General features: G+C 37.5%; 1 protein-coding gene across 1 annotated transcript; it reads left to right on the top strand.

The window, feature by feature from the left end:
• The first annotated feature begins 1,085 nt into the window (after positions 1-1,085).
• Positions 1,086-118,531, top strand: LOC150081159 (mitochondrial glutathione transporter SLC25A40-like). The gene is made up of 10 exons (XM_090381149.1): positions 1,086-1,344; positions 21,540-21,715; positions 29,318-29,385; positions 43,515-43,645; positions 46,135-46,209; positions 65,780-65,878; positions 71,618-71,718; positions 97,331-97,412; positions 106,722-106,802; positions 118,279-118,531. Exons 1-10 carry the CDS (start codon positions 1,236-1,238, stop codon positions 118,395-118,397), a joined length of 1,041 nt encoding a protein of 346 aa, XP_090237275.1. The 5' UTR covers positions 1,086-1,235; the 3' UTR covers positions 118,398-118,531.
• Positions 118,532-120,212: the final 1,681 nt, after the last annotated feature.

Below are 120,212 nucleotides of genomic sequence, written 5' to 3' on the forward strand. Positions count from 1 at the left end.
CATTTCTGCATTAGAGGGTCGACTATAATGTGTTTACATTTGTTACAGGTGAAAAAATGGTTGGAAGAATGGTCCATTACAACTGTTAGCTTGCCAGGAAACAGACCGGACCTGAATCCTATAAAGAACTGTTGGCATCACGTGGAATATGCAGTTGCCAGAGAGAAATCAAAGACCCTTTGCGAAATTCAGGAAGCCATAATTCGTGTTTGAAACCACGAACTATCAGTTGATTATCTTCAGAAATTGATGCTGTCAATGTCTCTATGGAGTGCTGCTGTCATCAGGGCCATAGGCGGTTCAACTAAATATTAGTTTGCACCTGGTGAACTTCATTTTGTTTTCCATTTAAAATAATGAACTGAAGCAAATTGAGGGCGTCTGATTACATTTCAGTCGTAATTGTAGAGTTTACAAAAACTGTAGTATAAAGGTTGCAAATGCTCATTTTGGAATATTTTTGAGAGCACTTGTCAAATATTACTTAACTTTGCCTTAACTATTAATAAATATCTTTTGTTTATATTTCTATTTGTGATGCTAGTCATACTATCGCGAAAAAGGGTTAGAAATGTAAAATTCCTAGGTGATGCACTTTCTTTGAACTCCAGTGTACACTAATTAGTGTTTTTCATTGGACTATTTTGAAATTAAAATTTTTAATCAGAAATTTTTTGATACTTAATGATTCAGTAGATGAGAGTTGCCATAATATAAATAGTTCTCTTTGTTTAAAATGTGGAATACATTATGTGTAATAATCTTGTATGGAAAATTTATATTTGATAGTATGAATCAGAGCTGTAATATTTATATGGAAAACTATTTTATGTGATGATTTATAACATGCCAAGGAATTTAATTTTCTGAACAAGTTTATATTTTGCGAACAAATATTTTTGATGACTAAATTGTATTATTATTATTATTATTATTATTATTTTCTTTAGTTATACTTGCTTCAGTTAATAGCAGTGCCAGATAATGTAAGAAAATCAGTCTAGGGGTTAATTAATATATTATTATTTATTGTTTATTCTATGAAAAAATTGCAGTATTACTAAGTGATAGAGTGCGCTGCTGGAATTGGAATAATGCAGCATGCTAGTCGAGGCGATGTTAAATGTTTCTTTTATTAAAATTTTGGTTGGTATGTGTTTAACGTTTTTATGTATATCGAAATGTATAGTTTGATATTATTTTTAATTGGGTATCGTTGATTAGTGTCCACCGTGATGTCCGAAATTAGTTCCAAGCAGCATAGCAATTGGCAACCGCAATGCATCACACCAGTCCAACAGATGATTTCTTCTTGCACAGGTGCTTTTGTTACTTCGTTGTTTGGTAAGATATGTTTTATAGTAATATAGTTTTTCTCAGCTTTGCACTATAAATATCAATGTCTGTTATTTTGTTATTGAGTTGCATTTATTAAATAGTTATTCAGGAAGGAGAATGATGTAGGTAAAGTAAACATTGGCAGTGAGCTGGATGATTTTGTAATAACTGAGAGGAAAGTGGAGGAGAGATTGTTGAGGATAAACATAAAAAAGGCACCTGGGGTGGATGGGATCTATCCAGTTATATTAAAGGAGGCAGCAAAGGAAGTATGCAAACCCCTAGCCATAATTATGAGAGCTTCTTTGGACTCAGGGGAGGTACCCATAGACTGGAGATGTGCAAATGTAACCCCAATTCACAAAGGAGGATCAAAGGCTGACACAAGTAATTATAGACCTGTTAGTTTAACTTCTGTTCCAGGTAAATTAATGGAGGCACTGGTTAAAGAAGCACTGCAGGATCATCTAGACAAGAATTCAGTTATAGCTCAGACGCAGCATGGTTTTGTTAAGGGCAGGTCTTGCCTGACCAATTTGATTGGATACTATGATGTAGTCACAAAAGAACTGGATGCAGGGAATAACTTTGATATTATATATTTGGATCTTAGAAAGGCTTTTGATACTGTTGCACATGGAAGACTGCTGCACAAATTGGAGCAGTGTGGCATTGGAGGCAAATTGCTACTATGGATAAGGGGATGGTTGAGTGGCAGAAGACAGAGAGTGGTAATCAATGGACACTGCTCAACGTGGACTAATGTTATTAGTGGAGTTCCTCAAGGTTCAGTGTTGGGTCCGTTGTTGTTTTCGGTGTTTATGAATGATATTGATGATGGGATATCAAGTTTAATGTCCAAGTTTGCAGATGATACAAAGGTTGGCAGGGTCGTTAAGGACACTACTGACGCTATGCTGCTGCAACAGGATCTGGAAAGGTTGAACAGATGGGCTGAGAGGTGGCAAATGAAGTTTAACATTGACAAATGTAAAGTACTACATATGGGAAACAGTAACCCCAGAGCAACGTATCAACTCTGCGGTACTGCACTGACAGTGGTGGAGAATGAAAAGGACCTGGGGGTAATTGTGCAGGGAGATATGAAGTTCTCTGAGCAGTGCAGACGAGCTGCAAGAGTAGCTCATGGTGTCTTGTCAATGATATACAGGAATTTTTCTAGCAGGGATAAGGAGGTGATTATTCCCTTGTATAAGGCAATGGTTAGGCCACATCTTGAGTACTGTATACAGGTCTGGAGGCCTCATTTCAAGAAGGATGTAGAGCTGCTGGAACGGGTACAGAGAAGGGCAACAAGATTAGTAAATGGAACAAAGGGTTGCTCTTACGAAGAAAGGCTTAAGTTTTGCAAATTACAGAGTCTGGAGACTAGGCACCGGCGAGGTGATCTGATAGAGGTGTATAAGGCCTTAAATGGTTTGAGCATGCTCAATGCCAATGGGATTCTTCATCTTTCTCAGAATAATCACCTCAGAGGGCATAAATTCAAATTGAGGAAGGACGGATGTCGGATAGATGTGCGGAAATTTGCCTTTGGCCAGCGGGTGGTTGGTTGGTGGAACCGACTTCCATCACTTGTTGTTGAAGTTGATAGCCTAAACAAATTTAAAGCTCAACTGGACAGGTATTTCGAACGAACGGAGGGGTGAAATGGGAGTGGGTTTTTTTTTTTTTTTTTTTTTTTTGGCTGATGCTGAATAAGCTTGCTTTCTTGCATCGTATGCCTCTACTAATGCTAATGCTAGTTTGGTAATAAAGCCTGTCTCCCATGCTATTACACCGCTGTTAAACAAGACTAAATATATCCTAATTAGCTTGGTTTATTATCTCTTTTGTGAACAACAAAAAAAACCAAAAAACTTCTCATTTCACCCATCCCGTCACTCCAAATATTTGTCTAGTTCAGCTTTAAATTTATTTAAGCTATCAACTTCCACAACAACAGATGGTAGTCTCTACCTGCTGGCTAAAGGCAAACTTCGGCACATCTGTTGTACAACTATCTTTCCTCAATTTGAATCTATGCCCCATCAGGCCCTTAATCTGAGCAAGTGGAAGTATCTCATCAGCATTGAGCCTTTCAAGGCCTTATACAACTCAATCAGATCACCTCACAGGTGCCTAGTCTCCAGATGCTGCAACTTGCAAAACTTAATCCTCTTGGTAAGAGCACTCCTTTGTTCCTCTCACCAATCTTGTTGCCCTTCTCTGTACTCGTTCTAGGAACTCTACCTCCTTTGAACCCCCCTTCATGAATTGGGGATATATTTGTACATTTCCAGTCCATGGGGACCTCACCTGAATCTAAGGATGCTATCATAATTATGGCTGAGTTTGCTTACTTCCCCCCCCACTGCCTCCTTCAATATAACTGGATAAATTCCATCTGTCCCATATGTGTAACTTCAACAATTTCTCCTCCACTTTGCTCTCTGTTATTACAAAATCATTTTGCACCCTGTTAGAGTTTAGTAAACTTCTGTCCTCCCCTTCCTTACAGAATTCCTAATGTGTGAATGTAGATGGAAAATACTCATTCAGTTTGTCAGCTGTCTGAGCAGGATCATCAACAGTCGAACCACCAACATCAAGTGGACCAATCTGATTCATTCCCTTTGTTCTAGAGTTTACATAAGACAAGAAAGGAGTCTTTGTTGTTTTTCTTTGCATCCTCTGCCAAGGATTTCTTGTAATCTTCTTTTGCTTGCCTAACTTCATTTGTGACTTGAATTAAGAATAATAACAACCATAAAAATTTAAACAGCTGTGTAGTTTTTGTGGTTTGGAAAGAAAAGAAAAAACATAAGCTATCAAAATTGAAAATGCATGAATGACATGAAAGAGCATTCATGTTCTTCATATCAAATAATAGTGTCTAGTTCACTGATGTGATTACAGGTGAAACAAAATCTGAAAGATTGCAAACTGTCATCTACATAAAGAGAGGAAGAGTTATTTTATTATTATTAGTAGTGGCAAATGGTGAAAGCAGCAAACATAGCATTAGCTAAAAAAAAAAAAAACATTATCCACCTCACCTGACAATCCTATCTATAATATATCTAATTCTTCCTTAAATTTATTTAAACTACTTACCCTTACAACACCAGATGGTAGTTTATTCCAACAGTCAATTCCTCTCTGGCTGAAAGCAAATTTGCACACACTATCCTGCAGCCATCCATTTTTTTTTTTTTTTCCAATTTAAATTTGGCCCCTTATGTGTGTTTGTGTGTGTTGCCAGAGAAGGAGTAAGACTACCATCGTCATTAAATATGCTCAATCCATTTAAAGCTGTAGTAGTAGTGGCAAATGATGCAAAGCCGACCGGGCTAGCCAGGTGGGTAAAGTGCCTGCCTGGCAACCCAAAGGTCGCGGGTTCGATTCCCGCCTCGGGCTTGGATCAAAGTACTGCAAAAACCTTGGGAGGTGCATTATGGCCACAGAAGCCTATGCGCCAACAACTACCAAAAAAAAAAAAAAAAAAAAAATGATGCAAGAAAGCAAGCTTGTATACTATCAGCCAAACAAAAAGAAAACACTACACACTTCAACCATCCATATCCCCCCAAGAATTTGTTTGTCTAGCTCTTCCTTGAATTTATTCAAGCCATCCATTTCCACAAGAGATGGAAGCCTGTTCCTCCAATCGACCACTCACTGGCTGAAGGCAAATTTCTGTGCATCTATCCTGCAATCATTCTTCCTCAACTTAAATTTATACCCCTTCACATGTCTCGGCAAGAGGAAGAATGCCATTCACATTCAGCTTACTCAATATGTTCAAGACCTTAAACACCTCACTCACCCCCACAGGTGCCTAGCCTCGGGATGCTACAATTTGCACAGCTGAAGCCTTTCTAGGTAAGAGCACTTTTGTTTCCTTAACTAATCTGGTTGCCCTTCTCTGCACTTCCAGCAGATCTACATCCTTACTAAAGTGAGACTTCCAGACCTATATATAATACTCTAGATGCGGCCTAACCATGGCTTAACAAAGGGATAATCGCCTCCTTATCCCTACTAGCAAAGTTTCTGTATATCATTAACAAAACTCCATGAGCTACTCTGGCAGCACATCTGCACTGCTCTGAGAATTTCATATCTGACTGTACAATTAACCCCAGGTCTTTTTCATTTTCTACTACCCTAAGTGTAGTTCCACACGGTTGATAGTTACTCTGAGATTACTGCTACCTATCTGCAGTATAGTCAGTCCTTGTATAGTACGATAGTTGTGTTCCTAGAAACCCTCGTGCAATAGGGTTAGGTGCCGACCACCCAAGATTTAACACACATTTGTAACCAAAACATTACCAAACACAATAAATAATTGTAATATAATACTTATGTATTTTATTACGTAATAAAATATTGCTAATGCTTTTGCTTCTATCTTAAGCAAACTTGTTCTTTGTTTGATTTTCTATTCAAACGGATGATAGCCATTCCATCTCATCCAATTCTGTGTCTTGATCTAACAGATTTTATTACACTTTGAGTTGTTCCTGCTATTAAAGTTGTTTTTATTTTCTCTGCATTCTTCCTAATTCTCGGCATTGCCTCATTTAGGCCTGTAGCATGTACAATATCACATGGTCTTTCATTTCGCTTAGTGTTTCACAATTTCATATTTTTTCTCTATTGACAGAGGCGGACTGGCCATAAGGCTTACTGGGGAAACCCCGGTGGGCTGGAGGCCAGTATGATTTTGGCCATAAACACTAGTATGAGGTTGCTACAAATTTTCCGGCTAATAATTTTTGACCCATTCCACCTCTGTCTATCGACTGCTTTTCTTTTTCTCTCTGAATCCATAGTGTCTTCACCAGGATGCTTGCTTTTCACACTTTTTAAGTATTTTACTTATTTTTAGGGAATAAAGCACAATTATAAAATGAGGAGGCACGCTTGATACACATTAACAAAGCTACGCGTGTGTAGCAACTGAATAAACAACACCGTAAAGGCAAAGATATACTATTAACACCCCACTAGCTCACATTTTCTAAAGCACATTTCTGGGGGTTACTACCATAAAACAATAAGAACAATTTCCAGTTGCATTTCTGCTAGTGGAATCTGTTATAAACTGGTGGTCAACTCGATCTAATTGCATTTGCGATAATACCGATAGCTGGAATTGTGTGGGTTTTTACGTTATTATGGTGAAATGTGTTTCCCTTTCACTGATATAAAAACATAAATACATTTTCAGAATCTCTTCATTCCTATCGTGTTGTGTCAGTTGGGGTGATTCCAAGTTCGACTGCCATTTCTTGTAAACACAAAGGCAAATCATGCATAAGCGAATTCAGTTTGTCTTATATACGATATCGTTCCCCTATTTATAAATAGTGTATGATCGAATTCGTGTAGTGTAAACAAGTGTTATACGAGGACTGACTGTACTTACATTCGCCAATGTTAAACTTCAACTTCCATTTCTCAGCTCATTGACCTAATTTTTCAAAATCTTGTTGAAGTAGCATACCATTGTTACTGTCATTAACCACTCTGCCCACTTTTGTATCATCTGCAAACTTTGAAATTGAGCCTGCTATTCTGTCATGAATATCATTGATAAATCTTGAAAACAACTATGGACCCAACATTGAACATTTCCCCGAGGAACACCACCAATAACATTAGTCTACAAAGAGCAGTTCCCATTGATAACCATTTTCTGTCTTCTTATGCTTAAGTATCCCTAGCATTAACTAGCCCTTAATGCCATTGCTCCAATTTACACAGCAGGCTTTTATTGGTATTAGTAGAGGCATGTGATGCAAGAAAGCAAGCTTATATATATCATAAGCCAAAAAAAAAAAGAAGAAAAACCTTCCCATTTCTCCTATCCGTTAACTCTAAATGTTTGTCTAGTTCTGCCTCGAATTTATTTAAGTTGTCAACTTCTACAACAACAGATGGAAGTTTGTTCCAGCAATCAGCCACCCACTGGCTAAAGGCAAATTTCTGCACATCTTTTTTACAACTCTTTCCTCAATTTGAATTTGTTCCCTGAGGCAACCACTCTGGTCAAGAGGAAGAATCTCATCAGCATTGAGTGGTAATCCTCCAGTTTAGCATTATGCGTCACGGTCAGCTTCAACCTGTTGTGTATCGTATTCTGATGGAGCATGCACGTTGCTCACTGAATTAAAAATAACAAAAAATAAGATCATTCAGTAATAATTTATATACTTTTAATCTATTTTCAGAAAGAATTTAAAATAATTTTATACATTTTCAGAAATAATAATGAAATCTAAGAACTTTCAGTAATTGTATGCTTTTAACATGTTTAATGCATCACGGCCAGATCACAAGTTACTATGAGTTCCAACTTTACTGAGCATGCGTGGCGCTCACTGTATCTGCGGGTTTATATGCTGGGAATTGTCACAGAGCATGCATGACTCTCACTGTATTCTGCCAGTCTATATACTGGCAGTGTACTCGCAGTATATGTATATTTTTTCTCGTATCTGTATTCTGGGTAAATAGCTATTTCAACACTTTTTCAGAAAGAATAAAAAACATTTTCCTGTATAAGAATTATACAGGGAAGTGTTTTTCTATATAAGAATATTATATAGGAAAGAATTATATTTTCCTATATAAGAATTATAAAGACAGTAATAGAAATAGATAATTATTATTAATTTTAATTAATTATAACACTGACATTTTGTATTATCATAAAAATAATGTGAATATATTTTGTAATTATTTGTATATACAGTGAAACTTCCCTTTAACGGACAGCCACGGGGAATGAAAATCTGTCCGTTAGAGAGAGGTGTCCGCTAACAAGAAGTCTGAGGGAGAAAAAAAAAAGAAAGAAAGAAAAATCGTTAAACGTTTAATGTAAAATTAAATTAAAATATATACAGATTTTGCACAATATTTTTGTAAATAATATACATACAATTGTGCTATGCATATTATGACTTAATCTTAAGAAAAATACATACAGTAATCACTTATTTTCTTCTGCACCTTCTTCCGGCTGATAATTTTGTTTTCAACATTTGTTTGGAGTGAAGAAACCATCGAAAGTCCTTCAGTATCTTCTTCAGCGGCGTAAAACATTTTTAAACGATTGATTTGTATGAGCGCTTCTTCTATTTTCATCGGTGGTTCGTCGTTAATATGTTCTTCGACAGAATGACCTCCGTCCATTTCTTCATCCTCATGAGGAACTTCTTGAAAAATATCGATGATAATGTCGTTGATATCTAGAGCACCATCTTCTGTAGTGAGGTTTGAGTCTGTATCTTTGTAGCCAGCGTCACTTGTAGCTGAAGTATCGTACATTATCAATAGATGTTGAAGTTCTTGTTCTTCTTGGTGCTCCACATTGCTGTTCACAACTTCAATTTTTGCGTTTGAGAAGCCAGACTTTACAAAACAGTTCACGACAGTTTGTTTTCTAATTGCGTTTACTGAAGAGGAAATCCATTGAATCGCATCTAGGATGCTGATTTTCTTTGCAAGGTCACTTGCACATGTTACATCGTTCATGTTTTCAATGAGATGTCTTAAAACACGTTTTCTGTAGTGAAGTTTAAAATTTTTTATTATCCCTTGATCCAAGGGCTGACACTCTGCAGATGTGTTTGGTGGCAAAAAAACGATTTGAATGTTGGACAATTCAATGTGCGGGTGAGATGCAGCATTATCCAGGAAAAGAATAATTTTTCTGTTTTGACGAATCATGTTTGGGTTAAAGTGACTTATCCATTCGCTCATGATATCTCGTGTCATCCACGATTTTTTATTAGACTTCCAGTCAACATTCAAAAGATTCAACTTTATGCCCTTGAAACAACGAGGATTTTGTGGTTTTCCTATAATAAGAGGTTGTTCAAAGTCTCCCAGCATATTTGTACACAATAGTACAGTCAAGCGTTCCTTCGAAATTTTTCCGCCCTGGCACTTTTCGTTTTTTAGACTCATTGTTTTTTCAGGAAGAGCTTTAAAAAACAACCCTGTTTCGTCACAGTTGTAAATATCCTTAGCTTCAAAATCACGACTTAACTCTTCCAATTTGACAGTCCACTCTGTTACAATCCCAGTATCAACAGATCCACCTTCACCACTTACGGTTTTCCAAGAAATTTTATGCCGAGTTTTGAACTTGTCTACCTATCCCGCAGAAGCTTTGAACTCATTTACTCCCATAGATTTCGCAACCTCCAAAGCCTTTTCCCTAATAATAGGCCCATTAATGGGAATTTTTTTAGCACCTGCGCGACAAAACCATAACATTGTCAATTTGAAGTCCAAAAGTATTCGGGAATGATTTTTGAACGTGATCATTTCCGTGTTGCCAAAATTGTTTGAGCAGTTCATTTTTTTTCTTTAGGATGTCGCTTACCTGCGTCTTCCCGATTTTGAATTTTGCAGCGAGATTGTGAACACTATTTTTTTGCCGATCATACGCATTAATGAGTTCGACTTTATCTTTTAAAGTTAAATGTTTACGAGAAGACATTGTGCACTTCACACGACACTGAACAAAACTGAAAACAGAAACTCAAAAGACGAAAGGCCGACCAAATTCACCCCGCCCCCTGCACACACACCGAATTCATCAGAAGTTTTACACGTGCCTTAAAAATTCTTGAAAAGGGTTTAGAACCGCGACGTAAACCTTGATAAAATTCAGAGAATCGGAAATAGAAAATAGATTGAGGCAATATGTGGAAGAAAAGTTCCTAGAAAAAGGGCCGTGAACTCTCCCGCAGTCCGTTATGTGGAGATCAAATTAAGTGCTAATCTAAACGAAACAGTGCAGATTGCCTGTCCGCGTCCGTTACAGAGAATGTCCGCTAGACAGAAGCTGCAAACACGTTAAAACCAATGGAGGTGAGTTGGGGAATTTGAAAATGTCCGTTGTAGAGAGATGTCCGTTAACGAGAGGTGTCCGTTAGGAGAAGTTTCACTGTATTTGTAAAAATTTGTCTTTATTGCACATACCAATTAATGTATAAAACACTTGCCTTTCAATCGTAAGGCACTTGTCCTGACGTTAATTATTAACACTGCAATGTGCGACATATACAAATTATTGCAAACATATTAGCATTAGTAGAGGCATATGATGCAAGAAAGCAAGCTTATGCAGCATCAGCTAAAAAAAAACACTTCCACTTCACCCCTCCCTTCGTTCGAAATACCTGTCCAGCTGAGCCTTAAATTTATTTAGGCTATCAACTTCCACAACAAGGGATGGAAGTCTGTTCCACCAACCAACTACCCGCTGGCTTAAGGCAAATTTCAGCACATCTATCATACATCTGTCTTTCCTCAATTTGAATTTATGTCCTCTCAGGTGATTATTCTGAGCAAGAGGAAGAATCCCATCAGCATTGAGCATGCTCAAACCATTCAAGGCTTTATACACCTCTATCAGATCACCTCGCCGGTGCCTAGTCTCTAGACACTATAATTTGCAAAACTTAAGCCTTTCTTCGTAAGAGCAACCCTTTATTCCATTCACTAATCTTGTTGCCCTTCTCTGTACTTGTTCCAGCAGCTCTACATCCTTCTTGAAATGAGGCCTCCAGACCTGTATACAGTACACAAAGTGTGGCCTGACCATTGCCTTATACAAGCCAATAATCACCTCCTTATCCCTGCTAGAAAAATTCCTGTATATCATTGGCAAGACACCATGAGCTACTCTTGCAGCCCATCTGCACTGTTCAGAGAACTTCATATCTGCCTGCACAATTACCCCCGGGTCCTTTTCATTCTCTATCACTGTCAGTGTAGTACCACAGAGTTGATACGTTGCTCTGGGGTTGCTGTTTCCCATATGTAGTACTTTACATTTGTCAATGTTAAACTTCATTTGCCACCTCTCAGCCCATCTGCTGAACCTTTCCAGATCCTGTTGCAGCAGCATATCATCAGTAGTGTCCTTAACAACCCTGCCAACCTTTGTATTGTCTGCAAACTTGGACATTAAGCTTGGTATACCATCATCAATATTATTTATAAATACAGAAAACAATGGACCCAACACTGAACCCTGAGGGACTCCACTAATAACATTAGTCCATAATGAGCAGTGTCCATTGATTACCACTCGCTGTCTTCTCCCCCTCAACCACCCCTTTATCCGTAGCAGCAATTTGCCTCCAATGCCACACTGCTCCAATTTGGGCAGCAGTCTTCCATGTGCAACAGTAGCAAAAGCCTTTCTAAGATCCAATTATATAATATCAAAGTTATTCCCTGCATCGAGTTCTTTTGTGACTGCATCATAGTATCCAATCAAATTGGTCAGGCAAGACTTTCCATGCTGTGTCCGAGCTATAACTGAAGTCTTGTCTAGGTGATCCTGCAGTGCTTCTTTAACTAGTGCCTCCATTAATTTTCCTGGAACAGAAGTTACACTCACAGGTCTATAATTACTTGTGTCAGCCTTTGATCCTCCTTTGTGAATATACAAATAATCACAAAGTATATTTATATTATTTTTAGGTAATACAAAATATCAGTGTTATAATTAATTAAAATTAATAATAATTACCTATTTCCATTATTGTTTTTATAATTACGTTTATTTTATTATTTTTGTAATGAAATTCTTACATAGTCAGGAAATTGTTTTTTATTCTTTCTGAAAACACGTTGAAATAGCTATTTTCCCGGAATACAGATAAGATTAAAAAAAATTACTGTGAGTACGTAGTACATTGGCAGTATATAGACCAGCAGATACAGTGAGCGTCACGTGTGCTCAGTCAAGTTGGAGCTGATGGTAACTTGTGATCTGGCCATGATACGTTAAACACGTTTAAATTATACAACAATTACTGAAAGTTCTTAGATTTCATTATTTTTTCTGAAAATATAGAAAATTAATTTAAGTTCTTTCTGAAAACAGATTAAAGGTATATAAAAAATTACTTTGATAGTATAAACCAGAACTTTGATGCTCAATACTTTCTACGTTGGTTTCAATATTTGTAAAAGAATAAGAGAAGTTTATGTTAATATGATACGTAGAACACTTCTGTATGATACTTTCCAGAAATTAAAACGAATATAACATTACAGTAAAAATTAAATTGAAAACAATTGAAAAATTGAAAATTGTTTTTTTAATTCTTTTACAAATTAAAAATTTAAGTAAAAAATTAATTTAAAAAATTTAACGAAAATATTGCAAAATGATTTTCCTTCCTATCATTTTTGTTTTGGAATATTTTCTTTAAATTCTTTGAATTAATTTTTTACTTAATTGATTTTTAATTATGTTTAATTGTTTTCAATTTAATTTTTACTGTAATGTTATATTTGTTTTAATTTCTGGAGAGTATAATACAGAAGTGTTCTACGTGTCATATTGAAGTAAATTTCACTTATTCTTTTAAAAATATAAAAAATTACTGAAAGATCATGTTTAATTCAGCAAGCGCCACGTATTCTCCGTCAGAATTACAGGTTCGGTGACAAGTCAACTGTTCCATCAGAATACGATTAATGATAGATTGGAGCTGACGGTGACTTGCGAGCTGAATGTTACGCATGATGCTAAACTGAAGGATTTCCTGGAGCTTGCTGAAACCATTCAATGCCTTAACACCTCAATCAAATCACCTTGCAGGTGCCCAGTCTCCAGACATTCCAATTTGTAGAACTTTAGTCTTTCTTTGTAAGAGCAACCCTTTTCCATTCACCAATCTCGTTGCCCTTCTCTGAGCTCGTTTCAGGAGCTCTACATCCTTACTAAAATGAAGCCTCTGAACCTGTATACAGTACTCAAGGTGTAGCCTGACCATTGCCTTATACAAGGGGATAATCACCTCCTTATCCCTGCTAGAAAAATTCCTATATATCATTGACAAGACCACATAAGCTACTCTTGCAGACTGTCTGCATTGCTCAGAAAACTTCATATATGACTGTAAATGTGTTGGCCGTGTGTTTTGTTTTTGCATCCTTTAGTTAAGTGATTTTTGTGTTGTGCTTTGACATAAATTTATATAAAACTAATACAATTTCCATATAAAGTATTAATAATAAGAGGTTATAGTGAATGTTTACAGCAAAATAAAGAATGATGTTTAGTGATATATTAGGATGGTTTATGGACTAGGGGCACTAGTAGAAATACCCTACAACCATAATGGAATGTAGATAAGTAGATTGTGGAAGAAATGGAGAAAAGCTGACAAAACTGGAAGTAGTAACAATGGAAAAAATCATAGGTACCTGAAAAATAAAAGTAATATATTAACAATAGTACTTAATGCTGTTGATCCGATGATTTTAACTTCAAGACCAGCCTGCCAAAAACAAATGAAATATAGCAAGAAGTAAGGCCTCTGTTTCTGATATGAAATATACATAGCACAGGGTTAAAGTAATGAAACCAAGTTGAAAAAGCGAGTGCAGAAGCCAGACTGAATGTGGTGGTAAGTAAGAAGTTGACATGTATTTCATAGCCGACCTGACAGAGACTGAAAAACAAAAAAGGATAAAAAGAAAAGAAAATATTGCAAACTAAGCAAGAGGAATTTAGAACGAAGGACCAAGACAAAGAAAGGCAACACTGTGGTGTCGAGCTCCCCAACACTTGCTCATTTTATGTTGCATTATAGCCCTAGTTGCTGATGTGCCATTAAAGAGCAAACAACCAACCAACCAATCGGCTCATTTTGCGTTAATGTCATATTCGTTTTAATTTCTGGAGAGTATCATGCAAAAGTGTTCTACATACCATATTGACTTAAATTTCTCTTATTCTTCTACAAATATTGAAATTAACGTAGAGCATATTGAGTATCTTAGCTCTGGTTTATACAGTGCATTCCGATTAATTGGGGGGCACCGGTTTATACAGTGCATTCTGGTTAATTGGGGCATCACGGCAGCCACTTATTTTGGGCAAATTGTGAAGAACAGAAACAAAACAAATATTTAGCCTGAATTTGTTCCGCTTATTTGGGCCAACTCGCCACTTAATTGGGGAAATGAAGGTCTGGATTGAACAATAAACTATATTTAGATGGCACGCACAAACATCTAAATATAGTTTATTGAACAATAAACTAATTTAGATGGTTCGTAACAAAGAGATCATGCGGGCAGCAGCCGAATCAGTTATTGCGAAGTCGTGCTGTACAGTGGTTGTTTTACATTTGTTCTGTGTCGTGGTAATCGGATTCTGAAAAAATTTTGCTTGCAGTTGTTTACGATCACACTAGGTATATATGTATACATCTTGTGGGTTAGAATAGATTAAAAACTGTACCAAACAGTGCACTGATTTTGGTTCCCCCCCCCCCCCTTTTTTCAGTACATTTAAGACCCCTGTCAAGATGTCACGTAAAGATTTGTCGCTTTCAGAAAAAAATCGCTATTCTTGACAAGATAAAGTCAACCTCCTAACATCAGTCATCATCAGCTAGCGGAGATAATAAAGGTGCCAAAATCTACAATTTCACGACTGCTACAGCAACAAGAAAAACTTAGAGAGGAGTGGACATTGCGTGTGGATTTAAAGAAAACATCTCATAAGCGAAAGAGGGAAGGCAAAGATCAAGACGTCAAAGTTGCTTTGAATCAATGGTTTTCCACTGTATCTAAACGAGGAGTGCGTGTAGCGGCCCTATGCTAAAAACCAAGTCAGAAGAGTTGGCCAAAAAAGCTAGGTCATGTAAATTTCAAAGCGACGGATGGTTGGTTGTCTCGATGGAAGTGTAGACGTGACATTAGTTACAAAAAAGCACATGGCGAGAAGGATGCTGAGCAATGGAAATCTGAAAAACTGCCAGAGTTGCTTAAAAAATTTAATGGGGATGACATTCACAACGCCGATGAAACAGGTCTGTATTATTGTGCTACGCCGGATGGTTCCCTCAGTTATCAACACATAACACTGTCCGGTTCAAAGAAAGCACTGGATCGTGTAACAGTGCTGCTGAAACATGTCAGGAAATGATAAACTCAAACTTTTGGTTATTGGTTAAAGTGCCAAACCTCGTTGTTTCAAGGGGCTTACAATAGGCAGTTTGCCAGTTTCGTATTATGCCAATAAGAAGGCATCCGTGGATGACCACGTATATTTTTACGCAATGGCTAATGAACTGGGACACAGAAGTCCAGAAAAATTCTGTTGATATTGTACAACTGCACCACACATTCTAATGTAGCTGGTTTAAAAAATATTGAACCAGAATTTTTACCCCCTAACACCACATCCTTGATGCAGCCTATGGATGTGGGAATTATAAAAAATTTGAAGACCTATTATCGCGGAAAGCTGGTTAATCACATCCTTGAAGCAATTGAGGAAATTCTGCTGATATCATCTTCAAAATCAATAGAGATTAGTGCAAAAGTTTCAGTGTTAAAAGTTGTACAATTTATCGCCGATAGCTGGCGAGGAATAAGCAGCAAAACAATTCGGAATTGTTTTGCTAAATGTGGTTTCACGACTAATTGTGATTCAGATGCTATAAGCTGTACAGAAAATGAAATGGCTTTGGAACTGCAACAGGTCCAAAATTGTGAAGAATTTTTAACGATTGACGATAACCTTCAATGCCACGATGAAAATGAAGATTATGAGGAAATGATTATTAAACAAATTGCGGCAAAACACTCAGAGACACCAAAAGACCAAGAAAATGATGATGATGATATACCTAAGCAAGTGACTAACCAGGATGCCAGGAAATGTATCGCTGAATTGAGATGTTATTTCATGCAGGAAGGCAATGAAGGCAGTCCTTTATCAGCATTAGATACCTGCGCCGACTTTGTTCAATTGCAGTCTATAAAGAGAACACGTTAGGGTACACTTCATAAATTTTTTCAAAGTAAAAACCCTTAAGTAATGTGTAACCATTGCTTGACACGGATATTATTCTGTACTGTATCTTCATTTTACATATATACATACGTACATTTTGTTTGCTTTTAGCTTTAGTTATTTTTAAATAAATGTTTACACCAATATAACTTAAATACAGCGTGCTTCTTTAAAGCACGCTGTATTTAAGTTACAGTATTTAAAGAACCACGCTGTATTTAAGCTACGCTTAAATACAGCGTGGTTCTTTAAATACCACATTCCCTTTATTTTAATGATACTTTTTTGCCTCCGTTAGAATGTGCTTTTCAGCTCATTAAAATTTCGCTTAATTGGTCCAAAGTGTCCCAATTAACCGGAATCAACTGTACTATCAAATTCTATATAATATCGGTGTAACACCCAGGGGCTCACATCTGATGAGTATGGGCTTGGCACACCCAGGATCCTGAGCTGGATATCATCATTCTTCTTTTTCTTGGTGATTCTGTTCTCTCTCTCTCTCTCTCGGTAATTCAGAAAATTTTTTTTTTTTTTTTTTTTTGGCTGGTAAGCCTCAGGCTTCCTTGCACCATATGGCTAATGATAATAATAAGTTTAACTACATACGTAGTGTAATGGCATCATTTAGATTTTATTTCGTATTGTGGCTACTTCAACAAGATACCAGGTATTGCACTACTTCAAATAAATTATACTTATCTAGTAGAGGAGACTACTGTTATTTATTCTCATTGGGCACCACCACCCAGATGGACAGCGTTATTTATTTGAAGTAGTGCAGTACCTAATATCTCATTGTGAAGGTAGCCACAATCAAAATATCATTATCTTCACCATTTGGCATCTCTCATATTTTGGAATTAACTTCACAACCTTGATGCAGGTCTGCATTACCAGGGTACCTGCCTACCCACTGATGAGTGAGCTAACAAGCTCTGAAACACATCTTGGTGGTGGTGGTGCCTACTGAGAATAAATAACAGTAGTTTTTTCTACTAGAGAAATGTTATTTATTTGCAGTAGTGCAATACCTGGTATCTCTTTGTGAAGGTAGCCACAATATGAGATAAAATCTAAACAGTGCAGTTACACTGTAGTTAAACTTATGGTAAACTATGGTGTATTTACACTGATATTATATAGTTAATTTCACCCCATAATGTATTATGCCTTGAGCATTTAGTCTTCAAAATATTATCTTCACCATTTGGCATATCTCATGTTGTGGAATTAACTTCGCAACAGCATACGTGGAACGGTTGAACGATACAATGGGCCGTAAAGGATAATTCAATTTATGCAGTTTAACAATACTGGAAATGTGGGGGAAAACATCGTTGCGTATGCCAATTCATTGAAGGGTGCTTAAACAAATTTAAGTTTTGCATATGTGAATTTATCTGCATTTCTGGTCAACATCATTTCACCTCTTATGAGGCTTTCAAAATTTCGACTATATAAAACTGAACAAGCGCATGAACATATCAATTCCATTACCATTTCAGACAGTGATATTCTTGCATCCTTTATACACAAACGTACACATTGAAGGAGCTTTGCAAGCCTTAAGGGAATTGCTAACTGCAGATGACATTTTGATTAAACGGACTAACTTAAATATTAGTAGTATTTTGGAACTCACGTCATTCTTAATTAAAGCAAAACAATTTCATTTTCAGGACAAAATTTACGAACAGGTATACAGTCTCCCTATGGCTCTAGGTATATCAGCCCCATTGTCAGAAATTTATTTGGCTTCCATCAAACAAAAAGTGCTTCAACCGTTTCCTTCTAATCTTAGACTTTACATTAGATATGTGGATGACATTCTTCTAATTGGTAACAAGGAAACTATTGATGTATTGCTTAACACATTCAACACGATACACGGGAGACTAAAGTTTATCCTCAAAATGGAATTAGATAATTCAATCAATATCTTAAACCTTTCCATTTATAAAGTGGACACAGGATTTACAGGAAAAAAACATACATGGGTAAATTCCTACATTTTCATTTGCATAATCCTCTATACATTAAAGAATCTATACTTTTTAACCAGATCCATAATGAGGTTAAATATAGTTATATACAGGATGATTTTGGTGTCAAACTTAAATATCTCATGAAAAATTCTTAGATAGGATGTATCCACTACAGTTGATAAATGATACCATTTTCAAGGTTAATATCAGAATTAATAGCCCACGGAAATGCAACAGTCATCATGATGGAAAACCAGGAACCCAAGTCGTTCTCCCTTACCACAGGCAATTCGCGAAATGCCTTCGGCAAGTCTTTGCAAACACAAATATAACCATAGTTTTTTCGTCATATAATAAACTAGGTTCCAAATTCGCTACATATAGAACAACACACAAATACACTACACAGGATTATAATAATATTATAAATCTAATTCAATGCCAAATTGAATTAGATTTATTCAATTAGAATTAGAAGTACCAAATTTAGTCGTGGGAGCACCATGACTAAATTTGGTACTTCCAAAATCTCTAATATGTGCACGTACTATCATTTTAATAGTTTTAAGTCTAACCTATCTAGTACAGAGTTAACACAGCATGTTCATTCCCATAACCATAATCCACTGATTGATTCAGGTATTACTATAATTAAATTGGAATCTAATTATAAAATTCTTCAAAATAAAGCTTTAGTTATTGGATGGTTTTGTTGACACACATCATTGAACATACAAAGGGTACTAGGAAAGTTTTGCAATATGACGCAACAATGAATCACAGGAAGCTGCTTGTTGCTACATGTTGAGACTTGTTCATACGTGCATAGTAGCCGCCGCGCCAAGTCGATGGGCTCAGTTATTCATTAGTAGTGAGAGTGTAAAGTGCTTGCGATGGCATCGTGGTCACGAAATGAGATAAGGACAGTTTTGCGGTATAATTTTGTGCGTGGTTTAACCATAGACCAGTGCTTAGAAGAAATGACTCTTGCACTAGATGATGATTGTCCACATCGTACAACGATATTTAGGTGGTATAGAGAATTCCAAAGGGGAAATTTCACTCTGGAGGATTCTGAGAGGCCGGGAAGGCCACGAACGTCAGTTACGGAGGAAAATGTTACTGCTGTGAGGAAAATGCTTGACGAAAACAGGCGAGTGACCTACCAACAGATAGAGGATACTTTGGGCCTAAATGCACCAGCAATTCGTTCGATTCTGCAAGATCATTTGCACGTGAAGAAACTTTGTTCTCTCTGGGTGCCGCATCAACTGACTGAAGAGCAGATGACACGACGCGTGACTTGGTGCCGGGAGATGTTGAAAAAGTTTGATAAGGGACAATCTCGGTATGTGAACAACATCGTGACAGGTGACGAGACTTGGCTGTACTATTACGATCTGCCAACCAAGGCCCAAAACAAAGTTTGGGTCTTTGATGATGACGACACACCCGTAATTGTCAGAAAATCCCGATCTGTAAAGAAGAAAATGATAGCTGTATTTTTCAAATCGAATGGAATTGTGGAACGTGTCGTTTTGGACATGCAGAAGACAGTCACAGCTAAGTGGTATACTGAACAATGCCTGCCTAAAGTCATTGGATCTATGAAGAACCTGCGGCCAAAGTCAAGAATGGACACCTGGTACCTCCATCACGATAATGCTCCAGCTCACCGCGCCAAAGCCTGCACCGAATATTTGACCACGACAGGACTGAAACTTCTCGAGCACCCTCCCTACAGTCCAGACCTTGCTCCCTGCGACTTTGCACTGTTCCCGCATGTGAAAATGAAGCTAAAAGGGAGGCGGTTTTCCAGTGATGAGGACCTTCTACGGGCTTGGGACAACGAGTGTGCTTTAGTCCCTAGTGAAACTTGGCAGAACTGGTTTAAAGATTGGTTTCGGAGGATGGAGAGGTGTATTGAATGTAGAGGAAATTACTTTGAAAAAATTAAATAAACAAAGCTGTATTGCAAAACTTTCCTAGTACCCTTTGTATTAAACACAAAACTCCCATTCAACCTCTCCCCTATTTGGGACTTGGCACAAATAAAGTTCCCACATGCTCTGAATTGCATCTTGGTAATAGCTCTTCTTATTAATAACGTTCGCATTCCTCTTCTCACAAAGCTAATGAAGACGAATATCGATGCTTTTGCACAACTATTGGCTTTTCATTAATAATTAATCTATTCAAGGTTATTACCACCTTTACAATTTTAATTGACAACCATGAAATGGAATGTACATTCTCTTTCTTATGCGCATATTTTAATGGGTTTAATTAATTTCATGTTTTAATTTTTTAAAATTTAAATTGAACCACGGCTTCAGTAATGATTTAGTACAAGTAAGTCTCATTCTTTTTAACTGTGTCTTTTATAATCTTGGAGAATCCAAGTGGATTCTCCAAGAGGTGAGTGCTGAAAATTAAGCGGTGCTACTTTAATATATTTAGTTGTTATAACACAGCACACAAAGAGTCCTTAAACTTAGTTTCACTAATAAATGTTTTCATCAAATTTATCTGAAGGTATATAACATTAAACAAATAACATCATTGGATCAATGCTGACAGAATCCATATTGGTGATCATTGTTCAGATGAAAGTTTGAGTTGGCAGTTTGTGAAGTTCTCCATTAATTTGGAAAGTGCACTGGAGTGATAATTTGAAGAAGAATTTATCACCCTTTTTTTTTTTTTTTTTTTAGAAACTGGTTTGATATGAGCAAATTTCCATGCAGAAGTTAAAATGCCAGTGAGAAAAAAATCAGAAGAGGCACCACAAAACAGAACAGGTTTTGAAAACAAGTAGAGAAATTTCTTCAGGACATAAAGCTGTTTTGACATTAAATATTAATCATTCTAATACCCTATTGTCAAATACCTTTCGTGTTTCGGAGTTTCATTAAAAAAAAACAGGAAGGTTTGAGTGGAGTGTGTTTGGTGCAGTAGGATTGCATTGGGCTGCAGATTGTCAAACACTGGACTGAGTTGCTTTCCAGAATGGCAGCAGCAGTGAGAAATTGCAGGAATATTCAGTTTTGTTTTATTATTATTATTTTGGCTGATGCAAAAAAAGTTCATTTGGTCATACTAATACTGTGTAACACTTATTTTTGATAAATCTATAATATGAATTTCTTTTTCTTTTTTTCCTGGCGCGTTCAACTTCTTAAAAAATATTCAGAAGATGCTTGGCTGGTATCTTTTAATTATTAAAAAGTAAATTTTAATGTTTTATTATTTAGAAATATCAAAATTACTTAATTTATCAACATTCCTTCAGATGTGCATTTTGAGAATGAAATTAGAATTATATTTCTTGTATTTTTTTTTTTTTTTTTCAGTCACACCATTAGATGTGGTGAAGGTTCGTCTCCAAGCTCAAAAGAAAGAACTCCTAACTAGCAGCAATAAATGCATCAAGTGGTGCGGTGAATTGGAAATGTGCTGTGGTGGAAGTCATGGTCCAGCAGTTCAGATGCCCTACTGGTGTGAATCACAACAATTTAAAGGAACAATGGTAAAATTCTAGCAAATAAATTTGTAGCATTTTATTTACCTGAAACTACTGGTATTTCCTGTTTGGTACTTCCATCTTGAGTGTATTCATTTTTATAACATGATTGGGTGTGAGGTAGATTTCACTTCCTTGAATTTTTATTTAAATATATATATATATATATATATTTTTTTTTTTTTTTTACCTGTTCATTAGTAATAATTTTAACTCTAAATATGAAATTTCATATTCGTGATATGTGTATACAGGTTGATTTTCACACCATCTTTTTATAACGGTTGTGAATAGATTTCTGATTAAAATTTCATTCTCTACTGAATGAGTGATCATTCATATTATGAAAGGTAATTGCTAACCAAGAAAAAAAAAATACAAAACCTATTATATGCACTAATATTCTGTTTCATTAAAAATTTATAAGTGTTAAGGTGTCAACATAAGTATAAATGGGCCTGTTGTACTGGGATCCATGGTACAATGAAATAAGATAAGTGTAAATCCAGTAAATATCTTTAATTATGAATACTTTGGAGCTTTTGAGACAATCATGTCTCTTCTTCAACAGAGTTTGAACTTAACTGATACAGTTATGCATGCACTGAGGCATGTGAAGGCATGTTATTGTCATTAAACTGGCGTTCATTGTTGCTGCAGGGACATGAGCAGTTCTTCTCCTGCACTTGTTGAGGTATAAAACGGTTGTCTCCAAGATGGGGTGCAGTCTCATGCCTTTGCAGCGATTCATGGCTCTTGAATTGCTCAATATATTGAGTGACTCCAACCATAGGCAGTGGCGGAAGTGCCTGGAGTGGTCTATTATTTCATAGTCTCGTTTGGGATTGAGGTCGTGGCCCAGAAGTGATCTGCGATTACGGACTGGTCGGTCTCAGCAAGGCAGATTTCTCTGTCGTGTTCCGCAAGGTGGTCTTGAAGACGTCTCGAAGTCTCTCCTACGTAGTAGCCGTCACTACAGGTTATGCAGTATATTACACTGCTGTGTAAGAGAGGGGCGACAGAGGTCTTTACAGTGGAGACTAGAGAACGTAGGCTTCTACAGGGCAACTGTACACATTTTATGCAGTATTCCCTGAGGATTTTAGAGATCTGGTCTGACATGCCTAAATAGTAAGGAATGTAGGCAGTAGGTATATTGTCCTGGGTTGGTGGTCTCGGGTAGACTGTGAGCTCTTGTGTTTGCAATAGGCACTTGTCTAGTAAATGTGTTGGGTAGCCACAATTGGTTAAGTTTGTCCTCACACGAGAAATCTCGCTGCATCTGTGCTGGAATGGATCCAAACTCTGCAGAATAGAGTGCGGGCAGTGCTGTTGAGACGACTGGGGGCATGGCCAGATCTCTAGTTTGTGAATTGCCCGCACCTCATAGGCTTACGGTATACTGAGGTTTCCAGGTGTGGGCCTACACGTTTTACTAGGACATCCAGGAACAGGAGTGATCCGTTAACTTCTAACTCTAGAGTGAACTGGATGAACCCAGACAGGGAATTGAGATATTCTAGTAGTGTTGTTTCAGAGCCATGTGGGATGACGGTGAAGATGTCATCAACATATCTGCACCATGAGGAGATATGTCACCAACATATTTCCTCTCACCTCTTGTAGGAAATACCATGCACACTGTCAATAAAAGCAGCAAATTTATTCGCCTTATTAAAGACCTCTCAATTTCTGAAAACGCTGTCATGGCATCATTTGATGTAGTGTCACTATTTACGTTAATCTGTGTTAACGTAAATAGTGTTTCTTTTTAATAACGTTTCTTTTTAATTGCCACAATTTTCAGCAGGCCGTACACTGCACCAAGAGGCTCCTTGATAATGACTCAAACCTTCCAAACAGAACATCACTGTCTACTGACGACATCTGTACCGACCTCAACCTGTGCTTGCCAAGCAGCATCTTCACATTCGAGGATTCCGTATACCAACAAGCACATGGCACTGCTATGGGCACCCCTGTTAGTTCCATAGTAGCCAACATCGCCATGGAAGAATTAAAAGAACAGATATTCCTGAACCCACCTGTTCCTATTACAACATGGTGCAGATATGTTGTAATAGGTACAGGTGAGTACAGGTAAGTGCAAACCTGGTCCCCAAATTCAACACTCCCTCCTGTTCCTTGGTTACCTGCTTACTACTCAGATTATGAATAAAATGAGTACTGTTATCACTGCGTTGAACCACCTCTTCCTCTAATAACCTATTAACTTGCTGATCTGCCTCTGTCTGTAGGTGACAGAGGCAGATCAGCAAGGTTATTCTAGAAACTATTCTAGTAACTTTATCCAACACCAACCTCATTATTAGTGCCAAATGCAACGAAGATACACTATTATTAATGTTACCTAAATGCAAACCTATTTGTCTCCTGGTATGTCTCAAATCGTCATGTAATTTATGTATCCAAACCTTCAATGTTTTCTTCTGATACCATACAATAGTCCTCGATAACCGATCATCCTTAAGCGGAGCGTTGACTCTAAATCCACATGGTATAAGTCTATGTGTCTTACAGCAGTACGCAAATCTCAGGTGCAACTTCTGTCTAGCCTCTCTTTAGAGTAATAAGACCGCCTTGCAGAACACGACAGCAATCCGCCTTGCTGAGACCGACCAGCCCGTAATCGCAGAGCACTTCTGGGTTATATCTTGAAACAGGCCTCTGAGGTTGGGAAAACTTGCTGATCTGCCTCTGTCTGTAGGTGTCGGCTATTCTAGTAACTTTATCCAACACCAACCTCCTTATTAGTGCCAAATGCAACGAAGATACACTACTATTAATATTGCCTTAAATGCAAACCTATTTGTCTCCTGGTATGTCTCAAATCGTCATGTAATTTATGTATCCAAACCTTCAACGCTCTCTTCTGATACCATACAATAGTCTTCGATAACCAATCATCCTTAAACAGAGCCTTGACCCTAAATCCATGTGGTATAAGTCCATGTATCTTACAGCAGTACACAAATCTCTAGAGAGATTTGCATACCGCTATAATTCAATTTAAACGGTTGGTGTACGAGTTTATTATTGTGACATGAGTTTTCCCAACCTCAGAGGCCTGTTTCAAGATATAGCCCAGAAGTTGTCTGCGCTTACGGGCTGGTCTCAGCAAGGTGGATTTCTGTCATGTTCCACAAGGCGTTCTTATTACTCTAAAGAGAGGCTAGACAGAAGCAGCACATGAGATTTGTATTCCGCTGTAAGACACATGAACTTATACCACGTGGATTTAGGGTCGAGGCTCCGTTTAAGGATGAGCGGTTATCGAGGACTATTGTATGGTATCAGAAGAGAGTGTCGAAGGTTTGGATACATAAATTACATGATGATTTGAGACATACCAGGAGACAAATAGGTTTGCATTTAGGCAATATTAATAGTAGTGTATCTTAGTTGCATTTGGCACTAATAAGGAGGTTGGTGTTGGATAAAGTTACTAGAATAGCTGACACCTATAGACAGAGACAGATCAGCAAGTTTAATTGTTTATTAGAAGAAGAGGTGGTTCAACGCAGTGATAATAGTACTCATTTTATTCATAATCTGAGTAGTAAGCAGCTAACCAAGGAACAGGAGGGAGTGTTGAATTTGGGGACCAAGTTTGCACTTATACCTCCCAAACCACCTATTGCTGAAATAGCCATAGGTATTGAAAAGGCAATTGGTAAATTGCCGGCGACTTTGGCTAATGAAATTCGTGTTAAATCTGCTGCTATTCTGAGTCAAGCTAAGACGGTGCCTTCTAACCTTAACCTTAGTCAAAGAAGAGCATTGAACGAACTCAGACGTGATGATAAAATCGTGGTCTTACCAGCTGATAAAGGTAGATCGACTGTAGTTTTAGATAAGGAGGATTATCATAAAAAAAGCTTTGGAATTCTTACAGGACAGTTCTACGTATAGGGTTACCTGAAGAAATGCACTGGTTAACTTAGATTGACATGTTAATAAAGTTGCACAGCATTGGCTAAATGGCACCCCCGTAGCCAGGTGGGAAGGAGCAGCAGTGCATAGCACACGCTTCTTGATTAGACCGGGGGTCTGAGCCCATCACCACCAAATACAGAGGATGCAGAAAGGTCAGGGAATGACCAGCACATATTCCCGGAGAAATATGGCCTTAGTTGCTAATGCTCCTAAAAACCAAATAACAACAACAACAGCAGCATTGGCTAAAAGCGGGGAAGATCACTAAAGAGGTATTTTGGTCTTTGTATGCAACGGGATGTCAGCTTCCCAGATTCTATGGTCTTCCGAAAATACATAAAGTAGGGGTCCCACTCAGACCTATTGTATCTTTTATTGGAAGTCCCACTTATGCTTTGTCCAGATTTTTAGCTAAGTTGGTTGCCCCTATAGTAGGACACTCTATTTTCACTGTCAAGGATAGCAAGGATTTTGTAAAGGATCAAACTATAGAAGGAAGTGAAATTATGATATCCTTTAATGTAGTATCATTATTTAAATGCATTCCCATTTCTCATGGGGTACAGTGTATAAGAATGGCTTTAGAAAGAGATGATACTTTAAGTAGTAGGTCTCCTTTAAGTGTGAAAGATATTTGCTCCGGTGTGGAACTTTGCCTTTCTAGCACCACTGTGGTATAAGCAGGTTCATGGCACAGCCATGGGTTCTCCCATTAGTGCCATAGTAGCAAATTTGGCCATGGAGGAACTGGAAAACAGGATTTTCGATGGGTTAGAGTTCCCCTTGCGCAAATGGAAAAGATATGTAGATGACACGTTCACTATTATTCAGAAGGGGAGAGAGGAGGAAGTACTTCATTTGCTTCACAGCTTCTCCCAATTTATCCAGTTTACCTCAGAGGTGGAAGCAGCTGGTACCCTCCCATTTCTAGATGTATTGGTCTCTAGAGCAGGCCTTGGCTTAAAACAAGTGTTTAAAAAACCTATGTGCTGGGGCCAATACACCCACTATAGTTTGGCGCAAGCTATGCAACATAAGAGCAGCGTCGCTAAGTCATTATTAGATAGGATAGAGTCCCACTGCAGTCCCTCTGAGGATATAGAAAAGGAAATTAGACGAGTCACAGCAGACCTTAAGAAATGCGGCTACCCCCAGAGGGTCATGGATAAATATATAAGGAGGGGTGATGCTCAGGCAGAGTTAATCATTTGTGCCAGTTGCCACCGCATACATTCTCTACTATCCGGGCCTTACTGAGCGTATAACAAGAGTGCTTCGTGAATGCCAGACACGCTGTGTGCAGCTGCCAGGGCGTAGGTTGCACGCAGTGGTGTCCAGGTTAAGGACCCTATAACGAATGATTTCAGTAGTGGGGTCGTATGTGTGATAAAGTGCCCGGATTGTGAGGAGTGTTATGTGGGTGAAACTAGGCAGCAATTTAAAGATCATCTGGGGTAGCGCATGAATGCCATAAAAGCAGCAGATTATGAAAAGTCTGCTGTGGCTGAACATTTTTGGGAGAAGCAGCACCAGATTTCCCCAGAGGATGTGGTCATCGTTGACCAGGCACATGGGTTCTGGAACCGCAAATGGCTCGAAAGCTTGCAAACCTCTTCATCAGACAATAATACTATTAACAGAGACAGGAGTATGCGTATGCATCCCCTCTTTGAGGCTGTGGTCCTCAGTACGGATGAATGGTTTTGCCTTCCACACTCCTGAGCCACTTCCGGTTCTGATATGCATGAAGGGAGTACTGCCCATGCGCCGGTCGAACCACGTGTGGAAGTGCGTGAGCCTGCTATTTAAGGATGTGTTGTGTAAGTTTTAACTTACTGTTGAGAAAGGAAGCGGATGCTTCCGAAAGCTACAGTCTAATTTTAGCGCTTTTATCTTATCGTATATTTTAAATGTTTTATATATTTTAATCCATTTTAAGTTTTATATTTATTGTAAATAGATTGTTTGTACCATATTTTATTTTACAGTATTAAAATTAAAATTAATTTTCTTAATTCAATTTAAATGGTTGGTGTACAAGTTTATTGTTGTGACACTTCTGGGCTACTCGCCACGACCTCAATCTCAAACGAGACTACGAAATAATAGAGCACTCCAAGCACTTCCGCCACCGCCTGTGGTTGGAGTCACTCAATATATTGAGCAATTCGAGAGCCATGAACCGCTGCAAGGGCATGAGACTGCACCTCATCTTGGAGAGAACCATTTTATATCTCCACAAGTGCTGAAGAAGAACTGCGCATGTCCCTGCAGCAACAATGAACGCTAGTTTAATGACTGAATAACGTGCCTTCACACGCCTCACTGCACGCATAACTGTATGTGTTAAGTTCAAACTCTGTTGAAGAGGCACCTCCGTAGCCAGGTGGGAAGGAGCAACAGTGCGTAGCACATGCTTCTTGATTAGACCGGGGTTTGAGCCCGTCCCCACCAAATACGGAGGATGCGGAAAGGTCAAGGAATGACCACCACATATCCCGAAGCAATATAGCCTTAGTTGCTAATGCTCCTAAAAACCAAATAACAAACAACAACAAACTCTGTTGAAGAAGAGACATGATTGTCTTGAAAGCTCCAAAGTATTCATAATTAAAGATATTTACTGGATTTACACTTATCTTATTTCATTGTGTCAAAATAACTGTGTCCCAGATTTAAAAAAACTGCTGCTTATGAAGTTTTTCACTTAAAAATACATAGTTGTCGATAGCCAGTGAAAAAATGTGGTCATTGTTGATGGCTTTCATCCTGAATTATATTCCCATTATTTGAGGGAGGAAAAACATGTCCTGGTGATGGGTTAAGTTCCTTCAAATGGGACTTCAAACGTAGTTAGTTGATATCGGAATTTTTGCCCTTACATGGCAATATTCTGAGATCAGCTAACTACAGTCCCATTTGAGGGGCATGGATGGATTTTTGATGGGCAATCTTGTTTGATCAATCTGATTGGATGCTCTGATGTAGTAACAAAGGAACTGGATAAAAAATTTTGATTTCATATACAATATAGCATCAGTTATCTGGAATAATTAATGTCAGACTCTTCTGGATAGCAAAATTTTCCAGATAATTGAACGTAGGGTAAAGTTAAATAAATTCTGTTATGTATTAAGAAAAAAGAAAAAGACTTTAAATAGTGTGAAAAAAAACAAATTTATTTAATTAAAAATATAATAACAATAATAACTTATACATAAAAATTCATGTTTACATATTCGGATAGGTATTTTACTGCAAATTTTGTGGGAAAAAATTTAAAGTAAATTTTTAAAATAATGTTTGATTGTTTCTTGTTTCATTTGTTCTGACCGTTTTTTTTTTTTTTTTTTGCTGAAAAATCTTTCAAGTTCCTTAATAATGTCAATTTGATTATGTCGCATCCTTCCTGGTTTCCTGTCCATTTCAGTGCTGTTTCTTTTCGTTGACATTTAACCATAAAAAAATTGAGAAAAATAATAAATCCCACAGTTTCAGGATGATATTATTCTTATCGAATCTGGAACTAAACTTAAACATACTATGAAATGAAGAGGACAAAATATGTCATTGAAGTAGTTATCAGAGTGTTATTTTATTATTATTATTTGATAATGTAGTTTTCTAATTATTTTGACTACCATTTAACAGGATGCTTTTGTCAAGATTACACGAGCTGAAGGGATTAGTTCGCTGTGGAGTGGATTACCACCAACACTGTGAGTTGAGATTTTTTCCAAATTAAGCTCTTCATAATATAAAAAAGAATGATTTTTATATTTAATAAATATGAGTTCAAGCAAAAAGTGGACTAAGATTAAACTGTATATGAATGAGAGCACTTCACTGGTCACTGTAGAGTCACTAATATTCGTTTTATATATAATCTGATCCTTTCTCTTTATACTGTACTGGATTTATTTCACTTGATAATTAGCTAAGTCTGTTTCACTATTGAGAAAAGAATCTGCTTACAAAAGTTGTCTCTGAGTATAGGAAATCCTTAGTCTCTAGTTTTCATATCTGAAGTGTAAAGCTTGTTGTATCAATCTCTGGCATTTGGCCACGATGAGTATACTGCAACATAATTTTTGTATATATTTCCTTCTTGTTGCAGTAAAGGTATCTCTTAATTCTATTCATAACACACCTAAGTCTGGGATCAGTGTATTCATAACGCACCAAAGGCTGGTATCAACGTTTTCATATGACCAGAATATCACTAAAAAAAACTTGATTTTTGAGTCAGTTTTTTAGTGATATTCTGGTCATATGATAACATTATCAAGAACAGCTATAAAGGTTTCACCAAGGCCTCAGTAGGAGGCAATACTGTCAATTTGTCTTTTAAAGTCAAACATGAAAATAACAAATTTTCATGTTTGACTATAATAATATGAAAATTTAAAAATATTTTAATAATTTTAAATGCCAAGCACTAAGCATCCCACACATCTCTGTTTCTTTATTAAAAAAACAACAGATAATGAAAAATTTTGTGCTCTACTGAAAACCATTCTAACAATACAGGCAATGAAACTGCCACAGTGTGCTATAAAATAATACTGTAAAATCTTTTTCATCCGGAGCTTTTGAATTTGGATGGCCACCAAATTGGAATTAGAATTGTATCTTGTATTCACATACAAGAAAAGTAAAAATAATTATACAAAATACCATCATTTTATTCCATATGATGATTTGGCCTAGAATCCTCATTTCTTGATTTTTACCATCACTCTTTATGTAGCTGACAATTGTACTAGTATATATGCAGGCCAATTTATTTCACGTAACTCATAGCACATTTTCACTTTTATTTCAGTTATTATTACAAAATGATTGTAACACAGGTTACAAGAAAAGTAACCTCTTTCCATATGTAAAGAAAATTGTATCACTTCTAGACTTAAAAATAATTACGTAATCAATTTTTTAATTTTTTTATTATTATTATTTTTTTATGAAAACCCCAAACACGAGAGGTATTAGAACCTATCATACTTGTACTGTTCTTGGGTTGGAGGTTTAAGAAATATTGTTCAAGGCCTAAATCGATGTCAGATGAACTAATGAGACATATGGCACCGACCGGGCTAGCCGGGTCGGTAAAGTGCCTGCCTGGCAACCCAAAGGTCGTGGGTTCGAATCCCACCTCGGGCTTGGATCAAAGTACTGCAAAAACCTTGGGAGGTGCATTATGGCCACAGAAGCCGATGCGCCAACAACTAACAAAAAAAAAAAAAAAATAGAGACATATGGCAGAGACATAATGCATGGGATACATATAAATTAATGGGTGACATGGAAGCTTATGATAGACATGAGCCGGTCTGTAACCAAGTCACAAAGAAGGTTAGGCAGGCAAAGGCAAATTATGAGAAATCTTTGGCAAAGGATGCAAAGAAAAACAACAGAGTTCTTTACCTATGTAAACTCTAGAAGGAAAGGGATGAATCAGATTGGTCCACTGGATTATTGATGGTTCAACAGTTGAGGATCTCAGGTGGCTAACAAACTAAATGAGTGTTTTGCATCTATATTCACAAATGAGGAATTATTTAGTGAGAGGGAATGCCAGAGGTGAATTGAACTCTGGCAGTGGGCTAGATGATTTTGTAATAACTGATAGGAAAGTGGAGGAGAAATTGTTGAAGATAAACATAAAAAAGGCACCTGGGGCGGATGGGATCTATCCAGTTATATTAAAGGAGGCAGCAGAGGAAGTAAGCAAACCCTTAGCCATAATTATGAGAGTTTCTCAGGGGAGGTACCCATGGACTGGAGATGTGAAAATGTGACCCCGATCTACAAAGGTGGATCAAAAGGCAACACAAGTAATTATAGACCTGTTAGTTTAACTTCTGTTCCAGGGAAATTAATGGAGGCACTGGTAAAAGAAGCACTGCAGGATCATCTAGACAACACTTCAGTTATAGCTTGGACACAGCATGATTTTGTTAAGGGAAAGTCTTGCCTGACCAATTTGATTGGATACTATGATGTGGTCACAAAGGAACTGGATGCAGGGAATAACTTTGATATCATATATCTGGACCTTAAAAAGGCTATTGATACTGTTACACGTGGAAGACTGCTGAACAAATTGGAGCAGTGTGGCATTGGAGGCAAATTGCTGCTATGGATAAAGGGATGGTTGAGTGGGAGAAGACAGAGTGGTAATTAATGGTCATCGCTCATCGTGGACTAATGTTATTAGTGGAGTCCCTCAGGGTTCAGTGTTGGGTCCATTGTTGTTTTCTGTATTTATAAATGATATTGATGATGGTATATCAAGCTTAATGTCCAAGTTTGCAGACGATACGAAGGTTGGCAGTGTTGTTAAGGACGCTAACGACAGTACGCTGCTGCAACAGGATCTAGAAAGGTTGAGCAGATGGACTGAGAGGTGACCAATGAAGTTTAACCTTGACAAATGTAATGTACTGCATATGGAAAGCAATAAACCTAGAGTAACGTATCAACTCTGTGGTACTACACTGACAGTGGTAGAGAACAAAAAGGACCTGGGGGTAATTGTGCAGGCAGATATGAAGTTTTCTGAGCAGTGCAGATGGTCTGCAAGAGTAGCTCATGGTGTCTTGTCAATGATATACAGGACTTTTTCTAGCAGGGATAAGGAGGTGATTATCCCCTTGTATAAGGCAGTGGTCAGGCCACGTCTTAAGTACTGTATACAGGTCTGGTGGCCTCATTTTGAGAAGGATGCAGAGCTGTTGGAACGAGTACACTGCTCATCATGGACTAATGTTATTAGTGGAGTCCCTTAGGGTTCAGTGTTGGGTCCATTGTTGTTTTCTGTATTTATAATGATATTGATGATGGTATATTAAGCCTAATGTCCAAGTTTGCAGACGATACGAAGGTTGGCAGGGTTGTTAAGGATACTAATGACTGTACGCTGCTGCAACAGGATCTAGAAAGTTCAGCTGATGGGCTGAAAGGTGGCAAATGAAGTTTAAAATTGACAAATGTAAAGTATTGCATATGGGAAGCAGTAACCCAGAGTAACGTACCAAATCTGGTACTATACTGACAGTGGTGGAGAACGAAAAGGACTGGGGGGTAATTGTGCAGGCAGATATGACGTTTTCCGAGCAGTGCAGATGGGCTGCAAGAGTAGCTCATGGTGTCTTGTCAATGATATACAGGAATTTTTCTAGCAGGGATAAGGAGGTGATTATCCCCTTGTATAAGGCAGTTGTTAGGCCACACCTTGACTACTATATGCAGTTCTGCAGGCCTCATTTTAAGAAGGATGCAGAGCTGTTGGAACGAGTACAGAGAAGGGCAACAAGATTAGTGAATGGAACAAAGGGGTGCTCTTACAAAGAAAGGCTTAAGGTTTACAAGTTACAATTTCTGGAGACTAGGCACCCACAAGGTGATCTGATTGAGGTGTACAAGCCTTGAATGGTTTGAGCATGCTCAACGCTGATGGGATTCTTCCTCTTACTCAGAATAATCACCTGAGAGGGCATAAATTCAAATTGAGGAAAGACAGATATAGGATAGATATGCGGAAGTTTGCCTTAAGCCAGCGGGTTGTTGTTCAGTGGGGACAGACTGCCATCCTATGTTGTGGAATTTGATAGCATAAATAAATTTGAGGCTCTGCTGGACAGGTATATTTTTTTTGGCTGATGCTGCATAAGCTTGCTTTCTTGCATCATGTGCCTCTACTAATGCTAATGCTAAGACGACAGAAGATATTTGTTGACATTAAACTTGAACTTCTCTAGACTATAATTTTCAGGAAATAAGTATGAAGGAAGGTTGTTCCAGAAAATGGCAGTTGAATGAATAAACGAAGAAGATGAAAAGTTGGTTCTGTGAATTTGAAGTTGGACAGTAAATGGATGTTGGCTGGTGGTGGCACATGTTCGGCTGTTTTGAAAGAGAGAGAGCGGGAATTATAGAAGTCAATTCAGAAGAACAGTGCCCATATAGAACAGTATCTGTAGAAAAGGCATGCAGCAGAAACAGTAAGTCTATGAGACAGCGAGTGGAGAGACTCTGTTAGAGATGAGTCATTAATTAGCCTAACTGCCCTTTTCTGAATGGAATTTAGAAGCCTGAGATAGGTTTTGGGGGCAGCGCCTCAGATGTGGGAACAATATTCCATGGTAGTGTGGATTGGCAATTTGTAAAGAGTGAACAGCTGTTTGGAAGAAAAGTAACGCCTAGAGCAAAAGAGAAAACGAAGTTTTTAACATGCAGAGGAAGCAGTATTTGGAATGTGTTTGTGTCAAGAGAGATTAGAAGTCAGGATAATCCTCAAAAGAGATATATCAACTTGCCTAGAAATTGAAGTGTCACCAAAGATAAGCATAGGAGCAGAAGAATCCTTTTTGCGAGATATAAGACAAGACTGAGTTTTAGAAGGATTGAAATCGACTAAGTTGTCTTTTTCCCACTGGAGATCGGCATTTAAGGAATTGGTAGCGGATATTTGAGAAGTTGAAGCTGATTGAGCAGGACAAGGTTTTTCAAAATGGAAAGTGGAATGCAATGTGCTATCATCGGCAGAACTATGGATAGGATTTCCGGTTAATGGAAGGTCATTAATATACAAGAGCAAAAGAGTGGGGGAAAGAACTGAACCTTGGGGGACACCGGCATTAGTGGAGAAGTTAGAAGACAGAGAGCCATATACCATCACCCGCAGTGAGCGAACAGAGAGAAAACTGGATAACCAATTACAAAAAAAAGTTGGTAAACCATAAGATGGAAGCTTGTTTAGATCATGCCAAACATGATCGAAGGCCTTTGAGATGCCATGAGCAACTGCTTGTGTTTTACTATTGTAGAAGAGTAAGTCTCTCTCACACACACACACACACACACACACACACACACATTACAATACGATGCATTTTTGCAATACGAGGGTGATCCGAACACTCCGTCTATCCTAAATCCTATTTTCGCCTTCTTTTGAACATCTTTTTTCCCCTTCCCCTCCCCTAGAATTTACCATTCCCTATACCATTTGCTTGTCTATACTTTTTCATTACCTTTCACCCCTTCCGTACATTTGTATTATATTCCACTTTACACTTTTGTAAATTTGTAAATTAATTTACATTTTTTACGCTGCATAGGGACTGCATGTAGGGTAAAACAGCACTAGTAATACGTTAAAAGACCGCATATTTGCCCCCCCCCTTTTTCTATACTACAGACAAGTTTGGAAACGCATTGCCTGATACATGGTCAACAGTAGTCCCTGATGAATTTCCTGGCTACGTATCATATTTTCATCTACTAAATTCAGATTTTGCACTTTGTTATCCCCTGATTCGACCTCTTGCTTGTTAGTATGTTTGTTATTTGGTTTTTAGGAGCATTAGCAACTAAGGCCATATTGCTCCGGGATATGCGGTGGTCATTCCCTGACCTTTCCGCATCTTCCGTATTTGGTGGTGACGGGCTCGAACCCCGGTCTAATCAAGAAGCGTGTGCAACGCACTGCTGCTCCTTCCCACCTGGCTACGGAGGCGCCTTCCGACCTCTTGCTAAAATTGCCCTCCCATATCTGAATATAGTGTTATTTATTTATTTATATATAGTATATATTTATATTATTTATATAAAATATATATATATATATATATATATATTTTTTTTTTTTATCAATTCCAGTTCATTTTTGCACTAGATTTTTCAAATTCTTTCACCTGTTTAACCACTACTTCACTTCCACTTTCTACTATCCCTTAAACTTCTCTTAGTTCTGGCACCTTGTGTACTTTTCATTTCCATTTTCATAGACACTTTATTTATTCTACAAACCACACATTATTTATATTTTTTGCTTCCTCTACTGCTGCACTCCGCATTTTGGAGCTTTAGACATACTATAACTTTTCTTATATATATATATATATATATATGTATATACACAGGGTGTCTCAAAAATATTGGTACAAACATTTAGGGGAGGTAGGTAACATCTAGAGGAATGTGAATCGCATTGGAACCCATAACCGGAAATGTCACCGTAAGTCGGTACACGCCGCTGTTCATCAGTTTGCGAGAGGGAAAATTTCTGGTTTACTCATTTAAGCAGTAGTCGCCGCACGAAGAGCATGCATCGATATACGAACTGTGAGCTGGCAGACATGTACTTAGTGTATGGATTAGCAGAGGGCCCACACGTTGTGCGCCCCCTGTGCGGCACAACATCGCTTTGCAGTAAATGGTGGGCAGGTATGTCGGTGACTGCTTAGTCGGCCCATACCTGTTACCATCCCGCATGAACTCAGCTAAATATCGGATCTTTCTTGAACAAGTTCTACCAGGGTTACTCGACGATGTTCCAGCAAATGTGAGATGCAACATTTGGTTTCAACATGATGGGGTGCCTGCCCATTATAGAAGGTGTGTTCGGGACCATTTAAACAGGTGTTTTGGGCGTCGATAGATTGGCCGTGGTGGACCATTGCCTGGCCCCCATGCTCACCTGATTTATCGACCCTTGATTTCTTTCTGTGGGGGGGGGCCTCAAATCTATCGTGTATGAATCGCCTGTGGAGATGGAAATGGATCTCGGGGCGAGACTCGTCTGCGCTGCTGCTGTTGTCAAAGAAACTCCAGGTGTGTTCGACCATGTCCGCCATCCATGCTGGATTGGTGTCACGCATGCATTGCATCTCATCTCATGGAACCTTCGAGCATCTGTTGTAACATCATGAAATGCATCCATCTCGTACTCCATTGTTAATATTGTGTCAAATAAATGTTTGCCACTAATTACTGCCTTTTGTGTCATTTCTGCTTCTTGTGCCTCTGCTACTACTTTCCCGTGATGTTTCCGGTTATGGGTTCCTATGCAATTCACATTCCTTTAGATGTTACCTACCTCCCCTAAACGTTTGTACCAATATTTTTGAGACACCCTGTGTATATATATATAACTTAAATAAAACGTAGGGTAAAACAGCACTAAACCCAATAATAAGGTGGGAGGGGAAATATAATGAAAATAGGGTACTGTTGGAGAAACACTTAAATAATTTAGAAAATGAAGTCCAAATTAAAAGAAATTTAGTGGGTGGTGCTCCCTTGATGGCACCGGTTACCGAATTACATGAAATATCACTATATATAAATGTATTCTCCAACAATACAAGACAATAAATAAAAATAAGACTAAAAATAGTAGAACATAAAATAATATCAAATTGAATAGGATAGACTGACCATTATGCCCCATCTCATCGGAGGACCACGAGGCCACAATAGCCAGGGAATCATTGCATTTCGAACTCTAATAAAATCCATGCCGCGACAGAATTATACTATAATCAAACTGCCAATGCAATAGATTTGCATAATGGTGGTCCTTATGCAGTGTTAAACAAATGAGACAGGAAAGAACATGTTACTCATGTGGAAAAAAACACTGCTAAACATATATATCTGGAAATAAACTGGGCTATAGAGGTATGGATGCAGCAATAATAATTCATCACACTACCACCCTCTACATGTAATTCAAATTATATCCAAATGAATCGAAGAATAGATGGCAAAAATAAATGTAAAATGAAATGAAAATAAAAAATAGAGATAGTAAAGCAGACAACAGTGGCGGCAGCAAACATGCAAAAACTACAACATGTTGTGTGTATTTAACATTAAATAAAATGTAGGGTAAAAATAAAATAAAATGTGTGCCAGTAGCATGGCAAACCAGTAGAATGAAGATGATTTTAACATATACAACAGCACTAAACTATTGTAACATACAGTTGTGAAGCTTGGACATTAATGAGTAAAGATGAGTGGTTATTGAGAGTGTTCAAGCATAGAATTTTGCGAAAAGTCTTTGGGCCCATATAAGATGTTGGTGGATCCCGGAGATTGTCAAAATCTTATTCAGGGTTTGGACATTGTCAGATTTGTGAAGAGCCAGAGACTTGCCTACAGCAGAACAACTCAGAGGATAATGGAATGGAAACCTATTGGTAAGAGGGCAAGAGTAATACTGTGGAAAAGATGGATTAATGACGTAGAAGAGGACTTAAAGACCATGAGAATAAGAAGTTGGAGAAGTTTGACTTCTGAGAGGGCTTACTGGTGGAACATCATCAAGAAGGCTAAGACCCACCCTGAGTTATAATACCAGATGAAGAAGAAGAAACCCAAGAATAAGGGGGATATATTGTGTATTTTTATTTTACATGGTTAGTAGTCAGTCGAGTTGCTGATGCGGCACTTGTACTGACATCAGTAAACTTAATTTCTTTTGGATGTATTATTTTACCTGGTTAGTAGTGAGTCAAGCTGCTGATACACTGCTCATACTGCTATTTATAGCTTAATTTATTCTGGATTTATTATTATATATATATGTGTATGTCTGTATATATCCAGCATATTTTGGCATTTATGGGACTTCAATCTTATAAATGCTACATTATACAATGAAATGCTGTAATGTGAAGTTAAACTTCTTAGTCCCACATCCTTCAAAAATACTTTTTATAACAAACAAACTGTATAGTTTATAGAGAACTTTTTTTTCTCCATTTCCCATTAAGCATGCAACTTGTTGGGTTTGGATAGATCATCCTTCCACCTTCCTCTACTTTTGTTGCCAATGGCTCTCCAGTTCTTTGATATTTTTGTCCACTTGTCAGTATCCATCCTATTTATGTTATTCCCATTCTTTTTACAGAGAAACCAACTTATACTATTTATTACTAACAGGAACCGCTTCTATCATTACTAGTGAGAGCTATGACTGTAATCCAGAAACAAAGGCCCAATCCTCTTGGTGGAAGTATGTCTTCTCCAAGGTCCAAAAATGCAGGACAATCTTGATCAGATTGAGACTGTTGAGTGATGAGGAGAGGAGAGGGAAGGGACAGATAGAGGGGGAAGGTGGCATTTATTAACATTAGTAGAGGCATATGATGCAAGAAAACCAAAAAAAAAAAAAAAAAACCCATTCTCGTTTCACCCATCCATTCACTCCAAAAGTTTATCTCGTTCAGCCTTGAATTTATTTAAGCTGTCAACTTCTACAATGACAGATGGAAGTTTGTTCTAGCAATCAACCAACTGCTGGCTAAAGGCAAATTTCTAAATATCTATTCTACAACTGTCTTTCCTCAATTTGAATTTATACCCCCATCAGGTACAGAATCTAAGCAAGGGGGAATAATCCCATCAGTATTGAGCTTGCTCAAATCATTCAAGGCCTTATACACCTCATTCAGATCACCACACAGGTGCTTAGTCTCCAGATGCTGCAATTCGCAGAGCCTATCTTGGTAACAGCAACCCATTGCAATTCGCAGAGCCTATCTTGGTAACAGCAACCCATTGCAATTCGCAGAGCCTATCTTGGTAATAGCAACCCATTGTTCCACTCACTAATCTCATTGCCCTTCTCTATACTTGTTCTAGTTGCTCAGCATCTTTCCTAAAATGAGGCCGCCAGACCTGTATGTAGTACTCAAGGTGTGGCCTGACCATTGCCCTTATACAAGGGGATAATCACTTCCTTATCCCTGCTAGAAAAATTCCTGTATATCATTGACAAGACCCCATGAGTTGCTCTTGCAGCATGTCTGCAGTGCTTAGAAAACTTACCTGATTGCACAATTACCTCCAGGTCTTTTTCATTCTCCACTACCCTGAGTGTAGTACTGCACAGTCGGTATATAACACTAGGGTTACTGCTACCTATATGCAGTACTTTACATTTGTCAATTTTGAACTTCAGTTGTCACCTCTCAGCTCATCTGCTCAACTTTTCTAGATCCTGTTGCAGTAGCCGACCGTCCCTACTGTCATTAACAACTCTGCCAAACTTCGTATCATCTGCAAACTTGGATATTAAGCCTAATATGATATACCTTCATCGATATCATTAATAAATATAAAAAACAAAAATGGGCCAAACACTGGGAAACTCCACTAATAACAGTCCACGAAGAGCAGCCATTGATTACCACTGTCTTTGTCCAATCAACCATCCTTTTATCCTTTGTAGCAACTTACCCTTAATGCTATACTGTCCAATTTGTACATTAGTCTTTCATGTGCAACGGTATCAAAAGCTTTCTTAAAATCCAAGAATATGATATCAAAATTATTTTTTATCCAGTTCCTTTGTGACCACGTCATAGTATCCATTCAAATTGGCCAGACAAGACTTACCCTGTAACAAACTCATTCTGTGTCTGAACTATAATTCCAGTCTTGTCTAGATGATACTGCAGTGCTTCTTTAACCAGTGACTCCATTATTTTCCCTGAACAGAAGTTAAACTAACAAGTCTCTAATTATTCATGTCACTTTTTGATCCCCCTTTGTGAACTGGGGATACATTTGCACATCTCCAGTCCATGGGGACCTCCACTGAGTCCAAGGATGCCGTCATAATCATGGCTAAGGGCCTGCTTAATTCCTTTGCTGCCTCCTTTAATATAACTGGATAAATCCCATCCACCCCAGGTGCCTTCCTTATGTTTAACTAGATCAATTTCTCCTCCAATTCTCCCATTTATTAAAAAATCATTTAACTCCCTATTAGCATTAGCATTAGTAGAGGCATTTGATGCAAGAAAGCAAGCTTATGCAGCATCAGCCAAAAAAAAAAAAAAAAAAAAAGCCACTTCCACTTCACCCCTCTGTTCGTTCAAAATACCTGTTCAGCTGAGCCTTAAACTTATTTAGGCTATCAACCTCCACTACAAGGGATGGAAGTCTGTTCCACCAACCAACCACCCGCTGGCTAAAGGCAAATTTCCGCGCGTCTATCCTACATCTGTCTTTCCTCAATTTGAATTTATGCCCTCTCAGGTGATTATTCTGAGCTAGAGGAAGAATCCCATCAGCATTGAGCATGCTCAAACCATTCAAGGCTTTATACACCTCTATCAGATCACCTCGCTGGTGCCTGGTCTCCAGACACTGTAATTTGCAAAACTTAAGTCTTTCTTAGAGTTTGATAAGCTTCTGGCCTACACTTCCCTACAGAATTCGTCATGTGTGAATGTAGATGCAAAACATTCATTTAGTTTGTTAACTACCTGGGCAGTATCCTCAACAATCAAACCATTGATATCAAATGGACCAAACTGATTCATCTCCTTCCTTCTAGAGCTTACATAAGTAAAGAAGTCTTTACTGTTTTTCTTTGCCTCCTTTGCCAAAGATTTCTCGTTAACATCATTTGTGACTTGATTACAAACCAGCTTTTATCTGCCATAGGCTTCTGTCTCTCCTGATAATTTATATTGTTGTCCTGCATTACTCTTCTCTGCCACGAGTCTCATTAGGTCATGTGACATCCATTTAGGCCTAAACCTTGAACAGTATTTTCTTAGTTGGTACAAAAAGCCTAGTAGCTTCCAAGATTAATTTCTTGAATGCTTCCCATTTAGAGTTTGCTGTTGGTAACATCATCAGTTGGTCTCACTTTACAGAATTTAAAAATTCTCTGAGACCACTGTAGGCACCTTTACAAAAGCAGAAACCCTTTTCTTTACCCCTGATGGTAGTTACATCTTTGAGTAAATCCTACATCTGTACACTGTGATCACTGCCACCTAGTGACTCCTTTATCTGCAAATTCTTAATGCATGAATAATCACAGCTGATAATCAGATCAAGAGTATTACTTTCTCTGGTTGCAACTCGAACATGCTGCTGTTGAAAACAGTCATCCAATAAATTCACAAGTATCTTGCTGGTGTGAGAGCAAACAACCCACAAGTTCCATCTAGGAAGTTAAAATCCCCCTTTATAAGACTATCTGATTTACTTGCCCACTCTATTTCTTTGTAGTTGTTCGCTGCACTCATCAGAGTCATTAGGCCTATAACACACTCCTACTCTCAACTTTGCTTTCCTGATGCTTATGTCACACCAAACTGACACAACACTGCACTGTCTACCCATGTCAACTGGATGCACTTTCTTAGATTTGTGTTTCTTAACTAACAGCATCACCCCTCCTCCTCTTCTATCCTTTCTGTACACATATTGTACTCCCGAAATTCCAGTTATGAATTCCTTACCTCTGTATGACACCATGTCCCTAATATCCCAACCCGTCAATATCAGCCATTAATGTCGTTGTTATTTGGTTTTTAGGAACATTATCAACTAAGACCATATTGCTCCGGGGATATGCGGTGGTCATTCCCTGACCTTTCCGCATCCTCCGTATTTGGTCATGGGCTCGAACCCCAGTCTAATCAAGAAGCATGTGCTATGCACTGCTCCTCCTGCCCACCTGGCTACGGAGGCCCATTGATGTCTTGACCAGCAATTCAAATTTATTTACTATACTCCTAGCATTGGTGTACATGCAAGTGTATATATGCACCTGTTCTTACTCTTAATTACCTTAATTCAACCCTTGTATTTACTTGTTCCATGATGACTCCCAGCAGTCCTTGAAATTCTCAGCACCTCGATTTCCAGGCTGCTGCCCATTCCAATAGAAGCAGTGCTAGAATCACTTTCACCTCCCTGTGGCTACTGTTAATCTATTATTCTATGATTTCTCCCAAGCTAGCAGTTTTCTGACTCACCTAACACTGCTTCGATAGCATCAGCAAATATTCTTGTACTCTTTCTGTTTAAGTGTATCCCATCCCTGTAGAAACAATCTCTCCTTACAAGCACAGACCATGCTGAGAAAACGTTTACTCAATGAACTTTCACAATCTCTTCAGGGCTGAATTGATTGACAAGGCTCTCATCATATACTCCCTCCTATTGTGGCTGAGCAGAATTGCAGACACTTTCAAATTTAATCCTAACTCTCGAATTTTATTAAACATTGATCATAAATAAAGTACAAACAATGTGTCTCAGAAATTGTAAATTAGTTTACAATGTACAGGCCTTCTAAATCTTTCAGTTTTTCAGTCACATTTTTTTTTTTCAAGTGAAAAAAAAAGTTTGTAGATTTCTACGAAACAATTAAAACGGATATTAAAAATATGGACTAAAACACTTTATTTGGAATAAAGGTAATATTTTTTCCAAAGGAAGAAATAACCTTTTCTCAACTTTGGATTCAAAAAAATTTAACACAAAAGTTTTCTGAATCCAGCAAAAGTCATATTAGCTCTACATTATGGGAAATTATAAATGAAGCAATTTTAAAACAAGGATGGATAATTAAGATATTTCTTAGCAAATCTGATGCAAAACTCTAAGAAGGGAATTTGAAGAAACAGTGACCACATTGAAAAAGGAAGTATGGAAATTGATTTCAGAAATATTTTTCCAATGATGCCAGTTATGAAACTATTACTTAAAATATGCTCAGTAAATTTCCAAAAAGACTTCAGATGAGTTTAAAGATATTTCTCAACCCACCCTCTCCCCATTTTTTTTTTTTTTTTGAAAGAAGTTGGTAGATTTGCTTGTCTTCGGAAAGAGAGACATGTGACATAAAGACAAACTCCAAAATGTTCATGGCCAAAGACAGAATTGTCTTGTCTTATCTTATCTTATCTTGATTTTAGTGTTAGGCTTCAGAAAGCCTGTTCCTAGCTCTCAAGATGAGGTCAGTCTTTCCATCTACTTCTTGGTCATCTGTGGTGTTTTCTTCCTATTGGTTTATCTTTAATGCATATGTTAAACAAATTAATAAATCAAGTAAACTTAGGGTAGATAACAATTAGAATAGAAACCCTTATACTCAGTATGTTTTTGCTATTTCTTGTTAACTGCTCCTTCAAGCAGTGAATAATAAATCAATTTTTGTTTTATGCAGAGAAGTGTTTATTTGATCAGTTTACTTAATGCATTTAATCTTTTTTATTGTTAAATTATTCCCACCCCCAAGATTCATGGCTGTTCCATCAGCAGTTCTTTATTTAACTGTATATGATCAGATGCGAGAAAGGATTGTGAACTTCTTAAAGAGTTCTCATCAACCACTTTGGGTTCCTGTTTTGTCAGGTGGTGGAGCAAGAGGTAAGTCTCTCTCTCTCTCTCTCTCTCTCTCTCTCTCTCGCTCTCTCTCTTGTTTAATTAAGTAGTTTTCCTAAGTGAGTTTCTCCTGTTATATTTAATTAAATGTGTCTGATGCATACTGTTCCAGAACATGCTTAAAAATGTGTAAAGCAGTATTGTATTTACTATTTAAATGTGCTAAATAATTTTCAGGAAAGTTTCACTAAATCAAATTTCTTGGTTGATTTATGGATAGGATAAAGTTCCAAATGCTGTATTGATGTATTAATAATCATTATTTTCACTCTATCTGATAAAGGTTTGGCAACCATTACAAAAAATACTTTTATTCTTTGATAAATGTTTACATTGTGAATGTGTTTCTATATAATCTCCTTCTGCAAGTACACACATACCCTTATCGTGTTTGCCACTTACCCAAACAATTTTTTGGATATTTTTTGCAATTTTTCAAACTGAAATCTTTCTAGTTAAGGATATCCTTTTGTTCCCTTTGCTAATCTTGTTGCTCTTCTTTGCGCACCCCCTTTCCAACAAATTCACATTCTTACCAAAATTGAGGCCTCCAGACACTTATCCATTACTCAAGATATGATGGCCTAACCTTATACAGTGGAATAATTACATCCTTGTCTCTGCTGACAAAATTCCTGTGTATCACTGACAGAACCCTATGAGCTATCCTAGCATTCCATATGCACTACTCAGAGAACTGATTCAAAATTACACTGTCCAACTGTATCAACCAGGTGCACTGCCTTAGAGTCTGCGTGATTCTTAACCAAGAACATAACACCTCCTGTTCTGTCTATCCTTTCTATATATGTTTTCTCTCCGTATTCAAATTCTGCATCCCTTATACCTGAATGGTTTGATGACCCTTCAAATTCGTCAAACTTATTTTCTGTACTCCTAGTGTTAGTGTACAAGCATGTTCTGTGAAGGCTGCCAGCAGGCCTCGTAATCACCAACACCTTATTTTCTTGGCTGTTGTGTATCCCAATAGGAGCAGTGCAAGAATAAGTTTTATTTCTGACTATGGCTGCTGTAAAACTATTAGTCTGTATATCCCTCCCCCAAGCTAGCAGTTTTACAACTCGCCTAACACTGCTCCATTAACATCATCAAATACTTAAAGTGTAAACTCAGTTTCTCTCCTGTTACCAAGTACTACGGACCAAGCTGGTAAATCTTCTGCCCAATGTGTCTTGCACGGTCTCTCCAGGGCTGAATTGATTGATAAAGTTCATTGTGTACTCCCTTCTATCATTTTGGTCAGAATTGCAGAAACAGACACTGAAATTTAAATTAACTTTTGACTTTTTTTTTTTTCTCATCATTGCCCTATCCTCAGACTCCTGCTCTTAATATCATTATTGCTAATGTGTATAACATAATCTTTTGTGCCTTTTAAAGATAACTGCTCTACAACATCATTAACTTTTGACCTTGATAGACCTACCCTGGTCCTATTCTACTTATCCTTTTTTGCACTGTACATTTCCAATTTCCCTGCTAATAGCTTCACCAGTAGTAGCTACTATGATGTGTGGGACAAGTGTAGCTACTACATTGTGTGGGGTTGTTATTGCATTATTTGATGTGCAGACATAAATTCTGGCATTGAGGTGAGCAGGTGAGAGTTTGATGAACCACCCCACTTTAATTCCTTCAAGGGGCATCAACCCTGTTCTTCAAGCTCTCATAAATACTCATTAGAATGCTGAATTTGCATTTCCTCACATTCTTTTTAATGAACACATGCATTGACATCCATTTTGCAGAATAATATCACATTCCAAGTAGTCTGCAAAAATTGAAGTGGCATATTTTATAAGCCATGATTTGTAGAACTGCCCTCTTCAGTTCTCCTCTGAGCCCCAGCAACCTTACTACTTTTACTTTGAGCTCTTTGCTTTGTTCCAGTGCTCCACTGAGGTATGATTTCTCAAATTTAATTTAATTTGATAACCCTTCATTAAACTAAGTGATAGCTAAATGCAATAATAACACTACACTCTCCACAGGTTATGCTGCAATAATATGTATTATGCTATATAGTTACATTATAATAAAGTTATAAACTTAGTTTATAGCCTTTGTGAACACATTTCTAATATTAACTATATTCCATTGGAATTAGAAAAAGCAATATGAAATATCGGTGTAAATAGCGGAAAATTTCTTCTTACATCAACTCTCACTTTCTTTGAATTTCAGATGCCAGGTAAGAAACAGTATTAAATTAAATAAAGTAATAGCTGCACTACTAATTTTAAATAAAAATATAACAAAAACCAATAATTTTAAAGTAATAAAATTACTTAGCAGAGTTCAGATAATGGCATCCACTTGGTTACTAGCATCGTTCCTAGTCCATACTTATTCCCAGTATTTGATTCATTATTCATTGAATTTTTCTGATAAATCAGAAAATGTGAATTTTTAAATACAGAATTTTTATTAATTTACTTTGTGTTTCTCTGCAGCATTTACGGCCATTGCTATTTGTCCATTGGAATTAATCCGAACAAAGATGCAGTCAAAGAAACTTAGTTATTTTGGTAAGTGTTTCATTAATTTGAAGAAATTATTGGGCACTGTGGCTATTTTTTATATATTGTGTAACATGTAGTAAGTGACAAAATGATTTTTTTTCGCTTACAAAATTTTTTTTGTAAATTTAATACTATAATAGATATTATTTGCCTCTTTATTATATATATATAATATACTCATATACTTTCTCTTTTTACTGTCTGCCTTTGAATTCACTATTTTAAAACATATTCTAGAATTTTTCTGCAGGTGCCTGGAGTATTTAATGCAGAAATTCCATGTCATAAAATGTGACTAGCTTTATTTAAAATGTCATAGCATAAGTAGAATAAAAGCATAATTCTGAGCTTAACAAGAATAAAACAAGAACTTTCTGCCAGAAATAAGTCTTTTATTCTATATGATTATTAATGAAAACTATATATGTTTAAACTTATTATATAATATTCATCCCTGACATATTTTTTTGTCTCTGTAGGTCTGCAGTAATTTCTGGAAATTACTGCAGATTTGTTAACTAATTCAAGACTAAACCTACAAATAAGAAATGTGTAATCAAATTAACACCTGTCTATAAATCAAGTCACCATAATTTACCAGTTCCTCTGTCTTTACAGTAACTGAAGAAGTATACAGGTAGTACCACGATATGCCTGGGAATAATCTGTAAATCTTTAAGAAATTAAAGGCAGATTACACTCCATGCAGGTCTAAGTGCTCATCATTTCACCAATTTCCAGTTCCTGGTATACCTGCATACTGTGCTACTAAAAGAATATTTTTTTAGATGCAGATAAAATATGACCCCATCCCAGGGTGTCCACTAACATCAATATCTGATGCAGCTATTAGTATTGCATCTGCTGTTGTCCTTCAAGGACAGACAAACTTTAGTCAGAAAACTTGCAGAGGCCTTGAGCATTACTTATGAGATCACAAAATTATTTTGAAAAAATGTTTAGGAATGACACATTTGTTCATGTTGGACTGCCCCCCCCACCCCCAAAACTGCTTACTCTTTAACAAAACAGGTTAGAGTTCACATCTGTATTTGCCTCCAAAAACACCTAGAAATGTGAGAAAAATATTTTTTTAAGCAGAATAATCACTGAAGATGGATCCTGGATTCCTTACTTCAATTCTGAATCAAAATAGTGCATTGTAGTAGAAGCATACCACATCTCCAGTACACTAAGAATTCTGCTGGCAAGCGCATATGGTCATGTTTTTCAGTGTGAAAGATATTATTTCCACTCCTCTGTGGAAAAACATTGTACTATGCTTGGACAATATTACAGTGAAGTTTAAAGAAATTGAATCAGAGTGGAAAATAAAAAATCAGATTTTTTATTTTCCACTGCCTTTATAACATCCAGATGACTATTACATCTTTACAGTGCAAGAGTGCACATGCCCAAACTTTTGAAGAAACACTACAAGTTAAGCATCAAAACAGTTCTCCCACTCTGTGCAGATTATTCTCTCCTTTTCTGTTTCCAAAGCTTGAGAGTGAGCTAATATGCTGACATTTCCATCAGACACCGAACTAATAAATGTCACTTGGGATATCCTAGATCATCTCTCAGAGAATAGTTTCTTTGAAGTGTTTAGATAATTGGTGTAGAGATGAAACAAAGTGTACTGAGCTAAGTGAGGATTACATGGAAAATGATGACCATAAAAAGCTTGAAACCATTTTTTTTTTTTTTTTTTATATTTTTTATTTAATTTATCTCAGTCTTTTTTGATTACCCCTCATACAAGAGCATAATTTATAGCATAGCGTTAAGCAGGTAAATATGGCCAAAATATTTTCTCGTTCTAAACTGCCTTTCCAAGTTCACAAACATTTACAAAATTAGTGTTATTCATATGATGCAAGGCTTTTGCTGCACTAGCCAAAAAATAAATAACTAAATAAAAATAAATCTATAAAAAATAAAATAAATAATCTATATATTTGCCTTCTTGTGTATGTGAGAAAAATAGTTTTTTAAGCAGAGTAATCACTGAAGATGGGTCCTGGATTCTTTATTTCAATTCTGAATCAAACCATCCAGCTGACCTTTGAATTTCCTTAAGCTGCCAGCTTAACTACCCCCGAATACTTATTCCACTAATTTACATGTTGATGCAGTTTAAATACATCACAGAAAGTATTGTCCAAGCAGTGGCAACTGCAATTCTGAAGACATTCACTCACTTTCCACCATTTCCAAAACCATGATGGAATGCAGATTGCACAGCAGCAAAAAAAGGTACAAAACAAAGTGTGGGGGGATATTTCATAGGTATCCTACACAGTGAATCTAATAGCTTTCAAATGTGCATGTGCCAAAGAACATTCTGTCAGAGTCAGAAGGAATCTTGGATCAACTTCACATCCCCCATTAGCCAGGCAGCAACACAAAAAGTTGTCAGAGACAAGGTCCAGAAAATGAAGGACAAATACACATCACATTCTTTGTCAATCCTAGAGCATAATGGATGTGCAATTGGCAACATGCATGTGGTGATATTTGATGAAGTGTCAGCCAAAACATCTTACATTCAAATAGTTTCTGGCCCTCAAGCAAACATCTGAAAAATGGCAATCGCAGCTGTCCTCAAATGGCTATGAAGGCTAAATCCAGCCTTTTACACAATGGGAACTGAAAGCAGACTACCTCTATCCCAAGTGACTGCTGTCAGGCCAGGTAACTTCCATTATGAGATGATTAAACATCTTTTGTCAGAATCTGTGGATTGTTTCCAACAGAATCTATGTCAAAGAGCAATTACTGGACTTCTGGCACAAGACACTTGACAATTCCCAAACCAGGAAAAGGAATCAAAAATACCAAATAATTACTGTAGCTCTGACCAGTTGCTTATGCAAGATCCTGGAAAGAATTGCCAACACTACGTAATTAATATGTAGTAAATAGTTTAACTATTTACTATGCATTACTTGAAAATTCCTGGTATCTATTTTGTACTCTCTATTTGTAAGTATTTACTACTTCGTAGGTAATCCGTAGCCGAGATTATTCCTTGAACCCCTAGACTGGGGTTCAAGCCCCTGGCTGCTGAATACGATCGATCTGCCAACCCGCACTGGACCAGCATGGCAGATTATGGTGCATTTCCCTCATCATGAATTGTTGAGCCATTATCAACCCACTGCAGATTGTGCAGTGGGTTGATAATGGCTGCAATTTACTTTTTTTTTTATTTCTTTTGGCTCTCATTATTTTTTTTGGCTTTTCACAAAATTCTTTCATCACAAGCATCTGTTATTAGTCTTTCTATTTCTACTAACTCTCTTTTAGTCAGAGCCCTTCCTAAAAGGATGGGACTTTACAATCCCAACTCGCCCAAGTAGACTTTAATATCTTTTTCTTAGCTTTTTATCTTTCTACTTCTCATTTTTTCTCATTCATAAAGCTATTAGTGCAATACAAGGGTGATGCGAATGTTCATACTGTCCTTAACATTTCACTGTCTGCACTTTTTAGTTACATTTTCTTCCCTTCCCTCACTTCACTCCCTTGCCTTCTACTGTTTGCTTGTGATAAAAGAATTAAGTTACACTGTAAGCACTTATTTTAATTTTATTACTATTTTACTTCTTAATTTACTTTAATTTCCTATGTTATGGAACATACATTGCATTGGTACTACCTTATCCATATTTTTGTGGAAGATTTACTGCTTTACCCTCCTATTAATTTTAATTGTAATAAATTGGTTTTAAGGATTTTAATTGTAATAAATATTTTGAAGGTTTTAATCAGTTTTGGGGATATATCTTTTGTATTTAGCTAAGGATACAACTAATTACAAAAGATATATGCCAAAAAAATGATTAAAACCTTCAAAATACTTATTTATTACAATTAAAACCCTTAAAACCAACGTTGTGATCACTATAGTATAGCGTAATTTGATAGCGTATATCTCGAATTTGGTAGCTAAAGTAAACGTAAAACTATAGCGGAATACATATTTACTGCATTAGAATAGTATAATAAAATAAATTACAATAGAATTTATTAATTTTCGTTGTTAATTAATTACATTATATTTAAATGAAAATCATGCCCCAGACTAGAGCAGCAAAGCAACGTGCACAAAGTAGTGGGAGTGCTGTGGCTTGTGGGAGAAACGAAAGGGAACGATTCTCCAATGCATTACAGCCTAAAAAAATATGCAACTTGTGAAATGTTTGCAGACCTTTCTGGAATAAGACATGACCTAGCCAAGGAGGATATCTTTGTACATTCTAGATGCACAGAATGTCAAGAAATTAGGCACCAACTCAGCATTCTGATGGGTGTCTATGAGAGTTTGAAGAGTTGCGTAAATGCCCTCGAAAGAATAGAAAAGGCTCATCAAACTCTCAGCTGCCGACGTCAATGCCAGAGCTCACTCGTGCATCAGACAACACAGTGGCAACCTTCAGGGCAGAATGCGCTGGTTCCAAAGGAGCTATTTATTGTCGGTGACTCTATTGTCAGGGACACGGAAAATATATTGTGCAAAAAGGATAGGTGGAATGCGACAGGGTATGTCTTCCAGGGACAAATGTTGATGATGTAGAACAGATATCATCTTTTAAGGGAACAAAGGTGATATTGTTTTTCATGTTGGCACTAATGATATTAAGAGTGGGAAATATGAGGATTAAATTTCAAAGTTTCTGCAATTCTGCCAGGCATGATAGGAGGGAGTATATGATGAGGGCCTTGTTAGTCAGTTCGGCCCTGAAGAGATTGTGCAAGGCTAATGGGGTAGAATTTTACTCAGCGTTGTCTGTGCTTGTTAACAGGAGAGATTGTTTCTACAGGGATGGGATACACTTAAATAGAAAGGATGCAAGTATATTTGCTGATGCTATCGAGGCACTGTTAGGTGTGTCGCAAAACTGCTAACTTGGAGGCATTTGCAGACTAATGGATTAACAGTAGCCCAAGGCAAAGGTGAAAGTGATTCTTGCACTGCTTCTATTGGAATGAGCAGCAGCCTGGAAAGCGAAGTACTGGGGATTTCAAGGGACTCATCGTGGAACAAGTAAATACATGGGTTGCATTAGGGGTAACTAAGAGTAAGACCAGGTGCATGTATACTCACATGTACATCGATGCTAGGAGTATAGTAAATAAATTTGATGAATTTGAGGTGCTGATTAAGACACCTGTTGGTATACTGTTGGTATACCAGAGATATGGTGTCACACAGACATAAGGAATCCAGAATTGGAATTTGGGTATTGCAATGTGTACAGACAGGATAGAAGAGGAGTAGGAGTGATGCTGTTAGTTAAGAAACACAAAATCTAAGGAAGTGCATCCAATTAACATTGGTGGACAATGCAATGTTGAGTCATTTTTGTATGGCATAAGCACTGGGAAAACGAAGTTGAGAGTAGGATTGTGTTATAGGCCTAATGACTCTGATGAGTACATTGCATACTGTACAGAGAAATACAGTGGGCCAGTAAATCAGATTGTCTTATAATAGGAAATTTTGACTTTCCAGATATAGACTGGAACTTGTGGGTTGGTCACTCACATGCACTAGCAAGACTTTTGTGGATTTATTGGAGGATTGTTTTCTAGAGCAACATGTTCGAGGGGTAACCAAAGGGAGTAATACCCTTGATCTGATTATCAGCAGTGATGATGCATGCATTAGGAATTTGCAGATAAAGGAACCACTAGGTGGCAGTGAACACAGTGTACTGATGTGGGATTTGCTTAAAGTTTTTGCTTAAAGAGGATTGTTTTCTAGAGCAACATGTTCGAGGGGTAACCAAAGGGAGTAATACCCTTGATCTGATTATCAGCAGTGATGATGCATGCATTAGGAATTTGCAGATAAAGGAACCACTAGGTGGCAGTGAACACAGTGTACTGATGTGGGATTTGCTTAAAGTTGTAACTACCATCAGGAGTAAAGGGAAGGGTTTTTGCTTTTGTAAAGGTGACTACAGTGGTCTCAGAGGTTTTTTAAATTCTATAGAGTGGGACCAACTGATGATGTTACCAACAGCAAATTCTAAATGGGAAGCATTCAAGAAATTAATCTTGATGCTACTAGGCTTTTCATACCAACTAAGAAATACTGTTCAAGGCCTAGGCCTAAATGGATGAACTAATGAGACTCGTGGCAGAGAAGAAAAATGCCTATGGTAGATATAAGATAGTCTGTAATCAAGTCACAAAAGACATTAGGCAAACAAAGGCAGATTGTGAGAAATCTTTGGCAAAGGATGCAAAGAAAAACAGTGAAGACTTCTTTACTTATATAAACTCTAAAAGGAAGGGGATGAATCAAATTGGTCGACTTTACGTTGACGGTTCAATTGTTGATGAAACTGCTGAGGCTGACAAACTGAATGAGTATTTTGCATCTAGAATCACACAAGAAGTCTGTAGGGAAGTGGAGGCCAAAAGCTTATGAAACTCTGGCAGGGAACTAAATAATTTTGCAATAACTGAGAGCAAAGTGGAGGAGAAATTGAATGTAAGAAGGCACCTTAAGTAAGAAGTTTCAAAAAAAGAAAGAAAAAAAAATTCAAATTTAACAACTAGTTCAAAGAACTTGTGATAATATTGATGAAGAGAGAAGAAAAATGACGACAACGAAGGTATTAAACCTTCTAAACATGAAATGTTGACATTTGATGAAAAGAAGTCAGAAAATTGTCAATTAGGTTACAGTTAAATGAAAGAGATACATTCTTGGATTTTGGGAATACCTAATTGATAAGACTGTTTCGAAAGAATTGAAACATTTGATGAAAGCTCTGAGTACGATACCAGTTTCTTTGAGTGAATATGAACGAGAATTTTTACAAATGAATCTGATCGTCAGCCCAACCAGAGCTTCTTTTATGGTGACAAAAACAATTTCTTCACTCCTATTTCTTAAAATTGTAGACCCACTGCCGACACGCTTCGATCCAGCAAATATGTCGATTTGTAGCTGCTTCGGAAACATCATTCAGCACCAGACACAAACAAGAAAATAAGTCGGCATTGCAGAGCCGGATTTCCCATTAGTCACTGTGCCTAGGACATACGAAAGAAGGGAAAAAAAAGGTAAAAAAAAAAAGGAAGGAAAAGGTTTTCAGCCTAAAAATAATGCAACTATAAAACTTCAACATTATACTTGAAATTAAAAGAAATAAAATCTACGATATCATCAATATCTAGATTACTCGTAACATTTCTTAAGATTACAAAAGTTTCTTGCTTCGGCTTCTCGTAGCAAAATCTTTAATAATATCCTCGAAGTCCATATGATGAGTAATATCGTTCTATATACATAGAAGTGGCAACGACAATAAGCAATTTTGGCTCGTAATACACAGTTCTTGATCTGCTTAAGTTTTGAAAATGAGTGCTCTCCTTCAGCATTCGATCCAATTATGGATAGATAAATTCTTAAAGCAATGTGTACATGTAATCAGTTTATCTTTTATTTGTGCCTTTATTAATTCTGCCACAGACGTTTTGTCCAGGTATAGTGCCGAAAACAATAGGAATTCATCAACAAAGTCTACATCTAAGTTGGACGAGTAGATGTTGATTAATGCTGTGGCTTTGGATTGAATTTCTCCTTTTGACATAGATTTATCTTTAAGAAAACTGAAGGTATTGTGCAATATATGGTATGGAGCTTGTTGTTATTTGATTTTTAGGAGCATTAGCAACTAAGGCCATATTGCTCCGGGATATGCGGTGGTCATTTCGTGACCTTTCCGCATCCTTCGTATTTGGTGGTGACGGGCTCGAACCCCGGTCTAATCAAGAAGCGTGTGCTACGCACTGCTGCTCCTTCCCACCTGGCTACAGAGGCGCCTATGGTATGGAGCACGCCATTGTCATTTTTGTGACTAGTACATCTACAATATGATAAAAAAAATTGAATTTGAAATGTATCTTTTGCACTTAGTTCTGCTAGTACGAATTCCTCTGGTGTTTCATCAAAATGTCTCTTCCTTTTCTGCTTGGAAAGATTCGTTCCAAATTCTGTAATCAGAATTTGGAACGAATTCTTTTGCAGTTTTTTCAAAATAATTTTTCTTTGTCTCGAACATCAATCAAATAATCCAGAAGAGCATCATATAATTTAACAATTACGCATAACTCAATTCCAGGTTCTTGAATTGCTTTTTTCATTCTGTCTATGTTTTTCAGATCTTCCCAAATGACAGTCATTAATGTTATTTCTAACCTGTTCAGTTTATTTATTAAAGCTTTTGCTTCACGAACCACTGCTAGTTTTTGTTTTTCGCATTCTGAAATATCAATGAGTGATGCACGAATTTTATAGTAATTTTTTTTTCATTATCTCGCCGCATTGTAACGTGATGATCATCTTGTGCCAAACAGCTTTCTGCGGATGTGGTCCCTACTAAATTAAGACTGTGTGGAGCACATTGTTGACTTCCTTGAATCTGTCTTGGACTCCAGAATACATCCCACTCATATTAGTAGCCTTGTCATATGACTGATTTGCTACATCTATTCCATGTTTATCAAGAACAGCTGATCTGTGTGGCTTATATCAGGAGTTGAATCTATGCTGATGCTGTAATATTTGTTTCTTTAATTTCAGATGTGATGTGTGCCAACACTTTTGACTCTAATGAATCTTCATATGTGGTTGAAGACAGGTACGAAACATTTCCACTTCCTGGATTTCCGTAATTTCTTATATGCTCTTTTAGGAAAGGATTAAACTCAGACAGAAGATCAGTACACCCGAGGAAGATTGCCATTGTTAGGATTATTGTGTTCCTCATTATCACCATGAAAAGCTATACCTCTTTCTGCCAAGAATTTTTTTACTACTACAACTACTCTTCTTAAAACTTCAGTCCAATATTTAGTTGCATTTTCCTTCTCGATTTTCAATTTTGTGTCAATCCAAGTAGACTTTTGGAACTGCAACATATTAGATATAGAAGTGAAATACTCCTTTGATTTTTCATGCATTGTGATTCTTGCATGTACATTTTTCCAGTTGTCGAATCCAGTTTGAAATTGATTACATATCTCGTTAAGTTTGTCTTTAAATAACATACACACATAACAATAAACTTTTCCAGTAGATTCTGAGAATATTAGCCAGTCTCTTTGAACGACCTTGCCATTTTCCATTTTCTTATAAAACAATTCTTTTCTCGCATATCTTACTCTTTCGCCAAATTTTTAGATGTTGATTTCAAATTGCGCTCTAAATTCTGAGATGGCATATTTTGTGCAATGTGTTGAATGAGATTGGCATTTATTTTCTATTTAGCTGGATCAGTACTGAAATCCGATAGTGAAACAGTAACAGATGTTTTTTGGATACTTATGTCATTCACAGGCTCTGATTCATCCTTATTTGCAATTACATCAGTTGTCGATGTCAACACTGTGGAATCTACCTGGTCTGATTCTAATTCTATAACAACTTGACCTTTATTTGTGGCCCTGGGTGCCAAGCGTTATTGTGATCGAGCGATTTACAGAGCATCTTCTCAGTGTGATAGATCTTGTTAATTTTCGAAAGTTTTCTTACGTTTAAGGTAATTTACCATTAACTTATTCTTACGATTTGTAAGTAAGTTTAAGAAAGGAAAACCACCTTTCTTTTTCTTTTCCTTAAAACTAACAAACTAACTTACACCGCTTGGTCACTCTAGCGGCACTGCTCCAGCCTCCCCGTGGCGGGGCCTGTAACCTTGGCAGAAAAGGTTCTCTGCCAAGGGCTAAAAGGAGCTAACATGGATCTCGAAGTCCGTAATCCATCTGTTGAGCCTCATGCCTCAACTTATTCAAGGACAGACCAAACTGACTTTGACACTTCCCATCCCAAGAGACAAAGAACAGAAGGATCCAAAAAGGAAACACCACTGTTTCTTATTATACATTCTCAAACAAGTCAACAAGTAGGTGCACTTTCTCCATTTCTTATCCAGAAATGTCTCGAGAATGCTGCTGGACCACCTAAAATGGTGAAAAGACTCCGCTCTGGAGATCTCCTTATAGAGACAATGAATAGCATGCACTCTGAAGCCCTGCAAAGAATTTCAAAATTCGCGAATATTCCTGTCACAGTAACTCCACATTCCACCTTAAATTCATCCAAAGGAGTGCTGTCTGAATGGGACTTAATAAATGTTACCGAAGAGGAATTAGTCCAAGAGCTACAAGACCAAAAAGTTGTACAGGCAAAGCGAATTAAAATCAAGAAAGACGGTGAATTAGTTCCCACTTGCAGTGTTATACTGACCTTTTCTACACCAATCCTTCCAGCTACAGTTAAGGCTGGATATCTGAACTGCCATATTCGACCTTATATCCCCAATCCTCTCAGGTGCTTCAAGTGCCAAAAATTTGGCCATGCTCAAACAGTGTGTAGAGGGGTTTCAGTGTGCCCCAACTGTGGATCTAAGGAACACCCACAAACAGACTGCCCAGCACAAACATCACTATGTCCAAACTGTAAAGGAAACCATCCAGCTTACTCAAAAATCTGTGAAACCTGGAAAACTGGAAAGAAGATACAAAAGTACAAAATAGAAAACAAAGTGACTTACCAAGAAGCAAGGAAACAAGTTTTACTCTCAGTACCGAAACTCACATATGCAGCCGCAACACAAAAACACAAATCGGAAGGAACTCAAACTGAAGTGTCCATACCACCAGCTACATCCATTTCCGACTGGGCACGAGCTGTCCTAGCGAGTCCACTGGAGTCCCCTAAAGAACATGTAAAAGACCAAGCAAATAATACCCCAGTCACCGTACCACCAACTATTACTCCATCACACTCAGATACTGAGAGTCTGAGAAATATTAAACCTCAAAAGATTCTAACCACAGATATGGAAATCGATAACAAAACTCATAACGATGAAACATTTTTAGAAATACATGCTGAAGAAGACATGGATACTGCACAACCCACTTTCCCGAGAAAAGATAAAATAATATTGGAACGCCATAAACAGATTGGATCTAAAAAAGTCAGAAACACCTACTTCAAAAACTAAATAATGGATCAGTTGATTCAATGGAATTGTAGAGGCCTCCGTAGCAACATAGATGATATTCACGATTTCATAAATGAGCATCATCCATTAGGCATCTGTCTACAAGAAACGAATCTTTCTCCGCAAGTGACACTTTCAGTTAAAAACTATATTCAGTTAAAAACTATATACAATATTCAGGCATGACAGGATCTCTCCACACGGTGGTGTAGCTATACTGATCGATAGTAAAATCCCTTCCAGACGTATACCCCTACAAACCACTTTAGAAGTTGTTGCAGTACGCCTTGCTCTTGGTAAAACACTTACACTTGTATCAATATATATCTCACCAAATCAGAACGGCTCGATAACTGAACTAAATGACCTTATCCTACAACTACCCTCTCCTTTCTGCATGTTGGGCGATTTTAATGCGCATCACCAGTTATGGGGATCTTTGCAGACAAACAATCGGGGACGCACGATAGAGGCTTTTCTTGTAAAGAATAATCTCACTCTGCTTAACACAGGCTCCCACACCTATGTCCATTTTCCAACAGGCTCAACCTCTGCTTTAGACCTGTCGATATGCTTACCCACATTATTTCCAGACTTCGATTGGAGAGTCTCAGAGAACCCATTAAATAGTGATCATTTTCCTATAATCTGTAAGCTCTGCACAAGAACAAACTTACCAGTAAGCAGTCGATCTAAATGGAAATTCTCAAAAGCTGACTGGAATAAATATGCATCTAGTATTACACTAGAGGATGATATTATCCAACATCACTCCATAGATAACGCTGTTAAACATATCACAGAACAAATGTTGACAGCTGCTGCTACTACCATTCCTCAAACTTCAAATAAAGGATCCAAACACAAAAACTATTGGTGGAATTCAGCATGTAACACTGCTAAGAGAGAGAAGAACAAGGCATGGAATCAGTTTCGAAAGAATCCAACCACTGCTAATCTCATTATATACAAGAAACTAAAAGCCCATGCCCACTACACCCGGGAAAATCTAAAAAGGAATCTTGAATTCGTTTTGCTTCATCTGTCACTAAAGACACAAGTGCAGGACTAATCTGGCGGAAAATAAGATGTCTTACTGGTAAGTTTCCATCAATTCCTTCCCCAATCATCATCTATAAAGGACAGGAGATAACCCTTCCAGAGGATATTGCAAACATCCTCACGGAATCTTTTGCTCACCATTCTGCCTCAACCGCATATGATCCAACTTTCCTAAAAGCCAAAATAATAACTGAAAAATATAAAATAAATTTTGGAACAAAGTCAGCCCTCTCTTATAATAAACCACTAACCATGTATGAATTAGAAGAATCCTTAAAAAATTCAGCCAATAGTGCACCTGGTCCAGACGGCATATACTACCTAATGTTAAAGAATCTAAATGAGGGCACTCGTTACTCTCTCCTAAAACTTTTTAACCGAATATTTGTTGCAAATTATTTTCCCATTTCCTGGAGACATTCTGTTGTTCTACCCATTCCAAAACCAGGAAAGGACCAATCAGATCCGCATAATTATAGACCAATCTCACTTACTAGCTGTCTGGGTAAGACTCTGGAAAAAATGGTACACAGTCGCCTCACCTGGTATCTTGAAACTCAAACTACTATGAACAACGATCAGTTTGGATTTCGTAAAAACAGGTCTACCCTAGATCTTATGATTAAGGCTGAGGCAAATGTGCGAAATGCATTCATAAAGAACGAACATTTGGTCATTGTGAGCTTATATATAGAGAAAGCTTTTGAAACCACGTGGCATCATGGCATCCTTCGTGACTTACATGCCCTAGGACTAAGGGGACATTTACCATCATTAATTCAGAGCTTTCTCGAATATCGAACCTTTCAGGTTCGTTTTCAAAGTTCACTCTCGAAAATCTGCATACAGGAGGAAGGAGTCCCACAAGGGTCAGTCCTCAGTGCCACACTCTTCGCAGTTAGAATACACACTAACAACAGCCATCCCGAATTCAGTAGAAACTTATCTTTATGCTGACGATCTCACTATATCCAGTCACTCGCAAAATATGTTCTCCATTGAAAGGAAACTCCAACTGTCTATAAACAAAACGCAATCATGGATGTTACAAAATGGCTACTGACTATCTCCTCAGAAAACGTTTGCTATACACTTCTGCAAGAAACGAAAACTGCACGCTGATCCTGAATTGCACCTGGGAAATCACGCTATTCCAGTCAATGACAATATTATATTCCTAGGTTTAATATTGGACAAGAAATTAAACTTCCTGAAACACATACAGCATGTACGAACTATTTGTTTGAAAAAAATGAATATCCTTAGAGTTCTTTCTGCAATATCATGGGGAGCTGACCGATACTCCCTTCTTCACTTATATAAAACCATAATCCGATCCAGACTAGACTATGGTGCACCTGTATATGACTCAGCTAGAAAGTCAGCATTACAGTCCCTAAATAACATTCAACATAATGCACTTAGAATAGCTTTAGGTGCCTTCCGAACATCTCCAGTGCATAGTCTATATATTGACGCACATGAACCTCCATTATCCTTAAGGAGACAGATGCTGCTGCTTACGTACGCTGCAAAACTTCGGAGTGCCCTCACATCCTATCTGTCCTTACCTCTTTAATCCGTCTTTCATAAATTTCTACAGGAATAAACCAAATGAAAATAAACCTGCTGGAATCAGATTGAAGTATGTTGCTCAGTATTGGAGTGTCCCACTCGACAATATCCACCAGGATACCGGAGAAATAGAGCCTCCTTGGTCTACTTTTAAAACTTTTTTGTGATGACTTTTTTCGAAAATGGGGAAAACAGGCGCTGGACAATGAAAATATACAGCAGCTACATTTAGCTCATGCATCAGCAAACAAACACTGTATGCAAATATATACTGATGGATCCAAATCTGACACAGATGTGGGCACTGCAGTAGTTCTTCCCACTTGTGAAATCTCTCAAAAACTTTTCCCAAGTTGCAGTATTTACACCGCTGAACTTCATGCAATAAAAATGGCTCGAAGATGTCAAAAACAGGTCTAACGAAGAGATAATAATCTATACCGATTCCTTTATTCTATACCGATATACTTAATCTTATACCGATTCCGATACCTCCAGCAATGAGAGCACAACAATACAAATGGCCCTCAGTCCCCAGCAGCTTTCACTCTCCCTCTTACGGCAGCGAGAGGATCAGAGTGGAAGCAGAGGGTGCTAAGAATCTCTGGGTACGACCAGGCTGCCATGCACGGAAATTGAACTTGGCCTGTTATAACGTACGATTACTCATCGGTGAAGACAGGATATTAGAGCTGGAAAAGGAATTAGAAAATGTGAATTGGAATATCATCGGTTTGGCTGAAACAAGAAGAAGAAATGAATCACTTATAAGTTTATCAAGTGGAAATCTGCTGTACACCAATGGAAACAGTGAAAGGAGTGAAGGTGGAGTTGGGTTTCTGGTCCATAAAGATTTTAAAAACAACATTTTGGAATTCAAAAGTACATCACCAAGGGTGTCAAGACTAATACTCAAGATTTCTAAGAGGTACAAGCTAAAGATTATAATGATTTATGCATCAACATCGAGCCATGATGATGAAGAGGTTGAAGAAATGAACACTGAAATTGAGTCTTCTAGATGAGCAGAAAACCCACTACACTATTATTATGGGGGACTTCAATGCTAAGGTTGGAAAAAGGCAAAACAGCGCAGAAAGAGGAACTATAGGAAATTTTGGAATTGGTGAAAGAAATAAAAGAGGTGAAAGACTTGTGGAATTTGCAGAATCTCAAGGAATGTCAGAATTGAACACTTTTTTCAAGAAAAGGGTGAACAGAAAGTGGACATGGAAGAGTCCAAATGGATTAACAACTAATGAAATCGACTTCATCCTCACTAACAGAAGATATATTGTGAATGATGTTACCGTCCTGAATAAGGTAAATGTTGGAAGTGATCACAGAATGGTAAGATGTACACTTGATATAGGTGTAGGAAAGGAAAGGAAAAAACTGACTCGAGTAAATAATGCGAAGGTCTTTGAGATAACAGAAGACGAAAAGAGCAGTATGTACTGGAACTTAAGAACAAGTTTGAGCTTTTGCAGACTGCTCAGTACCAAGATATTGACGAGGAATATTACAACTTTCTGAAAGTGATTTTAACGCCCAAGAAACCTATAAGGAAAAAGAAATCCAAATAAGAAAATATTAGTCAAGAAACACTTGTTATGATGAACCAATGGCGACAAATGAAAGCAAGATAAACACTGACAAGGAGAAAATGAGTATACTGAGTTATGCAAAGCCATTAGAAAGAGGCTCAGAGAGGACATAAGAATATTTAACACAAGAAAAGTAGAAAAAGCATTAAGGGAAAACAAAGGATTTAAATCAGCAGCCATGAGCAGTAATACAGAAAGACAAATGATACTGAAACTGAAGAATAGCGATGGTGTACTTATAAACAGCAGAGAAGGCATAATTCAAATAGCAGAAGACTACTATAGAGAATTATACAAGGAGCGAGGGAATGATACCAGCAGTGGGGAAGATGGATTGCAAAGTAGCAACACATACGACATACCCGATATTCTTCCTGATGAGGTAGAACATGCATTGAAGAAAATGAAGAATCGGAAAGCCCCGGGGGGAAGATGAAGTTACTGTAGAGTTGTTAAAATTTAGAGGAAGAGACATAACACAAAAACTGGCAAGGCTCTTCACAAAGTGCATTAGAAAAGGTGTGATGCCTAAGCAGTGGAATAATGCAATCATAGTTTTGCTGCATAAGAAAGGAGATAAATCAGAAATTGGAAATTATAGACCAATTAGCTTGTTATCCCATATCTACAAGTTGTTCACAAGGGTCATTACTAACAGATTAGAAAGAATACTTGATGAGAATCAACCGAAAGAGCAAGCTGGCTTTAGGACAGGATTCTCAACTATGGATCACCTTCACGTAATATCACAGCTAATGGAGAAAGCAAATGAATATAAAACACCATTATGCCTGGCATTTGTGGATTATGAAAAGGCATTGACTCCATACAGCATAAGGCAATGTTTGGGGCACTGGAAAGACAAGGCATAGATACTCCATATATTATGATTTTGAAGAAAATATATGAGAGTGCTACATCCTTTATTAGACTAGACAAAGACAGTAGCAAATTTAAAATCGAGAAAGGAGTTCGACAAGGAGACACAATATCTCCGAAGCTGTTTACTGCTACCCTTGAGGAAGCTTTCAGAAGATTAGACTGGTCGCAGAAAGGAGTCAATGTGAACGGAGAGTACCTAAACCATTTACGATTTGCAGATGACATTGTGGTCATAAGCCACGATCCCAAAGAATTAGAGGAAAATGTTAATCAGTTATGCACAGTTAGTAAGGATTTTGGACTAAAGATGAATATGGCTAAAACAAAAGTAATGATGAACAAGTATGCCACGGAAAGGGAAATAATGATTGAAGGAGCAGTAATTGAAAAGGTGGAGTCATATACTTATCTGGGACAAGTTATTAGCTGTAATAATGATAAATGGCTGGAAGTCAAGAGAAGAATAAATTTTGGATGGATAGCATTCGGGAAGTCACATACTGAAGAGCAATATCCCAGTTTGTCTGAAACATAAAATAATGAATCAATGTATACTCCCCACCATGACTTATGGAAGTGAAACTTGGGCACTCACCAAAAGAATGGAAGAGAAGCTAAGAACTACACAGCGAAGAATGGAACGAATTATATTGGGAATCAGACTGTTAGATAAGAAGAGAAACACATGGATTAGGCAGCAAACTCAAGTAAAGGACATTCTTATCAAAACTAAAGAACTAAAATGGTCTTGGGCAGGACACATAGCTAGAAGACATGATGACAGATGGACTAAGAAAATAACAGAATGGTACCCAAGAGGAGCTAGAAGAAAACCTGGAAGACAAAGGCGGAGATGGATAGATGAAATTCATGAGTTTTTGAGTAGTAAATGGATGGCCAGTGCTCAAAACAGAAGGAACTGGAAAGTTGCTGGAGATGCCTTCATCCTGCAGTGGATTGAAAATGGCTGATGATGATGATGACCGATTCCTTGAGTGCAGTAACCTCTTTACAACATAAATGTCCGAACTCTCACCCTATCCTGAAAGAAATCAGAACAGAGTTAATTAATCTCACAGAGCATAACACAGACGTAAGATTCTGCTGAATTCCCGGGCATGCTGGAATCCAGGGAAATGAAAAAGCAGATCAAGCAGCAAAAAATCTAATCAGTCTTCACTGATTAGATTCTAATCAAGTCTTCACTTGCCTCGATTCCTTATATGGACTGTAAACGCATCATAAAACAGTTATGTATTCACCAATGGACATCAGTATGGCAGCAACAGACCCATAACAAACTTTTCCAAATAAAGCAAAAGCCAATACTGGAAATCTAGTTCGTGATTAAACAGACGAGAAGAGGTTGTCCTTGCAAGGACACGCATTGGCCATTCCCATCTGACCCACCTCCATTTGTTGACAGGGGATGAACCTCCTCACTGTCGTCATTGTTCCGCCCTACTTACAGTGAAACACATTCTCCTCAAGTGTCCCTACAATCAAGCTGCTCGACTAACAAATTTTAAATCAGTTTTAACTCAAAACAGTTCATTAGAAATGAACCATATTCTCAGTGATGACGCAAATTTATCCGATTTATTTAATTTTTTAAAATAAATTCATTTATATGAACTTATCTGACATATGACTGGAAAAAAAAAAAAAAAAAAAAAAAATATATATATATATATATATATCATTTGCAGAATTACTGTGACAGGCACAATTTGGCCTTAGTTGTCCTTGTGCCAATAAATTTCCATTAAACCAACCAACCTTTATTTGTTTCTTTGTCGGTAGGTTTAGAGGTTGGCCTACGAATGCCATCACCGAAATCTTCAGGTTGAGAAAGTGTAGGCTTTTGCAGGAGTGGTTTGGAACATTTATATATTTCAGCATTGAATTTTTCATTTTACCCAAAGCTTTCTCTTTTCATAACCAGATTCATATTTTTGCATATATCCATCAGATTAAATCACGTCAAACACAATTATTTTGGGATCAGAATATGAAAAATTGAAAATACAGCTCACCAGTCTTCTTTTAAAATTTACACTATATTTTTTAAAATGTCACACCACAAATTTATTCCACTATTTACTACCGCTCTCTTTATGTATAACTCCCAGGGCTCACATCTGATGAGTATAGGCTTGGCACACCCAGGGTCCTGAGCTGGATATCAACATTCTTCTCTTTTTTAGTGATTCCCTTCTACTTCTGACACACTCTCTCTCTCTCTCTCTCTCTCTCTCTCTCTCTCTCTCTCTCTCTCTCTCTCTCTCTCTCTCTCTCTCTCTCTCTCTTGGGGAAACTCAGAATTTTTTTTTTGACTGGTGCATCATATTGGCTATTAATAATAATAATAATAACTCACGTGTACATATTTATGAGTGCAACTATTTTTAACAGGAGAATGCATGTTTAACTCTATGAAACTAGTCAGTTTAACAAGATAAGCATGAGACAACAGTCATGCACACTCAAACGTGCATGCACTGCTGTTCTGATCAACTGCTCATTCTTGCATTATATCAAAAGATGTAATTCACAGTCAGTGTGTTAATACAGTATAATTTATTATAAGAAACATTTTACCTTTTCTCTTTTCCCACTTTTCAGAATAAAAGTGCCTAGGGCCTACAAACATTAAAATCTGGCCTTGCGGCATAGTGTGTCAGATGAGAACTTAATAAAAATTTGGAATATTCTACAAAAACTTTATTATGAAATTATTTTACTTATTACTTATTTTTCTCACACATTACTTGTTTTTTTCCACACATTACTTATTTTTTTATATACTTAAATAATAATTTTATGCTTAATAAACTTTGTTAATATACTTAATTTGTTGTTCTTATTCCAAACATTACTACTAAAGTAACAATATCAGGAAAAAAAATTTTAGAGTACTTTACATATCCTTTTAATTTTCAGTTTTTTCTGATAGCAAAGAATGAGTACCGGCTCCTAATTTTTTTTTACAAAAAAAAAGCACTATATATATTGTGCTTTTTATTTATTATTTATTTTTTTATTGTTTTGGTGGCAAGTTTAATATTTTAGCTCTTATAATATTGAGTTGATCTTGGTAGGGAAAAAAATTTAGAAATTATTAATAAAAAGGCAAGTAAAATATATTACATTACAAGCATCAAAATTCACTTATAAGACAGCATACATTTTTATATTTCTAATGCAATACAAAATAAACAAAAGCCTTTTCAAAGATTAAAAAAAAAAAAACAAAATAAAACTTGGATATGGTAGATACAGTGCCTTCCTAAATGGAATGCCACCACTGTTCCCTATGATCAGTATATTGATTTACAAATGTAGTAGTTTTATAATACTAAACATTTTTAAATATGATAAAGTTATTCTGTCAATTTATAACTATTATTTTAGAAATTAGTCAAGCTGTGAGTAGCCAGGTACGCATCCAAGGTATCTTATCAATGTGGCGTGGTTGGGGGCCAACTATCTTAAGAGATGTACCATTTTCATGTAAGTCCCAACTGTTTTTTTTTTTATTTGAATAGAATTTAAGGGGGAAATTTATTATAATTGAAAATTTTCTTTAATTTTTAAATTTTGTATTTATAGTTTTTACAGCTGCTCTTTACATTTTAACTGCATTTTGTATCTCTCACATCTATATCAGCTTCTCAGACCATTCTACAGAACCTTGTTTCCAGGAACATATCTAAATGGTTTTGCAGAAAAATTATACTAATGACAGACCAGTCAAATCCTTCTTTCCCCATTGTGCACATGTATTAATTTTTGACACTTTCCTTTTTGCCCCATTACAAATCAGCGTAACTTTTGGATGAATTTCATGGTAACATTCTTATTTATCTTTTGTACAAGCCGTTATGTATATTGACTCCCATTAACTTGTTTTAGCTTAATTTGCCACCAATTGCATGGCACCTGACAAGTGACCTAAGAAAATCATTGTACATTAATCATTAACTAACAAGAAAGATCCCAATAGCAGACAATTTTATAATTTCATATGCAGATTTTAAACCTATAATTAGAAACTGTTGTAAAAATGAATGGTAGGCAACTTGGGGAAAACCAACTTTCAGAAACTATGACAAGAAATTATCTTAGCCAGATTGTGAATTTGGACATGTGCACACTTAGAGCAGAACCACCTCAGTGTTGAAACGGCGATGTCTCTCAATCAGTTAACATTTACCCTTAGAATGCCATGTTTGACAGGGAATGTAGATCCTACTCTCCTCATCTGTGTAATACACAAGAAACAACTACATTTCAGAAAACATTAGTAGATAGGAAAGACATATCAAACGTTTTCTCATGCTTAAAAGTAATAAATCAGCTGGTTTATTGCTAAACAGCAAATTAGCTGTAATACTCTTCACTAACAGAACTAAAGACAGCAAAAAAACCCACCCTGGATATTGGTGCGCAGAAGCTGATGCATGATTAAAATCAAAAGTAAACCAAAACCCAAAACAGTGGTGGCTGATGTAATCACAAATGGAAGCAATGTGGTGCTGCTACAGCTGCAGTTTGGATAGACTGCAGAAATGGATTGAAAGAGGCTGACGGTATTTGATGAGTAATAGATAGAAATTGGCTTAGGGGCATAGTTGCCATATTGTGACACATCACCTAACCTAGAACCACAGTATAAAACAACAGGTGTGATTTCTAGATCTGGTGTTACTAGGACTCTATTCACAGTGACTTCTTGGACGTGGACTTCAGGTGAAACGCATTCGATGGCTCTGTATACTATCAACATTGCTGTTTTGGACAAAATTGGAGACAAACGAACGTTCTGCCTTTTCTGTCTGATTTTATCTATTGGACACATCTGATCTGCTTTTGACACTGAAGCAAGCATGTACAATTAAACTACAGCTATGATTTTATGTAAGTACATGGCTCTGAGGTTAGGACTTGTAAAATTTGTTGTTGTTTGTTATTTGGTTTTTAGGAGCATTAGCAACTAAGGCCATATTGCTCCGGGAATATGCGGTGCATTAGGAGCATTAGCAACTAAGGCCATATTGCTCCGGGAATATGCGGTGCATTAGGAGCATTAGCAACTAAGGCCATATTGCTCCGGGAATATGTGGTGGTCATTCCCTGACCTTTCCACACCCTCTGTATTTGGTGGTGATGGGCTCAAACCCCGGTCTAATCAAGAAGCCGTGTGCTACACACTGCTGCTCCTTCCCACCTGGCTACGGAGGTGCCCCTTCAGTTTGGGAGAAAACATTAAATGTAAGATGCTGTGTTGGTTGATGTTGTTGTGTTTGCCAGAGTTGGGCCTTGGCAACAACTAAATGTTTATATTGTAAATAGTGTATACAGTAATACCCTGAAGTTACGCGATAGGTGGGTCCGACGAAAATCGCTTAAGTTGAATTCGCGTAAGTTAGGGTAAAACTTTGCATATAAATACATATAAATTTTGTTTAATTGGGACCAAGGACTAACAAAAACACTAGTTTAGAAGAAAAATATTTAATAAAATTGCAGTTCTTTATACATATTAATACCAAGTATGTATTAAAAAATAAATGAGTTACGTAAAAAAGTTATGCCGATGGCGTCATAAAATCTAACAAATTCATCTGACAACACAGCGCCTTTTTTTCACGCAGAATTTCTTTGTAGTAAGCTAATAATTTTTTTATTCCTTGCTTTGTAGCTATAACGCGTTCTTCATTGGAGTCTATGTTTTCTAAAATTTTTAAGCCCTTTTCAATTGAGCCGAGACCTTCTGTCAAGCTTGCAATTGTCATGTGCTTTTCTGATGGAACTGGGTCTGAAGTGTCTGATACTTCAGTGACGTTTTGTCACGCATCTCTGAGCTCATTCATTGTCAGCTCCTGACTATGTGAATCCAACAGCTTGTTGACATCATCACAATTGACTTCCAAATCTAATTGCCTGGCAAGATTAACAACTTCTATCACATGAGCGATATGATTAGTTTCTGGCATTGTTTTCATCTCGTTTTTGAAAAAAAATGGACAAAGTTTCTTCCAGACACCATTCAATGGTTTTTTGTGAATTTGATCCCAAGATTCTTCAATGATTCTTAAGGCACCTAAAACATTGAATTGTTTCCAAAAGTCTTTATCAGATATCTCACTATTTTGTCTCATAGCTTCATTCAGACGTGCAAACGAATGCCTCGTGTAGTAAGCCTTGAATATTTTGATGACTCCCTGGTCCATCGGTTGAAGCAAGCTGATTGTGTTTGGAGGCAAAAACACAGCTTTCACACATGGGTCGAAATTAATTAGGGTGGCAGGAGGGTGACCCGGGTGCATTGTCAATAAGAAGCATCACTTTAAATGGAATCTCTTTAGACTTGCAATAACGTTCGACTTCGGGTATGAAGTGGTGACCAAATCAGTCCTCAAAAACGGAAGCTGTCACCCAATGATTTGACTTCCAAATCACTGGTAAGCTAATTTTAGATATACACCAAACGAAAAAATCAAGAACCGCGTAACTCTGAGTTTGCGTAAGTCGGGGTATTACCGTATAATGTAATGTTAAAAGCTATACTCATTTTGGTGCTACTCTAGGACTTGTTTTGGACTCTGCGCTATTATGAGTAAACTTAATTAAGTAGTTATAAATTGGCATCATTAAGTATATCTCATATTGTGAATATGAGTTGCCATGATATTGCACTACCTCGAATAAGTAACACTTGACCATAGGAGAAGGTTACTTATTTTCAGCCGATACCATCACCCATACGGCACCGTTTCGGAGCTTATTGGCTCCTTGTCAGTGGGTGGGCAGGTACCCTGGTGTTGCAATGATGACAACCCAGTTGCAAAGTATAAATCCACAATATGAGAGATATGAGAGATGCCTGATGGTGTGGAGTAATTTGGATTGCGATATAGTTTAGAGCTAAAGCCTTAGGTTACGTAAAGAGTTTAACTAATGTACAAGTTAGTGCAATTGCATCATTTCAGTACATAGGCAACTACTTAAGTAGTTATAAATTAATATAATTAAATATATCTCATATTGCAAATTCCTTCATAACGAGTTGCCACACCATCAGGCATCTCTCATATTGTGGATTTATACTTCATAGCTGGGTTGTCATCATTGCAACACCGGGGTACCTACCTACCCACTGACGAGGAGCCAATAAGCTTCGAAACGGTGCCATATGGGTGATGGCATCAGCTGAAAATAAGTAACAATAGCCTTCTCCTATGGTCAAGTGTTACTTATTCAAGGTAGTGCAATATCATGGCAAAAAATGATGCCAATTTATAACTACAGGAACTCCCCAACTTTACATAAGATTTTACTGGCCAGTGCAAACTTAAAAAAATCGTGGAAACGTATTTTGCATCCTGTAGGAATAAATGGAGGTATTTATGAAAATATTGTTATGTAAACCCAATAACACTTTTTTTTTTTTTTTTTTTTTGTAATTCATTCCAAGGCTTGGAAGTTGAAAATTTTGCTATATTACTAAGCTATTTATCTCTCTAAAAGGTCATATTTATAACGGAAATTGCACTACACTTTCACCATTATCATATGTTCCTGTTATAAGAATCAATTTTGAACACTTTTGTGATATTTTTCTAAAGCACATTTCTGGAGTTCATGACCATAAAACAATAAAAACAATTTGTACTTTCTGGTTTATTAGGCTTTTCTGTTAGTGCATCTAATTATAAACGGGGTAGTAAACTCTATCTTATTGCATTTGCGATAATACCGATAACTGCAATTGTGTGCGTTTTTACGCTATTATGGTGAAATGTTTCCCCTTCACTGAAATCTTCAGTCATATAAAAAATGAATTTTCAGAAACTTCTCTTCATTCCTATTTATGTATTACAATGATGAAGGGAAAGCGACCAACGAAAAGTGCTGGTGGTAGTGCCAGAAAACGAAAATTTAGAAATGAAGATGAAAATGATTAAGAAGTACGAAGCAGGACAAAGTTTTATCTATTGCAAGGGAATTGGGTCTCGCTGCTTCAACAGTGAATGCTATTTTAAAGGACATTGCACATATAAAAGAACATGTCAAGGCACTTAGATCAATAGTGATCACAAAACTATGTTCGGGTGCTATATCAAAGATGGAACAACTGTTATAGAGATTTTATAAAATCTCGTGCAACTGCATAGCATGAGATTTTATAAAAGAGCTGCAGTACACAGTGCACAACCAATTGTAATTTGGTGTAGATAGTTCCCATTATCTGAAGCTATTTCTGTGTGGTTTGGACCACATAGAAATGGGGGCGGGGGGCAACTGCATAGCATGAGATTTTATAAAAGAGCTGCAGTACACAGTGCACAACCAATTGTAATTTGGTGTAGATAGTTCCCATTATCTGAAGCTATTTCTATGTGGTTTGGACCACTGGTCATCATTCCTGGAATAATGAATGCTATGCAGTACATTGACATTCAGGACAATTCCACTCTTCTTATACTGTGGCAGCAGAATGGGGATGACTCTTTTCTATTCCAGAATGACATTGCACCATATTATACTTTGAAGACTAAATGCACAAGGCATAATATGTTATGGGTGAAATTAACTATATAATATCTGTATAAATACACCATAGTTTACCCATAAATTTAACTACATAAGTAGTGTAGCAGCATCATTTGATTTTATCTCATAATGTGACTACCTTCACAACAAGATACCAGGTATTGCACTACTTTGAATAAAGAAAGCTTCTCTAGTAGAGGAGACTACTGTTATTTATTCTCATGCTTCTCTAGTAGAGGATAGAATTCCCTCTGCTAGAGAAGCATTATTTATTCAAAGTAGTGCAATACCTGGTATCTTGTTGTGAAGGTAGCCACAATATGAGATAAAATCAAACGGTGCCATTACACTATTTATGTAGTTAAATTTATGGGGAAACTTTTTTTATCGGTGTAAATACACACCGATATTATATACCATATTATACTGCACAACTTGCAGAAGACATTGATATGCAAAGCTTCTTTGGCCTCTCCAGAGCCTAGCCTTTAATCCTACTGAATACTCAGTAAATTGGAATGTAAGCTTAGGACCAGTATCAAACAGTATTTTAATCTCAAATTTTTTAAATTAACGTTCTCAGTTTTTAAGTGTTTTTTTTTTTTTTTTTCATTTGAAACATGTTTGTTTATTAATATTGTATATAGTGCATTATTTTATATTTTTTGTTAATTGTTTTCTATTTCTTAATAGCAATCTACTGGGCCAGTTATGAATCACTGAAGGAATATTTTTTTCAGCAGCAACAGCCAACTTTCTGGATCAGTTTTCTCTGTGGTGCAGCTTCTGGAACAGTAATTATTTTACCTTTTTTATTACTAATTTTATCATTATACATTATAGACAGCTTTCATTGAATTAATCTAGTAGTGATGGATCCCCTGATTGCAGCAAACATTGTCAGGGGGAGCTTGACAAGCCCACCAATTTCCTTTTTTATTTCTGAAAAACTTTTTCATTTTTTACAATTCTGCTTGGAATACTTATTCAATGTAGTTTTTTAATGAAAAATTTAAAATGTGTTTTTTACACTTATTTTTAACATAGCAAATTTTATTTTGAGAGTAAAAAAAAAATATACAAGGGAAATTATGAAATGTTCATAGCCTGAGTATGAAGGGTTTATTTGAGGAGTCTGGAAAATGAAATATTTTAGGCATTACGTGATAAAGTTAGATATACACAATTTTAATGACATTTTGTTCATCCCTATAGAGGATTTAGGCAGATTTAGATCTAATGTGTTAATCAACACATACACATTTGTGATCATATCACTTAAGAATTTGAGGTATAAGGTTAGGTGGCATATTTCCATTTTCAGGATGTTCCACTTCCATAAGTTAGGTTATGCATAGGGACTTAGAAGGGAACAGCTATTCTGTGTGTTATCAGACACTCAGTGTAAAACACTGATATGGATCCAATATCTTTCTATTACAGAAGATTTAGGAGAAATCCAGTTGGCCTGCCTCCCTAAAATCCACTCATGCACACCTTTTCGATAGTAAGCCCTGTTACGTCACTTAGGTGGCAACGAATGTGTAGAGTGGTTCTCTTCAAGACGCCTGGTCAGCGTGAAGAGGAAAAGACCAAACCCTCCAGCATATGACAGCACGACGAAACAAATGGCCCTCAGTCCCCAGCGGCTTTCACTCCCCCTCTTATGGCAGCGAGAGGATCAGAGTGGAAGCAGAGGGTGCTAAGAATCTCTGGGTACGACCAAGCTGCCATGCGCGGAAACTGAACTTGGCCTGATACAACGTAAGATCGCTCATCAGTGAAGACAGGATATCAGAGTGGAAAAGGAACTAGAAAATGTGAATTGGGATATCATCGGTTTGGCTGAAACAAGAAGAAGAAATGAATCACTTATAAGTTTATCAAATGGAAATCTGCTGTACACCAATGGAAACAGTGAAAGGAGCGAAGGTAGAGTTGGGTTTCTGGTCCATAAAGATATAAAAAACAACATTTTGGAATGCAAAAGTACATCACCAAGGTTGATGTAAAAGACTAATACTGAAGATTTCTAAGAAGTACAAGCTAAAGGTTATAATGATTTATGCACCAACATCGAGCCATGATGATGAAGAGGTTGAAGAAATGTACACCGAAATTGAGAGTCTTCTAGATGTGCAGAAAACCCACTACACTATTATTATGGGGGACTTCAATGCTAAGGTTAGAAAAAGACAAAACAGTGCAGAAAGGCGAACTATAGGAAATTTTGGAATTGGTGAAAGAAATGAGAGCGGTGAAAGACGTGGAATTTGCAGAATCTCAAGGATTGTCAGTAATGAACACTTTTTTTCAAGAAAAGGGTGAACAGAAAGTGGACATGGAAGAGTCCAGATGGATTAACAACTGATGAAATCGACTTCATCCTCACTAACAGAAGATATACTGTGATGATGTTACCGTCCTGAATAAGGTAAATGTTGGAAGTGATCACAGATTGGTAAGATGCACACTTGATATAGGTGTAGGAAAGGAAAGGAAAAAACTGACTCGAGTAAATAATGCGAAGGTCTTTGAGATAACAGAAGACGAAAAGAGCAGTATGTACTGGAACTTAAGAACAAGTTTGAGCTTTTGCAGACTGCTCAGTACCAAGATATTGACGAGGAATATTACAACTTTCTGAAAGTGATTTTAACGCCCAAGAAACCTATAAGGAAAAAGAAATCCAAATAAGAAAATATTAGTCAAGAAACACTTGTTATGATGAACCAATGGCGACAAATGAAAGCAAGATAAACACTGACAAGGAGAAAATGAGTATACTGAGTTATGCAAAGCCGTTAGAAAGAGGCTCAGAGAGGACATAAGAACATTTAACACAAGAAAAGTAGAACAAGCATTAAGGGAAAACAAAGGATTTAAATCAGCAGCCATGAGCAGTAATACAGAAAGACAAATGATACTGAAACTGAAGAATAGCGATGGTGTTCTTATAAATAGCAGAAGACTACTATAGAGAATTATACAAGGAGCGAGGGAATGATGCCAGCAGTGGAGAAGATGGATTGCAAATTAGCAACACATACAACATACCCGATATTCTTCCTGATGAGGTAGAACAGGCATTGACGAAAATGAAGAATCAGAAAGCCACGTGGGAAGATGAAGTTACTGTAGAGTTGTTAACGTTGGGAGGAAGAGACATAACACAAAAACTGGCAAGGCTCTTCACAAAATGCATTAGAAAAGGTATGACGCCTAAGCAGTGGAATAATGCAATCACAGTTTTGCTGCATAAGAAAGGAGATAAATCAGAAATTGGAAACTATAGACCAATTAGCTTGTTATCTCACATCTACAAGTTGTTCACAAGGGTCATTACTAACAGATTAGATAGGATACTTGATGAGAATCAGCCAAAAGAGCAAGCTGGCTTTAGGACAGGATTCTCAACTATGGATCACCTTCATGTAATATCACAGCTAATGGAGAAAGCAAATGAATATAAAACACCATTATGCCTGGCATTTGTGGATTATGAAAAGGCATTTGACTCCATACAGCATAAGGGAATGGTTCGGGCACTGGAAAGACAAGGCATAGATACCCCATATATTATGATTTTGAAGAAAATATATGAGAACGTTACCTCCTTTATTAGACTAGACAAAGACAGTAGCAAATTTAAAATCGAGAAAGGAGTTTGACAGGGGGAGACAATATCTCCCCCTGTCGAACTGTTTACTGCTGCCCTTGAGGAAGCTTTCAGAAGGTTAGACTGGTCCCAGAAAGGAGTCAATGTGAATGGAGAATACCTAAACCATTTACAATTTGCAGATGACATTGTGGTCATAAGCCACAATCCCAAAGAATTAGAGGAAACTCTTAAATCAGATATGCACAGATAGTAAGGATTTTGGACTAAAGATGAATATGGCTAAAACAAAAGTAATGATGAACAAGTATGCCACGGAAAGGGAAATAATGATTGAAGGAGCAGTAATTGAAAAGGTGGAGTCATATATTTATCTGCGACAAGTTATTAGCTGTAATAATGATAAATGGCTGGAAGTCAAGAGAAGAATAAATTTTGGATGGATAGCATTCAGGAAATATAGTCATATACTGAAGAGCAATATCCCAGTTTGTCTGTCACATAAAATAATGAACCTATGTATACTCTCCACCATGACTTATGGAAGTGAAACTTGGGCACTCACCAAAAGAATGGAAGAGAAGTTGAGAACTACACAACAGTGAATGGAACGAATTATATTGGGAATCAGACTGTTAGATAAGAAGAGAAACACATGGATTAGGCAGCAAACTCAAGTAAAGGACATTCTTATCAAAACTAAAGAACTAAAATGGTCTTGGGCAGAACACATCTCGAAGGCATGATGACAGATGGACTAAGAAAATAACAGAATGGTACCCAAGAGGAGCTATAAGAAAACCTGGAAGACAACGGCGGAGATGGATAGGTGAAATTCATCAGTACGTGGGTAGTAAATGGATGGCCATTGCACAAAACAGAAGGGACTGGAAAGTTGCTGAAGAGGCCTTCATTGTGCATTGGATTGAAAATGGCTGATGATGATGAGGTTATGCACAAAAACATGAGTGAACCATGCATATGCTTCTGTTGCTCCTAATATCTAATAGCTAAATCTTGGTTCCGAACACACCAGGAAACTCATACAGACAGGACTGTCCCACTGACATGTGGTAGCAGCAGCTGTAATTCCCTTATAGGTAGTATGAGTAAGATTTCTCCCAATAAAATCAGTACGCATTCTGCAGAACTATATGCTTTAAAAATGCAAATTAATGCATTTTTATGGTTCATCTCTTTCAACAGGAAATTTCCACTGTAATCAATCATTGTTCCCAAGAGTTGTCACAGATCTTTTTTCCAGGTATGACATCTAGAGCTACTACCTAGGAGTCTAAAATGCTAATAGAACTGATATTCAGTTCCCACTTGTGAATCATATGGACAGAATTTTGGCAAAATCTGGTCATTCTGTGACAAGCAAATGCTCTGCTCTGCTTGCAGAATAGTGGGACTGTTAGTAATTATGAGTATACTCCCATGTACAGGGCCAGCAACACAGTATTTATATATTGGAGATGACTACCCCGGTCTGAATCAATGTAAGTAGGGGGTCGAGGTGTCCCATTACACATTGCACAAAGGAATGTCCAGCCATCAGCTCACATGGTACAGCATCACCAATTTGCTTTTTAGAGGAACGAAGTGTGAAACCCATGTTTAGTCTGGAGACTAAACAATGGTTTCACACTTTAATCCAGCAATCTCCCCCATCTCTTCTGTCATCTATTATCAGTCACATCTTTTGAGGTTGTGATGGGTATCATGGTGCCGACCGGGCTAGCCAGGTGGGTAAAGTGCCTGCCCGGCAACCCAAAGGTATTTGGTATGTTGAGGGTCTAGAGGCTCCTGGGATTAGTCCCATCTCTGCGGTGTTCTCTGTATCGAGTGACAATACCCTGTCAGGGCAGAGATTTAAAGTGTGTGGATCGTGTATAGTGTAATCTGTTGTGCCCATTGGCCATCGGGCCCCTGATGGGACCCGGCGTTGCTCATACCGCGCCATGTGGAGGCTAGCCAGGTGTTACCAGTAAGGAATCAGCACTCTGGCAGGTCCTGCCACCTACTTTCCTCAGATTTCAGTGGCTAGGACCTATTTAAAAAAAAAAAAAAAAAAAGACATTGCTTTCATTGCTGTTGGTGCTTTTGTTTGGTCATAGAGAGTTGACTTAAGAGCGAGTAGGGATCGTACCCTGGATGAGTTTTATTTTTGGCCAAAAAGGGTCGGGCAAGCAATTTTGGTGTAGTTACCCAATCTGTGCCACACCCAAATCTGTCTTCCTTCACAGCACACAGCTGTGAAGGTAGACAGATTTGGGTGGGAAGAAGGAAGGCTGGAGGGCAGAAAAAGAAGAAAGGGACAGATAGAGAAGGTGGCCCCCAAATGTTCAGTGGGCATGCCCATGCCACACCAGAGGGAAAGTGGGAGAGGAGGGCACAGGGTTGCCCCCCCGCCGGGAAAAGGAGATAAAGCAGGCCCAGAAAGGTGTCGGACCTGGGTAGCCATTTGGCTAGTTGGCAGCAAGGCTGCAATCTAAGTCGTTCACTTTGACTCTCCAGGTGGTGGACTTAGTCTCGGCAGAGGCTGGGATGTGTCACCTGCACATGACAGGCCAGCTACATCTAGATCCCAGTGTTTGGTCGCGTCCACTTAGGACTCAGTTGCTCTAGGTTGTCTCCACCACTTGTGTTCGAGTCCTGTAGTCACCCAGCTGGTCGTCAATGGCCAGTTGTGTTCTTTGTGTCCATCGGTGGTTCAAAGTCTGAAGTTTGTTTCAGGGTGGTGGAAGTGCTCTTTGCCTCGTGAAGAGATTTTGAGTGAAAAGCATGAAAGCCTTATAGTTTTCTTCTTCCTGCAGCACTGTGTCCTCTTGATTTCTAAGGATGGAGCGTAGTTTGGTAAACAGCAGGTCACAGAGGTCTTCATATATATTACATTCGTAGAGCAGGTGCTCCCAAGTTTCTTCTTGTCCGCATCTACAGTGTGCTATGTCCGAGATTCCAAAATTGTGTAGCTTCTTCCTGAAGGAGCCATGCCCTGTCAGTAGGTAAGTGGTATGAAGTCCAGGAGAGTACCATGTCGGAGAAACCCAAAGGTAAGTGAAGTGTAAAGTGTGTTTAGGGTTAAATGGCACCGGGGGTTCCCCCATCTCCGCATAGTTTACATTTTGGGTGAACCAGTTGACTGGAAAAGCCAGAAATTTAAAAGTGTATGGATTTTGTATATGTGTGATGCCTTGTACCATTGTTCATCTGGTCATTTAGCCGCTGGGCCCCTACTGAGGCCAAACGTTGCCCTACTTACGCCCCGTGGAGGCAGACCAGGAACCCAGTTTCACTGGGTTCCTGGTCTGCCTCTTAATTTGCCACTTAATTAATTTCCTTAATTTGCCTCTTAATGTGCTGCTTAATTTCCTGAGATTTTGGCGGCTAGGACCTAAAGAAAAAAAAAAAAAAGAGAGAAAAGAAAGAAACGCTTCGACATAGGGGTAGAATCGCTTAGTTTTGCCAGGCCAAATTACGGGTGTAAGGTAATTTAGACATGTTAAGTTTTTGGTGTGTAGGTCTTTCGCTAGAGTATAGGTATAGAGGGGGGGGGACAGAAGGCTGGGGCAGAAAGACAGAAATGTGGAGCCAATAGAGTAGGTAGCCCCAGTTTTCAGTGGGGCATACCCCTGCCCCACCAAAGTAAAAGATATAGGGTGGAGAGGAGGGGAGGACAAAATCGTTCCCCCCCCAAGGAAGTAGGCACCAAGTAGCTGCCAATAGCCATATGGTAGTCTCTTCAGATCGCCATATGGCTATTGGCAGCTACTGTTGCATTTCTTTTTCAAAGTTTCTTCACTCATGGGGCAAGCTCTGTCCTTGTGCTTGTGTTCCTCATCTTTAGTTTCAGCCCTTACATTGTCCTGGCTGGTGTCTCAATAGTGGTACTTGATGTCAGTCATTGTAGATGGTGATTAATATCCTTCGCCTGACAAAGAGGTCTTCTGTGAACTGGGATAATGGTCTATATTCATCCTCAGTATCTATGAAATGGGATTCCAATCCTTTTGGTAGGTATCTTATTTTTGTTATAAGTATCCCTCTGAGGTCTTCATATTGTGGGCACTCGTACACTATGTGATTCCAGCTTTCTGTCTCCCTGCACGTACAGTTGGGGTCCTCACTGAGTCTGAATCCGTGCAGCTTCTCATTGTAGGGTCCGTGTCCTGTTATTAGAGATGTCAAATGGTACCCTGGGAAGTACCAGGTTGGCTGTTTTGGGTAGATTTTCTGGAGGTCTGGTAGATATCTTCTGGTTATCTCGCCCTTGGTGGTTTCTGTCCATCTTATCTGCCATAATTTTAGCAGGTGGGTCTAGTCTAGTTTTTCTGTTTTTAGGTTGTTCACTGGGTCAGTTGTGTAGTCCAGATGTGTGGCCGCCACTCCCCTGGATAGCCAGTATAGCAGACCTGTGTGAATGACCTGCAGGTCCAAAGGAAGCACTCCAGCGAGTACCTGCAGTGCTGGGGTACTCACTGTACTACATGCACGCGTCATAGTTAAGAGTGTGGTCCTTTGGATCATGTCCAGAATTCTTCTATTCACTGCCAATTCAGTTTTTGAGAACCAAAATGCTGAGGCGTAAGTAATTGCTGGGAGAAACGTCTTGTAATATGCATCAGGGTTCTTTTTTTAGTCCTCAATCTTTTCTAGTAACTCTGGCTACCAGTGCAGAATAGCTCCTGATTTTTTTTCTTATGTACTTTAGGTGTGGCTGGAACAAGAGGTTGTTGTCCAGGACCACGCCTAGGTACTCAAGTTGGTTTACAAACTTAATGGTGACATTGTCAATTTTTATTTGCGGCCGTCGTCGCAATTGCAGGGTTCCTTTAAGCAGGATTGAAGAGGTCTTTATGGGTGAAATTTTGAGCTGGTGTTTTGCGGCCCATTGCTGGAGTTGCTGTGGTTTGCTTGAGTTTCCAACTGGGCCCAGGAATCCGCTCCCACAGTCAATATCAGGTCATCAGTGAATGCTTGTCCTGACGGGTCCCAGATCCATCACCAAGAACTCATCTAACACCATATTCCACAGGAGTGGTCCCAACACCGACCCCTGTGGACATCCTCTGTGCACTTCTCTTGAGACCTTTTGGTATTCTACATTGATCTCCACTTTTCTATGTCATAAATAGTTTTCCATGACCTTGAATAGGTTTATTGGCACCCCTGCCTCCCTCAACCTCGCCAGGACGCTTGGCCACCAAAGTGAATCAAACGCTCCAGCAAAGTCAACCGAGATGAGAAGCAGGTACTTGTTTCTACATTCTTGCACCATCCTGAGTAGGTTTCCCAGTGCGTCCACTGTTGAGGTCCCTGGCTTGAAGCCATACTGATTCGCAGCATGGAGTCCAGCTTTTCCGTAGTGGGCAATTATTCTTCTGTGAAGTAGTCTTTCGAATACTTTACTTACCACCGAGAGCAGTGCGATGGGTTGATATGCATCTGGGCTTTCTGGGTTTTTTGGAATTAGTTTTCCATGCCTTTGGAAAGTGGCTGGCTCCCAGGCATCTGTTGTATAGGGTGAGCAATAGGTACGGTGCATATTCAACAGTTTTCTTTAAGATTTCAGGCTCAATCATGTCGAGACCTGGGCATTTCTTGCTTCTTACTCGACTAGCTGCCACACTGAGCTCGTCATTGGTAAAGGGGGGCTCCATTGCCTGATTGTTGTAACTGGCATTGCTCTCGCATATTTTGCTCTGTGCTGGTAGTATCGGCATCACTGGTTTCTGGTAGATTGTGTCCAGTATGTTGTCCATCGACTGCTCCCAGGTTATGGTAAGATTTTCCCTGTCAGGTCCTGGTGGTGGCATTCACCGTCCCCCTGGGCATTTTGTTGGTGGTTACCTTGTAGACTAGGCCCTAAGAGCTCCCAAGAGCATCTTTTGCTCTTCTTAATGGCATCAGTATAGCAGTTTCTTATCTCCCTATATTGCTGTCTCAGGGCTTCGACTTCGTTTGCAGGCCATGATCTGCAGGCCCTCTGAAAATCCTTCCTTGCTTTTATCATTTGCCACCGGAGTGTGGCAATTTCTCGAGGCCAGGGTACTGCCTCCATAGTACCTTTCTGCAGGTCATCCGGGCTGTTCAATAGGTTCAGGGTTAGTGGGTTACTGTTGATCGCTGTGGTCAGTAGTTCTTTGAATAGCGGCCAGTCCGCTTTGGCAACTGCATATCTATGGCATCGTTGGTTGATTGTTGTTGTTCGTCATTGTTCTTGTTATTGTGCAAGTTATAACTCTGTGATCTGAGGTGGTCCAGGCTTCCTCCACCCTCCAGTTGGCCACGTGGTTCGCTAGGTTCCTAGTGGCTAAGGATATGTCGATTGTGGCCTCCCAGAGGGTGTTACAGAATGTCGGTAACTGGTGTGGCTGGTTTAGGACCGCTAACTGTGATCCTGTCAGGTAATTCTCAAGCTGCTGTCCCTTTTCTATCATCTGTAGTGCTATACCATAGCGGGAGCGGCAGTTTACATCGGTGCCTATTATGATTCTTTCGTTTGGCAGGGTGTTCTGTAGGTAGTTGATGGCAATTTCTATTTCTTGTCCCGGTCTACTGTATAGAGCCATCACGTAGAGGGAACCCAGTGCTGTGATGAGTTGGGCACAGGTTGCCCAAGCCGTGCATAGTTGCATTATTCTTGTTGCGGTAATATTCTTGTTTCTGACCAATACCGCCGCCCATGGGGTGTCTTCCTCTGTGTGGATCACTTTATATTGTAGTGGGTAGCCCGCTACCCACCTTGCATGGACGTACGACTCCTGTAATTAATAACGTCTATATTCTCTTCATCAGCCTTGACCTGAATGTGGTCAGCCACCGCCTTTGCTCCCTGGGCATTTGTTTGTATTATTTGATCATGGTTGTGTTATATTTCTTAATTTTTGTACCCATAATCGATTCTGTTTTGGTAGGTGCTGTTGGCTTTTATATAGATTGGGTAGTTAGGATCCCTGATTGAGTGTGTATATTAGTTTCATTGTTTTACAATTTGCGCATGTGGCTTCCTTGTCTTTGTGTGGGCATTCTTTATATTCGTGGCCCTTTTCAGTGCAATGTCCGCATGTTGGGACCGTCTGGGAACAGACGTGGCTGGAGTGGCCAAACCTACAGCATCTAAAGCATTTCGGTACTGCCACCCACTCTCGAAAACGATAGCTTCCCCATTCTATGTAGACCCTTGTCTGGTCCTTTAGGAATTGCCATGCCTCCGGGATTAGTTCCACACTCCAGCTGTTTTTTAAGCCTCCTCTCGCCTCTATGTGGAACTTTGGTGTTATCACTTCTTGCGGCTGCTTGTCCGGGATTTCGCGTTGGAGGTTTCTGTGGTAAAGTTCTTCAGCTAACTGGGTGGCTGTAATTTCTGGGCTAACGTCATAAATTATACAGGGTGTTTCAGTTAAACGTTTCAGAACTTCTAAGAGGGGTAGGGTACATCCTGACAACTCGAAATCATATAGCAATGTGGGGTCGGAAATGCTTTCCTGAAGCGGTGTTGTACACAGAAGCACCATAAAGAAAAGAGACCGTAAGTGAGAAATCGTTTTAATAATACATGAAAAGAAGCAAAAGGTACATGGATTAAAGTAAGTGTTCGAAGTTTCTTCCACGGGCTACAATGCACGCCTCACATCTCCGACGCATGGACATCCGAACATTCTGGAATACTCCAGGCGAATTTCGAATTTCTTCGGCAGCTACTGCGATTCTTGCAACCAGCTCCTCAGCATTGTCAACAGGGGTGTCATAAACTAGCGATTTCATATGACCCCAGAAATAAAAATCAAGACATGATAGGTCGGGTGACCGAGCAGGCCAACGCACGGGACCACCACGTCCGATCCACTGTTGACCAAATGTGACATCCAGGTAGTTACGAACATCTCTGCTATAATGGGCAGGGGCTTCATCGTGTTGTAACCACATTGTGTGTTGCGTCGATGCAGAAATCTGTTCATCTCTCAAAAGTTGTGGCAATACTTGCTGCAGAAAGATCAAGTAGATAGGTCCGGTTAGACGACACAGTAACAGGTAAGGTCCGATGAGGTGATCTCCCATAATACCGGCCCATACATTGACCGAAAATCGAATCTGTGCTGCACGACGTCGTATTGCATGCGGGTTCTCGACCGCCCAGATATGGTCGTTATGCGTGTTGAAAATTCCTTCCCTTGTGAAGGATGCCTCATCGGAAAACAACACTTCAGCAGGAAAAAGGGGATTTGTAGCACATTTTCCAAGGTACCACTGTGCGAAAGCAATACGAGGTGCATAATCCTCCGGTTGCTGTGTCTGGACACGCTGCCTGGAGTACTCCAGAATGTTCGGATGTCCATGCGTCGGAGATGTGAGGCGTGCATTGTAGCCCGTGGAAGAAACTTCGAACACTTACTTTAATCCATGTACCTTTTGCTTCTTTTCATGTATTATTAAAACGATTTCTCACTTACGGTCTCTTTTCTTTTTATGGTGCTTCTGTGTACAAGACCGCTTCAGGAAAGCATTTCCGACCCCCACATTGCTATATGATTTCGAGTTGTCAGGATGTATCCTACCCCTCTTAGAAGAGGCGCCTCCGTAGCCAGGTGGGAAGGAGCAGCAGTGCGTAGCACACACTTCTTGATTAGACCGGGGTTCGAGCCCGTCACCACCAAATACGGAGGATGCGGAAAGGTCAGGGAATGACCACTGCACCGGAGCAATATGGCCTTAGTTGCTAATGCTCCTAAAAAAAAAAAATAACAACAACAACAACAACCCCTCTTAGAAGTTCTGAAACGTTTAACTGAAACACCCTGTATATTCGGTCCCTTCCTTTGGGCGGCTGGGCTGTTAATCCAATGGCATCAATCTTGGGGTTTTCAATAATGCTCTGGATTTCTTGCCTGGTCTCTGTCTCTATTACCAGTCCTACGTCTCTCATCTTTCTCATCCCTTTTATTTGTGTTAGCTTCAGGTCTTCCTTCATGTTATTTATTACTTTTGCTTTGAGGTCTTCGCTTGTGGGAATTTTTTCTGTTTGTTTCGGTCTGAGTATCACCAGGTTTGATGTTGGTAGGAGCGTCTTCCTCTTCTGGTGCATTGTTATTGTCTGGTGCGTTGTTGTCTGTTGCGTTTCTGTTGGGGTCCTCAGTGCTTCTGAATATGTCGGGGCGCGCTGTGGCATTTGACTTGCCCCGCATTCCATATAGACTTGTAATCGTGTGGTAGCTCTCTCTTTGTTGAGATGTTCATTATGTAGGATTGTCTCCATCTTGTGGAAGATTGTGACAATCTCAGATCTGAGTGCTGCTGAAACTCTATTTGAATTTTCTTTGAAAATATTCTCAAGTGTGGTTTTGAGAAAGAGCGTCTTTTCATATATGGTACCCTCTGGTATGGCATGGTCAAGGGGTGAGTCCTGCTGTTTGTCTTCTTTCTGGTCTTTTTGTGATGCGGCTATTTCTGGCTGTTCTTTAGTCTCTGTCTGGGAACGCGTTTCCCGCCCAAACTTGGGGATCAGCTGATTGCGATTTTTCCGCTTGATGAGTTGGGATCCAGAACGGGGGTCCTCCTCTTCGTCCTGGGGTTCCACAATAATAGGGTCATCACTCTGGCCCTGTGGATCATTGTGTTTTCCTGTTCTTACTTCCATTTCACAAAATCCGGATAACCAATACAGTTCGGATTATCGGGTGTATGGTAAAATAGTAGGATAAGGCCCTGAAAATGATGGCAAATGATGCCCACCACAAATCCATGGCATAATTTGAAGGCACACAGTTGGTTATGGGAGTTATAGGCTATCCCCTCTGTCAGCTGTGGGGTGGGGGAGAGAAACACCTAGGTGTGAAAGTGCTCCTAGAAAAACGGGGTTACTTCCCCTTACAGTTTTCGGAGGCGCTAATCACACTGGTGAAATCAGTTTCAAAACAGGAACAATAATTACAGAGATCTGTCTCTTCCATGAAATGTCTATGGAAGGGGTGAAACACTGAGCACATGGTACATTTAGTCCCACAAAAGTAGAAGTAACACAAAATGGTGGGGCACTCTTGCAGCCCAGAGAGCACTAATTGGCGAATCCTCCCAAGTCAAGAATCAGATTTGAACATGGCAGCCGCGTTATATCGGAGCACTCTCCATTACCTCATCGTGACCTGTCTCACAACAAAGGAAATAGATAAAGAACGTAAAAATCTGATTATATTTCCCTAGAAAGTTGGAAAAGTCTTACCCTATGAGTCCACTGTTGGTTGATCTTCAGCTAGAACCAATAATTTTTAACTGTATTACATTTAAAACACATATTTCAGACAAATTATTGCAGAGCGATAAACAACACGTCCCTACTGTAAGGCAGCCGTATTGGCGATCAAACCCAAAGGTAAAGTGTGTTTATGGTCAAACGGCACCAGAGGTTCCCCCCATCTCCGCGTAGTTTACATTGTGGGTGAACCAGTTGACTGGAAAAGCCAGAGATTTAAAAGTGTATGGACTTTGTATATGTGTGATGCCTTGTACCGTTGTTCATCTGGTCATTTTGCCGCTGGGCCCCTACTGAGGCCCAACGTTGCCCCACTTACGTCCTGTGGAGGCAGACGAGGAACCCAGTAGTATGTTTCACTCTGGCAGGTCCTGCCACTTAATTTCCTGAGATTTCGGCGGCTAGGACCTAAAAAAAAAAATGAAAGAAACGCGTTGATGTAAGGGTAGAATCACTTAGTTTTGCTAGCGGGTTCGTATCCCGCCTCGGGCTTGGATCAGAGTAAAACGCAAAAACTTTGGGAGGTGCACTATGGCCACAGAAGCCGATGCGCCAACAACTAACAAAAAAAAAAAAAAAAAAAAAAAAAAGATGGGTATCATGGCAAGATCTATTATTCCTTACAATTGTGCATTTTGAAGATACATCTCTAAAATAGTTTTTTGCAGGTCAGCTGCTAGACAGTCTGCCAGATTGAACCTAATGCTAACTATATGAGAGGTAACTCTCAGCTAGTGTACAACCTTTTGACAGCTTGTGATAGTCTCTTCTCCAAGAAAGAGTTGCACTCTCTCTCTCTTTCTCTCTCTCTCTCTCACACACACACACACACACACACACACACACACACACACACACACACGGATTTTCTCAACTTTATTTCTTTTACCAGAGGAAGGTGAAATGGGATGATCTGCATGATTTCTATTCATCATTTCCTTGTTTTATGTTACTGTTTTAAATTTTCTATTCATAATATTTTCTCAGATTATTTCAGTAAAATTCTTCTAGAGATGAAATCCTTCATTTTCCATTATTTAGGAATTGCTGGTCCTAATTTCATAATGTCCCTCGTATATATATATATATATATATATTATTATTCTTTTGTATTATCATTCTATTGTGGTTTAATTCGTCTTTGTTCATCATTAATGTCATTGTTTTTCGCCATGATGGCTAATTAAACATTGTCCGTGCCGGTGTTTTTTACCTATAGATATTATAGTTAATACATTACTGGTCTTTAAGCTAGCCTATTCTCGGGACAGCTACTGGGACAACAGAAAAAGCTAGAAAGAAATTAAATAAAATTACTATAATAGAATATTAAAAATAAAATGCGAATTGAACCATCATAATACAAAAGAATAATTATATATATATATATATATATATATTTTTTTTTTTTTTTTTTTTTACTCAGAATAAAATTTGCTATGTTAAAAATAACAAGTGTAAAAAACATTTTTAAATTTTTCATTAAAAAACTACATTTTATAAGTATTCCATATTATTTATTTAATATATTTTTAATATATTATTTATTTAATAAGTATTCCAAGCAGAATTTTAAAAATGAAAAAGTTTTACAGAAATAAAAAAGGAAATTGGTGGGATAAAATCCTCTTAAGTATTTCGTGTTGATTTTCTTTTATCCTTTTAATAAATCCTTTTAAGTATTTCGTGAAGGTAAAGAAAGCCAACACGAGAACTGCAGCAAACTACAGGCTCCTTGCTGGACAAATTGGTTTGCTGTTACCATAGTTTCTCCCTGCATTCTCAGTAAACAGATGGTGCATATTATTAATGCCAGCAGAAGTCGAGAACAATATTTTGATTGACATGTCAGCATGATAGATGAAGTTAGGAAACCTTATTTCCTAACTTAACGTTTAAGGTTAGGTTAGGAAATAACATAACCTAACCACTGAGAACAATTAGAAAGGATGCAGAGAAAATAAAAGCAACTTTTGTAGTAGGAACAGCTCAAAGTGTACAGGAACAACAAAAGACATTAGATCAAGACATAAAGAATTGGAAGAGATGGAATGTCTGTTATCTGTTTGGACAGAAGATCAAACAAAGAAGAAATCAGGAACAAGTTTGCTTACTATAAAAGCAAAAACATTAGCAATATTTTATTACGTAAAAATCGTAATAAAATACTTATTTTATTACGATTTTTACCCCCCCCCCATAACATGGTACTTCTACAGTGCAGTTTGGTTCTAACACGATTGATAAATTGCGGCAATCCTCACACAACATGGCACTTATATAACAAGGTTTCGCTTGGTTTGAGAATTGTGGGAAATCTTGCATAAAATGGTATTTTTGAGCACAAAATGCTGGGAAAATTCTGCTATTGTGTTGGGTGTAATTTTGAATGTTTCTATTCCTTTTTGCGAATCCCTGTTGTTGACTCGCTAGTTGTTATCGCCTTCATGGTATTTTTCTAAAGCACACTTCTGGAGGTAACTACTGTAAACAATAAAAACAATTTGCGCTTTCCGATTTATTGGGCTTTTCTGTTAGTGTAATCAATTATAAACTGATCTTCTTGCATTTGCTATAGTACCAATAGCTGGAATTCTGTGGGTGTTCACGTTATTATGGTGAAATGTGTATTCCCTTCCATCAAATATTCAATCACGTAAAAAAACAAATTCATTACTCCATATCTCATTTGTGCATATCGTGTTTGTTGCAACTTGTGTGTCCTGTGTTCTTTGTTATTAACTAGTGTAATCAATTATAAACTCGATCTTCTTGCATTTGCTATAGTACCAATAGCTGGAATTCTGTGGGTGTTCACGTTATTATGGTGAAATGTGTATTCCCTTCCATCAAATATTCAATCACATAAAAAAACAAATTCATTACTCCATATCTCATTTGTGCATATCGTGTTTGTTGCAACTTGTGCGTGCTGTGTTCTTTGTTATTAACTGCTTATCATTTTTACTGTTTTAAATTTTACAGCAAAAAAAAAAAAAAAAAAAAAATCAATTAGTATGCACATTACAGTACGTATTAATTAAGCTATGTATGTAAGCTTAAATTTATTTTTATTTTGCTAACTGGAAAATATTCTTCCAATTTTCACATGTCATTTAAAGTGGCAGTCCACTGTATTTTGTTGAGAGATACCTGGGTTAGATTCTGTACTATTGAACTTGTGCTTGTTTGAGACCATAAAAAATAATTGTGACTTCAAAGAGTGCAAATCGTTTCTTTTAAAGAGTGCAGAAGGTACACGAAAAATTGATGCTGCATAGGAGATTATGCTTAGCAGCGATGGAGGGGAAGAAAATTAATTGGACATACATTATCTGACATAGAAGTATCACAGTTTGTAAGATAAGAAGTTTGTTTAGTTATTACTATAAAAAATTAAGTTTCCGATAGTTAAAAAAAAATGGTGTATTTTTGTTAGCTTTTGGAATGTAACCCTCCTCCCCTTTTTGTACTGGTTCTTAGTCCTGTATAACACAGTTTCACATTACACGAGATTTTGTAGGAACCAAACTGCCGTGTTATACGAGGGTTACCTGTATATTGCACAATTTAGCATTGCGTGAGGGTTTCTAGGATTATCGTGTTATATGAGGACTGACTATACAATACATATTCATTAAGGTTATTAAAGTGAAGTTTACTTTCTTTTTTCCATACAGATTGTATGATAAAAAGAAATTCATATATTAAATGTAGTTTTAATGCAGTATTGCTTCAGCCAGTCTGTGCACGCTTTGCATGTATTGTTATGCAACACTCACGAACATGGTATTGCTTGTGAAGAGATACCACATTCGTGAGTCATGCATAACAGTATTTTATCTTTAACAATGCACTTGTTTAACAATTCAACTTGTTTTATTTTAGGAGACATGAATTATGGGGAAATTCAACTACTGTCAGAGGAGGCAACATATAGGAAAGGCAATAGACAGAAACACCTTATGCTCTTAAACGATAAAACACCATTATGCGCATGTAACAAGGCACAGCCATAGATCTTTCCATTTGTTCCCCAACTCTGTACCCTGTCTTCGAATGGATGGGATATAATAATCCAATAAATAGGGATTATTATCCTATTATAATCCTCTTGACTTGGAATATTCCGTTACAAACCAAAGATATCCCAGGTGGATATTGGAAATAGCTAACTGGAAAGGATCGAACAACTACCAGTATTAAGTGAACAAGAAATCCAATTGGTATTATCCATAGACTCAGCAATTGAATATGTAACAGACACTTTTATTCAAGCAGTGACAGTATCAATACTGAAAACATCAACTAGATTCCCCACATACCCAAAAACATTGTGGAATGAGGAATGTTCAAATGCAAAAACATGAGCAGAACATAGCATGACTTCCTCCTGAAAAAGTCCCACCACACACAATCTCGTACTACGTAAAAAAAGCATCCTGGATCCAGTTTGCTTCAATAATAAATAGCTCCAACAAATGCATAAAACTCTATGGAATAAAATCAGGAAGATGAACAAGTTCAGAATATTCAATCTCCAATTCTTAATTGGAAATAAAAAGGCATAGCTAAACTTGAGGTTATAGCAAATGCCCTTGGTGAAACCTTTTTTCAGATTATCTTTAGCTTCAACTTATTCTCCAGTTTTCCAAAAGTAGAAAAAACAAGCACACAATCTGAATTAATCCACTGCAAATTCTGAACTATAAAAATCAACCAGTGTTGGAATTACAAAGAAAACTAGCTCAGTGATATTCCCACATGATGCTAAAGAACCTGGGGGAAAAATCATTATCTTTATAGTCCTTTCTTTTTCCAAACCCAGTAAAGAGCCAACAAATTCAACTAGATGTCATTCCAATCCCTAACTAGTTGCCTGTGGAAAATTACAGAAATTATGATTAACACAAAGATTAATATGGTATCTGGAATCTCAAAATATCATGTGTCCGGTGTGCTGTGGGTTCAGACAACATGAATCAACAAGAGGAGCTGTTGGTACAATTGGCAAATAATATGAAATTCTTTCGTAAGGAAAAAACACTTGATTGTAGTTTGTACTGATATAGAGAAGTGTGTGGTACTTCTTTACTTATATAAACTCTAAAAGGAAGGGGGATGAATCAGATTGGTCCACTTGATATCGATGGTTCAACTGTTGATGCTCCTGCTCAGATAGCTAACAAACTGAATGAGTATTTTGCATCTACATTCACGCACGAAGAGTTATTAAGGGAGGGAAATGACAAAACTTCGTCAAACTGTAACAGGGTGCTTGAATAGAGTGGTAGAAAATGAAAAAGACCTGGGAGTAATTTTGCAGTCAGATATGAAGTTTTCTGAGCAATGCAGACAGGCTGCCATAGCAGGTCATGGAGTTTTGTCAATGCTATACAGGAATTGTTTTAGCAGGGAAAAGAAGGTGATTATCCCTTTGTATAAGGCATTGGTCAGGCCATGCCTTGAGTACTGCATACAGGTCTAGAGGCCTCGTTTTAGGAAGGATGTAGATTTGTTTGAGTGTGTACAGAGAAGGGCAACAAAATTGGTGAGGGGAACGAAGGGGTCCTCTTACCAAGAGAGGCTTAAGTTCTGCAAATTGCAGTGGCTGGAGACTAGGCACCTGTAAGGTGATCTGATTGAGGCGTGTAAGGCCTTGTATGGGTAAAGCATGCTGAATTATGATGGAATTCTTCCACTTGCTACCTCCGACCTGAGGAGCATAAATTCAAATTGAAGAAAGACAGCTGTAGAATAGATTGCGTAAGCAGAAATTTCCCTTTAGCCAGCAGGTGGTTAATTGCTGGAACAAACTTCCATCTGGTGTTGTGGAAGTTGATAGCTTAAATAAATTCAAGGAGGAACTGGACAAACGTTTAGAGGGAATGGTTGTGTGAAATTTTTTTTTGGCTGATGCTACATAAGCTCCTATGTTTGCTTTCTTGCATCACCTGTCTCTATTACTATATTTTGGAACACTAAGAGACAATTTTGGAACTATCTAAGTTATTCCTCCAGGAAGGAGGAGTGCCACAGGAATTTATTCTTAGTTTAACTCTGTTAGCCATGAAAATAAATTCTATAAACAGAGTAGATGTGGAATATGATAGATACCACCCTATGCATAGGTAACTTCAGCATCTCCTACCATTCCCAAAACGTGAGCATTCAAAAGGCAACTGCAAGAAGGAGTCATCAGTAAAGTCAGTACATCAACCAAAAGCAATGGTTTTAAACTTTGTATGCATAAAACTATTGGCTTACATTTCTGTAGGAAATATAACCTGCACCCAGATCCAGTTAGTAAGAGAAACAAATAATCCTAATCGTACAAAGCCTTAATAAGATCCCATCAGTATATCAGTCACTAATAGGATCCCATCTGAATTATGGGGCATTAGTTTGTGATTCAACTAAACCAAGTGTTTTTAAATGGTTAGACTTTGTCCATCACAGTGGTTAGGGGAAGTGGGTGATAGACAGTCTAACCATTTCAATGTCTGTATGAAGAATCCTGTGAACAGCCACTACAGCTGGTGTGACAAAACCTATTGCTGTTTTGTGTAGCCAAAGTAAAATATATTCCTAACCATCCAGCTGGGAAAAATTTGTACAAACCAAGCTTGAAAAATTTATACAGAACACACACAACCATTAATAGACCAGCAAGGAAACAGGTTTTACTCCTATATTGTGACTTAAGCCTTAAATTATTCCTCCTTCCTGGAGGAATAATTTGGTAGTTCCAAAATTGTGTCTCTTAGTGTTCCAAAATATAGTAATAGAGGCAGGTGATGCAAGAATGCAAGCATATGAGCTTATGTAGCATCAGCCAAAAAAAAAAAAAAAAAAAATCACAACCATTCCCTCTAAACGTTTGTCCAGTTCCTCCTTGAATTGTAATGCTAACAGTCTGTGTTCTTCACTTTCACGAGCATGTGTGGGGAGGGGGTGGTTGATTCTCATCAAGCGTGTTGGCTCTATGGTTAGGATTATCTGGTATTCTTGTAGGTAAATGAACAATCTGCGCAAGGTCATTAGTAATTGCAAAAGCCTCAGCATCTTGACCAACTAGGTCGGTGTGACTAGAAAACAGAAGCCAGCTCTAGCTGCTTTCTGTTGTGAACTGGCTTCTTCTTGTGAACATTAAAATCACCAAGGAAAATTACCTCACTGTTAGGAAAGTTGGACTGGAGAAAGTGAACTTGCAAAGAGAGGAAGTCAAAGAGCTCCAAGTCATTAGTGGAGTTGGGAGAACGGTAGAGACAACAGATGAATTTGACACAGTGAGGTAAAGAGATTTAAGCCAGAGAAGATTCCAAATTATCAAGTCTCTGACAGGGAATATCGGAATGGACATATGCACAAGTACTACCTTTGAGGCAAAAGGAATCCTACAGTGAATAATTTGGGCAACTGAGATGAGCAGTAGTTGAATCAACCGATAACTGAGATTCTGTCAGAAAAAGTACATGGGTTTGGCAGACTGCAAGTGGAAATGGACATCATTGAGATTAAAATTGAGACCACGTATATTTATGAAATGAACTAGGAAGTGTTTGGGAGGTTTAGATGTTTTTGCAGATAAGCTTACTCTATTAGTTTGACAATTCATGGTGTATTCATTAGTAAGAAATGTGGGGGGGGGGGTCATACTGTATGAAGTACCGAAATTCTTGGATTTGGCATACATATGGTAAGAATATACCCAAATCCTTGACATAACGTGGCCTTGAACTACTCGGACTCCCTCCAGTCACTATCTGGTGGAGTAGAGGTAGCAAGATTATACACTAGTTGAATACAGAAGCCTCCTAAAGAGTTACTAATAGGTTTGGTCCGGTGTAGTAACTAGCGGCTGGTGTGCAAACACCGTTTTAGAGCTCTACCCTCGAAATGTAAGGAAGATTGGATCTCGCCATGATGGTCATCATAACCTAAAAAGTCATCAGTCATACTGCATGTTGGAAGAGAATGTGAAGGGTTGACTGGAACTTAACTCTGGAGATTAAGCATGGGTTCCACCACTGCAGCCGACCGGGCTAGCCGGGTGGGTAAAGTGCCTGCCTGGCAACCCAAAGGTCGCGGGTTCGATTCCCGCCTCGGGCTTGGATCAAAGTACTGCAAAAACCTTGGGAGATGCATTATGGCCACAGAAGCCTATGCGCCAACAACTACCAAAAAAAAAAAAAAATATCACCACCGCAACCTCCAATAAGCAAAGTGGTGGTATTGCACCAGTTGATGAGTCATCTATCACCTAGTATTGCCTGGTAACACAGAGGGGCAGCATTCCTCCATGTGGTGTGGGTGCCACACCTCGACCCCTGCTTATGTTGATTCACATCTGGGTGGTCACTCACAGTGTGCTTGTGCAATGAGGTTATACCCAGGATTACTAACAGTCCCACCATCGTGAAGGTGCAAGATTTGGCTGTAACAAACTGTCTGGACTTCGCCAAAATTGGGTCCACTTGACTTGAGTGTCACCCGAATATCAGTTCCATCAGCGTTTTAGTCTACCAGGTAGGAAGTACAGCTTGTCTGGCATATATGAGAGAATGTCTGTGACAACCTCAAGTACCAAATTTTCCATACCTTGTTACATTTAAAAGGAAGTTTCTATTTTCTTGTTTCCGTTTTTTTTATTTTATGCTATATATAAAAAATACAAATTCCCAACAATTTTTTTATGTGCAAAAAGTGATTTCTTTTTTAGATTCCGTTAAAATTATAAAAATTATAGCGTGACTTACTTTTGTTTTTTAAAAAAATACTTTACAAATTTTTTAAATTCCTTATTTTTTCTTTTAAATGATCAATTTAGAAAATTTACAACATGAAAATGGATCACTGCTTTTCAATATTAAGGTGAACAAATAAATATGATACACCTAAAACTTAAAATATTCGAAAATTTTATTAAGTACAATATACAACCTTTACTGAACAAAACTTAACATTTAATGAGATGTTTGAGGCTGAATATTTTTAGATAATTGTTCAAAATTTTATTGAAAATTGTGATGCCAGTTCTTAATGCGGAATGAAGATGCTCATCTGTTATTCTGCTTCTTTTTAAATATTTATTTGATTTCATAACTTGCTCCCAAAAATACATTGATCCGAACAATGTAGCCAATATTCATTGCATTTTCTTTTATTAGCGGTAAATCTTCAGATGGGAGAGCCAAGTAGAATTCAAGTAGTTTAATTTCACAGTTCATATACTTATTTTTGAATCATGTTTTGGCTTGAAGATAGGTAATTTCAAGTTGCAAGCTGGGATTGTAGTTTTCATCCCTAGAAGTGAATGGATTCTCAAATAAGCTTATATATTTTTCATGGATCCTATATCAGCAAATCGACTTTTAAACACATCAAAAAGTAATTGTAATAACGAGAAGCGACATTTCTTTGGAAATGTGTTTCTCTTTTAGCTCTGTACTTTGTGTATTCAACTAAATTATCTTGCTCAATATGAGATTTAAATAATAACTTATTCTGAAATGATTTGATTGACCATACAATCAGAGACCAATTTTCCTTTCTCTTGTAGTTTTAAATTAACAGTATTTAAATTATTAGAAGTGTCTGTAAGAATTGCAAGCTCACACAGCCACTCCATATTTGATAGTTGTTTTATTGGTTTCCCTTTTTCTGTCATAAAAATATCAATTTCACAACACAGTTGAAAGCAATGATATAACACTTTCCCATGATTAAGCCTTCTCACTGCACTATGTAAAATTTCATCTTCATATTCAGCTTTAATTTCTGAAAGAAACTGTTGAAACATAAGGTGATTTAAGACAATGTGATCTTATAAAATTTTCAGATGAAATAACCATATTCATAACGTGTTGGAAAACCAATACTTTCCCACAGAGCAGTGAATTCCAATCGGAGGTTCAGCTCCGATATCCATAATTTTCTTGCTTATTCTATCGATCAGTCTAATGTTTTTAACAGTTATATTTTTTGTGCTGTCAGTTGTGACTCCTACCAAGTTTTTAATATTTAATCCTAAATTTTCAGTAGGCAAAAATTTTCAAAAAGATTTTCACCTGTAGTTGTTACCTTGCATACTCTTTAGATCAGCTAAATCTTCAACTGGTACAGAATTATCATTAATTCCACATATGAATATAAGGAATTGGGCTGTGTCATTTGTATCAGTACTATCATCCAGTGCAACACTAAAATATTTCATTTGTTTGTGTTTTCAAAAATTGTTTGAACAAATTCTCTCCAATATCTCTATCTACTCTTTGCATAATTGTTTGAGAGCATGCAAGACAAACTAATGTCTTGTATGCCCTCGTAGGTAGCACAGTTGGTAGAATTGCTGTCCTCCATACACCAGGTGGAAAAGACCTGAGTTCAAGTTGCATTGTGACACGAGGAATTTTTATGGGACTTTTTCACAACATGACTGAGTTAGTCAGTCTCAGGCAAGGGTAACTTGGTTTTTTCGCCCAGCAAACAGGAAATTGACCCCAGAACATATGCAATTTACAGACAATAAACACCGAGCATTATGGCCTTAGCTGCTGATTCTCCTTGTATCATTGTTCGTTTCTCCAAACAAACTTTTTTCACAACTTTTAACAGACAATGTTTAACAAATTCACCATCACAGAACTGGATACTTACAGCAGATAAATTTCTTCACTGATAGGTTTTCAGTGAGTTTTGTTGTTCTCTTAATTCATTTTGTAACTTTGAACACTTTTCTTTTGCAACACTCCTTTATATTGATTATAAGATTTATGCTTGGAATCGTGGTGTCGTTTTAAATTATGTTCTTTAAAAACTGACACTGACACAACAAACACACTGCTTTTTCATCGTATTCAATGAAGAAATAGTCTTCAGTCCACCTTTGATTTAAAACACAACACTCCAAATTGACTTTTCCTCTTTCAGAACATTTTTTAAGGATGATTGTTTAATTCGATACAAAGTAATAATAATGCAATACAATGAACAAGTTATATCAAAATAGTAGAATTTCACAATATGAAAAGATTGATATGTACATAACTGTATTAAGCCCTACATATGACTGCACTGGACTACATGTATATGTTTGATACACTTGAGCTCGACACTTGCATGCCTGTACACGCGTGGTCTGACTCTAAAATGCTGTTTTAGTTCACTTTCCGCATGGGCCGTATAAAAATTATTTGCTGGCTGTAGGTTGGACACCACTGATTTGGATGATTATTTGAGATGGTAGGTCGTTGAACAACTTAGCCATCGAACGACCTTGAAGACAGGCAGAGGCAGAACACTGGCTTAATATGCCACACATTGTTGTCTCGGCACTATGGGAACAGTTTTAACATACAGGAACCATTACAAGAAGAGCTAGCCAAGGTCTTTCAACCAGAACTGGCTGCTATTTGGCTCTAACAGCAAGACAGAACCTTACAATGTCCTGTCATCAACTGTCTCTTGAGGTTGTTGCAACCATAGGTGAAAACATTTCCAACTGGACTGTGTTAAGAAGGCTCAATTCATGTGGACTGTACACAAGGGAGCCAGTGATTTGTATCCCATTAACCCCAAACCGCCGCAGAGCTCGTTGAACCTGATGCTGTGAACATGTGACTTTGAGCCCTGACAAATAGGGTACAGTTCTGCTCTCATCCCATTTTAGCCTTCAAACAGATTCTAGATGTTATTTCATCTGTAGATAACAAGGAATGTGGTACCATTCTGCTAACATCAGAGAAGGGGGGACATTTAAGGTGGAGGTGGTGTTCTCGTGTGGGGCAGAATAATGATCAATGGCCACACCCCCTTCATGTTTTTTGATAGGTGTACCGTAACTCTGCAGGGGTACCGAAAACAGATCCTTGAACCCTATGTGCCACTTTTTAGGGGTATGGTTGGCCCATATTTTCTTTTCTTTCACAACAACGGCACTGCATATAGAGCTCGAGTGGTGGAGGAATATCTTGAAACTAAAGATATTCAACAACTGCCATGGCCAGCATGATCACCACACTTAAATCCAATCGAATGTGTGTGGGATGCCCTTAGGCATTGCATTGCACACCATTAGCCAACTCCTCGATCAGTTGGTGAGCTAGGGTCTATGCTGGTAGAAGAATGGGATTTGTTGCCACAGAATCTTATAGACACATGTATATTGAGCATAGTTCACTGCTGTCAGGCCTATTTAGCCATTGGAGGGAATCATATGCTGTACTGATATGTCACATGGCCATATTTTCGAGCATCTTGTATCGACTTCTGTAATGTGACCTTTTGGTAATTCTTGTACAACCCCTATAAATGTCCCTCATTCCTGTCTGAAGTTTCCCGCTTCATCGCAAGCTGTAAGAGTTATACCACAATTTCTACATGTTTGCTAATTTTGTCGAGCAGTGTAGTTTCAAATGAAAATTAAGTTGAATATTGCATTTTATATATCCATGTGATAAAATATTTGATAAAATTCTTTGACTGTATTGAATTATGTATTTCTAGTTGAATAACTAAATATTTCTATGTGCAGATTGCAGCTACAGTTACTCTTCCGTTTGATGTAATTAAGACACATCGACAGATTGAGCTAGGAGAAAATATAAGTAAATTAAGTAAGAAAGTTTCATTTCTTAAATAGATGGAACAAAATGCTATAAAATTTCACACTGTTTACTTTTAATGTCCTAATAATAAGAATGATATGTTATTGAAGAATTTAACATCTTGAAATTTAATAATTTTAAAATTTAATAAAGAGGAAGTCCAGTTTTATGTTATAAATGGCAAATTTTTTGATGACAATTACCAGATGAATTTGTTGTTTATTTGTAGTGCTATATTCAAAAATCTTGTTATAATAGTAATAAAACATGATTGATCAAACTGCCATAATTGATCAGGCCACCATAATGGTAATGGACATAGGTCCCTACATTAAGATGAATCTGTTTATGTTTTCAGTGGGAAGTAGCTGTTTATTTATTTGAAGTTCACATAGTTAGCCATTTGGTAATTTTTCTTACTCATTTTTGCCAAATACTGTTAAAAAGCAGCCAGAACGAAGCGAATAACTAAAGCAGTTCAAAGCAATTTAAAAGTGTCTCCCACCTCACATAAATAAATTTATTATTGACAGTATTCAATTTTAATTTTTGCTCTTCTAAGGAAAGAAGTTAGGTTACTAAAAAGAAACAAAGGATACTTTTCGTCTTATATACAAAACTGACTTTACTAACTCACTAATCTCTTCCTATAACTTGGTCACTGGTGGCATTGCTCCTATCTCCGAGTGGAAAGGCTGGAACCTGAGAGATAAAAACTCCTGAGGTAAAAAGAGAAACCGTGGAAGCTCCCACTCCTCTTGATCTACTCTAAAGATCCAAGCTAGCTGATTAGAAGATGCTGAAGTAACAGAAGCGCAGATGCAAAATGTACCACACTTCTAAAATTCTACTTCACAGGAAATCAAATACTAGGAAAAAGGGGTTTTTATTCAAAAAAGAGCGGAAAGAACTGGTTGGACTAACAACAACAATGAAAAGACTAAAATAGAAAATATCTTGGTAGAAATTGAGATTCTGCATTCAGTCATTAGCATTAGTAGTAGTGGCATATAATGCAAGAAAACAAGCTTATACAGCATCTGCCAAAAAAAAAAAAAAAAAACACTTCCCATTCACCTATCCATTTGTTCCAAAAGTTTGTCAAGTTCTTCCTTGAATTTATTTAAGCTATCAACTTCCACAACGAACAGATGGAAATTTGTTCCAGCAATCAACCACTCACTAGCTAAAGACAAATTTCAGCACATCTATTCTGCAATTGTCTTTCCTCAAATTGAATTTATGTCCCCTAAAGTGCCTAATCTGATCAAACAGAAGAATCCCATTGTCATTGAGCTTGCTCAAACCACTCAATGACTTATTACACCTCAATCAGATCACCTCGCAAATGCCTACTCTCCAGATTCTGCAATTTGCAGAACTTAACCCTTTCTTGGTAAGAGCACCCTTTTGTTCCCATCACCAATCTTGTAGCCCTTTTCTGTATTCCTTCCAGCAGCTCTACATCCTTCCTAAAATCAGGCATCCAGACCTGTAATGCAATACTCAAGGTGAACCTGACCATTGCCTTATATAATGGGATAATCACTTCCTTATTCCTGCTAGTAAAGTTCCTGTATATTATTGACAAGACCCCATGAGCTGCTCTGGCAGCCTGTCTGCACTACTCCGAAAACTTCATATCTGAAAACACAATTACCCCCAGGTCTTTTTCATTCTCAACTACTGCACAGTTGGTATGTTATTCTGGGGTTACTGCTATCCATATGCAGTATGTTGCCACTTCTCAGCTCATTTGCCCAACTTTTACAGATCTTGTTGCACCGTTGTTTCCGCCATTAACAACCATGATAACATTTGTATCATCTACAAACTTGGACATTAAGCCTGTTATACGTTCATCAATATCATTGATAAGTATAGAAAACAGCAATGGTCCCAACACTGAATCCTGTGGGACTCCACTAATAACATTAGTCCTTGAAGAGCAGTGTCCATTGATTACCGTTCTCTGTCTTCTCCCACTCAACCATCCTTTTATCCATAGCAGCAACTTTCCCTTAATGTCATACTGCTCGAATTTGTACAGCAGCCTTTTCTGTTCTACAGTATCAAAAGCTTTCCTGAAATCCAAGTATTCATATCAAACTTATTTTTTGCATCCAGTTGCTTTGTCACCACATTGTAGTATCCAATCAAATTGGTCAGGCGAGATTTCCCCTTAACAAACCCATTCTGTATCTTAACTATTACTGCAGTCTTTTTCAGAATGATCCTGCATTCTTCTTTAACCAGTGACTCCATTACTTTCCTTTGAACAGAAGTTAAGCTAACAGTCTGTAATTACTCCTGTCAACCTTTGATCATCCCCTTATGAATTGGGGATACATTTGCACTTCTCTAGTCTGTGGGTACCTCCCCTTAGTCTAAGGAAGCTCTCATAATTATGGCTAGGGATTTGCTTACTTCCCTTAATATAACTGGATAGATCCCATCCACCCCAGGTGCCTTTCTTAAGTTGAACTTTAACAATTTCTCCTCTACTTTCCTCTCAGTTGTTACAAAGTCATTTAGCTCCCTATTAGAGTTTGATAAACTTCTGGCATTCCCCTTCTTGAATAACTCCTCATGTGTGGATGTAGATGCAAAATGCTCATTCAGTTTATCAGCTACTTGAGCAGGATCATCAATAGTCAAAACCATCTATGTTAATTGGACCAATCTGATTCATCCCCTTCCTTCTAGAGCTTACATAAGTAAAGCACAGTACTAAGTACTATAGGTTCTAATACCTCTCGTGTTTGGGGTTTACATAAAAAAAAAAAAAAAAAACCTCTTTGCGCTTCTGTGTCACCTGATAATTTATATGCATCCCATGCATTTTTGTTCTCTGCCACAAGCCTCATTAATTCTCCGACATCCATTTAGGCCTGAACCTTGAACAGTATTTCTTAGTTGGTATGAAAAGCCTTCAAGATTAAGCCCCTGAAGGCTTCCCATTTAGTATTCACTGTTATAACATCTAGGCTTCCCATTTAGTATTCACTGTTATAACATCATCAGTTGATCCCATTGTACAGAATTTAAAAACTGCCTGAGACCACTGTAGTCACCTTTACGAAAACAAAAACCCTTTCCTTTAGTTACATCTTTAAGTAAATCCCACAGTAAAGGGTAAGTAAATGGTAGTTACATCTTTAAGTAAATCCCACATCAGTACACTGTGATCACTGCCACCTAGTGGTTCCTTTACCTGCAGATTCTTAATGCATGAATAATCACAGCTGATAATCAGATCAAGAGTATTACTCCTTCTGGTTGCCTCTTGAACATGCTGCTATAGAAAACAATCATCCAGTAAATTCACAAGCATCTTGCTAGTGTGAGAGTAACCAACCCACAAGTTCCAGTCAATATCTGGAAAGTTAAAATCCCTCATTATAAAACAATCTGATTTACTGGCCCACTATTTCTCTGTACCATTGTTCATTGTACTCATCAGAGTCATTAGGCCTATAACACACTCCTACCCTCATTTTTGCTTTCCCAATGCTTGTATGTATATTTGTGTAGGGTGCCACCTGGAACATTAGTTTATCTCCACCTCGTTTCACTGTAAATATACAGGACTGGACTCTGTAAAAATGGCTGGATATGTGCTGAGTGTTGGTGTGTGGTATGTTGTTTGTGTTGAACTTGCTGTTTGGTTGCCCAGAATCAGCAAGCCAGAAACACATCTACTACACCACTATGGGAAGGTAGAACAGGGGCTACCGACCAGCAGCAGGAGAAGAGAGGGATGCCAAGAGCCAAACAAAGTTCTAGCCAAAGACTATTGCCAAAAACTGCTAGGGGTAAAAAAAAAAAGAAACAAAAGAGTATCTTAACTCTGCAAATATTAAACACTGTATATATATATATATAAGATTAACTTCAAAACCATGGGGTAATCAAACAATACTTTGATGTTTTCAAGGTAAACATAAGTTATCTCATTAAATTAAAAAAAAAAAAACATAAATATCGAATATGAAGATTTGATATTTATGGTTATATACAAAGTCAAAGAAAATAAATCAAGAATAACAATCCTCAACCTTAAGGGGGGGGGGGGGGCTGGAACCCAAGCTGGTACCAATTAACTGACATACATAACTTTACAAAGCATTTTAGCCCGGAAGCAGGTACAAACCACATATAATAAACAAATTAGGTTAAATGCGACATCCAGAAAGTTCAGCAATCATCAGTAACAAAATCATCACAGTCAGTCAATCACCAATAACAAAGTCAGTTAGTTAACAGCCAGCTGAGCAATCTGAGAAGCACATAGGAATTTTCATTGTTAAATTGGGTTGTAGGTCGAACACTTGTAGAATTGCAAAAACAGCACAAGTCCTAAAATTGTAGATCATTGATACTGAGATTTAAATTAATCAAATTAATGGAGTAAAGGATATCACGGTACAGAAGGTGATAAATCTTAGGCAGAATTCAGTACATTCTGTAGTGTGAAAGATGATGTTCAAGACAATGAAAATTATAATGAGGTTAATTTATTCTGATTAGAAGGTAAACAAATCATGAAAAATAGACTCACTGGAGTGAAGGTGAAGAGTCTTGAGCTTAATTTGAAGCATGCGAAGATGCAGTAACTGCAGAAAGAATTGCAAGCCTTTTAATGAAGGCTGCCTTAGCAAAATTCTGAAGGGCGTGACAACTGGTGGCATTTGATAACAAAATTATGTTCCAATCCTGATGAAAAAGTTGGGAATTGCATTCTGCAGAGTTACTCGAAAATCATGTATGATGGGCACGAATACAGAACTTGCTGCCAATCTTCCACACCACTGCAATGACAGAGCGGAGACAGTCGAAATTTAAATAGTTTCTAATTTAATGATCCATGTCCTGATAACAAATAAGAGGTAAACAAGTCAAGACTAAACGAGACCGTAGCTTTTTTTATCCACGAGAGTGTCAAACTTCAGGAAAAAATTTACATGTTACACAACCGAGTAATGTACTATCCCACCTACCCTCCCACAAATTGATCAACTCTTGCCAAATTCTTCATCGTTCTGCTTTAACACTGACTTGAGTGTTAATAGAAATTCTATGGATCTGAGTGGGGATCTGACGTTTCAGGCGAAAGCATAAGCCTCTAAAAATAACATAGAAATTGAGCAGTAACATCCCTGCTAAAACCTGTTGAAACTATTCGACAGATCTTCAAAATGCAAAGTAACATAGTATGCTGGATTGACATCAATTTTGTTGAAATTTTACTGTCCCCACCCTGTGGAACCAAGTGTCAGCAGCATATGCAATCATAGGGAGGAATACAGAGTTATAGTAATTTCTTAAAGATCTAGAATGACCCCATTCAATTCTAGAAACTCTGACAAGGGCATCGCTGAAATTTCTAATCTTAATGTGCAGATTAGATAAATGAGGGAGAAGATTTAACCTGCTGTCAATAGTTATTCCCAGAGGTATTTGTTTATTGTTAATTTTAAGTCTTGGGTAGTTGACAAACATCCCGTTTAGACCCAAGGACCATAATTTTTGTCTTGGTAGGACTAATTTTTAACTTGTTTTCAAGTGTCCACTGTTGGAGATCAGATAACTTTCTCAGCAGATAGTTCAATTGAAGATCTTCAATTACCACTAACAAGGACTGTTACATCATCAGCATATGCAATGAGCTTCACGTCAAAGATTCGAGTAATCCAATCTTGAAAAACAAAATTCCAGAAAAGTGGTCCCAAAATGGAACCATGGGGCACTCTTGAAAGACCTGGTGCAAAATTTGTGTGTACTTAGATCTGACAGTGATAAAGTCTGTTAGAAAAATAGCTCTCAATTAGAAGATAAAGTTACTGAGAACATTCGGCATTGCATAGGCGTTCGAGGGCACTTTCCCACCAAAGGGAATCAAAAGCACCCTTGAAGTCAATAAAGATAGCTAGAGTATACTTGAAACTGAAGTATTCAGCAGAAGAAATGAAGTCAACAACAAGGACATCCTCATAGGACCTTCCAGGAGTGAATTTGTATTGATCAGGTGCTGCAATTAGTCTCCTTTCCAATAAAAAGTTGTTTAATTGCAGGCAATTAGACGTTCCAATAGAGACGCCTCCGTAGCCAGGTGGGAAGGAGCAGCAGTGCGTAGCACACGCTTCTTGATTAGACTGGGGTTCGAGCCCGTCACCACCAAATACGGAGGTTGCGGAAAGGTCAGTGAATGACCACCGCATATCCCGGAGCAATATGGCCTTAGTTGCTAATGCTCCTAAAAACCAAATAACAACAAACGTTCCAATAGCTTACCAAGGTTGCCCAATAAGACTTGGTTTCCTAATCAACTTGATAAGGGCAGTCTTCCACAGATCCAGGAAAATTCCAACCTCTAAACATTTATTGAAAAGTTGTAAAAGTTTAGACTTAATCTTGGCAAAATGCACAATAAAGATACTTTCTAGCATGTCCATTCCTGGGCATTTCTTAACTTTCACTTACTTGACCATTGTATCCAACTCAATGGCACTAAAAGGCTCAGTCTTAATTGAAGAAACATAGAGAATTGGCAGTACGATTATTAGTGTGAAAATCAGAATCAGAGCACACATTGTCTTGTAGAAAAAGATTATGCAGAATGTGCAGTTCCACACCATTGTATACAATCTATCCATACACATCTTGTGTAAATAAATTATTTATCAAAATTTTATAGAGTAGCCCCCCACAGGTCTGCATTACCAGATTTGTGCAAAAATTCTGTCCACGTTTCCTTCCTTCTGGTAGCAATCATCTTTGCATACCGTTCCTTGAGACCAATGTAACAATTATAAAAGCTGCAAACGTCAGCCTAAGACAAATGACAGTTATGCTGATATATGCATTGAACATGGTGTACCAAACTTTTATTTTAGTATGTTTATGAATTACCGTATTTCCCCATGTATAAGACGCATCTTAATTTTGGGGCCCGAAATTTGAAAAAAAATGTATTACATAAAGTTATTGAACTCAAGTTCTATTCATCATAAAATTCATACAACTCCTCATCACTGTCAAAACTCCCATCCATTAGCTTTTCCTCATCTGTGTCTGATGACGAATCACTGTCTTCATATATTGCCTCGTCCTCAGTTCCATTTATGGCATTTGAAATGCCACACTTCTTAAATGTCGTCGTGGAGATGGGGGGGAACCCCTGGTGCCGCTTGACACTAAACACACACTTTACTTCTTAAATGACTTGACAACGATCTCAGTCTTGATATTATCCCAGGATCTTTTCAGGTGGGAAGGAGCAGCAGTGCGTAGCACACGCTTCTTGATTAGACCAGGGTTCGAGCCCATCACTACCAAATACGGAGGATGCGGAAAGGTCAGGCAGTGACCACCGCATATCCCGGAGAAATATGGCCTTAGCTGCTAATGCTCCTAAAAACCAAATAACAACAACAACAACAGGATCTTTTCACCCAGGTACAAATTTCTCCTATAGTTGGTTTCTTCACTCTTCCTGCTGGTGACAAATTTTCCCCAGAAGACTTCATCCATTGGTTCCATTCGTCCCATTCGTCTCTCATGGCAACTTTGAAGGGTTTGTTAATGCTGACATCAAGTGGTTGGAGCTGGGATGTCAAGCCTCCAAGTATGACGGCAAGTTTTGTTTTTTGCTCTGCAGCAATCTTCTTTGTGTTTTTTGTTGTGTGTGCCCTGAACTGATCAAGCACCAATAGGGCAGGTTTGCGTAAGAGCTCACCTGGTCTCCTGCTCCAAACTTTCTCAAACCAGATCTTCATCCCCTCCTGATCCATCCAGCCCTTGTCATGAACGTGGACATTCCTCAAGGAATGTCTTTTGGCATTGTTTTGCGTTTGAAAATCAGCATAGGAGGCAGCTTGGTTCCGTCGGCACAACAAGCTAGAACAACTGTATAATGGCTCTTTTCATGTCCACTTGTCTTTACAGTTACAGTTTTCACCCCCTTCTTATCAACAGTTCTGTTACTTGGGACATCAAATTGAAGGGGGACTTTGTCCATATTTGCAATCTGTCCAACTCAAACTGATGTGTGTTCTGACATTGAATGACAAAACGATGAAATTCAAGGACCTTCTGCTCATAGCTTTCAGGCATCTTTTGGGCAAGTCTGGTGCGTGTACGCATGCTTAGTCCATTCCGTTTCATGAACCTGAAGCACCAATTGTGTCCTCCTTTGAAATCGGTAACTTCTTTTTCATCAGCAATTCTTCTTGCCTCATGCTGAACCATCTTTGTGGACAACAGGAATTCCAATTGCCCTTTGCTCTTCAGTTCCCTTTCTAAATCAGGCCATTTTGCTGACTTGCCTCTCATGGCCTTCTTCTGCCGTGGCGTTTTCAGTAGGGTTTCTTCCCGTAGCCAGTCTCGGATTGTTTTCTCAGTTGGAGGAGGACCAAACTTACGTTCAGCAGCACGATTTCCATTCACTTTTGCAAAGTGGATCACTTTTAACTTGAATTCAGCACTGTACGAAAATCTTTTCTGAGCCATTTCTGGGCAGAATGTGGCAAAATGTAACCTAATATACCGGTAACAAATGTGAAACAATGAGTGCAAAGACAACAAGGGCGAAAATGCAGGAAATGCAAGTAAAAAAAATCTACAACCATTGTTTAAGACTCACCCAGTTTTTAGACCCAAAATTTTTCGAAAAAGGGTGCATCTTATACATGGGTAAATACTATAATAACTGTACTAGCAATATATATGAACTTCATGATGAAACTTAATGACAGAAAATTTTGTATCCCAAGATGCACTTACGGACCATCCCTTGTACATGTTATGAGAAAGTTTTTTCCAAGTATGTTGTTATAATAGCATCATAAAATTGGCATCAAATTGAAACAAAATGGAATAAATGCAATTTAAAAAAATAATAATAACTATAGCAATTATTAAAAAGATATTTTAGTTCCATAAATTACACCAGTGGGGGAGAAAAATGCATTTTCATAAATGCTGATGAATTTGTAAAATTGGAGTTTTTTCCCTGTGTGACTAGAAATCATATAAGATATCTGTGATGGGGGGGGGTCAAGTTAAATTATTTCAACAATAAAACTTCAGGTATTGATTTCAGACTATAGAACAGATAATTGGCTTTCCAAAAGAAATTTTTAATTAATAAAACAATGAAGACTTTTGTTAGTTGCTAGTCTGAGCCCAAATACCAGCCTATTTCTGATCAGTAAATGTTTTACTAATGGGATGACACTATATTACTGGTACCTATGTGGTTAATTGTTAAATGTTTAGGAAGAATTCATTTCAACATATTCTCTCTCTCTCTTTTAGGTCAGAATATACCTAGGGCTTCCGCATTTACTTTATTGAAGAATCTTTATGACAGCTGTGGATTCACATCCTGGTTTACTGGTAAGTTTATATTTTCTCATTCAAGTTGAAAATTTTGTACTAATTTATTTTTAGTAATAAATATTTATTTATATATCTATTATTGCCCATCATTTTCACGATTTCTAAACAAAAAAAAAATTTTTTTCCGACATCCCTGACGTAAATAACAAAACAAAATTTGTTCTTTTGTGGTGCAACGGAACACAACGATAGACCCGACGCACTAAATCACACTAAACATTTGGTCTTTTTTTTTTTTTGTTTTTAGCAGCAGTAGGTGTGGAGACAGTGGGGCTTGCAAAATAATGGGTACACTAATCTCCCAGTGACGACTTATAACATCGGTTCTTGTCGCTTATTTATTACTTGAATTTCATGACTTCTGGTTGGGGTTTTTTTTTTTTTTTTTTTTTTTAATTTGGAGTCGTGAAGTCTCCCGGTTAATCGAATCCTGGTAAATCAAGAGTCTGCTCTGCTTTATTATTACCGTATTTTATTTATCAATTAAACTTTATTATACATATATATGTTCAAGAAAATCACATTATATATGGGGTTCGCTTATGTCTACGGTATCAGCCCTCCACGGTAGGTCTTGGAATGTATCTCCTGCAGATACGGGGGTCTTACTGTATATCTATTTTATATCTCTCCCTACCTGCCAACTTTCCAAATTTATTACGGAGATATAATTTTTTTTTTATTATTTTTATTTTTTTTTACTCTTTTTTTTTGACCCTCCTCAATCTTTTTGCAAAAGTCAGTTTGTCTGTCTTTTTATTTTCAAAAATAATAAAATTATGGTAAAATTGGCCATCAGATATCCTGTGGTAGTCAATGCTGCAAAATAGAAACATGCAATAATATTGCTGTTATTTCATTTCAGTTGTTTCATTTGTGTAACGTGAAGCTAATTAACTGTGCCTTTCACTAAGATGCCAAAGAAATATGACAGTTCTAGAAGACATATGCAGAAGATTTACCATGTTTAGATGAGTTTTTCAGTTTCAAATGGTGGGAAACATGATGTAATCAGACATTTGCAAATGAATAAGGATAAAGACATTCAGTGCATAGAAAGGAATGCAAAGATATTGTTGAATTTTCATGTGTGTCTTTTGTCATAGAACACAGTCTTCCTTTGAGTTGTGGTGATTATGCATCTGCATTGAGGCCTTACATAGCCAAGTGGTTAGGAGCATTAGTGCAGTAGTGCATGCACTTTGAGTGGACTGGGTTCAAGCTGAAAAGGGAGCTGTCTGCCTTGCTGTGAAAGTAGATGAATATTTGGTGGACATTTACTTCTATATAGAGAAATGCGAAAGAAAGATAGATTTAAATAATTTCAGCTGAAGCATGCTACTGAATTAAGTAAAAAAGATTTTGAAGCATGCATTTACACACTGGCTGTATTTGGTTAAAAGAGTAAATTGAATGAAAGAACAGTGGGAAAAGCAATATGAGCAGTTTTCATAGTTACCAAATTGAAAAGCACAACAAGCAATCACTAGTGAGTGCCACTGACTCATCTAAATCTAGTTCATGATCCAAAAGAAGTTATGAAAGGATACAGTGAACATGCTGAGGGTAAGCAATCAACCTCATTGACTGATGATAAGTTAATCATGTAGAAACATAAAATTGCAAAAGGTGATGCATAAATACATAAGTAGGGTTTTTATTACTGAAGATATTTATGAACTGGAAATCCAAGAATGGTAAGGCTTATAGTAATAACCATACAGTGCAAGGAAGCCAGAGACTTTTGCTGCACTGGAAAAAAAAAAAAAAAAAAACACCTATGAGTAGATAAGAAAATACAAATTATTTGCTTCCCTCCTCACATAGGTACCAGTTGACCTTTGAATTTATTCAAACGTCAACCTCAACTACCTATGAAGGCAACCTGGTCCAACTTCTAGGAAAGGGGAAGGGTGTTATATTCTCGGTATGTAGGATATTTTTGTATAAATATCATTGATTCTGCCAACTATATAGAAGTATATTGATATTTGTAAAATAATCTGCTCAATCGTTGAGAGATAGATCTCCAATATTAAGCCACTCAGGCTCAGTCCCATTGGCAAACCAAAAATTTGTTTGTACACTTTGTCTCGAAAGGTAATATAGTTGGTCTCAACTAACAGTTTAATTAAGTGAAAAATTTCCTTAATAGGAAGCTTTGTATAATTAATTAGTATCGAGTTATTATTTAACATATCACAAATAATATCTAATGTGAATTGAATGTTTACATTTGTATATAATGAGGTAACATCTGGTGAGAGGATAAATTGTCATTATCGCCAAGTCTACAGTCCTTAAGGTTATTAAATGATTGTATGTATTGTAGTTCTTAATCCCAAATTGTATCGCCTGTCTAAAGGTTTTTATAATACTATATACATGTGTGGCTAAGGATGAAAATGCCAAGTTTCTGTAGGAAACAATAGGCTGAATAGGAAATCCAGTCTTGTGTAATTTTACCTGCCCGAAAAGTGCAGGAATGTTGTTTATTCTAGCCTTCAATTCCTTTAACTGAGCCATAGTAATTTAGTCGTTTTTTTGATACATGGTTAACATTTTATTGTATTGATTGACTAAATTGGTGAATAGTACCGGGTCTACTTCCAGATAAGTGGAAGTAGACCTGGCACTTCCAGATATCTGAAACAACTGATTCTAACTTATTAATATAATCAGGTTTATTGAGTATTACCAGTGTATCCCCTTTATCTGCCCTCTGTATAATAATGTCTTTATTTTCCCGAAGTTCATGTAAAGCTGAACTGTCACATGTATTCAATTTAGGAATTCGCGTTTCATTTATGTTATTCACCACTTGGTTAACTTGTTGAATAAATAAATCTTTTTGTGGAACATTACGAAGTCCAAATTCAATATCAATTATGCACTGTTTTTAGGTAGTTTTCAAGGTGGTAAATTATAATTTAATCCTTTGGATAAAAGTGAAATCTGGTCCTGCGATAGCGCATAAGAGGAAAGATTTGTAACCTGTTGATATGTCGGTTCATTGAATACTGAGTGAGGGGGTGTTCACGAACTAGCTAACGTATTCTGGGGAGAAGGTCATCACCCAACTTGTATGCACTTGGTCGCAAGCCTGTGACAATGTGTTAGAATTCGTATGAACGTGTCTTGACCCTCCCGATAATGTTTGTAATTTGTTAACATGTCTGTTTTTTATATCTGAGGCCTGTGCTTCCCATCGCAAATCTATGGAGGTCTTCAATACAGACCAATCGTTATTCAAATTTACATTGGAGAGGGAGAATACAGATACAAAGTCTTTAAATTTTCTAAATTTCATGCTTACCCGGGATTCAAATAAAATCCAATTTAACATCTATCGAAAACCTACAAACACCGGTATGCTTCTACATTATAACAGCTATCACCCGTTCACCCACAAAAGATCGATTATCTTTAATCAATTTCTAAATGCCTACAAATATTCAACGACGGAATCTGCTTTGGGCTCAGAAATACAAATATTAACCAGCAGATTCTTGAACAGGGGTTTTCCCGTTGCTACAATAAACCGAATTAGTGTACAAGCTAAGGATAGGATACAAAATACTATACCAACCAACAATGGTAATATCAAAAAATACTTTACTTCTGTCCCATATGTTGAACAGTGGCAACAGCTTAACAGATTCTTTAAAGACTTGTCTTATCAGGGTTCGACTCACTTTCCTTTGAATATTCGTGTTAATCAATATGAGGCCTAATTTCTGGCTTCTCGGTCAGCAGCGTCAGAATTAGCCTTTCACACCGTTAAATTGCAGAAACCGTAGAAATTAAATTACATGAAAATTCTGTTAATGTTCGTTGGCCATATCTGATCTCCGATTCTTGGGCTTTTACGCGTATGCGTGAAGACAAATAATCCCTATTTAAGTTTCATACTCACCCCTATTTGGTAATTTTCATTCCTGTGATCACGACATACAGTCAAAAATCGTTTTGCAATTTTTTTCGTTAAATTCTTTTAATTAATTTTCTTATTTTTAATTGCGTTAAATTGATTTTTAATTATTTTTTAAACTATTTGTTACTCTAATTGTAAGTTTTGCTTTTTAATTTCTGGAGAGTATCATATGGAAGTGTTCTTCTAGGTACTATATTGAGATAAACTCCTTTTATTATTTTACAAATATTGATAACTTAGAACGTATTGAGCATTACAGCTCTGGTTCATACTAACTAACTAACTATAGAAGTATATTGAATAGAAATCTAGAGGCTATCTGATTGTAGTTTATGGTATAAATTAACTTAATGTGCCCAAAAACTGTCAGCAATGAAAATTTAACACTTCCATAGCAGAAGAAAAGCCATCTACTATGTTCCCAGTTTTGACTAACTTCCAAAGGTTTAGAAATGAGTTTAAATATGGTATATTTAGGAATGAGTTAAATACATATAGTGATTTCAGTGCTTTTACATGTATGCATAATTCTCCTGATGTAAATCTGCATTTTCAGGAATGATCATATGGTCACTGTAAAATTTTTATTTCAGTTGCAAAATGAAAAACAACTTCAGTAGTAATTACACATTCACTAGAAGTGACATTCATTTAATAAAATGCTTTTATGACTGTGATATATTTCCGAATTAAGTACATTGAACCTGAAGCTTCAATTTTCCATATAAGTTCACAGTGAGAAATCATGTTTGTAATCAAACACGACTTCTCCATTATTGCTGCAAGCCCTAATTTTCTCACTTTGTTCCCCACTTCTCATATCAGACTCTTGACTGCAAACTTAGTTCCAGTTTCTAATGTAGTAGTATTAGTAGTAATAATGGAGGCATGTCATGCAAAAAAGCGAGTGTATGAAAAAAAACCAAACAATTTCACACATCCATTCCCTCTATAAACGTTTGTCCAGTTCCTCTGAATTTATTTAAGTTATCAACTTCCACAACGGCAGATGGAAGTTTGTTCCAGCAATTAACCAACTGCTACCTAAAGGCAAATTTCCTCACAATCTATTCTACAACTGCCTGTCTTCAATTTGAATTTATGCCCCATCAGGTTTATTCCTGTCCTCAATTTGAATTTATGCCCAAGCGGAAGAATCCCATCAGAATTCAGTATTCTCAACCCATTCAAGGCCTTATACACCTCAATCAGATCACTTTGCAGGTGCTTAGTCTGCAGTTTGCAGAACTTAAGCCTTTCTTGGTAAGAGGACCCCTTCGTTCCACTCACCAATCTTGTTGCCCATTTCTGTACTCACTCAAGCAACTCTACGTCCTTCCTAAAATGAGGGCTCCAGGCCTGTATGTGGTACTCAAAGTGTGACCTGACCATTGCCTTATACAAAGGGATAATCATCTCCTTTTCCCTACTAGCAAAATTCCTGTATATCATTGTCAATGACCTGCTCTGGCAGCCTATCTGCATTGCTCAGAAAACTTCATATCTGACTGCACAATTACTCCCCAGGTCCTTTTCATTTTCTACCACCCTAAGTGTAGTACCACACAGGTGGTACATTTCTCTGAGGTTATTTTTACCCATATGCAGTACTTTGCATTTGTCAATGTTAAACTTCAGTTGCCACTTCTCAGCCAATCTGCAGTTATTTTGTAGATCCTATTGCCATTACTGTCATTAACAACCCTGCCAACCTTTGTATCATCTGCAAACTTTGACATTAAGCCTAATATACCTTCATCAATATCATTGATAAATATACAAAACAACAGTGGGCTCAACACCAAACCGTGAGGGACTCCACTAATAACATTAGTCCACAAAGAGCAGCGTCCATTGATTACCACTCTTTCTCCTCCCACTCAAACACCCTTTTATCCATTGTAGCAACTTACCCTTAATAGCATACTGCTCCAATTTCTCTGTTAGTCTTCCTTGTTCAACAGTGTCAAAAGCTTTCCTGAAATGCAAGTACAGTCAGTCAGTCAGTCAGTCCTCATATAGCACGATAGTTGTGTTCCTCGAAACCATCTTGCAATATTAATAACAGGCCCTATGGGAAAAATAGGGTTATGTGCCGATCACCCAAGATTGAACACACATTTGTAACCAAAACATTACCAAACACAATAAATAATCGTAATAAAATACTGACGTATTTTATTACAACTATAACTTAATAAAATATTGCTAATGCTTTTGTAAGCAAACTTGTTCTTTGTTTGATCATCTATCCAAACAGATGACAGCCGTTCCATCGCTTCCAATTCTTTGTGTCTTGATGTAATGGATTTTTTTACACTTTGAGTTGTTCCTGCTATGTAAGTTGTTTTTATTTTCACTGCACATCTTTCTAGTTCTTGGAGTTGCCTCATTTAGGCCTGTAGGACGTGCAATATTACATAGTCTTTCATTTTGCTCAAAATGTTTCAAAATTTCATATTTTTTTCTCTATCGACAGAGGTGGGCTGGCTATAAGCCTTATTGGGGGAAACCCCGGTGGGTCAGAGGCCAGAAGAAGATGGAGGCCGGTGTGATTTTGGCCATAAACGTTAGTATGAGGGCACTACAAATTTTCCCGGGTAAGAATTTTTGACCCAATCTACCTCTGTCTATTGATATGGCTTTTCTTTTTCTCTCTGAATCTGTAGCTTCTTCACCAGGACGCTTCCTTAATAGTGAGTCTCTGCCTTTAACAACATGTAAAGGCAGAGACTCACTATTAACACCTTTCTAGCTCACATTTTACTAAAGCACATTTCTGGGATTTACTACCATAAAACAATAAAAACAATTTCCAGTTGCATTCCTGCAAGTGGAAATTGTTATAAACTGGTAGTAAACTTGATCTAATTGCATTTGCGATAAAACTGATAGCTGGAATTGTGTGGGTTTTTGTGCTATTACGGTGAAATGTTTCCCCTTCACTGATAAAAAAACAAATACATTTTCAGAACCTTCTCTTCATTCCTATCGTGTTGCTTTCAGCTGGGGTGATTCCGCGTTCGACTGCCATTTCTTGTAAACACAAAGGTGAAGCGTGCATAAGCGAATTCAGTTCATGTTTTATACAATATCGTACCCCTATTTATAAATCGTGTATGACCAAATTCATGTAGTGTAAACACGTGTTATATGAGGACTGACTGTATATAATATCAAAATTATTTTTTGCATCCAGTTCCTTTATATCCACATCATAGTATACAATCAAATTTGTCAGACAAGACATTTCCTTAACAAACCCATTGCTGTGTCTGGAATCATTACTGCAGTCTTGTCTAGATGTTCTTGCAATGCTTTAACTAGTGACTCCATTATTTTCTCTGGAACAGAAGTTAAAGGAACCATTAGATGGCAGTGATCACAGTGTGGTAAAGGGAAGGGTTTTTGTTTTCATAAAAACCACTATGGTAATCTCAGAGAGTATTTAAATTCTATATGGTGGGACCAACTGATAACGTTACCAAAAGCAAATTCAAAATGGGAAGCATTCAAAAAACTAAGAAATATTGTTCAAGGTTTAGGCCTAAATGGAGGTCAGATGAATTAATGAGACATGTGGCAGAGAAGAAAAATACATGAGATACATATAAATTAACAGGTGACATGGAAGCATATGATAGCTTTAACTGGTCTGTAACCAAGTCCCAAAGGCAGGTTGCGAAAAATTTTTGGCAAAGAAAAACAGCAAAGAGTTCTTTACTTATGTAAACTGTAGATGGAAGTGGATGAATCAGATTGGTCCACTTGATATCAATGGTTCAACTGTTGATGATCCTGCTCAGGTAGCTAACAAACTAAATGAATATTTTGCATCTACATTCACACATGAGGAGTTATTCAGGGAGGTGGATTAAACTCTGGCAGTGAGCTAGATGATTTTGTAATAACTGAGAGCAAAGTGGAGGAGAAATTGTTGAAGATAAGAAAGGCACCTGGGGTAGATGGGATCTATCCATTTATTTTCAAGGAGGCAGCAAAGGAAGTAAGCAAAACTTTAGCCATAATTATGAGCTTCCTTGGAATGCTTGGGGTCACACTCAGGGGAGGTGACCCTGAGTGTGACCCCAATTCACAAAGGAAGATCAAAGGGCAACACAAGTAATTACAGACCCGTTAGTTTAACTTCTGTTCCAGGGAAATTATTGGAGGCACTGGTTAAAGTAGCACTGCAGGATCATTTAGAGAAGTCTTCAGTTACAGCTCAGACCACAGCATGGGGGTGTTAAGGGGAAGTCTTGTCTGACCAATTTGATTGGATACTATGATGGGTCACAAAGGAACTGAATGCAGGGAATAACTTTGATATCATAGATTTGGATCTTAGAAAGGCTTTTGATACTGTTTCACATGGAAGACTACTTCACAAATTGGAGCAGTGTGGCATTGGAGGCAAATTGCCGCTATGGATAAAGGGGTGTTTGAGTGGGAGAAGACAGAGTTGACACTGCTCTTCGTGGACTAATGTTATTAGTGGAGTCCCCCAGTGTTTAGTGTTGGTCCATTGTTGTTTTCTGTATTTATTAATGATATTAATGATGGTATATCAGGCTTAATATCCAAGTTTGCAGACGATACAAAGGTCGGCAGGGTTGCTATTCACACTAATGACAGTACACTGCTGCAACAGGATCAAGAAAAGTTGAGCAGACGGGCTGAGTGAGAGGTGGCAACTGAAGTTTAACATTAACAAATGTAAAGTACTGCATATGGGAAGCAGTAATCCCAGAGTAACGTATCAACTGTGTGGTACTACAGTGACAGTGGTAGAGAATGAAAAGGACCTGGGGTAATTGTGCAGGCAGATATGAAGTTTTCTGAGCAGCGCAGATGGTCTGCAAGAGGTAGCTCATGGTGTCTTGTCAATAATATACAAAAATTTTTCTAGCAGGGATAAGGAGGTGATTATCCCCCTTGTATAAGGCCATGTTCAGGCCACACCTTGAGTACTGTATACAGGTCTGGAGGCCTCATTTTAAGGAGGTAGAGCTGCTGGAATGAGTACAGAGAAAGGCAACAAGATTAGTGAATGGAGACTAGGCACCTGCGAGGTAATCTGATTGAGGTGTATAAAGCTTTGAATGGTTTTAGCATGCTCAATGCTGGTGGGATTCTTCCTTTTGCTGAGATTCATCGTCTGAGAAGGCATAAATTCAAATTGAGCAAAGACAGTTGTAGGATAGAAGTGCTGAAGTTTGCCTTTAGCCAGTGGGTGGTTGATTGCTGGAACAAACTTCCATCTGTCGTAGAAGTTGACAGCTTAAATAGATTAAAGGCAGAACTAGACAAACATTTGGAGCGAGTGGATGGTTGAAATGAGAAGGTTTTTTTTTTTTTTTTTTTTTCTTTTCGCAGATGCTATATAAGCTTATTTTCTTGCCTCATGTGCCTTTACTAATGCTAATCTAACTAGTCTGTAATTACTCATAGATCCCTTTTGATCCCTTTTGTGAATTGTGGACATGTTTGTCTGTCCAATCTTTAATTTTAACAAATAATTGAGAATGTCAATATTCACTTCATTTTCTAGGGTTGTTTTTAGTTTAGTCACTTTAATTCCTGTCTTGATATTTAGTAATATTATTCCCCATATAGTACAAGGAAGCCAGAGACTTTTGCTGCACTGGCAAAAAAATTAAAAACACCAAGTAGATAAGAAAATACAGATTATATGCTTCCTTCCTCACACAGGTACCTATCCAGTTGACCTTTGAATTTATTCACACTGTCAGCATAAACTACTTGTGAGGGCAACTTGTTTCAGCAATCAACTCCTCACTGCCTAATAATTCCTACAATTTAATCTAAATCTCAACCCCTGTAATTTCAGTTCATGGCCCTGGAGTTCTTTATAATAGTAAAAATTCCACCTTCATTCATTTTACTAACCTCTCTAAGAGCCTTAATCAGGTCACCTCTTAGGTGCCTGGTTGCCAAGCTCTTTAGACCATGTGTTCTGAGTGCCCCTCCCCATATTGTCTCCCTTTGCTGATCTCACAATATGAGTTCCCATTGTTGGAACCTTTCAAGAAGCTCAGTCTTTTTTCAGAAGGTGTTCATATTTGAACACATTATTCCAAATGTGGTCTTACAATTGCGTTATACAGTAGGATTATGACCTCCCTACCTCTCCTGGATAACGTACAAAGAATCATCGATAGAACATCATGGGCTTTCCTGGCTGCCTGTTTACACTGTTCAGAAAACTTCATAACAGCCATATTTCATTCCTCCTCCTCCACTGTGTTCAGTTCACCCCCACCAAGTGTATAATTTATTATTTAATGCAAATAAATTTATTTATTTGCATTAAAACATAGCTGCCACTTCTCTGACCATCTTTGAAGTCTGTTTAAGTCATCCTGAAGGAGCGCTGCTTGGCACTGATTATTAACGACTCTACCAATCTTTATGTCATCTGCAATTTTTGATATCATGGCTGCTATCCCTTTGTCAATATCATTTATGAAAATGAGAAACAACAGTGAGACTCCACTCCTGATGTTATACCAGTCTTTAAGAATATACATTAATCATAATTCTGCCTTATATATTCAAGCTTATACAGTATAGTCAAGGCATTTTACTCAGTCCCCATGAGGGACCAAGTCAAAATGCCTTCTAAAATCCTAATAAATTATGTTGAATTTTTTACATCCAGCGCATGAGCTGTGTCAAAATAGCCTACTAAGTTAGTTAAACATGATTTTCCCTTAACAGAACCATGTTGTGTATCCTTCAGAATGCCATATCTATCTAAGTGTTCCTGGATTGCACTCTAACCATTGCCTCTAAGATTTTTCCTTCCACTGAAGTTGACTAACCAGTCTGTAGTTACCAACTTCCCTCTTAGAATCACCTTTATGTATTGGTGATACATCGGCACTTCTCCAATCCCAAGGAATTTTCCCAAGTCCAAAGATTTTCTCATAATTAACCTCAGTGGTTCAATACAGTCTCCTTCAAAACTACTGGGTTTATGTCATAAACTCTGGGAGTCTTACTTGCCTTTATGCTCAGAAATTTTTCTAACAAACAGTTATCTAATACAATCATTTGTATCACATTTTGAATTACTATTCCAACTACAATCTTATGCAGTTGGTAAAAGTGAGTGTTGTAAAGTTCTACCAACTCTTAAGAGTCAAATGTGCTTATTGGAATGAGGAGTGGTGCTTGCTTTAATTTCTGAGAAAAGAGATTTCTAACATATCTAGATAATTGCCTCCAGTGAATATAATTTTTGTTGGAAGGCAGAGAATTGGAGTGTGGCAAGTTTGTCACACACGACAAATACACAATTTTGACTTCTGTTTCAGAACTTATTAAATTTTGAAATACTGCTGTTTTTTTTATCAGTAACTTTATATGGAGTTTCATAGGAATGTGAATACAACTATTCAATGTTGTTGGTTTTTTTTTTTTTTTTTTTAGTTTCTGCTATTTTAGATTTTTTTAGTTTATCATTTCTGCATAAGCAGAAAGAGTGAATAATTGATTTGGGGATTATTATTTCAGGTATTGTTCCACGTTTAGTGAAAGTTGCTCCAGCTTGTGCCATTATGATCAGCACATATGAATATGGAAAGAAATTCTTCCATCAGTACAACACTTCAAGAATAAGCACAGAGCTGTGATATGTATTATATATTGTCTTGCTTTAATATCACTAGTAAGGTATTAAAGAGTCCTATGTCCTAAGGACATATGTTGATGCTGTATGATTTATGAAGAAGTAATTTAATTCATTTTGTCATTTATAGCATCGTGTATATTTAAATGTCCCTGGTCATATCTTTATCCTTCTTTGAGTACTTCTTGGAAACATTATCAACAGTGTATATAATTTAATAAAATAGACAAGAATTATTTTGTTTTTGTAGTAATGTTGATTATATATATTTGCACAAAGTTGAATGTTAACACAGTTCACTCTAGAATGGTCCAGTTAGTTTACATAGTATAAAAAATACAAGAAAAGAGATTCAAAACTAACAGCATAAGTTAAACTTGAGAGGTTATTTGGGAATTGAACCACAGAGAAATGCTGAAAATCAGAGTTGTGGGATATATGTATGTATTATAAGTGACATTGGGCAGTGCAGGGAAAGCTATAACACCAAAAATATAAAGAAAATATTGTCTGAAAGAATTCATACATCAAAATGACTCAAATTTATCATTTTTGAGCTTAATATTGGGATATTTGTTTCTTTCTTTGCCAAGTACTAATCTTTTAAAATAGTAATCTTTTAAAATTCAGCTCAAAAGCAAAAGATTGAAAATGTATCTCAACTTCTGAAATGCTTAATTTTGTTTAGCACATTTTTATTCAAATATTGCTGAATGAAACTTAAAATAATGAACAAGTGCAGATTCCAACAGCATTTATCACCACACTGGAAAAGGAGTATTGTTTTCATCCTGAATATCATTAGTGTTTTAGTTTTGAGTATAGCTTTTTATATATAAAGTATATAATATTTTCTTAATTTAATTTTTTAGACTAGAGGTAAAGATAGTATTGGCTGGTTGGGAGTGGAGGGGGTGCTGCATGTAGTTCTGCTAGTCGGTCTTATTGCTGGTTCCGCTCAGTGTGTGAGATTTTACAAATTTGAGGAATAGTGATGTATTCCACAGGAACCTAACTAGCAGAAATAGAAATAGAATGTGTTTGGGAATGAAGCAAAAACATGTATAATTATAAATGACAAGATTATAGTGGTGAATATCAACACAAAGACATGTAACTGATCGTGACTAGGCCATGATGTACTGCATGTACACTGGTATTGCAGCTTAACTGGATGCCTCTACTGGTCATTTTTGGGGTCTTTCCTGCTACCTAAGAAAAGAAAGGGCAACTAAAATTATAGGCATTAATCTATCTGACAGTTTTATACTGAAAGATCTCATTTTTTGCTAATAATTTACTAAATAAATAAATAAATCACAAGTCACAATTTTTTGCTATTTGCTTATATTAATAAAATAAGAAACACAGGATATGAATTATATTTCAATTGTTATTAAAATCTTCAAGGAATGAGTAAGGTATTTTACAAAAATGTTGGCTGCATCCTATGATCTGAGATATGTGTTTAGCTATTTGTTTATATTATTAAATCACAAAGATTCACAGAGTGTATAGCATTTCAGTTTTATTAAAAATCCGGGAGGAAATAAGCAAAGTACAGCAAAAAAGATTAGTAAACATATTGCAATGTATGTGTAAAGTAAAGTAAAAACAATTACTTGTATATTATTAGTTGACTAATTAGTAATTAATTGGTTATTTACTTTTCACTTCTAACAATAAAAAAAAAAAAAAAAAACAGTCAATTTAAGAAAAAGAAATATAGCCAAATTAGCTGAGTGAATTATCTAACTGAATTTTACCATAGGGGCAGTTGTTTGATATTCAGGTTGTCTTTTCAGCATGCTTTTTGTTA

The sequence above is a fragment of the Mastigoproctus giganteus genome, chromosome 9 (assembly GCF_048544385.1).
Source record: "Mastigoproctus giganteus isolate SK-2022 chromosome 9, ASM4854438v1, whole genome shotgun sequence".
Lineage (NCBI taxonomy): Eukaryota > Metazoa > Arthropoda > Arachnida > Uropygi > Thelyphonidae > Mastigoproctus > Mastigoproctus giganteus.

What these genes read in the sequence shown, in the direction of transcription:
- LOC150081159 (XM_090381149.1), top strand. Translation starts at nt 1,236, where the DNA reads ATGTCCGAAATTAGTTCCAAGCAGCATAGCAATTGGCAACCGCAATGC. An exon ending in AAAGAAACTTAGTTATTTTG is followed by an intron (nt 46,210 to 65,779) that starts GTAAGTGTTTCA and finishes CTATTATTTTAG; the next exon opens with AAATTAGTCAAGCTGTGAGT. An exon ending in ATTCACATCCTGGTTTACTG is followed by an intron (nt 106,803 to 118,278) that starts GTAAGTTTATAT and finishes TTATTATTTCAG; the next exon opens with GTATTGTTCCACGTTTAGTG.